The sequence below is a fragment of the Conger conger genome, chromosome 1, assembly GCF_963514075.1.
Source record: "Conger conger chromosome 1, fConCon1.1, whole genome shotgun sequence".
Taxonomy (NCBI): domain Eukaryota; kingdom Metazoa; phylum Chordata; class Actinopteri; order Anguilliformes; family Congridae; genus Conger; species Conger conger.
In genome coordinates this window covers 82,427,910-82,549,805 of record NC_083760.1, presented here as the reverse complement: position 1 = coordinate 82,549,805, position 121,896 = coordinate 82,427,910, and the positions used below count along the sequence as shown (strand labels likewise).

Sequence of the window (121,896 nt, the reverse complement as noted above, 5' to 3'; positions counted from 1 at the left end):
CCCCTGCCTGTAGTGCAAGGCAAGTGATGATGTCACAACTTTATAGAACTTCAAGAACTTCCCAATAAATTGTTACTGATGAAATAGGTGCATGGACACTCTGTTCACAGATTAAATATGACTACCCTTGAATAGACTGCAATTCATCACAGATGCTTTGCCTAGGCCTGGGATCTCAAACCCACTTCCTGGAGCCTCACTTCCTGTGTGTACTGTTTTTCTTTTTCATCCGTTCCTGCGCTGAAAGTGCTAAAGTTTGATTCACTAAAGAGCCTACATACCTTGTTTCCGAGGTCTAAACCGGCTGCAAATTGGAAGGAATAACAAAACCAGCACACTGCAGGCCTCTTGGACTGGGAACCCAACTGCCTGAGTCAGATTTTCTTTGTGTCCTGCCTGGGATAACGTCAGAGGCAGTTTATAGACATTTTATAAATAACGACTCAAATCTATAACCGAATGACCGATACGACTTGTGAAGTGTCCATACTTACGAACTTAACAGCAAAAACGCTGGACTGATTTGTCTGGAAGTAGTCTTGTGTACAGAACCTATGCACTTGTAAGTCGCTTTGGATTAAAGGCGTCTGCCAAATGACTAAAATGTAAATGTAATGTAAATGTACACTGCTATAAAATGTCCACTAGGTGGAGGTATCATTCACATTTCAATTCATGTTCAGTTTGTGGCGACCAAACTTTGAATCGGATTAAATAGATTTATAGGCATCCACAATAAAGTGAAAATCTATGGCTCTATTACCAAAGATCATGGTCTAAGCCACATATACGGTTAATAAGAAGGTCAGTCTCCATTTTGTAATAAGCGCGTGTACAAGACATCATCATTAACATTATACTTGTTTCCGATTCCAGATCATTTCTTCGATGTTAAATTCCGAAAAAATATAAAAATTCAAATGTACGGCTTGTGTCTGGATAGTGACCATGCTGATATTTAAACCTACAGGTTCAGATTTTCGGTGATTTACAAAGAAAAAAATCTAATAAAAAAGGAGCTGGTTCAATGGCTTCTTTATTTGTTACTTTCAGTAAACATCCAAGAAATTATTACCTCTATAAATTCCAGGCAGAAAATGAAAGATTCATGTCCCCCCACCCAAATACAATTAAAAAACCTAGTTAAAAAAAATGTACAACACAACTCCATCCACTCCGTACATAGTGATGGATGAGAAGAGTTGAGAAACAAGGCCCTCAGGTAGGGAAACGAAATTGGAGGGAACAAGCGACAGGTTTACACTTTTACAGGAAGCCAGTTCTGATGAAAGCGACATTATGATGAGGAGGCTTCGTCTGTGATGTCAAATGTGGGAGGTTCCAGTTCAGGTGCATGCTGGTCTTACAGGCCGCTGGAGGAAAGGGGAACAGGAATAAAGACCGTGATGAAGAGCTCTGAACGGACCTTTGACACGGCCTTTATTTGTGCAGTACTGTAAGCACGCACAGCACACACACACACACACACACAAGCATGCACACACAAGCACACACAAGCACACACATGCACACACACAAAACACACACACACACAAGCGCACACACACACACAAGCATGCACACACAAGCACACACGAGCACACAATCACCCACAAACTTGCGCACATTCTCTCACACTCTCCAGTGACGGCTGGGTTCTTTGACCCAAACAAGAACAGATCACAGCAGTGCAGAAGCTTGACTTAAATGGCACTCCAGGCAGGGTCACAGACAGGAAAGGGCCACAGTGTGACAGATGCATGTGCTGTCTCTCAAACACAAAGGCAGTAACAGTGTACAAACAGCACAGCAATGTATTATAGCACTTTGCAGTGAAAGAATCGCTGAGCAGAGATGAGAAGTTATGACTCTGATTCTTCACCACAGCAATAACAATAGTGTGGAGATAACCAGGCCCTGCAGCAGGAGTGGCCTGCCCCTTAGCCCCCCGGGGAAGATTTTTGGGAACCCCCCCGGCCCCTGCGGAGCACTCACCAGCGGGAGAAATCGCCGGCGTGCCAGGACCCGATCACCTCGGACACGCTGACGCTGGAGGTGCCAGCGGCGGAGGTCAGGTCGTCCTTGGCGTTGCCGTTGAAGTTGCCGCAGGCACCACACACCTTCCCGGCCAGGTGGACGGCCACGGTGACCCGCACCTCCTGGGTGAAGTAATACGTCACGCGCAGCGAAGACCACCTCTCCACCAGAACCGCGCTGTCGGTCACGCGCACGGACAGGTCCTTCGCCGGGGAGCCGGGCAGAGACAGCTTCCTGCCGTTAGCCTGCGCGGGGAGAGACCATGCGTGAGGTTCTGCTCAGGGCGGTCACGTAACTGCAGACATCAGAGCTCCGGCATTCAATACCCCAGGCTTAATTCAGCCTTGCCCCTTTAAGGTGTGAGATCACAAATATGAGTGTTCCAAACGTAAAATTCTAACGCTGATGTAACAATCAGTGCTGGTCACTGAAAGCGCGGAGTTCTAGAACACTCCAGCGTTCACAGAGATAATATACAGCACACTGTCTTCTGGGCTGTATATTAGTATTCTAGCTGCCAACCATGGTATGCTAGTTTGTAAGTTGATGTATTCTTCAAGGGTTCCGATTGTATCTGTATGGTCACACTAGGACTCAGAACCGTACTGTCCTCTCGGGTCCTCTTCACACTTGTTCCTGTGTTTGATCTGCACTTCATTGTACGTCGCTCTGGATAAGAGTGTCTGCTAAATGCCTTGTAAAAAATGAAAGGGGGGGTTCACAGGTAATTCACCACTGCTGGTTTTGCACCTGCTTGTTGATTTCTTTAAAAGGTCTAAGCAAAAATAAAAAAAAACAAAAAGGGCCATCACCCTCCCCCTGCTCCACATATGACCTAAAGCTGCAGTTCCCCTCTCCACCCCCATGCCCCCACACCCACTCACCCAGGCCTCCCGCCGGTTGTTGACAGAGACGACCGTGTCCTTGAAGAAGACGTAGACGGCAGCCGCGGTGGCCCGCCCCCCCTTCTCACACAGCCGTACGTCCACCACCACGCGGAACCACTGCTCTGACTGCAGGGCGCAGAGCGAGGCCATCTCGAAGGCCCCGTGCCAGTCTGTGCCCCCCGCCAGGCCGTCGAAGGAGCCAAAATGGCCGCCGGGCTTGATGGAGCAGTCGCCCTCTTTGGGGTGGCAGCCCCGGACCCCGTCCCGCACGCGGCACGTCTCCCCGATGCCACACTGCTGCTTCTTACAGAGCACTGCCCCCGTGGGGTAACACGTGCACACCGACTCACAGCCCTTACTCACGACCGACTGGCCAGACTGACAGACAAAACAAAAACATATTAGTACATTTTCATTCATAATATAAATAACCATTATATTTAAAACCTTTTGAGGTTAAGTTGCATTCTACAGCTCTACAACTTATTAGAATGTTCTGATCTGAACATTCTAATGATGATGTAACAATTACAACTGGCAATTGAAAGCAATTGAGTTCTAGAACACTGATTTAGAATTCTGGAAAAAACATTCCAAAAAACTATTAAAAGGGTTAAAATACAACATCAAATGGCCAGGCTAACAGGATTAAATCTGGCTGTCTGAACAGCTACTAAGTAATCTGTCTTTAGCTCAGCACAGAATAGTGTTGTCTATCTTCTATAACTTGAGTAAAATGTGTTACTTTGTGGAGTGATGGACCACAAAAGCGATGAGTGAAGCAATCAATAAAAGTTGGTGGGAACAGAAGAGGCGAGGGAGGGATAGAGAGAGAGAGATCTACCTTCATATATCTGCCCTCGTGGATGCACCCGCAGCTATCCATGGACACACACTTGTCGCCGTCGGAGACGAAGCCCGGGTCACACTGGCAGCCCTCAAAGCAGGTGCTGGAGCAGGAGCCAGGGCCAGCCAGGCTGGCACAGGTAGTGCCACACGTGTCCGCACACACCTCATAGTGACTGTGCGCCGGGCACGGGGCAGCTAGAGAGAGGGAGGGAGGGAGAGACAGGGGGAGAGAGAGGGAGGGGGAGAGAGGATGGAGAGGGTGGGAGGGGAGATGGAGGGGATGAGAAAGGGAGAGCGGGAGGAAGGGAGAGGGAGGGAGAGTGGGGAGAGAAGGGCAGAGGAGGGAGGGAGAGGGGGGAAAGAGGGAAGAGATTGTTCAGAAAGTGAGACAGACAAGAGGCCAAGAGAAAGGAGAAAGCATGAGAGAAAGACATAGCGAGAGTGTAAGAGACAGTCAGAGAGGGTGAGAGAGAGAAAGAGTGAGAGTCAGTGGCACTGGACAAAACAATAAGACCAAGTCACACATTACAGTTTTCAGACAGAAGGCCATGGGTAATTAGGCCTACTGAAGTGTTCTTCATCCACACTAATCTGTCCATATTACAGCCACACAGACACATTATCCTCAGTGCCTGTGCAGGGAGGAGAGAGGGATTTCTGGGGAATGTACCACGCCCCTAGCACAGCTCCTCAGGACTTTGAGTCAGACTGAAAGGGCTGTCCGATCCCCTTCTGCCCACAGGACAGGGGCGAGCCACAGGGCCGCATCACGTTTGGGGTTTCATGAGCCCTTGGGCTCCTAATTATTTAATCGGGAGGAAAAACTGATTCAGTTCTGTTCCTGTGATTCATAGCCCTGATTCAACAGGGATTAAAGATCACAGGATTTCTGTTTCAGAACTCACTGACGCCGATTATGTGCTCAAAAAACCTAAATCCCATTCACTTGACTGACCAAATCGTATTATTTAACCATTACTCTGCATGTGTGGATTGTGAAATCCTTTAGACAGAATGACCCCGCACCCCCCAAAAAAAGGAAATGAGCAAAAACTACACAATGGACCAGCATGGCCAGCTCTGACACACAGAAATATAGGTCACCCTTTACAACAAGGATGCATAAATTGGCAATTGGTAATATAGTTGTTTACATGAATGAATTGTTGTACAAATACATAAATTATTCATGAAATTAACCTTACTAAATGTATTTGTTTACTACTAACTCATGAACTTACTTGCATGAATACTTGTATATTAGCAAACCATAGGACAAACTCATGATTGGTTAACCATCAACAAATAGATGTAATGATTTTTTTTCATTCCAATATGAATGTTGTTGACCAATGTTGTTGTTAACATGAATGATGTACAAATGCATATACAATGCTGTACAGATGATTTTCTCAGTAGATAGTCTGTTAATTTGTTAGTTCATGCCGATTCATGTAACCGCATTGTGAAGTGTTAGTGAACCCTGCAGAGCCCCCTGGTCAGCGGCTCAGAGCACGCGCGGGTTCGGGGGATGGGACCCCGGGAGACTCACGGCAGAAGGAGGTGGTCCTCCAGGCATGGATCTCTGCCCCGGCGTGCTGGCAGGCGATGGCGTAGGCCTGGACGCTCTTGCACAGGGTCCCTCGGTCACCGTCCAGGGCGCAGACGTCGAACACACAGTGCTGCAGGTAGGGCTTGGGGTCCACCTTGGTGTGGCAGGCCCGGAAGGGCCCGGTTCTGGAGCTGATGATGCCACAGGAGTCGGGCTTGCTGTGCTTGGCCGCCTCGGCCTGCTTGCAGACGGGACACTGCCCCCCGCAGCCCGCGCACTCCAGCCCCGGCAGGTCTGCGGTCCAGGCCTTGCCGAAAGCGTCCACGCTGGCCACCTGGCGGCCGTCCGGCAGACGGAAGTCGTCCCTGCTGTTGCCGTTGTAGTTGCCGCACAGGCCGCACATCCTGCCCTTGTAGGTGGAGGGCACCACCACCTCCACGTAGTACACGGTGTCGTACAGAACCCGCAGTCCGAAGTCTGTGCGCACCAGGATGTTCCGGCCCTCTTGGGTCACCGTGATCCGGCCCTCGTCCAGATACAGAGGCAGGTTTGTCTCCTCGTCGTCCACCTGGACCGACACAGAACCAGAAACGTGTGCGCACTCACGGAGGAACCTGACCAAGGCCACCGCCATCATGTCAACAAGGCTCTTCACTCTACAATAGACTCTCCAGTCTCACTTTTATAGAGAGAACAACCTGAGCTGTTCAGGCCTGAATCCAAAGAAGCCATGGCAGACATTTTCCTGGTCACTATATTTTGTCAGTGGCTCAAAAACTCGGTGCACTTCAGCTGTGCTCATCCTCTGCATTTATTTTTCATCTTTTTGCACTCAGATCTACGGGAGTGGCCATTTCCTCTACTTGCTCTCCCAAGCATGTGTCAAGTTATTTAATGCTGTTTTAGTGAAGAACTATAGGTCAGACAGCACCTGTTGTTCCAATGTTGGGGTAAATTTACATATTGCTTACATCGTAAGCCAATGTTGGGTCAAATTCACATATAATATATAATGGTTGGCATTTATATTGCGCCTTTATCCAAAGCGCTGCACAATTGATACTTCACATTCACCCATTCATACACACACTCACAATCACACACCAACGGCGATTGGCTGGCTTGCAAGGCCCCAACCAGCTTGTCAGGAGCATTTGGGGGTTAGGTGTCTTGCTCAGGGACACTTCCACATGCCCAGGGTAGGAATCGTACCAATGTCGCCCCATAAGGCATGTTAGGCTAAATTCACATATCACCTAAAAGCCAAAGTTGGGCTGAATGCACACATCACTTATATCATTAGCCATTGTTAGGCTCCATTCACGCATAGTATCACTCACTCGGCCAATTAGGTGGAAACCATGGGAACTATAAAATCGCAGTAGTTATTATTCTAGTCTCTGGTCTGGTGTCTGCACCCTGTATCAGGCGCACTGCAGACAAGAGTGTGAATGTGATTAAAGGGTTTCAGAAATGATTCCAGCTTTATTTGAAAATAAAACGCATTACGGCCCTCTTAAAAGCCTGTCCTGAGGGCTCGTGTTTTCGGCAATTTGGATTTTACTTTAATCACGTTTTCTTCTGAAAATAGGCTTGTACCACTCTCACATTTAAAAATGAACAGCACTTCCTGAAATAAGAAGTGAATATGTTAATATATTATCTATTATTTTTCAGTATATGGCTAAAGGGGAACTTCAGTTATTCCTGATGTTGCTCCTCACTTTAAAACGATTTCTCTCACTTCTACTGTGTGTCACATGTAAAACTTTACCCCACAAGAACATACACGTTCTTCAACTGAAGGGAATAGTGGAGATTTAGTGCAGTCTTGAATTATGTCAATTTGTATTGTATGCACATATTATTTGGCCTGGAGCTGACAAGACTAAATACTAGTTATGTCTTAGCTATTGTGATTGTGACAATCAAACCAGAGCAATATTGGAGAAGAACTGATTAGTCACCATTACAGTATTCTCCAATTCATAAGACAACTTGTACAATAAGAGAAGAGGATAGTCGATATAGATGCATAGATGTTAACATCTATTCAAAACAGTCTGACAGGTCTATATCATTGTACATCAACTGACATCATCTGTTATGCCACCTCGTGACAGCCGCTATGTCACGTGTATGACAGTGTTACGTCAGCCTTTTGCCGAGGGGTTGGAGTAAAGTGTTACCGATTTTTCTGAGGGGTTTATTTTGACAGGTCATGTCAGCTATTTTACAGGTAGGACAGAACACACGGTTTTGAGTGGGGTTGTCGATCCCCTTTCAAGACACGAGTAACTCACGATGACTCTCCAGCTCATGCCCTGCTTGATGGTGATGACGTAGCTGTAGACCACCACCGACACCTCCTTGGTGACGGCCACCCTGCCGTTGCCGTACTTCTCGTTGCTCTCCTGCACCACGAAGGGGACCAGCCTTCTCCCGTCTGTGTCACACACCTCGGCCAGGGTGTAGACGCAGGTGCCCTGGGAGCGGGGGAAGGCCAACGACCGGGTTAAAATAACAGCCTGCGTCCCGTAGCAACGTCCTGAAATATTTCAGCTGCCCTCAATTCAGTGACACACCCCAAGAAACAAAGCAGGTGACCCGATCACGATTTGGTTTCTGCACTACTGTGCATCGCAAAAGCAGTCAATAATCAATAATCCTGTCGTCAATAATGTAATCTGCAGCATGCATTTAAGAAAGACTGAAAGCAGATGTATATGCAGCTCTGATGTGTCCAGGCAGTTCCACCTCTCCGGGCCTGCAGAGATGAGGCTTAGTTATCTTTCTCTTTTCAACGGCTCGTTAGACCAGTACAGAACTGAGGACCTGCATAAGAGGCCTGAGATTCTGGTGCAGGAGCCTACGATTCCTGCTGAAAACTCCACTTTAAACTAGCTGGCTAAAACTAGCTGGTCAACCTAGTTTAAGTGGAGTTCGCTCAATAACTGCAACTGTAACACCTGTGTTTACTTTAGTCCCTGCTCTGGGTTTTACTCAGCACAGTTATCCAGCCTCAGTAGTCCTGCTTTGTGAAACAGAGCCGGCTATGACCAAGACCAGCTCAGAATCCCAGATGGAGTTACCAGCAGCCACACGGTGCTTTCGGACTCTAATGAAGTCTATTCCAGCAATGACTGGCCAAGGCTGGAGCATAGCAAACCCGACCCCAACTCTCGTACCTGGAAGTCGAAGCGGCGCCCGTCGAAGGAGATGTAGTGGGGGTCTCCAGAGGCCACGCACTTCCCCTCCCCCTCGGGGTGGCACCCGCCCACCCCGCCCACAACCTTGCAGGCCTCGCCCGCGGCACACTTGAACTTGTCGCACTGGATGGCGCCGTTCTCGCCGCACTTGCACCGCTCCTGGCACTGGCCGCGAGGGTAGAAGACCTCGCACTTCTTGTAGTAGCGCCCCCCATAGGTGCAGCCGCACTCTGCCAGTGGCACGCAGGCGTCCCCGCTCAGGATATGGCCCTCGTCGCAGCGGCAGCCCTCCCGGCAGGGCAGGGAGCAGCGCGTGGGTGTGCCGGCGCAGGTGGTGGCGCAGCCCGGGGAGCAGAGGTGGTAATGGCTGTTCTTGGGGCAGGAGGCCGCTGCATGAGGTCAAAGGTCACAGGTCATTCTTCTGCGTACAACACTGCCCCAGATGTTAAAACTTTCACATTAATGTGTGTTGTTTTTAACCCTTAAAAAAAGCTAATTGGTTTCAGCAGGGGGACACAAAGGTTAAAGGTCATTCAGCAGAGAATAAGTGCAAATATCTCTGAACTTACATGGCTTAAAATCAGGAGAGCAACGAAAATTCTCAAAGATTCTCAAAACGAGAATGCTAAATATATTATCGGAAAATGAATATCCATGAATATTATATCTACTGATTATTACTTGAATATAAGAGGTCAGGATTTATTCAGAACACTTTCATAACTCTCAGTCTCAAGAGCACCATATGGCATTCAAGCATAACCACTGTAAAATGCAAATGGCACACTCGACCTTGTACCTTTCCATCCAATCAAACTGACTGCTACAATATTGCTTTGAGCCCTATTAAAACCCTCCTAAATGTTACTTAACTTTCTACATTTTCGCAACCAAAGCCAAAACCCCTTAGGATCTGGTCGGCACATATTGTGCTACGGCACATACTTGATATTGGACTGAAAGGCTTAAAGAAAGCGCCTCAGTGCAGTGTGGGAGCCCACTGCTGGCCAGACGGGGTACGGCAGCAGACTCACGGCAGAAGGAGTCGCTCCTCCAGGAGCGCACGGCCACGCCCATGCTCTGACACCGCTCCACGTACGCGGCGATCGCCTGGCAGACGGCGCTATGGCGGCCCTTGAAGTGGCAGGCATCGTAGGCGCAGTCCTCCAGGAACGGGGCGGGGTCCAGGCGGGCGTGACAGTCACGGAAGGGCCCGGCCTTGTCGGCGATGATGCCGCAGTAGCGCTGGGCACGGTAGGGCTGGAGCTGGGAGCCGGAGCAGGCCTGGCAGAGGGGCCCCGTGCAGCCGGAGACACAGCCAGGGACCGTGCCCACCCTCCAGCTCTCCCCCAGCTGGGCCTCGCTCCCCGCCGCCTTCCCATCGCGCAGTGTGCCGTCGTCGCCGGGATTACGGTTGTAGTTGCCGCACAGGCCACAGACGGCGCCCTGGTAGGTGTTGGGGAGGGTGACCGTCACCACGCTGTTCCAGTCGAAAGTGACACGCATGCCGAACGCGGTCTCCAGCACGGCGGTCCAGCCGCTGCGGAACACCTGGAGCCTCTCGCCGTCAAACTGGAAGGGCATGGAGGTGAACTGCCCATCCACCTGGTCACAGAGAGAGAGAGAGAGAAAGAGGGAGACAATCTGTCCTCACTACACTACATTACATTACATTTAGCAGATGGTTTTATCCAAAGAGATGTTCAACAAAGCGCATACCAAGGTCAAAGAACAAACTACGACTGTAAATCAGGAAAAAATTAATCTGACTATTACTATTAATCTGACGACAGTTGAAAAAAAAAGATTTTCACAAACATTAAAAACAAAATTCTTCTTTCAAGCAAGGCGTGTTTTGGTTAATGGCACGGTTAGAAATGATCAGGGGTCTGCAGGGGTGCTCTGCAGGAAGCTGGAGAGATGAAGTGTTGCAATGTGCAGCTGACCCAGGCCTGGTTACATTAGTCACTACACGCTTCACTAGTCACTCTGCCTCTCACCTCCCGCCGTAACAAAACCACAGAACGGCTGGAGTTTGTGTGGTAAGAGACCATCGCAGATTAAAAAGGACCACCAAAGAGCCGAAAACGTTTAAATGTTTCAACACTCCCTTTTTAACAGTCTGCACAGAGCACAGAGCAGATGAAGCTGTTCGGCCCTTAAAAAAAGGTGCAAATTAATCATTTTAATATTTCAGCAGCTGCTTCCATTTGGCCAGACCCCTGGAGATTCCATTTAAATAATTATCAGCCAAAGCAACCCCCCTGAGGTGCCTCTTAACAGACCATTCAAATGAGTCTCGCAAAACAAGTGTAGCCTCAGCGATTTTGTAATTAGGAGAAAATGGCGGAACCTGTGATCGATTAGAGGAGGTTAAGTAGGTAGCAGACACAGAAAGGCTCTCTCACCAGGATCTTGAAGCGGTAGTCCTTGCTGATGGTGACGGTGACGCCGTACACCTTCACCGTCACCACCTTGGTGTAGGACACGGCCTTGCTCCCGCGGTGGTCGTTCTGCACCGTCACCTCGAACGCGGCCAGGCTGGGGTCCTTGGAGCACAGCGCCGCCAGCTGGTACACGCAGGTGCCCTGGAAGTTGAAGCGGCGCCCGTCGAAGGTGAGGTAGTGGGGGTCCCCGGCGGCCGAGCAGGTGGAGTAGCTGAGGGGGCGGCAGGCCCGCACCCCGCCCTCCAGCGCGCAGCGCTCCGTGGCCTTGCAGCCCTCGGGGCGACACACCACCATGCGCAGGGCGGCGTCGCACACGCACAGCTGGTGGCAGCCCCCATCGGCCCAGAAGCTCTGCCCCGGCTCGTAGTAGCGGCCCTGGTAGGAGCAGCCGCACGCCTTCTCGGGCACGCACTTCCCCGCGCTCAGGGCGTAGCCCTTGTCGCACGCGCAGCCCTCCGAGCACAGCGCCTTGCAGGCCGGGCGGTCGCCGTCCGTGAACGGGCAGGTCAGCGGGCAGGGGCTGGCGCACTCCTCGTAGTGACTGTGGGGCTGGCAGCTCATGGCTGCGGGAACAAGGAGCACACACTTCAGCGGATGGGATTTACACCCGCCGTTTTGATTGTGGCTGGGATGATTTCCTACTCTAGCAGCCATTTTGGCAGGTAACCGGCCAGGTTGCGTTACTTTGTCAAAGGTGGCGTGGCTGTTAATTGTTGAAAATGGATGACATTTTAGAATCGACTCTAGACAGTGGGTGAAAAAGCTTCATTTCATGCCCTGCTGGGATTAGGACACCAGGTGGGGTAAATCCCACATTAACTCAGTCCAGTAAAAAATACAACCAATAAATTCAATTAAAAATCTTCAGAGAGCAGATATTTGAGATGACAGAAGGTCAACATGCCAGCTATCAGAGATAAATGTGGATATTACTGCCAACATTTCTGAATATATCACTTTCTTCCAAAAGGCATTCTGCTCCAAATAAGTAGTAACTAAAACCTTCTGTGTACCATTTCAAGGACTGACATTAAAAAGGAAAACAACCATCCTACATTTCACTTCTCCGTTGAATGGAGCAATGAAAGAAAAACTGGCTCTCATTCCAATCCAAAAGCTTTTAGTTGAGTTTGTGCTACAAATACTCAAACTGAATGTGGACAGTCTTCCTGTATTACCCCCCATATGAATAATTGACGACACTGCACTTGAACCCCTCGCCACAAGGCTGACATAACACTGTTATACACATGACACAACAGCTGTCACAAGAAAGCATTACAGCTGATGTCAGTTGATGTCAAATGACATAAAACTTATACTTTTATCGGTAAATGTTAAGAAGGATGTTGATTAACGTTGTTGATGTTGAAATTTACAGATAAAATTATGACGGATTTATAACATTACACATAACCTGACATCAGCTGTTATGCCATTTGTATGAGAGTGTTATGTCAGCCTTATGGCGAGACGTTCAAATAAAGTGTCCCCAGACGCCCCAGCACTCACGGCAGCCGAACTTGGTCCTCCAGCCCTTGATGACGACCCCCTCCTGCAGACACATCTCGCTGTAGGACTCCAGCGCTTGGCACAGCATCTTCTTATCGCCCTTGTGCAGGCACATGTCGTAGACGCAGTTCTCCATGAAGGCCCGCGGGTCCAGCTTGTCGTGGCAGCTCTTGAACGCGCCATCCACCTTGTTGGTGAGCGCGCCGCAGAGCGCCTCCGTCTCGTAGAGCTTGCGCTGGTTCTGGTTGCAGGTGGGGCAGCCCGCCTGGCACTGGTCCCAGCAGTTGGGGTCCTGGGGGTCGGGCACCCTCCAGCTCTTGCCCCAGTCGATGACGGAGGCCACGGGCTTGCCGGCGGGGTTGCGCAGCTCGTCCTTGCGGTCGCCGTTGAAGTTCCCGCACAGGCCGCACACGCTGTCGTAGTAGCTGCTGGGGAGCTCGATGACCAGCTTCCAGTTCCAGTCGTAGGTGACGCGCAGCCCGAAGTTGGTCTGCAGAACCGCCGTGCGCCCGCGCTGGGTCACCGTCACCAGGTCCCGGTCCATTTGGAGGGGCAGGTTCTGCACCTCGTTATCCAGCTGGGAGACACACAGGGTTGCCACGTTCCTTCAAACTCAACTCATATTTCTTTATGATTCTTTATTATTCCTTTATTTAAATGAATGGTCTCATTGAGATCAAGACCTCTTTTACAAGAGAGAGCTGTTCCACAAACACAGAAATCAACAGACAAAGATTTATCTCAGACTACACATTACCCATTACGTCAAGCACAGACAGAAAAAGTCAGTTTAGTTGTGTTGTATTAACAGAAAAGAAAACTGTCAGTTACCTCACAAGGCTTAAAAATATATGGCATTTTATAAATATTAGAAATTAAACTCTTACTGTTAGTATTGGAAAGAAGACATTATGACCTTATGTTATAAACAAGGGGAATGTGCTATAGATTAATAAGCAAAGTTGAGAAAACCTTATGTTATAAACGAGGGAAATGTCTTATAAATTAATAACGAAAGCTGAGAATATTGAAGCCACTCGTCTCCTCTAGTAGTCAGACATATTCTGTCTGAATAAATTATATCTCTAAAAAATGTGAATTACTTTAGACCCTGAATGAAAGGAATACAAGTGCTCAAGTGTTCAGAGATATCCCAAAGAAAACTGCCTTCTAAAACATTAAAACCAGTTGAAAGGGATTTTTGGATTTGTTCCAGTCAAACATTTATGTTCATGCATATTTGGACAGGATGTTCATTTTCCAAAACAAACTGCACAACTAAAATATAAATAAAATCAAGCCTATGCATTTCTAAAAACAAGTGCATTAAATGAACATGCATTCTTGACTGGATTCATTCACCTGTGACCTGTACATAACTACTAGAAGTAGTAAAAACCTGCTATGGCAGGCCTGTAGCGTAATGCTTTAACATTGCCATTTATCCCATTTCCAGGTGCTGATTGATCAAAGGTATGAACAATCAATAGACATTCTCAATAATAATGAACTTTTCATTAATTCATTGTCTGAATTATTATTATTATTGTCATTTTTTATATTGATCTACACTTTTTTCTTGATTAGAGCAAAATACACCTTAATTTTCAGATGCTACGTGTGTGAACCAAACACAGAAGACTTCCATACATCATGAACATACCTATCAAAGAGTTGAAATGGCTGAAACCAGGAGAAAACGTTCAGCAATAAATCCAAATCCCAGCAGGCCTTCTCGACACATTCATAGGGTGGGAAGACTTGCGTGTTCAAAACCGCATACTAACACACTACTCATACTGAATCTCAGGCTGATTTACATTGCAATACAGTACGAGTAGTATTCCAGGTATGTGGTTTTGAAGGCAGCCATTATTCCCGGAATAATCACGTCAGAGGGCGTCGTGTCTCTCGCCCTTACCATGACTCGGCCGTACTGGTGCTTGACCAGGGTGAAGGTGTAGCCGTAGACGGTGACGTCCACCTCCCTGACGAAGGAGACGGCGGTGCTGCCGCGGTTGTCGTTGCGCTCCTGGATGGAGAAGGGCACCAGGCCGGCCGCGTTGGCCCCGCAGGTCTGCGAGACGGTGTACTTGCAGGTGCCCTGGAAGTCAAAGTTGAGCCCGTCGAAGGTGTGGTAGTGGGGGTCGCCCCAGGCCCAGCACGTCCCGTGGTACTGGGGCACGCACACGGCCTCGCCCTTCTCCACCCGGCACGTCTCCTTCACCCGGCACTTGGCGTCCTTGCAGGGATCTGAGAGAGAGATTACCACCTTTACGCCAGATCGCGCGTTTTCAGCCTTCGGCCATTTGTTAGGAATGAATACAGTGAAACATTCGGAAGCTGGCGCCACATACATTGAGAGAAAAAAGCGAGTCTCTTCTCGTTCTGCTCGTTAAATATTTAATACACAGATCAGGTCTCGGGGAGCTGCAGCTTTTCTGACACATTTTTAATCATTTCATTATCTTTTTAAATCATTTGATGATTTATTTTGCACACAACTGTACAGTCTACTGAGCACTGAACCAGTCCTCTTGACAATAGCAGGGGTAATCGGTGTCTGACAACACTTTCGTACTAATTTCGAAACGCTGACACATTATCACGACATAATCAAGACAAGTGTCAAATCTCAGATAGCACACAAAGACAAGGCTACTAAAATGAAAAAAATGAAAGATTAAAATGAACTATTAAAATAATGGATGTTTACACGATTTATATCACATGTGCAGGGCTTTGCTTATGCTGTGCTTCAGTCAAGATGTCTGATACAATCGCCAAAGGGCTCTTTACAAGATGTTTAAAAGTCAAGCAGAGAATCCCATCACTAAGTACCTTAATGCTCAATGTTAGTCTTACTCAAACAAAACACAAAAACAAATAAAAATGCATGATAGGGTAAATAATATAGGTGAAGCTCACTACAGCAGTAATACAGGAAAACCCTCTCTAAATTTGTGAGTATTTCAGAATGCATATAATTGTGATTAATTTTGTAAAGAGCCTTTTAAAATTCACCCTTATGTATGAGTGCATTCAACAGGGCCAAATAAATCCTACGATCTTGAGCCATTTAAAAAAAAAAAAACTTCATTAAAATAGCTCATGCACATGCCTAGACAGGTTTTCCCTCCACTAGAAACACAGCACTTCAGTTTCAAAACTTTCATTTGCATTGAAGTTGCGGTTAGACCTCAATAGAACATTCTACATTTGTGTATCTAATGTCCTTAAACTGATTGAATTTTGTAGAAATATTTCATTCATACAGGTAAATATTGACAGACACTATTCAGGTTATGCTCCTCGCTGAAGAGTGCCACAGCAGTACGACCACATAGGACTTGCACCTGCAACCTCCAATGCACGCCCATGACTATGAGTGCTGAACTGTTAATATGATGCAGGGTCAGGACGTATGGACGTATGGATGTATGACGGAGTGTACGAGCGGGGGATCTTGCCTGTATTGAAGCATGCCTTCACCCCCTTCCTGACCAGACACTTGGTTCCGCTGGGGCAGGTGTGAGCCTGGCAGGTCAGACCTTTAAGGGCGTCGCACGTGCACTTCTGCTTGCAGTCGTCATCGTACACCACCTCCCCTGCCTGAGGCAACCCGCACAAGAACAACAGTGATCACATGACTCACACACCCTGGATCCACATTGCAGTGGTCCTCAGTGCTGAGAAAGAACAAAAGCCAGCACACCCTGCAGCTCTCCAGAACCAGGAGTGATGACCACTGCTCTATAGACAGTCACGGTGTCCCTGGTGGTCTAATGAGGCTCCCTAGCAAAAACCCAGCCAGACACAGGCTTAACCCTTTAAGACCTGAGATCACAAATGAAAAGAAGATTCTGAACGCTGATGTATCAGGACTGATACCCACCTTGTAGCTGCGTCCGTTGTCATAGCAGCCGCACTGGTCCTCCTGGATACAGCTCTCGCCGTTGAACAGGTAGCCAGCGTCACACTCACAGCCTTCGGTGCAGGTGCTGGGGCACTGCGCGACCTCCGCCAGGCCGGGGCAGGCGTTGGCACAGGTGTCCGCACATACCTCATAGTGGCTGTGGGGTGGGCAGGACATCGCTGCAAGGGGAGAACGTGGAGACACTAGGCTGAATGTGAGTCCACAGGCTGAACGTGAATCACGCTTTCTAGGGTTACAGGGAAATCCTTCTCCAGAAAGAACGAATCAACCTAAAATCCATCCATCCATTCATCATCATCATCTTGAACAGGGTTGCAGGGGGGCAGGAGCCTATCCCAGCATATATTTGGCGAAAGGCAGGGATACACCCTGGAAAGGTCGCCAGTCCATCGCAGGGCACACACACCATTAGATGCATGTCCTTTGACTGTGGGAGGAAACTGGAGTACCTGGAGGAAATCCACGCAAACACGGGGAGAACATGCAAACTCCACACAGACAGGTCCCGGCCAACCGGGATTCAAACCCAGGACCTCCTTGCTGTGAGGAGGCAGTGCTACTCACTGCAGCATCCGTGCTGCCCAACTTCATTCATTGTTTATTGAATTTCTTTGCTTGAGCTTACATTCTAGGTTTCAGCTACGAGACTACATTAATGCACATGATGCACCATTAAAACCATTTCCTCCAGATTCCAAAAACAGCCAACAGCCCTTCAAGAGCTGAGACTTGGGCCATCGAGCCAGCAGTGTGCAGTGCAGTGCTGGAATGTGGTTGCCAACAAACCCCTCTTTTAAAAAAAATTGTGATTACCAGAAGAGCAATTTTGAAAACTGAGGTCTCTTACTTTTATTTAATTAAGTTTGTCATGGAAGAACAGTGCACAGAGCTGGGGGAAAGCATAAGAAAATAGACCTGCTACCTTCTGACTAACCTGTCACAGCCTGCACTAATCATTCCAGCTTGGCGTGGGCCTTTCTTTAAAGCAGAGAGTTCAAAACTCAGTCAAAGGGACCAATGTAAAAGCTAGCCTTTGCTTCAGCCACCCTGATTGTATTTTGTGAAGTAATGAGGCTTAAGAGCAGCACTCAGGAAAATGTATTTCGTCAACAGAAAAATAATAACATTTTTTACCCTCAATGAATTTTCCTGAAAGCAGCGCCTTATCTTGGTTATACATTGTGATTGATTAGCTAAGAATGGCCCTGCGATGGGGGTATTCCTGCCTCCTGCTCAATGCACACTGGGATAGGCTCCAGCCCACCTGACCCTGAGCAGGAATACGCAGGTGAGACAGCATTCAGACAGACAGCTCAGAATGCTGGGCTCAGGCGCGGTCACGCTTACGGCAGAAGGAGGGGCTCCTCCAGCTCTTGACGTCGACGCCGGCGATGTGGCAGTTGAGCGCGTAGGACGCGGCACTGTCGCACAGCACCTTGCGGTCGCCGTTGGACGTGCAGATGTCGAAGATGCAGTCAGCGTAGTAGGGTTCAGGGTCCAGCTTGGCGTGGCAGGCGGCGAAGGGCCCCTTGGGATCGCTGAGGATGCCGCAGTAGCTGGGCTTCTGGAAGATGGCCTTCTGCTTGGGGTCGCACTTGGGGCACTTGTTGCCAGAGCAGCCGTCGTCGCAGACCACCCCTGGGATGGCCACCTTCCACGCAGCCCCGAAGGCGTTGACGTCCTTGCTGAGCCTTCCATTGGGTAGGCGGTACTCGTCATTCTTGTTTCCATTGAAGTTGCCGCACAGGCCACAGGTCTTCCCGCGGTAGTTGCCCGGGACGGTGACAGTGACATGGTACACAAGGTCGTAGGTCACGATGAGGCCAAATTTGGTCTTCAGGGTGTAGTGTTTGCCCTCCTGGTAGACCACCACCTCCCCGTCATTCAGATTCAGTGGTAGATTGTTCAACACACCATTGACCTGGTTTGGGTGGGAGGGGATTGTAACTGTTAAGTATAGTACAATTTGATTTCTCCTGAATTAATTCACAGCTGTCGGGTCTGCATTATCAAATGTCACTACAGCTGAGCTGGTCAATTTTTCTACCTGGATTCTTGTTTCTGACAGGGGCAGCTGCTAAATTGCACTTGGAACTTAAGACTTAATGAATTATAAAGAAATACAGCACAAGTCCAATCCAAAAAACAATATCAAGCAAATTGGGTGTTTTGGGAGATGGGCTTTCAAATTCATCCAAGGCATGTAAAATAACCTAAAACTAGAGTATGTAATGACAACAAGAGGCTCTTCAGCCCATCAAAATGTAATCTAGTCACACAATTAGATCACCTTAAATACATTTATTTAAAAATAATATGATAACATGGACATAACCCTGAAGCCAAAACCCTGCACAAGGCAGTCGCAAGGGCCGCTCTCTCCCTCACCAGAACGCCCGGAGTGTTCTCCCGCATGATCAGCGTGTAGCCGTAGACCTCAACGGCCACCAGCTCAGTGACGGACACCCTCTTCCACCAGGCCGGTGTCCACCTCTCGTTCTGCACCTGCACGGAGAAGGCCACCAGGTGTGTTCCCTCCAGGCCGCAGCCCTTGGCCAGCGTGTAGGTGCAGGTTCCCTGGAAGTCGAAGTGACGCCCGTCGAAGGAGGTGTAGTGGGGGTCGCCGGATGCCACGCAAACTCCTGAGCCCACGGGCTGGCACTTCCGTACCCCTTCCGCCACCTCACACTTCTCGTTGGGCCCGCAGGAGAACTCCTTGCACACCACCTGCCAGCGTTTACATGAAGGCATTATCGTCCAGCGCACTCAAAAACATTTACGGGTAGAGACGGCACAAGGCTGCTGATAGTAGCAGCCATAGCATCACCTGGCGACATAAGGCTAAGTGCTATAGCAGGTGCACAATTGAGGCTGACAAGATGGTGTTTTACGTAGCAGTTAAATGGCTAGTCAAAAGGAATTTTATGATTCCGAAGTAGGGTTACTTTCCCAATTATCTCTCAACTTTCTCGATCTTATTTAATTTTGTACATAATTTACTCATTCTATATTCTGTATTAGTTTCTGAAGCATTTTGAGTTGCCGGTAATGAAAACTGCTGAATTATCAAAGTAAATTTCATCAGGAATCAACAGTGTTTTGAATGCAAAAGTCCAAGGACTTTCCAAAAACCTCAGTGAAGCCACATACACTTTCTTTCAAGGACCTTCCTTCTGAGGACTTATTCTCACGAGGGAGTATGTTTTTTTTGTTGAATGTCCCATACTCTAACGCAGGGCTGCACAACCCTGTTTCTGGAGATCTACTGTTCTAAAGGCTTTCACTCCAACCCTAACAAACACACCTTATTCAATAGCTAGAGAACTCATTGAGTAGCACTCAGGGTTGAAATGAAAACCAACAGGACAACAGATCTCCAGGAACAGGGCTGGGCAGCCTTTAAAATCTTATTTATTTTATCTTTTTGCTAAACAAGACTAACATTTTGAGGTATTTTGGAATAATGTTTGCCTGACATTCCCATTGTCTTCTATATCTTCTTTATTGGACAGCGCTAAAGCCGTTGGCTTCTTCAGCAGGCAGCGCTAATGCCAATAGCTTCTTTAGCGGACAGTGCACACACCCCCATCCCCCTCTGAGTCCTACCTCTCCGTCCTTCGTACAGGTGCACTCCTCGTTGCACTTCCCGTTGGGGTAGAAGACATCGCCGATGCGGTAGTAGCGGTCGCTGTAGGCACAGCCGCACTGGGAGAAGGGCACGCAGCGGTCTCCGCTCAGGATGAAGCCCTCATTACAGGTACAGCCCTCCTGGCACAGCGAATCGCAGCCCAGGGGTGGGGATAGGCTCTGACAGGTGGTTGGGCAGCCAGTGCTGCACACCTCATAGTGGCTGTTCGATTGGCATTTGGTAGCTGAGGGATGGGAGGAATAGAATTTTCAAAATGAAAAATGACATTTTATATGAAACGGAGAGTCCATTTTCACCAGGGCCACCAAGGTTTGATTTGTCTAATCTGGCTAACAAGCAAGTGTTAGTCATTATTGGATCACTCATTATTAAAGGCCAGATGTGTGGTACAGTCAATAGGGCAGCAAAACCTCAGGCTACAGTCCACACACTAATGAGGGTTCATCCCCTGCCATAGCACCTGCTGAGCTGTGATCCCTTCTCTAGCCATTACTCTCTCTGCTTTCTGTCTGAATAAGACAAACCTAAAACAAAAGAGGGCAGCTGTGTACTCCTTTTGAAAATAAATTTCTAAAACTGAAATAAGAGACAAATAGGTGACATTGGCTAAGGCGGTAAGAGCAGTCATCTGGCAGTCGTAGGGTTGCCAGTTTGAAGTGTCCCTGAGCAAGAGACCTGACCCCCGAATGCTCCTGATGAGCTGGTTGGTGCTTTGCATGGCAGCCGTTAGCTGTTGGTGTGTGAGCATGTGTAGGAATGGATGAATGAGAAGCATCAATTGTACGGCGCTTTGGATAAAGGTGCTGTATAATGGCAACCATTGACAATAAAGGGGATGCGCCCCTATGGCCAGAACACTCACGGCAGAACTTTTCAGAGCGCCAGGGGTAGACCTTGGCCCCACTCTCCTGGCAGGCTGTGGTGTAGTCGGTGATGGCCTTGCACAGCACATCCTTCCGGCCCTTGTAGAGGCAGACGTCGTAGACACAGTCCTCAAAAGCCCCGGCGGGGTCCACCTTGGTGTGGCAGTCGCGGAAGGGCCCCTTGGGGTCACGCAGGAGGCCGCAGAAAGCGTTGGTTTCGTACTGCCGCTTCTGTGTGATGTCGCAGTCGGGGCAGGCACCCTTGCAGCCGTGGATGCAGCCTGGGATCTCCGCCAAGCGCCAGCTCTTGCCAAAATCGATGGCGCTGGCCGTGACCTTGCCGCCTTTCTCCGTCAGGTCATCCTGTTTTTTGCCGTTGTAGTTGCCGCACAGGCCGCACACGGCATCCCTGTAGGTGCTGGGGAGGGTGACGTGGACGGCGCTGTTCCAGTCAAACGACACCTTCAGCCCAAAGTTGGTCTTGACCACTGCGTACCAGCCGCTCTTGTAGATGTACACCTTGCCATCTTCCAGGTACACTGGCAAGTGGGTGAGCTCTCCATTTACCTGCAAGGGGGGGAAAAATGATCAGAAAAATTCCACACATCATTAGCCCATGGACAGTTAGCCTATGAATGAACACCAACTGAAGTTGAACAAGTCATTGTAACTGGATAATTATATTCTAAGTCAGTCGACCTGCCAAATGAAGGTTAATGTTAGCCGCATGATGAGATGCACTATTTTTGTATGATGTGAAACCATTTTCATGCTCCCAAACCCAAAAGAAAAAGGACTCACCAGGACTTTCCCTCTGTTCCCCCTGCTGATGTCGATGCTCAGGCCGTACACTTTGACCTCCACCAGCTTGGTGTATGATACCACCCTGCTGCCCCGGAAGTCGTTCTGCACCAGCACCTCGAAGGGCACAAGGTCAGGGTCTTTGGAGCAGACGCCCACCAGCTGGTACACGCAGGTGCCCTGGAAGTTGTAGCGACGCCCGTCAAAGGTGAGGTAGTGGGGGTCTCCTGTAGCGGAACAGGTGCTGTGGGAGACGGGGTGGCAGTCCCTAATGCCCTTCACCACCTGGCACAGCTGCCCAGCCTTGCAGCTGGTGTCCTTGCAGTGCACCTGGTTGTTGACGGGGTTGCAGTAGCACCGTTTGTGGCAGGCTTTGTCGCCCCAGAAGGACTCTCCGGGCGGGACATGCCGGCCCTCGTAAGGGCAGCCGCAGCTCCGCGAGGGTATGCATTTGCCCCCGCTCAGAACGTAGCCAGCATCACAGGTGCAGCTCTCCACACAGCGGGCCCGGCATTTGGAGGGGGCAGTGGGGTCCGCACAGGTGGCTGGGCAGGCGGGCCCACACAGCTCGTAGTGGCTGTGTGCCGGACACTTGGCAGCTGGGAGGGGGGGGTTAACCGACAGGAATCAATCAAAACCAAATTTTTTGAACCTCTGTTGTCGCATAGGAATTTATTGCGGCATGTTACTTATTCATTCTACTTTCGTGGGAAGCCATCGACAAAGCAATTATGGCAATCAACAGCAAGCATAAATAGGCACTATAAGCACCGTAACAGAGTGTACCGCAACAGGAAAGACTAAGCTACAACACAGAAGAATGATATAGAGGGCCCACAAATAAACATTTCTCACGGCATTACTCACGGCAATGGGCAAGCTTCCTCCAGTCGAACACTTTGATTCCGGCCGCCTGGCAGGCACTGGTGTAGCCCTCCAGAGCCTGGCACAGGAAGTGCTTCAGCCCGTCGCCCATGCACACGTCGTACACGCAGTTGTCAAAGTAGATGTGCGGGTCGATGGAGGCGTGGCACAAATGGAAGGGCCCGTCCACAAGGAGCGTGATGAGGCCACAGAAGGCCTTGCCCTCCCAGCGCTTCAGCAGGCTGTGTTCGCACTTCTCGCACTGTCCCGAGCATTCGTCTCGGCAGAGCGCGTCACTGTCGAGGCCTGGAACCTGTAATGTTCAGGTCACGGGTTATCAACGCTGTATGTTTCAGGTCACGGGTTATCAGCACTGGATGTTTCAGGTCATGGGTTATCAGCGCTGGATGTTTCTCAACGCTCCACTCCACCATGAACTACAGAATACTACACAAGGCTACCGATGAGCTGGAGAAAAGCTGTGGCCACAGATGGGAAACTAATGCCAACAGGGCGACTCTAACGGCATCAACTTTGTAACTGTCCAACTGGTTAGCAAATAGCATGACAAACACATAGGCTAAGGAGTTTGTATGCACCAATTAGGTACACATAAAGGTACAAACCTTCCAGCTGCGGCCAAAGTCGACCGCATTGGGCGCCTGGGAGCCGCCGGGCGTGGCAAAGTCATCTTTGGAGTTGCCATTGAAGTTGCCACACAGGCCACACACCTTGCCAGCAAAGGTACCAGAAAGGGTGACCACCACATAAGACTCCCAGTCATACTGCACCGTCAAGCCAAAATCTGTTTCGATCACCACAGTCCGGCCCCTCTGGAACAGCTTCAACTTATCGTGCTCCAGGACCACCGGGAGTCTGTAGAGGCTGTAGTCAACCTGGAGGACATTAGAAACCAGAGTAACCATTATGATCATATAGAAACTGAATATGTAAAACCAGCATCTTAAACAGGTGGGAAGTGAGAGAAACAGTGATAGTCCTTCATGCCCCCCAGCCTCTTGAATGAACGGGTCATTGCTGCAATGAGAAATATTTACCCTAACAAGTCCATTCTCGGAGCGGGCCACCGTGATGGTGATTCCGTAGACCTTAACTGTGACCAGGCCCACGTATGAGACCCGGATGTTTCCACGGTTCTCGTTCTTGGTCTCAACCTGGAAAGGGGGCAGGCCATCATTGGCCTGACAGTTCTTGGCAATGATGTAGGTGCAGGTGCCCATGAAGTTGAATTTACGGCCGTCGAACGTGCGGTAGTGGGGGTCGCCCATCGCCCAGCAGATGCCCGATGGTTTTTTGTCAACACAGGTTGGGAATCCGTCTTTCATCTGACATTCCTGGTCTTTGCTGCATGTTATTGTACTGCAGGAAAGTGGGGGAGGACCTGCACCTGGAGAAATCGAAAGGGGGAACAAGACGGACTGTAAAGGTTTCCAAACTGTTTTGGAGGGAAAAACATCTCTTTAAAATATGTGAATGTACTACATGTGAGGATACTACATATTGAACATCACAACAACCCAACTGTAATAAAACAGTAAGCCATGAGAGGTTGTGCTTTATCATTAGTATAGTCACGGTGTTGTTAGGCATGAGCTGAGTGTGTGGGTGGGGTGTTGTGAACACTCTTTTGGGGTTGCATCAGAAAAAGGTTTGGAAAAGCCTACTCTAAAGGGAACATTTAAGGTGAGAGCTGAAGAATGGCGTTGGGGTCGCATGATGGACCTACCTGATTGGCCACATTGTGCTGGGGCTCCATACCCATTCATTTGGCTCACACCAATGCTGTAGACCCCAAAGGATGCAGTGGGGTGGGCGGCACTATGACGGCCCGCTCCAGCCTTGAAGGGTACCTCAGCCCAGGAGAACTCTGTCCCATCTATACGCTGGAATGCCACATTCCTGGGCAGGGGGGCGTTGTCAAACCTGAGCCCAGCCATGTCACCGTTGCGAACCAGGAAGATGGCCTTGTTGTCAAAGTCAGCCTGCCCGTCCAGAGTGTACGAGGAGCAGAAGCGGTCAGTGGGCAACACGGTCATGAGAAACGGGTCGTACATCAGCGAGCGGCTTACACGGACCCCGTTGAATAGGTAAAGGACTTGGATGCCATGGTCGGCGGTGATGAGGACACCATTGTCCTTTGTAATCTGGATCTCCTGGGCCTGACCCTTGTTCAGGCGCAGCACCTTATCCCTGCCGCCTGATTTGAGCACTACCCGTGTGGTCTGAGAAGCCTGAACATAGACACTGTCATAGCGGGTTTGGAAGTGCAGGGGTGCCACCAGAAAATTCTTGCCCCAGTTCTGGACAGGCACCAGCTGCTCGTACACATGGTTGCATTTGGAGAACTTCCAGGTGCAGGTGTGGCCACTGGACACTGCTACCGGGAGAGTGGAGAGCACCCGGCTGCCCGTTAGGTCATGCATGCCCTGGATCTGCATGCTCTCATAAGGCTGCAGCTCTATGCTGATCTTATTGCCGGGGGCATAGTGCTTTCCCTGGAACCGCACTGGCGCCCGGGGGAAGATCTGGACCGTGTTGCGCTGCTTGTGGTTGGTGATGGAGAATTCTTTGAAGGTCCCCGGGGGGGGGGAGCTGGGAGTGAAGATATAGTATTCGGTCCCCCACTCTGATACGGGGTAGACCACCGCGGTGTCAGCGGTGTACCGCTTGAAGTTTAGGGAGACCACCGTCACTTCCTGGTTGGCCTCGATCCGGACCGTTTTAGGTGTCCTCTGGGAGCCGTCCATCTCCATGTTAGCAGGCAGCTGGATGACGGTGCCTTCCCCAGCGCCGAGCGTCTTCTCCTGGACGAAATGCAGCGAAGGCACGCTCACCTTCACCTTAGTGTCGGCGTGCAGGGCAGAGATCTGGATCTGGAGGCGGGCTTTCCCATAGTGTGGCAGGTAGTTCTGCATGAAGGCGGTGGCAAACTCTTTCCCGGCAGACCCAGCATAGCAGAGTGCTGCAAGACACCCAGAGAGAGGTTCAATGAACGCCCCCTCAGCCCCATTGAGAAGCAGACATGTTGTACATGGGGGAAAGGTAGAACAAAACCCATTTTAAATCTGGCTTAACACTACAAAAGCATTAAAAAGTAGCAGTAGTGCAGTGGTGTCTCTTACCTTAAGATCACAAACCTAGGTATTGACTAGCAACACCAATTTCTTTTTTTACAAAGCCCTTTCATATTTTCTCTACGAGAGTTTCATAGCATAGATATGATGGTGATCACATACTACTGCGATGGTTTCTTTATTATTATCATAATTATTATTATCATTATTATCATCATTATTATTATTATTATTATTCATCTTTATTTATACGGGGAAGGTTGACTGAGCTCTTTTGCAACAAAACACCCTGTTAATATTTTTTTTTTGATGGGGAAATTGTTCAGTATGTACAGGAAGATGATCAAATGTCTCTTTCAATTTACTTTATCTTTTTCCATTCCTCACATTCTTCTGCATTCATTTGCAGAAAAATAAAAATCAAAAAGCTGTTGACCCTGCTCAAAGTAATGGAGACACGTCCATCACATCTTGTCTAAATACAGCAGGTTATTGAATGTGCTGTGATCACATTGGCAGGTGAAAGCATTGACTGTCTGTGTGGCATTACAGCACTAGGGTCGCTCGCCTCAGAGTCATGTTGTTAATTAGCAAAAGCACACACTGTGTGTGGGGTGCCAAACAACAGCAATGATTGCACACTAATTAAACTGCATTAACAAGCACGACACAGCCCCTACCGACTACACAGATCACAAACATAACAAGCCATTACATGTACCGAATTGCCCCCTACTAGTCCATGCCAATCACAGCGAAGAATCTCATTTCAAATCTTTTTTTTATTTTTATTTTTTAGAAAATGCCTGCGTGCTGAGTGTCAATTAAGGACTCTATCGGTTCTCAATAATATTGAAAAATCCAAAAAGTCCTACAGTACAGTAACTTGCAAAGTAGTGCCACCAGCAACTTTAAGAGCAATAAATCTCAATGTCTATGTGGCATAAGTGCTTAGTGTAATCCATGTTCTACCACATGTAAATTACAGATTACATATGCCCTCTGATGGAGATCAAGTGTTTTTGGGTCCAGTGTCTGAACTTGTCATTATTAAATTTGTCCATTATGAAATTATAGTTAAGACAGACAGAACAAAGGTGAGTCAAGACACATGCATATTGTGGACTGAAACCGAGAAGTCAAATCATTCCTTTAAAATATGTAGTCCACTGTCCTCTGTAGACATTACACAGAGTTCTGTACAAGCATTAAGAAATAATTTAATCATCAGCACTCCTGAAATAAGCCCCTTGCCTCAAATCCAATTGGATGGTGGGATTTTAATCAATATGTTTGATTCTTTCTTTCAGGGGATTGGACACACTGTACCACTACATTAGTCCCACAAAGAGCTTTTTATCTGCCATACTACAGATAAAGGATAATGGTTCTGGCACAACAGCAGTTTAATATCAACAGCAGTCAAGGACTACGTGGTCTCAAATCTCAATTTAAATACCACTGGAGTACACTCCCAACAGCAGGTGCCTGCCCGGCACGCAATCCTCTCTCATTTACAATCCCATAATGCACAGCTTCGGGTGGAGACATCGCATTTGCACGTTTCGCGGCTTGATAAACGGTCAGAGCAGAGGAAGCAGTCAGCCGTCCACGCGTTATTTAAAGAGCACCGGTTCAAAGGACGAGTAGGCGAGAGGGATCGACAAATTGACATGGTGGCGAACTGTAGTTTCCATCCATCCATTATCTGAACCCGCTTATCCTGATCAGGGTCGCAGGGGGGCTGGAGCCTATCCCAGCATACATTGGGCGAAAGGCAGGAATACACCCTGGACAGGTCGCCAGTCTATCGCAGGGCACACACACCATTCACTCACACACTCATACCTATGGGCAATTTAGACTCTCCAATCAGCCTAACGTGCATGTCTTTGGACTGTGGGAGGAAACCGGAGTACCCGGAGGAAACCCACGCAGACACGGGGAGAACATGCAAACTCCGCACAGAGAGGCCCCGGCCAACGGGGATTCGAACCCAGGACCTCCTTGCTGTGAGGCGGCAGTGCTACCCACTGCACCATCCGTGCCGCCCCGCGAACTGTAGTTTGCGTAACCTAATTCAATATTCAAGTCATTTGTACTGCAGAGTTCTTAACGGGATCTCATCCTCCTCTAGTTTAGTTTCAGGCGAGAAGTCTACAATTGTTTTTTTTTGTTTTTTTTCATGCCCCAGCAAATCAATGCGAAATCAATGTTCACGTGAGATGGCAGTGACATACTCTTTTCCGATCAGTGAAAATGGGATGTGGGATCCCTTGCTGCTCTGTGGCTGTACCTCCGCACAGACTAACGTTTAATAACATATTCACTAATAACATGATTTATAATAAATAATGGAAATAACATAACATAGAAATTCAGATAAAAATGTGTTTAGTCAAAATAAATGCGAACAAATAGGTTGTGATTTCAGACATTTAACTTTACCCACTTTTTATCCTGTGCTGAATTGATCCTGCCCTGTGTGGCAGTGGCTGCTATCGATCGGGGAGGGCACAGACACGCGTGTGCTCCGCTCCCAGGTATGTGAAGCTGGCCGGGTTTTATTTTATTTTTACCAAACTGCGTTTAATGGGCGTGGGTCTACAGCGCTAATGCGGCGGCTTCTTGCAAATAAATTGTAACATTCCGGCGTGGTCAATATTCATCCGCATTATCAAACAAATCTATTTCATTTACTCTGTAGCCCGCGCTGCTGACTGCACCAGACTGAAAAGACTGAATCCATGAAGGCGACCGCCGCATGGAGTCTCTAAGCAGTACCTTTATGGCCGTTCCACAGGGAGCCCGCCGGGTCAAGTGTAAATCAGGCTTTAGTGGGAAGAAAACACTTCATATGCAGCTTAACTGACTCACTGGATTGACAACGCTGACTGCCGCCTGATCAGACAGAGAGGGTCACTGGTGTGCAATGAGTGGATCATCCCAGCCAACTGAAACCCTTCTGCCAGAACCAGGATTTCAAGAATACATGAGTTATTCTATCTAAAATATTAAGTGAACAGATACTGTATGTAAGATATAATATCACCTAAATCATTGTCTGGTACAATTATGTTATTCTTGGACACACCAATTTCACAAAATGAGCTTCATTACTCCATAGATTTTAGCAAATTATAAGCTCAAAATGTTCAACAATGTTTTGTTTTTTTGTTGATTATAGCAGATTGCAAGCCACTATCAATTGGCTGATATTCAGTGATTTTAATGGTGTGTATTAAAATTTAATGAGATGGAACTCAAAGATTTTTACTCTCCTCTGATCGGCAATAATGCACTTCTGGCCAAATGTGTTCATAAATTTCCTTGGCATGTTTTCAGGGCATAATATTTCTAAATTAATAAAACTACACTTATGAGCAAGTTCAATATTGGCAGAGAATAGAAAATGACCAATCTGAAACAGGTTTCGGTAACCATGACAACAGACTTAGAAGGCATGAGAAAATATTACCTTCTTTCCAGAAAAGGTTTGAAAGAAATTATTATGAACGCTTCCATTATGCGTTTTCCCTGCTGACTTTAATTAAATTAATTGTTTCATCGCAATCTAAATTTCCCCCACTGCTCACGGACTGCTAGAGTACCAACCCATTTCAATAAATAATGAAATAGCCTCATTTGTCAATGAAATAGTCAAGTCCAGCAACAAGCTTATAGGGTAAAGTGGGCCATATGCAAGTTTACTAGCACTAGTATCTAGGAATAAGAATTTACAGGATTACCCAGTAGACTACTGCCATTTAAAACATGTATATTTCACTTACCACATGACAGCAGAACCAGAAAACAGGGCAGTAACAGTCTGGTCCCCATGGCTGAAACACATGAACAACGTGTTAATGTCCCTGTCCATCATCAATTATTACCAAGAGACAGACCATTTAAGAACACTTCTAACTCAGTCAGCAAAGTAACAAAGTCACACAGGACCTGACAAAAAAGTTTTGAGCATTATTCTCTCATAAAAGTGTAGCAATTCCTTTAAAAACAGACGTGAACAGTGGAAGTCTATACAATGAAATTAGGTGTTAACTACTGAATTGAAATCAATGGCAGAGATGCATGCAATCGGACAAACAGCAGCAGCTGAAGTGAATCCATACTCACTTGAAGAGGGCCCACTGATATGACAGGGCACCTTGGGTGCCATCCTTAAATACACTCCAAACCTTGCCCTGGCATCCAGTCAGAACATGCAAACACCAGCACCTCCAAATGATGATTGTAAGCCCTGTAAACAAACGACCTTCTGACACATTCCTAATCTCATTCACAACACACACGCGCGCGCGCGCACACACACACACACACACACACACACACACACACACACACACACACACACACGCACACCACACGCACAACACACACACGCATGCACACCACACACACACACACACATGCACACCACACGCACGCACACCACACGCACACACACACAAACACACACACTCGCAAGCACACACACACACATGCACACCACACGCACACACACACGCAAGCACGTACACACACACACACGCACACACACACCACACGCACAGGTGAATGGCACCAAGGCAGCGCTGGGGCAGTAACACAGTTTCTATTTGAACTTCAGATGAAGTCAAGTTGCTTTAGATTAGATATATGCCCACAAAGAGCAAACACATGAGCAACACTCACCAAATATGAGCAACACATGAGCAATGTCAAATACACCTCTATTCAACGCGGAATTAAGAAGCCTCCCTTTGATTTCAGATCAATTAACAACTGCATTTCTGCTATAGGGGCAAAGCATTATATAACTACAGATACTAGATAAAGGTCTTTATATGTCTAATATTATGTTGCTATAATAATATAATGTTATGTCGCTGTTATAAGTACTTCCTGGCTCACTTACTTCAAATATGTATATACAGTACAGTTCTGCAGAATTTGCGTTACTGTCACCTTCCTGTCAGCTTTGACCAGTCTGGCCCTTCTCCTCTGACGTCTCTCATTAACAAGGTGTTTCTGTCTGCAGAACTGCTGCTCACTGGATTTTTTTAGTTTTTTTGCACCATTCTTTGCAAACTCTAGAGACTAGTGTACGTGAAAATCCCAAGAGATCAGCAGTTTCTGGAGATACTCAAACCACCCTGTCTGCCACCAGCAATCATTCCTCAGTCAAAGTCACTCAGATCACATTTTTTCCTCATTCTGATGGTTGATGCGAGCATTAACTGAAGCTCCTGACCCGTATCTACATGATTGTGTGCATTGCACTGCTGCTACACAATTGGCTGGTTAGATAATCTCATGAATAAGTAGCTGTAATGAAGTAAAAATGTTCCTAATAAAGTGCTTGGTGAGTATATAGAAAGACATTATTCAACCGTTCATACAGAAGCCATTTAGAGACACCACAAACCCTGGCCATGGAAGCAGACACACTGAGCTGTCCGTTCCTCCCCTTTATTCAACAATAACAATAATCTCATCATGTTATGCATACATGTTTACGTGCAAGGTCTTCTGCACTGCATACAAAACTATTTACTAATGTTAAACATTTGCACATGTTAAGTCAGGCCCACATAACAGGCCTACATCATAAATCATGTACTGTAGCTAACATTAATGTCGTGTTACCTCACAACTTGAAGTGAAGATCTCTTCCCCTTCTGGGGGAATAGGGAATAATAAGAAGATAAAAGTTTTTTTTGTTTTTTTTAACTGAACAAAAATAATAGGGTTCTAGCTTGGACCCATAATACAAATAATTGTTAAGTTTCCAGTATGTTACAATTCTGTAGGAGGATCGGATTAGACGGAAAATGAAATAAAAAACAATGATTGTGGAGTAGGCTACCACCACAGCATGAACCACTGTATCATGTACCCAGCACACCATTATATTACATTATTGGCATTTGGCAGATGCTCTTATCCAGAGCGATGAACAGTTGATTAGACTAAGCAGGAGACAACCCTCCCCTGGAGCAATGCAGGGTTAAGGGGAGCCTTGCTCAAGGGCCCAATGGCTGTGCGGAACTTATTGTGTGGCTACACCGGGGTTTGAACCACTGACCTTGTGGGTCCCAGTCATGTACCTTAACCACTACACTACAGGCCGCCCCCAAGTGGTGTGGGGAACGGATCCTGAGATAAGTAGCACCTAACCCGAGATAAGTAGCCTACTCCGCCATCTAATCCAATTCTATCCCCAATTTCTGTGGTTTATTTAGGCCTATGTACTCCACCTTTCCTGCCTTCCAAAAAATGCTTTAAAAAAAATGCTCCCCACAGTGTGAGCACTCGCAAATAAGGGGTGCACAGAAGCGGTGCTTGATCCATTCCCCACACGGATTGGCAAGGCCACGATAAGTACCAGAGCACAGGTAGTACCGAGCAAACAGCAGGATTAGCTATGTGGCTATAAAGGCCATTATTGTCACTCAATTTGTTCGCCGCGTGGTTTCCACATCATAGCCGCATGACAGCTGAACATCTGCTTTCCAGCCCATTTTGTCCGCTTTAATATCCAGTGCAGAAGAACAGGGCATTTCAGAGTGGTTATGGTGTTTGGATCCCTTATGCTCGGTCATAGAGGGAACTTTTCGTGGCCAATTAAAAATATGGGTTGGGTGGGGTGGGTACCTGAGTTATTGGTTTACCCGTAACATTTCTGGAATGTTTTTTGTTTTTTTTCCCAAGTCAGTGTTATTGACCTCTATGCTTTCAATTACCAGTGGTGATTTAAGTTATTTGATTTTTGCTCTCGCACCTTAAAGGGTTAAGGAGCAGTTGATTTATGGCGTAGGCTATGCTTATTTGCATTTAAGGTAGGCATACTGTAGCTGGTAATCGCATAATTCATTGAAATATTTGTTTAATGTTGGTTCAATACATTAGCCAAATATGGAGCATTTATATGCAATGGAGCGTGCAACACTGATTACAAATTTGGGCGTTTTCATTTACGTTTCACTGAAAAAGGCGGGTTGCGCACACCTTGCCCGGAATTGCACAGCGATGCTCTGAGAAAATTCTGGGCAAACAAATGTGATAACCAGACAAGGTTATGTTCTGACTGAGTTCAAATGCTATCGGAAAAAGCTCCCAAAATCAGTCATTCCTGCTGCAGCCCAGCAGCCCAACACACAATAGAATTGGTCACTGATTGTAAAGAAACCACAAGATTTGCAAAGGCCTCCAGGAATGGAGTATAACACCCCTATGCAGAATGAATGAAACTGAATGAAATGGTAAACCGTCACCATGGCCTAACGGTGTTGAGTAGATTACTTTGGAAGTGTAATCTGATACTGATTTCATGACTTAAAATCTAATTCATAACAATCTTTTAGATTAAATTTAAATAATCTAATCACTTTTGGATTACTTCTGGACTGGACTAGTCATTTTTGGATTACTTCTAGATATACATGCAGTGAGCATTTTATGAATTTATTTTTAGATTTATTAAGTCTTCTGCTGCTGTAGCCTATCCACTGTCACTTTTGTCAGCTTCGACCAGTCTGGCCCTTCTCCTCTGACCTTCTCATTACATTACATTACATTATTGGCATTTGGCAGACGCTCTTATCCAGAGCGACGTACAACAAAGTATGTCATTAACAACATGTTTTTGTCTGCAGAACTGCTGCTCATTGGATGTTTTTTGCACCATTCTCTGCAAACCCTAGAGACTGTTGAGTGTGAAAATCACAGGAGATCAGCAGTTTCTGAGATACTCAAACCACCCTGTCTGTCATCAACAATCATTCCACGGTCAAAGTCACTTATATCACATTTTCTTCCCATTCTGACATTTGGTCGGAATAACAGCTGAACCTCTTGACCACATCTGCATGGTGTTATGCATTTAGTTGTTGCCACATGATTGGCTGATTAAATATTTTCATTAACAAGCTGGTGTACAGGTCTACCTAATAAAGTCTTCTCAAACTGGTTTCATGAACATCCATTACAAATTTCCAGAAATTGTGTGATGCAATCATGTCAACATGGAATAGAATCTTAAAGGAATGTTTTCAGCATCTTGTGGAATCCATGCCAAAACGTATTGAGGCTGTTTTGGGAGCAAAGGGAGGCCCTACCCAGTATTCGTAGAGTGTTCCAAATAAAGTAATCTGTGAATGTAGTCCTTCTGGACTATATACTTTTTTTTCGTGCGAAAAACGAAACATCCAGTGAGCAGCAGTTTTGCAGGCAGAAACGCGTTGTTAATGAGAGGAGAAGGGGCCAGACTGGTCGAAGCTTGCAGCAAAGTGACGCATTACAGTAGTGGAATGCAGAAGAGCATATCTGAAGACACAACGCGTCAAACCTCTTAGTGGATAGGCTACAGCAGCAGAAGACAAATAAGTGTAATAAATACCAGGGCTGAACGATGAATCTTTCACACCGAAATCGACGCAGTTTGCAAGGCTGCGGTAAAATAGTGTTTCAGGAGTGCTTATAAAAGTTGTCCATCTGGACGAAAAGTGAGGTTGGGTTCCCAACCGACAGGAATGATACAAAATGGAACATATGTATGCTATTCCCTTACGCTGGTAAAAATGTAACCACTCAATAGCGTGCCGTGAACTGCATATACAACATCGTAACAATTACATTTCATGGTTTGCCTCAGGACGATTCTGAACGTCATGAACTTAGTTTGACAAGCAAGGGCAAGCGATTACTTATCAAAGGCTGCAGGATGGGACTCAAAGCGCCTCTTGAGGGGTGTGACTTCTAAACGTTAAATTAGCATTTTTTTTTTATAGTGCTACTAAACTAAAATGATTTATAACCATTCGTATTAGGCGATATTTAGCTTGCGGCTATTAGTACTGATCTGTCGGTTTTGATTGAACTTACAATAGGGACATGGGAAATATGTTCCTCCTAAAGCAGTAAATGAAACGTAGTTGTTGCTAAACTACAATTCGCAAAATAATTCGTCATTTAGACTCACTTTGAACAAATGCCAGGCAAGACTAATGTAAACTTTGCCACACCAAGCGAACACGCTCCAACAGCACTGCAACGATGCAAAATAATGAAAAACGACACTCGACACTGACCGACTGATGAATAGCAGCCCCTCAAGGAACTTTAAATTGTCCGCTCAACTACCCATTTGCCATTATGCTGGCAAAACTGCAGCGTCATATTGTTAAAATGTTAAGATTTGGTTAATGATTTCTGAACCTTTGGTTTTTTCAAAGTCAATTTCTTTAATCAATAGGGTGAAATTACTATGCAATTAGGGTGAACTGCTATGCAAACCTAATATGTAGGCTATTGGAGCAGTTAATATGTTCACAGCATCCAATATGATCGCTACTATAGAATCATTTGACATGCACGGAACAAAACAAAACGCAATAGAAATATTGTTCTGAAAAACCGCAATTACATTTCCCCCAAATCATCCAGCCCTAATAAATGACCATTCGGCATCATCTTTTTTCCTTTTTTTTTAATTTTTTTTTTTATAAAAGACTCTGCTGCCGTAGCCCATTAATCTACTTTGAACACGCAATGGGTCAAACCTCGAAGGTACACTTCCCTCTACTGTTGTAAGGTGTGGTTATTTGCATTACGGGAACCTTCCTCTCAAGCGGGCCCTTCCTTGGCCATCATTAACGCGCGCCTGCCGGCAGAAATGCTGGACGTTTAGTTTTTTGCACCATTCTCTGCAAACTCGAAGCGGTTGTGCATAGATCAGCACTCGAGTTCGCGAAGAAACAAATTACAACAGCGGTATTCAGAAAAGCATCTCTGAACATACAATGCGTTAATACCTCCAAGTGGACAGGCTAGAGCAGAGTTGATGGTTTTAGGTTTAAAAACATAAAACCAAGGGACGGAATAAAATTGATTACTGGCGGATTACAGACCCAGATTATTTAATGAGTAGTTGGAGAATGGCGCTTTGACATGTTATGTTGGTCATTAAAACTTCCCAAAGGAGATCCTTAAACGGCACCATGCATCACGCCGCTTTTGCATTAAGACTAAAATTAGAATTTCAGCCATGTCAGAAAACCGGACAAGTTAGTCCATCCATGAGGTGGACCGGAATTCAACTTCACGGCCCATTACAAATTGTCAATTGTTAACAGGAGATTATATGCCCTGTTGATGTAGAGGGAGGAAGGCGTTAGCAGAATAAGCATGGGCTTGGGCTACCCTTGCGATAAGGTAAAATGCACTGTTATATTTGGGGAAGGAAACCCATGATCAAACAAGCATGACAATATTTGATCAGTTCATTCCCCACAAAAGGAAATTTTGTTTAGGCAAACATCAGCAACCTGTATACACACTAAAAAGGGAGGGAGCCATAGTTTCAGGCAACTGTTCAACATTTTACAAGTGCCTAGATCAGCTGTGCATAGACTGCGAGCGCATAGTGCTGCAAGGCAACACAGCTATGGGCACCATTACATTTGCTCTGGGAGCATGAAACAAGAGGAAAGTCCAGGCATCAGAAAGGTCATGTTTTTTTGTTTTCAAACCATGAACCGATTTCAGCAATTAGTTCTACCTCCTGGCCAAAGAATTGTGCCAATTAGCAAACTTTGGCTACTGGAACAAAATGCTGGAAGGGGCCTTTACATTCAGAACCTGGGTCCTCTTCCTTTGCTGAAGTTGGTAAGTAGGGCATTTATCACCCTCAGAAGTAACAGCAGCTAGGTGATCGCGTCCATTAAATAAGATGCTAAGTAACAAGGCCAAACCCAATCAAACTATGGATTTCAAACGCCATTTATTCAGACGGGGGAAAGGTTTTAATGAGCAACACGACAGGGCATGGGTTTAAAACCTTTATTGCACGGTTTGAGCATATTCACAAACGGGGGCACACGTGGTCAAAGAACATCCACAGAGCCGGCTCCAAAGCGCCCAGAGTCTCCAAAGCCACTAGACAGGAGGGGAGAGAATGGAAGAAAGTTAGTCAAGTTCAGCAAGGTGAAACAGAGCAGCTTCATCATTACCGATTCTTTGCCCACTAGAAGGTCCAGAAATGAGCAGCTTTAGCTCATTACTGCAGCTACAAATCCTCCCAATACTGACTACATATACCAAGAGCCTTAATTTCCCACCAAGCCATACCAACACTACCATGACCAACACTAGTACTAATCTTTCCCCAAACAGGCAGAGGAGAGCCAGGGCCCAACTGTGAGGTACAGGTCAGTTTGGAAGAGAACTCAAACTATGCTCAAAATGTAGAGAACAATTCAGTCCAATTTTATCAGGCTCTGCATTAATGGACTCAATTCAGGTTTGCAAAATGTGTTCTGTGCATTTGCAAATGCATTTTAAATTTGTATTCTGCATTTGCAAATCTTTCCCTGGACAATTTAGAGTTTTGCAAATGAACAGTTAGGATAATTCTGCCAGTAATGAAACAATACAATACAGCCTGGCTGGGACCCAAAAGATCTTAGGATCATGGCAGGGACTGTTGGAGATTTAGGTCTGGTTACAAGTCTTGAAACTTAATGCATTTGCTTTAACCGTTTTGATCACAGATCTATACATCACACCATGTGCCGCCATTGCAACTGTACATCACAATAGTTATTGTACCTACCGCTTTAAGCCCCCTACCCCCAAGTCTACTTTAAAATAATCTTGAGATTAAGGATCTTAAGTCCTCATAACTCATCATTTATACCTGGAATCAAACCGGTTGGCCTTCTGAGCCTTCCCCAGTACGGTGCCCAGAACCGCACAGTACTCCAAGTGAGTATTGTCTAAGGGGAGTAAAACTTCCTTGGAGCCTAGTCACAACCAGTGATTCCTCATGAAGCTCACCAGCTGTTTAAGCTCATGATCCAGTCCTTGGACTCGGGGAGGTCATCGCAGGCCTGACCATCGTAGTTGCCGCACGCGCCGCAGAGCTTGCCAGAGTCCTCGGACGACAGTCGCACCCTCACACTCCCCGACGTGCTGGCCTCCAGCTCCAGGTCTGGCTGAGAGCCGGCCTCCAAACCCTTCCTCACCACGACCCTCACCTCCGGCCAGGCCCAGATCCGGCGTACAGAAACCCCCGAAGGCAGTGAGAGGGGGAGAGACACCAAGTCTCCATTCACCTGCCAACAGTCACAATCTCACCGGGAGGAAACTGGTTCTGTCATTCTGAGGAATGCGCACATTCTTGCGACAAACTGGTGGCAGTTTGGAATGGCACCTTTTCCCAAAACAAACTGATGGAACAGAATTAACATTTCTACCCAAATCAAACTGCTCATAGCAGTCTTAGCATATAGTAGCATGTTGATGGTAACAGGGGGGGGGTTATCAAATGTGTATACATACAAAAGACAAATTGTCCTAAAGAAATGGAAACTTTCTAAACTACTTCATTTGCAGTTCAAGTTCAAGTAACTAGTTGCATTTTCTGAGGAATGTTTGGGTAGAGTTGAACTCAATTGCCTCTGAAAATAAAATGACCAATTGAAAGTGCGAAAGGTGGCCAATGCAGTCAACAAGTTTCACAGCTGCTACAGCAAGGCATAATATCAAAATTAAAGTGCATTTTCCCACCCTGTGAAGCAGCAAACAATCGCTTCATTACACTTTCATTGCGTTACAGGTGGACCCTTCAACCTTCAATTGAAAGCATTTAAAACCTCAGCAAAAAAGGGTTGGCTAGTTGCATACAAAATCAGCAGTCTAACTCCCCTACAGAGTTGCATCAACCTTCCTACAAAACTGCCATTTCACAGACTGATTCACACAAATAACTCTGTTCTCTTCATCACAGTAGTGAATTAAAATTACAGAACTTAAGAGATGGACAAAAATCTATGTTGGATTGGATATTGAAACTACAAGGGTGATGAGCTAGTGACACAGAAGCCCCTGTCAGTGATAATGGATTTGAACTGCAATTTATTCTAAACCAAGCTAGCTGCAGTTTAGTTAGTTTTCAAAGGGTGAATTATGGGCTACACTCCTAACCATGTATGCAATTCAATTGGCACAGTAAAATACTGGGAATTGAGGGAAATGAATCCCAGGAAGGGACCTCACCCCCCACTGAAGGAAAAGGAGCTTTAGATGTTGTGCTCTAAAGATGAATCAATATTTTAGCCTCCTCAAGAGGGCAGCAATAAAAGCCGAAGTGGATTGTAACTGGGACAGAGACCATAAACCAGTGAATTACCAGTTTCCACATGATTTCACCAGTTCATCATTCCTTAACGTAGATTAAGGCACAGGGACATGAATAGGCTAAGCTGCACAATCTACAGCTAAAGGGTGGCGCGCGCGCGTGCGTGCGTGCGTGCGTGTGCTGTCAAAGCCATGCAGCAGTCATTTTTCTGCAGGAATGTGCCATCACCTGGTTTCACCAATTTAACCTGCTTGGTTCAGGAAAGCAGCGTTGTACACTCAGTGAGCACTTTTGTATTTGTTTATTTATGGTCACTTGCATTACGGTCACTTTCCTGTCAGCTTTGACCAGTCTGGCCCTTCTGACGCCTGTTGACAGCGCTTTTGCCTGCAGAACTGCCGCGCATTGGATGTCTCGTTTTTCCACATCATTCTCAGCAAACTAGAGACTGTTGTGTATGAGTATCTAAAACTGCTAATCTCCTGTGATTTTCAAACTGCCCTGTCTGCCACCAACAACCATTCCAGTCATTTTCTGCATTCTGATGATTGATGTGAACATTAACTGAAGGTCCTGACCCGTATCTGCAAGACTGTATGCATTGCACAGCTGCCACACAATTGGCTGATTAGATAATCATGTGATCAAGTAGGGGTAAAGTGCTCAGTAAGTGTATGTAGCTGGACCAAATACCTGCAGACAGTGGCCCCCAGCCAGGTCATACAGCATCCAGCCATACTTACATACACGGTCCCATTCCGGATCACCATGGTTGCCCCATACAGGAACAGGTGCAGTGTGTTGACCAGCCCCTTCTTGCAGTGACCCTGGAAGACGGCCACCTGGAACCAGCGGTCACTCTCACGGTCGCACAGAGAGGCCAGGTTGAAGGAGATGTTGGGCTGCAGGTTTGACTCCAGGCCATCCAGGGTTCTGAACGTCAGGTCGGGCCGGACCCGGCAGACGCCCGCATCGCCGTGGCACCCCCACGCCCCATCCCTCAGCAGGCAGCGCTGTTCGGGGCCACAGGCGGTCGGCTCGCAGGCTGCACCCCCCAAAAGCTCACACCAGCACCTCTTACTACAGCCCGGCGCATAGACAAGCTTCTTGTTCTGCAGGAGGGCACAAATGCCACCATTTTACAACATTTCAGTCTCCGACGACCATTTTACAAGAGCACGTGATCCCTGACATCCCATTTAGTGGGCCCTGTTGTCTGGGCTTGTGACAACTCAGCCCTGTAGAGTGCATTGGGGAAATGTTTAATGAAACTCCACCAAGTTGAAGCACCATTTTAACAATTCCACCAGTCCCTCAATTTGAACCTTCCCTATGAATTTTGTGGGCTCTGACTTCAGTCACATACAATTTAGCAGAGCACAGAGATAATTGCCTCCAGTAGACACTGCTTTAAATACAATTTGGCTATAGGCTTAGCCAAGTGCAACAAGACTGAAGGTGCAAATTACTGAAGCAGCACACCATTTTTGGCTGACATGCAAGTCATGCTAGCAGATATGGTACAATTTCTATCCGAACCGACACCACATTTCACATATGAAAGGAAGCAGAGTTACCTTGAGGTATCTTCCACGATGCACACATCCACACTGGCTAACGGGCACACACGCGTCACCATTGAAAACTAAACCGCCATTACACTGGCAGCCCTCAGAGTGCCTCTGACACAGACCAGGAGTGAGAATTTCAGGACAGGTAGTAGAACATGAATCAACATCCCTGCTGGCCTGGCTCTGGTCTGGGCACTCAAGACCTGGAGAGGGGAAACAAAAAACAAAACCTGATGATTGTACACAGTGCCCACTATAATCCTTATGCCTGAAAACAATTGAGCCCAACACCAATGGGTAAGGCTGCAAATGCACAGAAAGGTGCCACATTGTCTCCTCCCAAAAATTGACAATCACAATTCAGCAACTGAGAAAGTAGAGAAATGTTTTAACCACCACTCAAGCTAGTTAAACAAGCAAAAGTTGAAACCAGTCAATTCAAGCTGTAGGCAAGCTGTAGGCAAAAACCACAGCATTTACTTACGGCAGCTCTCTCTCCAGGCGTCCACTTCGACTCCCTTCGCCTGGCAGGCCACCGCATAGGCCTCCAGCGTTAGGCACAGTGCTTGTGCTTTCCTGGAGGTGGCACAGCGGACCTTGACACAGGCATCACGGTAAGGCTCAACAGCCACAGTGCTGCAGCAGCGCCTGAAAGGGCCCGTCGTGCTGGTCAGGAAGTCACAGGATTCGACACCGGGCGCCTCGGGGTTGGAGACATCGCTGCAAGGTTCGCAGTTCGCCGTACAGTCCAGGGTGCAGCGTTGGCCCGGCGCCCCCTCTGCCCAGCTCTTGACAAAGTCAGAGGGGCCGTCAGCGACCTGCTGAGAGCGAAGCGTCAGGTCGTCTGCGGCCTTGCCGTTGTAGTTCCCACACAGGCCAGAGGTGGTGCCAGAGTAACTGGGTGGTAAGATGACCCGGACATAGAGTGTTGAGGTGAAACGGATCTGGAGCCCGAAGTCAGTCTCCAAGACACTGCTGCTGCCATCTTGGTAAGCCTTTATGGCACCACTGTTGATGATCATGGGTAGGGTGAAATCCTCTTTGTTGAACTGAAATGAAAAGTTGTCATGCTTAGGGACAAGGAGATGTTAAACAAAAATGAGCTGCTTTGTAGGCGAATGTACACGTTTGCAACTTGTCTCAAAGGAGCGAATCACTCACCCGGACTTTCCAAAGGACTCTGGGAAATATTTCCACTACATTATCTTCATCCAGTATCAAAACGACAGCCTTCAGCGGGTCATCCACTCCATTCTCCACCCTGTCTACACTCACGAGCACTTTAAAGGGAGGCAGGGCAGACGGGTCGGACTGCACGAGAACGTAGGTACAGGTTCCGCGATGCGCCAGTGCATAGCCATCAAAGGTGATGTACCCGAAGCCACCCAACACCTGGCATGTGCCGGGATTGGCCGGCAGGCACTTGCCGATGCCGCCCTCCACCACACAGGACTCCTGGGGCCCGCAGCCAGGAGAGAAGCACACCATCTTCGACCGCTCACGACAGAGGCACTTCTCCTGGCACCGGTCCCCCAGGACGAAGGTGCCCAGGGGGTAGTACAGCCCATTGTAGAGGCAGCCGCAGGCAGCATGGGGCACACACTCCCCGTCGCTGAGGACGTGATCGCTGTCACAGCGGCAGCCCTCCTGACACAGGCTGCTGCAGGACGCCGGGCTCACAGAGCTAAAGCAGGTATCCAGGCAACTGGGCCCACACAGCTCATAGTGGCTGTTAGCAGGACAGTCGGCCCCTAAAGGGAGGGGGAAAAGCAAAAACAGCCCAGTTCAACTGACACTCTCCAACATCATTCCCCACCCGTTCATCCACCAAGCCTACCCACTCCACCACACAAGGCCACACTTGAAAACCACTGAGTGGATACCCTTCTCTGTGCTGTATAGATCAATGACAGTGCAGTAATTCAGATTAGCACAATGACAACGATCCGCAGCATGAGTAGTACCCTGCATAATGGCACACAGTATACTTAAACAATGTTTAAGTGAGACACCTCCATACAGACGCCCACCCCTCTTCTCACCACAGAAGGTGTCTCTTCTCCACTCCCGCACTGTGAGGTTAGCAGCTTGGCAGGCAGTCGCGTAGTCGCTGATGGAGTTGCAGAATGCAGTGGGGTGCCCTCCATATGCGCAGGTATCCTTCAGACAGCTGTCATAGAACAGCTCAGGGTCCAGGACACCGTTGCACTCTTTGAACGGGCCCTGTTCGTCCAGCAGCACTTGGCAGAAGTGGAAGTCCTTGAACACGTCCCGTTCCTCCTTGCTGCAGCGCTTCAGGTCAGAGGTCAGAGTGCGACCGGCCGCCTTAGTCTTCCAGCTGTCGGTGAACTCCTGCAGGGACCCGACTTGGCCAGTCCTCATAATGAACATGCCCTTGGGGTCACTAGGTTTACCACACAAACCCTGCAGGACCGAGCTGTACCACACAGGGAGCACCACAGTAATTGTGCCAGTCCTGTACAGCGCCACCTGCAGGCCGAAGTCGGTTTGGATTGTGATTGATGAGGGGGAGTGGTAGGCCAAGATCTGGCCTTTGTTCAAAGAGTAAGGCAAGGGTGCATACAGCCCGTCCACCTGGGGGAGGAAGACGAAACCAATTCCCAAATTATCAAATGCAATTTCAACTTCATGTTACAGGTCATTAATGGGAGCTCCCACTTGTTATTCACTGCATAGCAGCTCTGCATGGTGCCTTCTCCCCAAATGTGCCAAGAGCTGTACAATCAATTGCCCTTAACGGCAATTAAATTCCGTAACAAGTTGATATGCAGTCTCCATGTTGTCACAACCAAGTATATGCTTTCCGCAATGTTTTTTTTTTTTGTATTATCCAAGCACAAACCATCTTAAATGCAAATTTGCACCAAAAGATTAAATGCCAGAGAAAGGGTAGTGCTAGAAAGAAACATTAACTACAGAGCATATTGAGGCCAAGGATTTCTTTCTACAATGATATTGAACTGAAGAGTTTTGTTGATACAAGAAAGCTACTCGGATTAATCGATCAAACCCCTCAAAGGGGATGGGGCCCAAGCCAATTGCGTTTTACACCACTGCATGGCCAGGAGACCAATATTTTGCAGACTTTAAGCTACTCTATCATGATGGAATGGTAATCAACTGTCATTGGACCAATTACCCATCAGTTCAGAAAATGGCTGCTCAAGGCAGAGACTTAATCTTCCATCGACTTACATTTTTTGTAAAGCAGGAATAAATCCAATCAAACAGGCTTTCAAATAAACAGCCCCCATGGGGTAATTCACCCTACTGCATTTTAACAATAATGCCATTCTACCAATTCTGCAGCACATAACCAATATCACACATTAGCATAAACTATTATCCCAGCTAGTAAGACCAACTGAAACTTCTCCCCTTTGCCAAGTACACGGGTCACAGTGGGGACATCCTATGTCAATGTCACATGGAGGCAGCCTCCCTACATTCAGATGAATTAATCAGTAACCTGGTTCCAGCACACAACTAATGAAGGTTCAACTAGCCACACAGCTTGGATGTACTGAGCCTCATACCAATCAAGGCCCAGTGAACCAGTCCCACAACCAAGGAGCTTGGACGTACCGTGAGCCTGTGCGGATGCTCCTTGCGGATGACTAGGTCCTTCCCATACACCTGCACTCTCAGGTCCAGACTGAGGAAGAGCCTTGTGCTGCCGCTGGCACTGCCGATGGAGATCTGGAAGGGGACCAGGTGGCCGGCGCGGAGGGGGGCAGCAGACGCTGCCAGTGAGTAAGTGTAGCCATCGCGGAAGTCGAAGGTGTGGCCGTTGAAAGTGCGGAAGTGGAGGCCGCCCATCAGGGTACAGTAGACTACACCGGTGGGGTAACAGCCACGGACCCCGTCCAGAAGCCGGCAGCGATGGCCGGCGGGGCAGCGGACCCGGACGCACACGGCGGTTCTGGTGGACGGGTCGCAGGTGCAGCGGTTCTCACAGTTCTCGGGAGACCAGAAGGTCTCGTTGAGTTGGCGGAGCTGGCCGACTGCATCCACGCAGCCGCAGTTGCTCACAAGAGCGCAGGTCCGGTTGATGTAGGCATAGCCGGCATTACAGACACAGCCTCGCAAGCACGGCCGATTGCAGACTGGGCTGATGAAGCGGTCGCAGGACTCTCGGCATGGCAACGCACACCAGGCAAATGTGCCGTGAGGCCCGCAGATGTCATCTGCCAAGACGGGAAACAAAATTGAGTCGTTGAGTTTAGTTTAAATAAAAATGTAAAAACTAGATACTAAGGTAAGCTGACAGACAACCCTGCTGGGAGGGGGGGTGCAGGTGCTCAGATGATTGAGAATGCAGCACGGATAAAAGGATAAACAGAAATCTGAAACTACAGTGCACAGGACTGCATACACCTACTAGTGATTATGATGGCCTGCGTCTGCAGTTCACCAACACCTCCCAGGAGATCTTACCCACCATCCCAACAATATTCAGTAGACCACCAACAGAGGATTCAAAAACTAAAAACATTTTGGTCTCCAACAATTCAGAATTGGCCTCAATGCCAACAAACTCACCATGGTACAGGTCCCCTGGGTTTTGGAAGCTGAAGCCATGGTACTGGCAGATGGTGGAGTAGGACTTGAGGGCCTGTGCCAGGACCTCCTGGGCGCCATCGCTGGCGGACAGGTCGTGCATGCAGCCTTGGAGGAAGGGGTCCGAGGCCACGGTCTTGCTGCAGAGCGCGAAGGCACCAGTGGGGTCCTGGAGGACCGCGCATTCCTTGCGGTTAAGCGCCTCCTGCTCTGGCGTGACGCGGGGAGCAGGCAGGGCGCAGGCGGTGCAGCACAGCCGGTCTCCATCACTCACTGCATTCAGCAGGGCCCACGCAACCACAGAGAGGCCACCACCGCCGCCCTTGGTCTCAAAACCCTGGTGGTATGCACACAGGCCAAACACCTTGCCTCGGTACATCGGGTGAAGGGCCACGAGGACCAGAGAAGACCAGTCGTAGATCACCTGCAGCCCGAAGTCAGTCTGCAGGAAGGCATGCTGCCCCCAGTACTCCACCCTTACCCTGTCCCTCAGACTGAGTGGCAGACGGCTGAGCAGACCATTCACCTGGGCAGAAAGATAAGACCTTAGCCCTTTAAAAGCAACAGGCATGTTAACAGCACAAAATACTACAGTTAGTACAACCAGGCCCATCCACTGGCTTTGCTAGTGAAAACTCCCGTTGCATACAAACTTAACTGATGGCTGAATCGCAACTGTGGCATAAAGCTAGTCACATGTAAGAAGACCTCTATTGGCCTTGTAACATTAAGTCACTCTGTTCTACTACAGTCATTTGGCAGATTCTTATCCAAAGTGCATAACTATAGCTAGGGACAAGTGCTCAGGAGTTCCCAGCAGCGACCACATGGATAAGACCAAGAACCTGGTTGCCAAATTTGCTTTTGTTTATTCAGATTTGATCTAATGTAACACTAGCAATAAAAAAAAATAAAAAATAGTGTACACAAGCACACCAACTACAACAGCTTGTGTAGCAAATAAAATTAGAGGTAGGTAGGGGTGGGGAGAGGTGCAACCTTCAGGTGGTCAGTCCCTGCTGTTCTGACCTCCACAGGAAGGTCGCTACACCATGAGTCCAGAGGAGAGCAGTCATGACTGGGAAGTACAGATGCAACGAGGGGGAGGCGCTACAAATCAGCGTGAAACCACCAGTGACAACTGAACCAATTAGGCTCAATGTCAGTGCTGGCAGGCCTGACCAGACACCCAGACCCCTCACACCCAGAGCCAGCCAGCACAGACCTTCCACAGCCATCTGCTTTCACTTAACCATTTCATTGCCAAGCACAACAGTGGTTCAAATTCCACATGGTTTTTGCGTTGGTTAAGTGAAAGGGTTGAGAAAATTGAGAATTTAGTACGTTTTAATAGGGGCTCAACAACCCAAATAACAGTCATTGATTGGCTGAAGGTAAGGTCCAGAGTGCTGTATGGAACATGGGATTTTATGGTGGTTGTGCTCAAGTATGCGTCACTCTCGGGACTGAAAGGGTTAAACCATGTACAATATGACAGTTCCACTCAAGCTGAAGACGTCCATGGCCCCTGCTCACCCGCACGTAGCCCTTCTCCAGGTGGTGCATGGTCACCATGTGACCGTACACGCGCACGTTGACCGAGCGTACAGACGAAGCCCACGCGCTGTGGCGCCTCTCGTTCTTCTCTGTGACGGCGAAGGGGGACAGCCCTCCTGGGCCCCCACTGCTGGCCGCCAGTACATAGCTGCAGGTGCCGTCGAAGTCAAAGTCCATACCGCTGAAGCTGTGGAAGTGGGAGTCGCCCCAGGCCCAGCACAGGTCCAGCACAGAGGGTTCACACACGGGACGCCCGGCCCACTGAGCACACTTCTCACTGGGGCTACACCTCCCCTCACACGGGTCTGAAACCAAAACCACCAATGACCTTATTCCACACTCGGCTGGAACAGGGGCCTGCAACCCAATCCAGGGGTACAGAGAAATCACTCATTTACCCCCATTTCTCATACCACATGCAATTGGGTTCAGGAACATTCCTTTTGCCAGTGCCACAATATCGCAACACATACATATAAAAATGGGGAAAGTAGTCTTAAGTGAGAAGCAACTAGTCAAACACTGCATTTGCTTGTAGTCATTGTGCAGGAGTGTCAACCTCCAGTCCTGGAGGGCTGCAGAGTCTGCAGTCATTTGTCGTTTCCTTTCAATCAGCAGCCAATTAAGGCCTTGAGAACAAGGTGTGGACTCCAGCCAGTCACAGACCTAAATTAATCACTTGCAGCGTCTTCTGGTTTTCAGCGTTTCCGCTGGTTTTCAGCGTTTCCGCTCATTAGGACACACCCCCCACTGTATTGGAGTGGGCCGGTACCTGAGGAATGGCAGGTCATAACCCCGTGTATGACGGCACAGCTCTGCGAGTCAGGACAGGCGTGGGGTTTGCAGATCACTGGGGGCCCACAGGCACAGTTTAGGGTACAGTTCTGCAGCAGTCTTACCTCTCCAGGCTGGAGGGGGCAAGGGGACAAACACAGGGATGAGAGTCTCCGATGTCTTTAAATCGGGAAATAGACTCAAACTAGCAATAAGCTTTGGCATTAAAACATTCCCTCCTGGTGACAGCAGTCAGTGAAAACTACAAGTGTCATAAGCACATGAACCTTAAATCTGAGATGTACATCAAAGTACATCCTGATTAACCAGAGGAACAGCGTGCCCCAACAGAAATCTCAAATTACTACTAAGCTTAGTTACTAAGGACACCACTACCAACTAGAGCATTAACATCAGGTTACAGGAGTTAACCAGGAGCTACAGGACAGTCAAGCTTCAGTTCCTGTTCTGGCAAACCACTTTTTCTCCAGCGCCCTCGAGGCCTCACCCTGTACCACCGTCCATCCAGGAAGCAGCTGCAGTCCTTGGGTGGCACACAGCCGCTGCCGTCAAAGTAGTAGCCCGGGTCACACTGGCAGCCCTCCACACACCCAGCGGGGCAGTCCACCAGGTGCCCAACCTCAGCACACATTACAGAGCAGGCGTTCACACATGGGGTGTAGTGGCTGAACTGGGGACACTGGAACACTAAGGGAGCAGAGACCACAATGAGCCCTCAAGTTCCATAGCCAAATCCCATCCACTGACCCAGACTGCTGGGTAGGGCTGCCCAACCCACTTCCTGCAGATCTATGGTCCTGTAAGTTCACTCTAACCAACAAAGCACAGCGCATTCAACAGCTGAGATTGTCAAGCTACCAATGTTCAGAATCAGACATGCCAAATTAGGGTTGAAATGAGACTACAGGACCAGAACAGGGTAGGCAGCCCTGCTGAAATAAACCAGATTTAGATCTGCCTTCCACTTCAATACCCCTTAAGGAAAGTCTTGTTTAATTAGGGCTGGTGTTACCCTTCACATGTATATCAAATTGATTGGAGAACACAGGCAAATTGGTACCCTTCAGAAAACACTTCTTGAAAGACTTGGTTGCTTGTGTCACATTACAGGTGCTGGAGTATGTTTTCAGTAACTATGTACCCACATCGAAAGTTGAGTGTCTGGTTACAATTGGTTGTCTGTCGTAACCAAACAAACTAGACTCACCTTTCGATGTAGCTGGAGAAACAAATTAGGCAGGGATTTCTGTTAACAAAATAAGTTCCATAAACACCTAAGAATTTGTGTATGGCACCCTGCTACATGCCTGCATCTGTCACTTTTGGTTGGAGCTAAGATCACATCCAGAAAGTCATTAGCCAGTATTTTATGCCACCGCATCATGGCTAAGAGGAGACTAATCACCAAGGCTCAGGTACTGTAAACTCCACTTGGGTAAGCTGCCAAATGTACTGTATGTTTAGGATTTTAAAGATTTACAAGCGAATCAGGTGCTGGTATGGAACCAAGTGAAAACCAATTATTTGAAAAATATTGTAGTGATAAAAGAATGACTCAGTACAAGCATCGCTATCAGGAAGCACACCCTGAATCATATTAGCACAGCTTATCGTTACCAATTAAAATATTTGCCAATTGCGTGACTGACCACTTCAGAAGGCTTGTGCAATACAGTTGATATCTTGTTTAAAAAGCCAGCAACAGACCAACATCCAATATACAGCATGGCCTAAATAAAGAATGTTGATTATACATAGTTTAAATAATTGTATGGTATAAACCTAAAATATGAACCTAGCATAGGTTTGCACAGACTACAAAGTGCAGAGTACATCGTTGCTCCTGTGCACAAGCAGAATTGTTGGTCATGTCAAACATTTGTAGCAACCAAATTTAGGCATCGCAAAATTGTAGTCCAAGTACAGGCACTCTAAATCCGAACATGAGATACTCGGCGCAGATGCTGAGTTGACATACTGATTCAGCTTCTTCCTATAGTACAGCTGCAGTAGTTAGAAGACGTTTCATAAGCACAAGTATCAGTATAACCACAGCCAGCGCCACGTAAACACTCGACCGAGTCATGAAACTTCAGCCCACTAAACCAAGGGCAGTTCCAATTTGAGATAAGAAATGGCCGTTCTATGCTGTAACACCCATCACTACATTGAATAATCTAGCATTTCAAGTTTGAAGTGGACTCCTGCCTGTGTAACTGCAATGATGCCCGACTTCAGGTCTGGTACCAAGCCAACATTACAGAACCAGAGAATCAGTAGACTTGATCATAATCTTTTAAACCATTACCACAGTAGACTAAACCAAACCATTCTAAAATAAGTATGTCTGCACCAATCCAAGATCAGGACTTTGGGGGACTAGAGGTTTAAGTCTCAGATTTGTAAAGGTTTCTCTTTTTGCATTGTGATCTTAATCAATACATACAACTACTGCGTAATCCTCTTGCACCCCTCCTTAACAGGCTGAAGTATTTCTGACACACCGAGGATCATCTGTAATGCAGTTTAAGCCCCTGCTAGGTGGAGGTTAGTGTAATTAACCCAGGGGCTGGCCCCATCTCTCCCACCCCCGACTCCCAACCCCAGGGGGCGCACTCACTGCACTGGGTGTCGTTCCTCCAGGGGGCGACCTGTACTCCTGCCTCCCTGCAGGCCGTAGCGTAGGCCTGCAGACTGTCACACAGCTGCTCCTGCTCCCCCCCGGACACACACAGGTCGTACAGGCAGTTGCTGTAGTAGCCAGTGGGGTCCACCAGGGGGTGGCAGGCGCCGAAGGCCCCCGACAGGGTGGTTATCAGGCCGCAGTGGCGGTCCGAGGTGTAGCGGGGCAACAGGGACACACACAGCGGGCAGTTATCCCCACATTCGTCACTGCAGTCTGAGCCCCAAGACTTTCCAGACACTGCCTCGGTGTTCGGCTGCCAGAGGTCGTCGCCGGGGAAACCGTTGTAGTTTCCACACAGGCCGTACGTCCTGTTCATGTAGGAGGCGGGGAGGCGGATCACTACGTGATTCCGTAGGTCGAAGGTCACCTGCACAGAGTTCAGCGCCTGAACGGTCAGGTAGTGGCCCTGCCGATACACCGTCAGGTTCACCACTGCGAATGGGAGAGCCTCCAGGACCTCACCCACCTGAGGAAGGAGAATGTAGAACATTAATTCCAAACTACCTCCCAAAAGACTGAATTAGTACAGACTTAAACTCAAATATAAATCAAAAAAAGATTAAATCTTCAGTCCAAATTTAGAATGCCCATCCAAGAACAGACAACTTGTCTGGAGCTGGCATGATTTAAATATTAAATAAAAAAACACCAGACTGATCATTCATTAGGGAAGAGCAGAATTTGGCATTACCACAACTTTGTCTGGATATTTTGGGCAGAGGATGAGCTCTAGCCCGTAAGCTTCCACACGGACCGCATGCATGGGCAGCAGGGTCAGGAGCGTGACGGTGAAGGGCACAGCATCCAGGCTGGAGTTGAGGGGGCCACACTGGGAGAGGGTGTAGTTGCATGTGCCGGGGAAGTGGAAGTCGCGTCCGTCAAAGGTGTGGTAGTGGGAGCGTCCGGCCAGGGAACAGTACCCGTACTCCCGCTTGGGGTAACAGCCCAGAAGGCCGTTCTGCACCTGGCAGTCTTCCTCTTCCGTGCAGAAGACCGGGTTACAGGCCACGGCCCCCCCAGCCTCACACACACAGCGCTCTCTGCAGGTCTGGAGGACGTCCCCCACCTGGAAGTATTCTTCCTGATGCACACACCCACAGTTCCCTGGCTGGACACAGAGGGAGCCGCTGAGCAGAAGGCTGGGTGGGCAGATGCAGTCCTCATAGCAGACACCAGGGGGCAATAGAGCAGCGTTGGAGGCAGGAGAGCCTTTGCAAGTGTTGTTGGGTGAAATTTGGCAGAGTTCATATACCATACCCTGTGGACATGTTTGCTCTGTAGAGAAGTAAAATCTCAAGTTAACAAAATTATCCTGATGTTCTAACCAAATGTTAATCTGGAAGGCAGCACTGTTTGGAAGGCAATTTAGTGTCAAGACAGTACTGCCATCTAGTGGCAATTAGAGAATGAAGGAAGCAAAAACAATTTAATTTCTAGAACTACTTGGAAGTCAAATCTCAGCAACCACTTAGTGAACCTAAATGTACAAATCAAAGAACTGATGAAAGCACAGCACGCCACTGCTGTACCCAATTTAGGAATGCAAAGCCAGTCGCCACCCTGCAGTGGAGCGAGCGAGGGCTTCAAAGCTCCATCACGCCGACGTGCCTTCACCTCCAGTGTAATTAAATCTGCATGAAAATCAATAGCAAACCGCGGCTGTGTGGGAGGGCCAGTGGCAGGCCTGCGCTCGCTCACCGCAGAAGCCGGGACTCCTCCAGTCGTAGATTTTCGCGTTTGCTTCCTGACAGGCGGCCACGTAGTTGCCGAGCGACCGGCACAGCGCCGAGCGGGCGCCCCCCTCCCGGCACAGGTCGCTGACGCAGGCGTTGTAGAACCTTCCGGGCTCCACCACGCCGTGGCAGACCCGGAAAGGTCCGGTGGCGTTGAGGAGCCCGCCGCAGGCGCTGGGGGAGGAGTACTCCTCCCGCTGTTTCGGGGAGCAGGTCGGACAGTCCCCCCCGCAGCTCTCCACACACCAGGGGAGGGCGCCGGTGTTCCAGCGCCGTACCAGCTCTGAGGGGCTCAGGGCCTGCCGGCCGCCGCGGCCCGCCATGTCGTCGCCAGGGTCCCCGTTGTAGTTCCCGCACAGGCCATAGGTGGCGCTGGCATACTTGCTGGACAGAGCGAGGTTCAAGCGCTCGCTGGCGTAGAGGGTGACAGACAGGCCGAAGTCAACCTGGAGGAGCGTGCGCAGGCCAGTGGCGTGCACAGTGACCCGGCCTCCATCCAGGGAGTATGGCATGTTTCGATGGAGACCGTCCACCTATGGGAAGAGCGTACCGGTCAAACAGTGTAACATGATTATTCACTGCATGAAGTTGAATGTGCTTGTGCATCACTAGGGTGTGTATTGGTATGCAGGCATCATTGTCATTGCATTTTATTTTTATTTTTTTTCACCCATTGGCAAAAAAAACAGCATACACAGGATGTTCAGACACAGTTAAGTGAATATGATTTAACTCAATTTCAACTGGCAAGAGCAAAAAATAAAATGAATCAATGCATGGTAAATTCAAAATTCATAAAAGGGAACTAAAATACAATGTTCTGTCACAGCCTGAAGCTGTAGGTAAAAAAGTGCTTCTGAACTAGGACAGTCGAAAAAAGCCTGCCGACCCAAATTCCAAAATACTTAATCATGCAAATGAATCATTTATTAGAGCAGTCCTGGTCCAGCTCCTGGGTGCTGGAGAGTGCTGTGCTACCTGCCAGGTTTGTGCCGTTGTTGGCATCACACACCCAGTCCTAATCCATAGGGGAGAAGGAGACCATTCAAAATGTGAGTCATTAAGTGCACCAGCCACTGAGCCTTCGCCTTGTTTGACACACAATGCTGACCCCCGTTTCCATGTGAACTTCAAAAGGAGAACAAATGCACCTAATCAACTTGCAGAGCTGGAGGAGAAGGAAAATGTAACACTGTTCTATAAGCTTGGTGCAAAAGTTTTGAATCAAAGTGTAAAGGCTCCACAATAAGGCAGTGTTGAGTATTTACCAAAACATTCATAAAGTCCTTTTGATAAGTTGGACAGTTAAAAAATAAAAATAAATAGAATGTGACAGTCTGTCAGACAGGCCCAAACTTGCCTGGTTTTACCCCCCCTCTAAATACTGCAGTGTGTAAGCTTAACTCCAATCACCCAATCGTGTTGAGGCAGATAGCTTTGTTTTGGGCAGCAGGATAAGTAGTGTTAAATGGCAGACTAATCTGCTTACAATGTACCTTATAATCACATATTCCCACCTTTTGTAAAAACATGGCAGAGTTCAATCAAACATGGTTAGGCAATGGGTCATAGCATTGTCCTAGGATTACAGTGTTGTCAGGAATACAATTCCAAAATGGGGGGGGGGGGGGGCAGTAAATGTGTAAACTGCATTCAGGAAACAAGGCAGTGGATAAATGGTCCTACACAAATCTGCTGCAGAAGTCAGCGTAGCTCACTTGCAGGAGCCGGGCACTCACCTTAACCTGTCCGTTATTTTGTCCGCTGATCTCCACAGTAATGTTGTACACCGTGACCACCACCGTCAGAGGGGATTGGGCGTCGCCGGAGTTCTGCACCTGCACCACAAACGGGGCGAGGCCGCCCACCCCGGGGCACAGGCCAGCCAGCCTGTACCCACAGCTGCCCCGGAAGAGGAAGGCGCACCCGTCGAAGGTGTGGAAGTGCGCCCCGCTCTCCAGGGCGCAGTAGGCCAGGCGGTGCGGCAGGCAGGCGCGCACCCCGTCCCGCAGGCCGCAGGAGGCCAGGGGCCCGCAGGAGGACGGGCTGCAGCGGGCGGGCCCCCCGGGGGCCTCGCAGACACAGGTCTCCGTGCACGCCTCGTCTGCCCAGAAGGGCTGGTCCCGGCGGTGGTACGAGCCCTGGTGGAGGCAGCCGCAGCTGGGGGCCGGCACGCAGCCATCCACCTCGTACAGGAAGCCCTCGTCACAGCGACACGTCTCCGTGCAGGGCAGCGCGCAGGCCGAGGGGGCGGGGTCTCCGCAGGTGGCGTGGCAGGCAGAGCCGCACAGCTCGTAGTGGCTGTGCTCCGGGCACTGGGCAGCTGGGGCACAGGGAGGCAGTTAGGCAAGTGTTTAATGTTCTCATTCACATGGACTGAACTTCAAAAGCATTATAAATCTGTCCCATCACATGACACGCTACTTTGCAGGCCAATGCCAAACATTTGATGGCAGTCTGTTGTACTGTAGGTACAGGAGCAGTGGATGAAGGTAAACAAGCCAAGCCAGAAATGCAGTACTATGACAAATTTTAGCCAATGGTGCCCTCTGAAAGTATAGGAATGGCAAAAATAAATTTGTCATCTTCCTACTGAAGGCATTTGGTGAGACAAGTAAATTGAACAGGTTTGGTCATCTTCACCAACCTCCAAAATTAAAATTACATGGCAAGTTCCAATAGTGAATAACCATACACAGTGATGGGGAGTGAACACGAAGCAAGTGCATTTGACAACATTAGTCCACTCAACCCTTTATTTGAACTTGCCATCTTAAAAAGGCACTCATTTTACTACAGACAAGCCACCCGCCTCCTAGTCTGTGGCCTGTCGTAAAAGAGGCTTGATTGACCACGCTCCCGATAAGCAGCAATACGCACAACAGAAAGTGCTGTTCCTCCAGCCTCGGATCTGCACCCAGGCGGACTGGCAGGCGGTGGTGTAGGACTGCAGGGCTTGGCACAGGAAATCCAGGTCCAGCTGACGGACGCAGTGATGTCGCGCGCACAGCTTCCCATACGTGCTGGGGTCCACGAGAAGACGGCAGCTGATGAAGGGGCTGGACTCGGACCAGAGCATGATGCGCATGATGACGTCGTACTCCGCGTCGGCGTCCAGCTGGATGCCCTTCTCCTCCGAGCAGTCCGAGCACTCCGCCGCGCACGAGTCGTCGCCCTCGTCCAGCCTCCAGCTCCACCCGAAAGCCACCTCTTCTGCCACAGCGCCCTCTGGAGTCAGGAGGTCGTCGGCACTGTCGCCGTTGTTGTCACCGCACAGGCCACACACACCCGAGGAGTTTCGGGGGAGGTCCACCTGCACGTACTGGGCCCTGTTGTACTTCAAGGAAAGGCCAATGGTCGTGTTCATGACCATGAAGAGGCCGCTCTGGTGGATGTGGGCTTCATGGAGCGTCACCGGCAAGTACTTTTTCTGCCCATTCACCTTGAAGGAACCATAAAAGAAGTCACCCAGAGTGCAAAAGCCTTTAGACCAGACTTCACAGAACAGAACTCTGAACACCCTGCCTCACCTTAAAATCAGCAGCCAGTTTGCACCCAAGTTGCAATTTCTGCTCTTAACTCATTGGGAAGCAACAGGTTTTATATTGTACCGTTAACCCAAATTGCCCAATCTCCCAGTATGTTCCATGGCTTTGTATAATGGTCAGATGGGCCGAGGGTACATAGGAGTTGATACTAGTAGCAGAAACGCAGACTTTAAAACTGCATTCATGACATTTTGGAGAGCGCTGGCCTCCTGGTGTTATAAATGTACCAGAGCCTTAATGGGGTTTGCCCATCTGAATTCATGTTGCATCAAAAGCAAGTAACTAAGCATTAAAGCATCACCACTGCCTTGGCGCTGGAAAAGAAAGGCTGATCAGGCAGGCGAAACTACCTGACTGCCAACTACCTGAGCTGCTTTTCAACTGAAAGCCATCTGTCAATCAACCCCACGGAACGCAAGCCTGCCGCAAACTCAATTATAAAGTATAAATTCCCTGCACAATGAAAGTACAACCCGTTTCACAAAGCCGATTGGACAGAGGGGAAGGCAGGGACCATGGACCACTGCACCATTAAGGCCATCCAACTGATTTTAAGAAATGGCAAAAACAAGCCACCCACACACACAGGGAACTTACCCATACAGAAGCGTCCCCTGGTTTAAGGACGATGTGGTGTTGAGACAAGTGGACTGTAATGGTCTTCAGGGCAGCAAAGCTGTCCAGGCTTTTCTCAATCAGGACAGAGAAGGGGGGAGGCGAACTCCCCTTGCTACTCCCCTCCCACCTCTTGGCCAGAATGTAGGTGCAGTTGCCATGGAAGTCGAAGACTGTCCCATCGAAGGTGGAGAAGTGGGATCCGCCCAACACCCAACAGCTGGACACTGTGCGGGTGGAGTTCGAGGCACAGGGGGCTCCTGGCAGACAAATGCTGGGATCCACACCTGGAGAAACAACATCCAATCACAACAAGGCCCCTCCCCCATACAGAACAGAGGGTCAGCGGGAACATTAACCAGCAGAGTGAATTTAATCAGTGAGAGGGGCGCTCAAGCCCATTCTCCCCGGTCCGCATTAACGTTTGTACCAGTCTGTTTATTTAAATCCAAGATTAATGGAGTGTGCTTTAGCCATTCAGAGGGGGCACCGAGCACAGCTTGCCCATTAATGCCTCGGTGTTGTAGCGCCGGGCCCGTTTTCACACGCTCGGGTGCTCCAATGTTATATTGCCACGGCCATTCCAGCGTGCTTGGGCGCTCCCAATTTACTGGGAGCAAGTAAACGCCGACGCATTCAAAACGGTCAGAAGTGTACAGTGACTGCATTCGACAAACTGCGAATCTGGAAGAGATGAGCTAGTGTGAGCAAAATTATAAACGCAAGATGGAGGTGGACAGTGAGGATTCCATGCTCATCATCAACAGGCTCAGCAACTGCTCCCCCTCAGTCCAGCCCACACTGGCAGCCAGAGGCAGATTCCAGTTTTACAGGCCCGGTTTACAGAGGGCCAGGAGAAGGACTAGACCACAAGCAGGGTAGCCTCTTAAGCACAAACCAAGACCCAAGATCAGTCTGCCAGTTTCAGTTGCATGTGCTTTTAGGAGAAAATGACTAATAACAGCCCATTGCAAAGCAAACAGTCATAACTGCACAGGAACAAAAGCAGCATCGCACGCTTGAAGCCTCAAGGCTGTTTCACTGTACTGGGGAAATCCCATTACACACCCAAACTGACTTCCTATTCCTGATCATTTCAAGAATTATTTTTTTTCACCATTTTCAAGCTCAGCATGATTGCCTTTTGGGTTGGGATGATGGCAATTGCATTGGTGGGTGGTTTGGGAATCAGTTGACGGCCTTTTTCCTAATTATTTTGGAAAAGCCATTACAAGAACCGGCCTGTAAAAGGCCCTACAGGAATAACGGCTGAATTGTGCAGAACAGGTGTACACTACGTCACCGACGGGGCGATCTGGCCGAGCGAGCGCACACTTACTGTTCTGAACACACGCCGTGGAGCCGTTAAGGAGGCCACACCCCCAGCCCTTGGGACAGGCTGCTGACTCACACCACAGAGTTCCTGGACTGGAGCAGTGGCACCGTGTCGTACACCCTGCGGCCCAGGACGCCTCTCCCAGCTGCAGACGACATGAGTCAGACACCCCCACCCCCTCCGCCAGCTCAAAAAACAAAACTCAACTGCCACAGAGAGCAAACACCCCCCCAGAGAACAGATTAGGAAATCTTTTGTTTGAGCGGAGTCATAAATAACAGGACAAAGGGCCTTGTGGGCACCCCCTCCCCCACCCCGACCCACTCCTTTCCTGTACAACACAGGGACCACGTTCATTAATTAGTCCTGGGAATTAATCCAGGCAACAGCTTTGCAACAAGCAGGTTACTAGCCAATGGAAGAGCAGGGAGAACCACAAGGAGGTGGAAAGCGATGTCTAGCTCCGCCCCTAAGCTCAGGACATACACCAAAGACAGAGCAAGCAGAGTGAAGGTGCTTTCACCACCGCTGACAGCCATGCCTAGTGAAGCCGAAAACAGGTAGAATTGCTTTGGAGAAAATAAATCCCATTTCAGTTCATGGCTCAACTGAAAATGACTGAATTAGTAGACTTTCAAATGCACCAGATTCTTGAATACAACCATTAAGAGTCCAGTTCTTGATACAACATACGACAGCACCCACCTCATAATAGCGGCCATCTTGGAAGCAGCCACAATCAGCTGGCTTGACGCAGCGGTCCACAGTAAGCTGGAAGCCTGGGTCACACCGGCAGCCCTCACCCCGGGATGCCTGGCAGACCTCATGGGAAATGTTGGAGCAGGTCACGGCACAGAGGTCCACACAAACGCTGTAGTGGGAGTTAGCTGTGCATCCAAGAGCTGGAGGAAAGTGAATAGCAGAACCAAACTCCATTTCAGCATTCAACGGGACCTTTGAACAGCAGTGTTGAGGCCCCAGTTTGCTGGTTATTGTCAAACTAAATTTAGGTTTCAATGAACAAAAGCAGGCAAGGTCAGCTTTGAGCTAAAATAAGCAATTCCATCTGAGGGCTTCTGAATTTTGATTCCTTTTTAACCTTAATTTGAGTTGCATTTTGAACTGTAAAACATTGAAACTTTGTAATTTGTCATTTCATACATTCACTAAGCACTTAAACATTTTTACTTAAGTAGACCTACTTATTCATGCAATTATCTAATCAGCCAATTGTGTCAGCACATGCAGATACGGGCCAGGAGCTTCAGTTAATGTTCACATCAACCATCATAACAAGAAAAAAAAAAAAATTTGATCAAGTGACTGACTGGAATGATTTTCAGTAACAAGCTTCTCTATAATATATGTAAACCAATTGACCCAAAGCTCTTTCTGTGGCATACTGGAGGCCGGCACATATACTCACAGCAGAAGGTCTCATTCCTCCAGGTCTTAACGACTGCCCCAGCCAAATGGCAGGCGAGCGTGTAGGCTTGTAGGCTGCTGCAGAACTGGTCCGGGTCCCCACGGGAAATGCACAGGTCGTACACGCAGTCCTCCACATGGGGCAGGGGGTCCACCACAGACTGGCAGGCCCTGAAGGGCCCGTCGGGGGCAGAGAGCAGGCCGCAGTGCCGCTCCGTCCGGAAGCGGGCAGCCTCAGTCACGTTACACACGGGACAACCTGACACGCCACAACCCTCCACACAGTCCGCGTCCAGGCCCGGAACCTTCCACGACGCCCCGAGGGCGGTGAGGTCGGAGGTCAGGTTGCCATGGCGGAGCCGGAGGTCATTGGCGGGGTCACCGTCGAAGTCGCCGCACAGGCCACACAGGCGGCCAGCGTAACCGTGGGGAACGGCCAACTGCACAAAGTTCTGCAGGTCGTAGGCCAGAACGATGCCCGCATCGGCCTCCACCTGGACTCTCAAGCCTCGATGAAGGACTCGGAGCGGACCAAGCTGAGCGGGTAGGTTCTGCAGGACGCCATTCACCTGACGGGGAGAGGATTAATAAAACAAACGATCCATCAGGCTTGACATTGCATCAGTATTGCACACAGGCAACCAAAACCCAAACCATTGTTCCAGACTGAATACAATAGAATATAAAAATCACAAGAACATGGCCCTCAAAATCCATTTGAATATAAATACTAGAAAAAAAAGAAAAAGAGCATGTAAATTAAAGCAGACTTGTAATGAATGACACATCTTGTGGAGGAAGAGGTCTGAAACAAGATGTCCCTCAAATCAATCTCGGCTATATAGATTTCCCATTTTAATTAACATGCAGCATATCTGAATGTAGGGAGAAGGATCCATTTGTTACATCCCATCAATAACCCGGTCAACCATGGCGACCGGTCAGTCATCCATCGTGGGCCCTACCTCGACTTTTCCCCTTTGGCCCGGGGCCAGGGTCAGGTTCATGCCGTAAATCTGCAGGTGAAGCCGCCCGCGCTGGAAGTGGAGGGAGAAGGCGGCAGCACTGCGATTAGCCTCGCTCGCGTTGCACATTTGCGCCAGCACGTAACGGCACGTTCCGCGGAGGTCAAAACCTCGCCCGTCGAAGGTGTGTAGGTGCAGGCCCCGAAACAGAGTGCAGCTGGCCGAGCCCGGGGCTGAGTAGCACCCGCGGGTGGCCTTGCGGACGCCGCACTGCGTGCCGATGGGGCACGTGGCGTTCCTACAGACCGCCGGGCCGCGGCCTTTGCAGGTGCACTCCTCCAAGCAGTGCTCTTCGGGGAAGAACAGGGCCCCAGCCATGTGGTAGACACCGTCGTGCAGGCAGCCGCACTCTGACTCGGGGACACACTCCGCCCCACTGAGGAAGAAACCTGGAAGGCACTCGCACCCCTCCTGGCACACGGAGGCGTGCGGGCTGGGCGGGTCGGTGCACGTGCGCTGTCCAGGGGGCGAGCACAGCGCGTATTGGCTGTTGGCGGGGCACGACATGTCTGCAAGAGAGGGGATGAGTTCAGGAAGATGGAACTACTGCTGCCCACACTGCAAAAACAAAGTCAAATCAGTAAACACCAAGTGCCCCATTCCCATTACTTTTCTAAATAGTCAAGAGGAGTTTTACCAATTTAAAGATGGATGCAAATTGGTTATGCAATAACATTCAAGTCATTACATAACCAAGTAAAATTACCTTTGAACCAGGAAAACTCCATTAAGATCAAAATATTTTACAAGCAGGAACAGGATACATCAACCAATTCTCCAAAGCTGGGTAGGGTGGGGTAAATGAGCAGTTGGACATTTCCAACTTAATTTAAAAAAAAACATCCCAGTCTCAAATCTGAAGCACAGGGCTGCCCTGGAAACATACCATCCTGAACGTTCACTTCAAACCTAAATTGGCACACGCAATTCTACCAAAGAGCAGCTCAACAAATCTAGGTGTTGAAGTGAACATTTAGGTTTGAATGAAAGCCTACCAGACAATCTCAAAGAACAGGATTGGGCAGCCTAGCCGAATGCTGAACGCAAATGCAACACCATGGAAAACCAAAGATATTCTATTTCCACCCACCTCCTAAAAATCAGCGCATTCAGGCAATTAAACATTTAACACGTGCGGGTAAAGACGCAAACTCACTGCAGAAGTGCGAGGACCTCCAGCTGTGCACCTCCACTCCGGTGTCCTGGCAGGCCGCCACGTAGGCGCCCAGAACCCGGCACAGCACGGGCATGCTGCCGTTGTTCAGAAAGACATCCTGGATGCAGTTCTCGAAGGAGTCGGCAGGGTCGACCGATTCATGGCAGTCCCCGAAGGGCCCATCGGGGTTCATTAGCATCCCGCAGATCTCTCCGGCTGACAGGTGCAGCCTCATCTCGCCCGGACAGTGAGGCCGGTCGGAATGGACCACGTCCGTGCAGCCGTCGACCGCGCCCGTCTTCCAACGAGTCAGATATTCGGAGGTGCCCACACCGTGACCCGTCGGGGGGGTGAGGTCATCGGTTCTGTTTCCATTGAAATTCCCACAGATGCCACAGGTGGCACCAGAGAAGCTTCTGGGTAAGGCCACGGTCACAAGGTGGTTCCAGTTGTAAGTCAACAGGAGCCCAAAATCGCTCTCCACATACAGGGAAAGGCCGGTCTTGTAGATTTTCACCTTGCCCCAGCTCAGCACAGTGGGAAGACTCACAAAAATGCCATTGACCTGAAATGGAGCAATACAACCCAGTACTGCATCAGCATTTTTTGTAGATGAATCCAAAATACAATCCTTTCCATTAGCTTAGGTGAACAGCATTTCATATACATGCCTTCATTCCAGAGAATTGCTAGTTTAGAATACAATTAAGTTTTAATTATAATTAAAACTGATGAGAATCAACTTACCACAACCCCGTCCTCCACCTCCCAGGAGACTTTGATCTCATAGCCATGCAACTGCACTCTGAGCATTTTGGAGAAGGACTCCACGGCCCCCGTCCTTTCGTTCTCCACCTCGATGTTGAAATCAGGCAGGGACGCCACAACGGGGCAGTGCGCCGCCAGAAGGTACACGCAGTCCCCTTCGAAATCGAAGCGCCGGCCGTCGAAGGTGGTGTAGTGGGGGTCCCCCTGAGCCAGGCAGAGGCCGAGCGCACCTTGGCGACAGCGCATGGCGCCGTCCCACAGCACGCACTTCTCGTCGTGTTCGCAGTGAGCACTGAGGCAGGAGACGTTCCTCGAGGCGGGGTCACAGGTGCAGTTCTGCTGGCACCGGTCAGCCCAGAAGACCTCGCTCTGCAGCCGGTAGACGCCCTGGTGGGTGCAGCCGCACCGGGCGGGCGGGACACAGGCTTGCCCACAGAACAGAAAGCCCGGGTCGCAGAGGCACGACTCTGCACAGCTAGGCTGGCAACGAGAGGGGGCATCAGGGTCCGCACAGGTCGCCGGGCACAAGGACCCACAGCTTTCATAGTGGCTGTGCTCAGGGCATGCCATGGCTGGAGGGTCAAGGAGGAAAAAAAAAAATCTATTTAGCCTCAGCTGCAATTTTAAACTCATTACAATTTCTGAGCAGCAGGAACAAAGCCAAATTTGAATATTTGTAGAAGAGGTTTAAAAAAAAAAAAAAAAAAAAACACTTGTTGCAATTCTTTTTGAGCATCAGAGCATTCAATGGGGCATCATGTGCAACCATTTTCTACAAGGTATGCATGCCCATAGTATGGGTGAATATTAGTGCCAGTATACCCTACCAGGTTTGAGTTTACCCAAAGTCTCGCAAAACCTTTCTTAAAGAAAATTAAGATTTCCATTTTCTTGAGATAATCTCATTCATAGGCCCCCATATGGGAACCCCTTGCCCCAGAATGCTAGTTGAGGGCAAACTAGCAGTTTGAGGCTACCTCTTCTCAGACCGATCCACTCAAACCAGCAGAAGGCCTGTTACACAGCAGCTCGTGTACAGAGGCATACTCACAGCAGTTGGCCAGCTCTCTCCAGGGAGAGACTCCGATTCCAGACGCCTGGCAGTAATCGGCAAAAGCCAGGAGGGCGCTGCAGGCCACCGCGGGGTCCCCCTTCAGAGTGCAGAGGTCAGCTTTGCAGGCGCGCACGTAGGGGGCAGGGTCGACGGTCTCGAGGCAGCTGGCGAAGGGGCCCTTCGGGTCCTGCAAGAGGCCGCACGCCCGCACCTCAGAGCTCGCGTCCGGCCGGGCCGGGTCACAGCGGGGGCACGAATCGCCGCAGTCGTCGCGGCACAGGCCGCCGGCCCCCGTCTTCCAGGAACGGGCGAACGCCACCACCGCCGCCTCGCGCTCGCCGACCGTGCCGTTCCCGTCGAGAGCCGGGAGGCCGTGGGCCGGGTCGCGGCCCGAGCCGCCGCACAGCCCGCACGCCGCGTCGGAGAGCTCCGGGCCCAGGCGCACCTCCAGACGCCGGAGCCAGTCGTACTTCAGCAGCAGGCCATCGCCGGCCTCCAAGACAACGCTCGAGCCCGTCGGGTACAGCCGCAGAGAGCCGCTCGGGTAGTAGGGCAGGCGGTACTTAAGTCCATTGACCTGCAGAGCCAAGACGGAACCTAGTTTGAACACTAAAACGCAAGCACCGTCATAGGAAACAGCCTGCCTGCAGAGCCAAGATGGAGGTGCAGGTTTCAACAGACAAGCAGCGCCACAAGCAAGAGGGTTGTGCAAGCTTCCAAATGAGCCCATTATTTTTTCCATGCGTATCCTTAAACTAGTTGCCATTAAATGCAAACACCAACTAATAATTTGTGGTGTGGATTGCAACAAGGGTACATTGAAGGCAAATTTGAAATGCCAAGACTTACATTTAAGAATCTTAGCATACATGGCAGCCCCTTGATGGATTACACAGAGAAGACTAAAAATATGGATTTAAGGGAGCATGCCAATAACCAGCACAATGAGATTCAACAAATAGCAAGACTGACTCCAGAGCAAACTAATGCTTGTTCAAACGCATCCAATACTCCAGCTAGCCAGGTGAGGACAATCTAGATAATGTACCACATTTCTTATCCAAATTACTTGACCAATCCGCCAGTTTTACTAAACCTCATTCAGCTGGAAACCGTGAAGCTTAATATTAAAAACATTTGAGGCAGCCAGTATGGGTTGCCTGGCATGTGCAATTCCTGCAAGTTGTAGAACCGCCTGTCACCCCCCCCCCTTACCCAGACTTGCTGCAGCTCCCCTTTCACAATGGCAATGTTAAAGCCCTGAAGTCTGACGAGGACCCTGTCGAAGGCATCGGCTGTGGCATTGGTTGTAGGTTCGCCCTTGGCTTCTGTACGGTTTTCAGCCGGGGTCACCCAGGCGATCTGCACTTCGACGGGGACAGAGACATTGGAAGAGGCATGGCAGGGGACTCGAACAAAGGTGTAATTGCAGGTGCCGTGGAAGTCAAAGGCCCTGCCAGCGAAGGTGTGGAAATGCCAGTTCCCCCAGGCTGAACAGAGCCTGGTTTTGGACAAGCACACTGGCTGGCCATCCCGGACAACGCAGGCCTGGTTGTGGTCACAGTTCTGCCCGTCACATGGGTCCTTAGCTACAAGGGCACAGAACAGGGTTTGAAATAAATAAATTCCTCCCAAGTAAATTTTGCCCTCAAAGTAAAGGATTCACACATTTGACAATTCTGCTGCCATGAAAGGCACAATAAGTAAACCTTGACATTCTGAAGTTTTACATTGGCAAAACTGACCAGAAACTAAGTGGCATTTTCAGCTTTGTTCAGTCGACAGTGCCTAGCCTTAGCTTTACCATAACAGGCGGGCACACATCAGATGCGCTGGGGCCACACCACATCAAATCTGTGCCAAAGTCTTAAGACTTCAAAAGCTGGAAATTCCCCCAGGAAAGGATCTAAAGTAGTACAATATCACCCAAGCCTCATTGGTCAGTGTCAAACAGCCCAGAAAACAGGCCAGAGCATGTGGCCCATTACCAGAGATTCACAACAGCAAGCACAAGGGATCAATAGGCATAAACCAAACCCGGAAGAGGCTCTTGAATTTACATTCATATGTTATCAAAGACAGGAAGGGGTGGTGAAACTGATGGCGGCATCAGACAGAAACTAATAGTGAAAGGGGGTGGGGTGCAGTTGTGGGGAACTGAAGCTAAAGAAACTACAAAATGACTGAATAGAGCAATGCAAAAGCACTTCTGTACAGTGTTTACAATGTTTATACTGTAACAGATTCAAGCAACAAAAAGGTTAAACACTAGCAGGTGTTGCACTCGTGCCTTCATGGCAACCCCAGCAAACAAAACGGTCAACTGACATGGAGTCCTGAAACCATTACAAGCAGGCTCAGAAAAGGTTAACCAATGAGTTTCAGTTACAAATGCATGAATACTAAGAGGGGAACCGTGCAAAAAGGCAACTACAACCAGGAAACTAGCTTCACGCAGATCAAAATAATTTTCTAGTTTGACACCGTACCAAGCAATGGTTTATCCTTTGACAAGGATTACATCACTTCAATTTGAGATTGCGAAATAAATCTAGCAATGCTGGCTTCGCGCCAAGAGGTTCGGGAGGGATGAAACCCCAACGCACCGAACTCCGTGTATACGGCAGAGTATGAATTCTGAAGAGTCAGTCTCAAGTATACAAGATGCAACCCCCGACCTCCATACATGGCACAGCAAATGCAACACCCGCTCATAGCAGGAGTAACTCACTGAGCAGTGTCTATACTCAAAGCCTACAGGAGTGTATGAGGGTAGTGAGAAATGACACAGGCAGGATCATATTTGTCAAAGTACTCACGATGAAATGGTAATGAATGCATGTGCCAACAATGGTATAAAAAGTGCCAGTTTACGAAGATATAAATTTAAAGCAGCAGATTGCTCAAAACCTCGGTAATCGTAACGGCGCAACTAAGCAGATTTACACGAGTTCAATATATTAATTGGCCTACATTTAAATTTTAAATGTTATAACAAAACCGCCATCAGTAGCTTAGGATAATTAAGGCCCAAGCGCAATACTCACCAAAACCCATGTGGATGGACGCGCAAAACGTCAACAGATACAGCAACATTACTGTGAAAACAAAATGCATAAAATAACCATATGTTAAAACGATTAAGGGTCCAAGTTCACTGTATGCATGTAGAGGGACGCGGTCTATGAATTCACAAATAAACGCAGCTCAAACCAAAAGTCAGGAAACACTAATGACCGCATTCATTTAAACGGGCTGTCATCAGATTGCATCCCTTTATTTGCCCATCGAGATCAATTAAATCTGAGTGTCGGAAGCCACCACAGGTGAAACGAATTGCCTGCAGCTCATGACGCTACTCTTTCAATGAAATGTACAGGTACTACAAGCCTGACAATGGAACTAAAGGGGTAAACTAATCAATGTCACTATGTGCTGTTAAAACGAAACGTATTGCACCCTACGACAATAATACACATTTTGTATCATGGCTTATCACAATTAAAAATCTTATTTCAATCCTGTTGTACTTGATTGATTGATCCCGTTTAAACACCTTTTTTCCCCCCATCTTTCTTTCACGGCTAAGCGTTTTTGCTCATAGGCTGTGTGAAAATATGAAAGCCGTGTCACTATTCAAAGGATTTCACTCAGTTCAGTGTTTAACTAGTTTGCTGTCTCAGCTCCAATTGCTGCTGATATGTTAACTAGAAACACTGTCCATGCAACAGTCAGTGCCATGGGGTGTGCATGCCTCCAATTATATCAAGTGCTCTGCAGCGAAATACATATGCACTGTAGCCTACTGTACAGTATATGATGTGACGGGCTGATTGTTGCCACACATAATTAGGCTATACGACCGTGCCATTGTAATCCTACTTGGCTACACAATTTAAATATGTATTTATTTACAGAGGAAAAAAACATATACAAATGCATGTAGCCCAACCAACCTACTGTGGGCCTACAGTTAAGCCAGACACAATATAAATCACTCAAGACACAACATAAATTACTGATATAATTTACATTAATTCCTGTCCTAAGACTGGGGTGCGTGCCGGCCAACGAGTTAAAAGGGGGGAACTAGCCTAAATAAACTGCAAGCTTGTAGCGTTTCACTGCCCCAACAAGTTGGAACCTCGGGTCTGTCCACCTCGCCCGATTACTGTCCTAAACCGAGGGAAGCAGGGGTCCGACAATATACTTTCCACAAATCCAAGTCCTGCACACAGCAGAACCAGATGAAAATAAGACAGATACAGATAGTACTACACGCGACTCTTAATTACAATAAGCCTGCTTTATAGGTTGTAATTTTTCAAGTTAAAGTTAGATGTCTGGTTGACTCTCGTTCAACCGTTAAAAGCGGTGCTTTTTGCCTTCACGTCATTATCAAATTGCGGTTACGTGTACATTTAATTGGTACACAACCACAAAGCCTACATTCCCCCTACTCAGCACATTAATATGTAACCCGTGCAAAAAAATGTTATGGTTTTGCGCAAGTTCCTCCGAATATAAGATGGGGGGTGTATAGAGCATGATTTCCTGTGTCGAGCATTCGGTGAAGTACAGTCAAACGCAAAGCACCTGACGCTGCAGCTGAGGTAAGACTGGGTTTTTTTGGGGGTTTTTTTTTCCGATGGGGAAACTTTTACTTTGTCATGTAATACTTGTCTCTGCTTTAACTTATCTAAATGGTTCTCGGTTACAATGTTTGCTGTAGGCTATGGTTTGTCGTGTATTTCCGATTAAAAATACGAATACAAAATACTGTAACTCTAAACTGTATCGACTGGACGTTTTATGTGTATAAAGTGCCGATCCATTTGCTCTGCTTTTCTAAGCAGAATGTGTCTGTGCCGGAGGTATTTTATTCATAATCAATTTTATTCTCGTACCTGTGTTTGGGTGTGTTGGGAAAATGTTTATGTTACTGCATTTACAGTACTCGTCGTATTAGCCTATATTTTAGATGTATCTTCCAGTGGTCTGGGAACTCCGACATGTTTTAGTCCATCTCGATAATAATTCCAGTGAACTCAGTAGTAGTAATAATAGGCTACATAAAATGTAAAACTGTTCATATTTTAATCGGCATGAGAATGTGAGTGTATGTTGGAGCAAGTTCTCAGCTAATTATGCACTTTATGTTGGAAGCTTCTCTGAATGACCTAAGTTGTCTGGAATTCTGCCAAAAGAGAACAAGTTAGTCGGCTTCCACGATCTGCCTCGGGTCTCTTTTCAACCCTCGGCAGAATAATACAAAGAGGTAAAGATTTCTAAAATAAGTCTGATGTATAACTGAAAAATACCTTGAATTCGGTCCTCAGTGGCTAGTCTTGACGGATCTACAGTGTGAATGCTTGCGCGAGAAAACTGGGGCTGTGATGTGCGTTGTGCTGGATGCGTTATTTCACTCTATAATGAAATGAAATGCTCTGGTTTTAATGGCTCCAGATAGTTTGTGACGGGAGTTTTCTGTATTTTCAGAAGAAAGTCCAGAGATGATCAATTGTTGTAAATGTAAGGTTACACAGCGCTTCTGAGGCCTTGGAAAAACTAGTTCCACATGCACAGTCCCTGTTTGAATGCATTGGGATTGCATCTGATTTATTTTGCTGTGGCACACTTGCAAAGCTGAGGAAGGAGTCCACAGAGCTGCAAATTCAGAGTGCAAGCGCCACCAGTCAGTGGAGTCAAAGCTGTGCATCATCTCTGAAGTTATGCTGACGTCCTCTTACAGTTACTAAGATAGAGTGGCTGTCTTTTTCACATAGCAGCACAGAGAAAAAAGGAAACAAACAAACAAACAAGCAAGCAAAAAGAAAAAAAAATGGCTGGAAAGCCACTGTTTATGAATGTGACATGAATATTTGTCTCAGCCAGCCAGGTTTTGCAGAGACGCGACACAGCTGAGAATTACTGATGGCAGTGTCCGCAACAGTGACATGGAGTGATCAGCAGGGCCCACACGGGCATCAGGACATTCATGGGGTGTGCAGCTGGATATCCATACAAACATTCAAACCGTTTCATAAAACAAGCATATGTAGCGGCCTGTAGTGTAGTGGTTAAGGTAAATGACTGGGACATGCAAGGACGGTGGTTCTAATCCTAGTGTAGCCACAATAAGATCCGCACAGCCGTTGGGCTCTTGAGCAAGGCCCTTAACCCTGCATTGCTCCAGGGGAGGATTGTCTCCTGCTTAGTCTAATCAACTGTACGTCGCTCTGGATAAGCGCGTCTGCCAAATGCCAATAATGTAATATGTAGGAAGAAAATGTCAGGCACACTTACCAACCAGATTCTAGAGATGCACCACAGGCAATGCTGGTGTACATATACAATTGATGCAATAGTATCAACAGATGTATTGAATCTCAGGGGACTTTTAGATATGTCTCAGTAAATCTGATGTGGTAATGCTGATAAACTCAAAGCACAAAGATACTACTAGTGCAGTTATTGCAGTGAGGTATTGTGGAAGGAGGTGGAATTGACTTACAAGAGCATAACATATACCAATGCACACATTCATGTGTATTTCTGTATTTTGCCATGAAACTGCATATACACGAACAATAGACATTTGTAGGATCTGTGTGTGTGTGCATGTGTGGGTGATTCTGTGTGCAATATAAGAAGCGGCTGTCAGTCAGATGTCACCTGTTTTAAAGCAAGCTGTTTATAGACACTGTGTTGCTGCTTAAAATGAGAAGACAAAGGTTTTACATTGTGATGTGGCTGGAATTGCTGCCGTGCCAGATATGTATAGTCTAATGTAGCCTATGTCTTAGTCGCCACAGATTTTGATTGACATGCTGTGTGATTATATGTGGGATGAAAACATAATGAAAATATAATTGCAAGCTGCATTCTATTGATCATTACATAAATTGTAAAAAAAAAAAAAAAAAAAAAGCATTAAGTGCAACTTCTTACTGTTATTGTGCTATGGGTCTTTGACATATGTTTACCATCTTGGATTAAATCTGAATTCAAATATAATCAAATCAATTTTATTTATAAAGCGCTGTCACAAAGTCCCTTTATAGAGTGAACATTTGGGAAAAACCATCCTGGAACCACAAACCCCCAAAAAGCAAGCAGTGAGGGGGAAAAAAGTCCCCAGTGGGGAGAAAAAAAGTGGTGGAGAGCCCATCCTCCACTGGTCAGCCTGGTAACTCTCCATCCAGCGCTGCCTGTATTCCATAGTCGTCACAGTGGTCTCAACATTTGGTCTCATATCCATCATGCCCAAGTCATGTTTTTGCAGTTAAACATATCTATTATATAAGACATGTTTGCCAAGAAGCCCAGATACTGTTAATTGAATTAACTTGGATTAGTTCTGGGCACAGCAAATTTTGTTGGTTTTCTGAAAGGTGTCCTAATTTAAGTTGCATTGGCAACCAATCAAAGTGTTGAGCTCACCTTTATGGGCTAGCAGTGCACTGGCCCAGCACCCTTCTTAGGTAATGGCTGTAGTCAGCCATCCCCTCATTATATTTATAGCTATGATGCAGTGGCTGCTCGGAATCCACTGAATCAATTCAGAAATTGCTTCTTTCAATTTACTGTTGCTTCTTTCAGTAGGTAGGAAGTAGGCTGGTGTTCAGTCCCTTTGTTGGCGACAGTAGGAAGTGGGCCTTTTAAGGGTAAAGGCTTCCACCCTCTTTCTCTCAGTCCATACTGGGGGCGACTGAAACCCACCTTTGCGTGAGTGGGCAGACCTTCTTCCATGCTGAAACCACATGCTGTTTGTTTGGCAAGCCAATGTTTTTTACAGTAGACCCCACCAAAATGACCACGCTCAATATATTCCACTATTCAGCTTCTATTCAGGCCTGAGTTATAGCTCTGCATGTTTGCATACAAAGCCATACTTCTCCCTAGCTGCGTTACAGTTTTGCTTGTACCATAGTAAACATACTGTATCAAGGTTGGCTTTGAGTGAGGGCTAGCATTTTTTTTTGTTTGTTTTTTTCTTGACCAGTAGAATCAACATTCTAGTAAGAATAATTTATCTCTCCACTGACTCGAGAGGAACCAGAACAGTGAAATAATATCTTAAAAGATCAGTTCTTTCAAGGTTGCCTACATATGTCTGGCATTAATAAGTGTGGCAGAGTGCAGCCCAGCGCAGTGTGTGTTTGGCCCTGTATGAGACTTTTTCACCAACACTGCTTATCTATCACCGGCCCCACTGCCATGACTGATTCTTATCACTATCAAATTCATGTCAGTCAGCAGAGCGAAGAGAGGTCAAACAACACTATTAACAAATGAGCTTTTTCTGGTGTCAGCATGTAGCAAGCTGTTGTGTCTGCATTGAGCAGCATTGTGTGTGTGTGTGTGTGTGTGTGTGTGTGTGTGTGTGTGTGCACGCAAATGCTCACATCCACATGTATGTTTGTGCACATCTCATCTTCCTGTCAGCAAAACCAGCTGTAAAAAAGAGAAGTCTTGCTTCTGCTTCACTGCTAGTCTTGCGAGTGGCTGCTTCCTTGTAGCGCTTGACTTGATTTATCATTGTCAGTTTTATGAATTCAGTTTCTTTTTATTTGTTTGAGAACTGGTTTAGGAACAGTGTTCTTAGCTGTGCGTTGTTAACTCTAAAAGTGAAAATTGAGCTAAGGTGAAAACCTTTCAAACATATGCAAGAAAGGTACATTCAATTTGCATTCAAATACACATAAATCCATCTGCGGATGTATAATGATAAGCTTTGGATAGCTTTTTGGCTAAGAGGCTTTGTGCTATAATCCTTTTTTTTTCTAAATTAGACAAATTTAATGTTTTACCCAAAGTAGCTCTGAAATATAATTTGATCAAGGAGAGATTGTAATGTGGCTTCCTAGGTAATTTTATTGGGGTATTTTAAAGCCATTAGTATTGGTGTGCTTCTTCTGGTCTTGTCTGGTCTTCTAGCCTGTAAGGTAATTAAGACTGATTGCAACAAGAGGCAACTAAAATTATTTTAAAAATTACCATTTGCATGTTTATGCAATGAGCAACTGATACTAGAGTCTGACTCCACAACAAAGGACATTTGTTAACAGTTCATGTCCAAAGAAATGAAGAAATATTATCTGGTACACAGCAGAACCCTGGCATAAAATCTAACTTCAAATACCAGCTACTGGCTGTTTCAAAACCTAGCTGGAGCTGTTTATTTTCAGCACGGAAGGCAACAAACTGGACTAAACCAGCAACAGCTGGACTTGTTGGTCCTAAAGGAACTGCATTGAATGGACTGATGACGGAGCCTGACCTTTCTAATCTGTGCCTGGTCTCAGCTGGACTTACTGAAGGCCGGACGTGCGTGGCGTACAGTAAGCCACAGGAGCCGGAAGCTTCCCATTAACGGAAAAAAAAGGATGTAGTTCCCGGGCCAGTTTCCTCATGAACTGGTCACCCTTTTGGCTGCATAGCACTGGGCTCAGTCATTAGCTGGAGGAAGCGGGTCTGAACACAATGGCTTTGATAACAATAGATGAGCTGGTGCAATGGTAAGACCCCTGCCCGTCCACCAGCCCCCAGCCCCCTTTCCCCCCCCCCCCTCCAAATGTCAAAAGAGCCCTGCTGGGAAAAAAACAAAAAACAAAGCTAGGTTTTGAAAAAGCTGGTAGCTGGTTGATCAGAGAAGCTTCCAGCTCAACATGGTTTAGCTGGTTGACCAGTTCAAACAAGTATCCAGCTCGCCATGGTTTGGCCAGCTCAAGCTATCATCTTCAAGCTGAAATGATGTGTCTGTCCCAGTGTGGCAGTCTCTTGTTAGAAATGCTGGAAGAGGTTTTGAGTTCATTCGAATCTCACCCAGGGAGGAAGCTGTCCCATTGCATCCCGGTTTATAAATACCGGCAATTGTGCTCTTATTTCCCAGACAGTGGTTGGTGGCCATTTTAGGCCGCAGTCGATACGTGGGAAAGAAACAGATGTGCAGCACCTGCTCTATGGATCTGAAAAGGTTATTTAAATAAAGGTTATTGTTACGGACCGAATGGTGTAAGGAACTGTAAAAATAAATAAATAAAACACCCCGACCTCTCACCTAGCTACATTTAAACCTCCCTTTTGTCACACTCAAAGGAACAAATATTGCACTGCCACAGAAACAAATACAAATGCAGTGTCGGTTGTTAGCGAGTGCAAAGAACGAGACACAGTGTACAAAACTGAGAAATAAATCATCTGCGTTTCTTTCTAAAGGCCAGTAATGTTTGATGGACGCTCGACATGCTGTGATGTGAAGACGCGGTAGAATGACTCTGGCGAATAACACTGAGCGCGCTTTTCAACGGATGACTGCCACACGCTGACTGGCCCCGGTGAAGGACTAACGCGGACGCTGGTTTTTTGCTAAGCTCAGTGGAAAAAGGGCCTCGTTCTGCTCACGGCAGATTGAGATCTGAGGTCAGCGAGAGATGACAGTGCACCCGAGTCTCTCTTTGTCCAGCTGGCACAGACGCCCAAACGGTCAGCCACGCGTAATCCCGCAAGAACGACGGCACCTTGGTTAGGTTTTTCCTTTTTCTTTTCCGATGGGAGTGGAGGTCATGCATCAAAGCTCAAGTCGAGGCGATGCTGAACAAGTTCCCAACTGGAAAGCCCTGTTTGTCAAATTGACATGCTTGCACACAGTATAAGCAGCTGGTCATATTCGCGCTTGGATTGCCCAACTTTAACAGCACCCCGGAGTAATTAAAATGTGAGGATCGTCAGGGATGTGTCAAGCCTTTGCCAATCAGCCTAACTTGTTAAATGATCTCTTAATTTCAAAAGAGTATCCCTGAACAACCCTGAACACATATTTACTGAATAATACAGCATCCATATTTAGATATCTGTGGGAGATATTTACTGTGGGTATATTTGTGCATTTCTTTCACATTATACTTGGTATTAATGAATGATGCTTCTAAATGTTAATAAACCCCTCCTTTTTTCCCCCGGCAGTGTACAAAGATGTTGCGACTTCTCATTCTGTGTTTGATTCTTAGCACAACAGGTAAGAGTCTGCTTAATCTGCTCGGGGTGCTGCATTATGAAGGAAATCTGTTAACGGTCATCTGTGTTTTAGAAAGTGTGTCTAGCGATGTGTGTGCAAACCAATGCTTGTGCAGAGATATGACTTAAAAATAGCATTCCTAATGGCCAGAGATTGATTATTAGTTTTCCTGAGGCTCAAAGCTGGAGTCTTGAGCAGACTAGTGCTGTCATCAACCTTGGCTTTTGTCATGTCTGTCATGAAACAGAAAGCCTTAAGTACACTCACTCGTACTTGGTCAGAGTCAGAGTGGTTTCCAGGGTGAGAGGAACCATTAGGCCTTGTATCTTTGACATGACATTGTATCTTTGAGCTCTGGTCAAATGCAAGTGTATTGTTGTATTAAATTAAATGATTCCCTGCTGAAGGCTGCTGGAGTGTCATTCTAACTGCGGCGTTGAGGATATATGAAAGAGCATAATGGCTCAGCGTTTGTGTAAAAGCAACATTTAATGGTACATAATGTGATAGAACAAAGTACCACCCCCAACCAAATTTTTGATTGTAATAGAAGACACAGGCTAATTGACTTTAATGTGAATTTAATTGCGGTCAGTAAAATGTGTTTCTCATTGTTGCGCTGAATTGAAGCCCAGCCTAATCTCTACCCTCATTTCTCCTGCAGTTACATCACAAGAAACTGAAGCTTCTGGGGACTCGGGTATGTAAAGTTTCCAAATAATCTATCCCTAATCCCTTTCGTAACAAATACAAATTTAGTTTTTTAGTTTTTAGATTTTAAATTTAGAATTTAGTAGGCCTGGGCTCTAACAACGTTGGTGCCAAACCCAAAAACCACAAAAACTTGCATTGATTTGCAAGTCAAAGGAGGAATGTTGAATGAATTCAAGCCTCAGTCCCACATTAACGCATTCCGTATATCTACCCGTCTCTCTCTCCACACAAGTTCGGGAACATAATGCAAATGTGTTCCAGTTTGGAGCAATGGCAAACTTCCATGTTGTTAGCTTGGTATCTGGTTCTGTGATACGCACGATACGTGTCAGAATCACCTCTGATTTGTCTTAAAATGCAAACAGCGGTTAGAATGGCTTGTATTTGTTTAAGTCGGAATGGATGTCGCATTTTGTATAGTTTAAATGAATACGCCAGGGTGTATGTGTACCAAAGCTTTTTCCTGAAATGTAAACAATTGGCCTCATTCTCCTTTTCCTTGCCTTGTGTTTTCTGCAGACGACGATGATGAAACAGGTTGGTTCACTTTATTTATTATTTAAGTTTTCCACTTGTGAGGTGTGACGGGGCAGTATGTTGGTGTGTTGAACAGTGCACTCATAATGCGTATTGGATGTTCTTCGACTTCATAGGGGGCCTATAATCTATAATACTGTACATCATCCCTTGAAAGAATCCTGAAAACGCAGCCCCCTGAGATTCTCTGTATCTTCGAACATTCCGTTCCCTTCCCAACATCCTTTCACTCATTTTTTGAGCAAAAGAGCCAGAAGTCTTTCGTTGAGATCGGCAAAGTTCAAAGAGGAATCCTAGAGTGAATGCACTGGCAGTGTCCACTGAAACACTGTAGGGTAAACCTATTAAATCTGTGTGTGAGTGCTAGTGTCACACATCAGGGACTTGATCTGGTCAGGGGTGTCAATGGGCACACTATTTTGTGTTGCAGCTGGGGAACCAATCGAGGAGCTCACAATCGTGGCTAATAAAGGATCAAAGAGTAATGCTGAACTAGGACCGTTCGAGGATTTTGACAAGGCACCATCAACGGGCGAAGGTGAGAATATGGAGAAATATTGGAATATGGGAAACATGAAATATGAATACAGCTCAGTGTTGAATCAACTCAGAGAGAGGGGCCATTTTACTGAAATATAGTACATTTCATCCTTGTTAGATAAGTGTAAGAGTTGAATTAACTCTGGACATTATAATTGGCAGAAGACACATAAGAGCAGGTTTGTTGATGAAGTGTCTTGTGTAAAGTTTGGTCCAATCAGGGTCCCAAGCTAGACTTAGACCTGCCAGGGCTTGCATACAGTGTGTCTGTTGTATACTGTGTGAAATAATGGTAAGGTCTGTATTTATTCTACTCTCACAAACCCTTGGCTAGCGATTGGCCTATTTACAGTATCATCGAATGCAGGTTAACACACCTCAGTTTATCTCTAAAACTATAATATATATATTAATATTGATTTTAATATTGATTAAATTGATTGTAATATCAAGGGTGTTCATGAACATAGTGAGTGATGGAATATTGCTTAACAATATTACAATATGACCAGTAAATTACAGTTTTTTACAATCACTTACATCTCACGAGCTTGTGCTCAATTTTCAAAACCTTAGACACAACGTTCAAAATGGTAAGCACTTGTAGCCCGTTCGCCTGTTCAAAACATGTCTTTGAAGAAATCTTACACTTCCAAACTCATTGGTTCAAATTCCTCATTTTTCATTAAATACTATCGGAACATTTGTTTAGGTCGCCCACACAAAAGATATATATGGATTCACTGTTTAGTTGTTTTTACAATACTTTACTATAGCATGAAAAAATACTTGATACATGTTTCAATATGGTCTTTTTGTGGTTCTAAATAAAGGGAATAGTGGAAACAGTAGAAAAGAGTGGAATCATTGAAAAAAATCTGAATACTGTAAAAAAAATATATAATCATAACATACTGTGGGTTTGTTTCACAGTTTTCTTGACCATTGCAAACAAGCTTTTTCTAAGAGGTATTTTTTTATACTTTTTAGAACTTTTGAATGATTTTTTTCATTGCTGAACCACCAAAAACTATACATTTCTACAGTCCTATTTGAAAATCACTAACAGAAAATAGTGCCTCGACTGCAATGCCACTGGTTGTTAGTGTTTTTTAGATCATTGTTCTATGATTGACACAAACAATTCTACTGCTGGTGCTTCTCCTTTGAGACATGTTCGCAGTGCTTTGGTGGTTGTGATCAATTTTGTGAATGAAATGAACTGACAAGCTGCATGTTGGTCCAGAGAGTTGTATGAAGAGTTTTGAAAAGGTGAATTTTGAGCAATTGTAAAGAACTGTAATCATAGCAACAAAATTATAGGAACAAAGTGGGAAAAAATCCTGAACTGCAGTGAAAGACACTGTCCTCTACCAGGACACCCCCACCTCTAAGACGAGAAACAAGGCCACCTCTCTGAAGGAGTACTTGTCATCTGCCATTCCATTGACCACCTCCACCTCCTCTCACTGCTTGATCTCTATTCTAACATGGATCATCTGACTGCTCCATGTTGTCACTATATTGTTGCGGGTGATAAACATCCTTACTCTTAACACTATGTAAAATCAATCAATCATCAGTCATTTGTCCACCATCTCAAACATGTGTGTCAAAAAAGGTTGAAAACCCCTGTGACAAAAGATGGTTATGCAATTCAATTTAATGATAATGTGGTAAAATTGATCCTGTTCCAAAGTAATTGCTGTCACTTGATTTATTTATTCTAAAACATTCGTGATCTAAACATGGAATGTTGTTACAAGTAATCTGTTTCCATAAAACTATGCTTTTGGAGTAATGTTATAGTTACTTATCATTTTGAGTAGTTGGATACATTGGTAGTTAGATGCACTGTAATGAATGAAAAGATGTAATGTGTGTAGTTCATTTTGAAATGCTAATACTTTGAAAGTTAAGTTTAGTCATTATGAACAAGTGATTTCGTCCAGTGATCAAATTATTTTTAGTTTATGTATATTGTATCCAAGCAATTTAAAAAAGTGTTTAGAGTTTTGTGTCTGCAGTTTTGAAAAATTACCCCAAGTTTCTGAAATTTGTGTCAAAGTGATTATAAAAAACTGTAAGATCACATTTGCAGATTTTTTACATGTCAGTAGTCAATGGCCAAGATTTCCTTCCATTTGATTTATGTTAGTGCTATACATGCCCTTATGCAAGAATATCTTACAGTGCTTTCCTTTGAATAATGTAACAAATTCAATCACTGCTAGGTCCTGAATGATAATTCTGTTCGGTACCCTTTCATTAACAGTAAAGTTACTGTGCTGTTTATCCCATCTGGGATGTCATTTCTGCAACCACCCACGCACCCCAGAGGGCCTGATGCCTGGATGAGTTTAAGCAGACCCAGTCCCTGTCACTTTGACCCCCGTGTTTCTGTGCTTTCCTCTGCAGATGGATTCGCCACCACAGCGATCATAGCAGCAGTGTGCGTGGTGGCCCTGGCTGCAGTTGCTATCGTAGGTACGTTGGCCCCCCTCCTCGAACCCTCGGCAGAACCTGGCTGTACTGCCTGCCATCTGTGGGATATGCTGGTCCCGTCCCGTCTAGAGGCACTTCATTTGCATGGTTAGACGTGTCCGTATTAAATATTCAAAGAGATATTTGCGTGGTAGAACGCTTGCCGAGCAACGCCGCCCGAGGCAGAAACGGCCCCCTGTCTCAGTGGATCAAAACGGCTCAACGCGGCTAACCTGCCAACTTAACCTGTTCCCACCTGATGTTCTCACACTCACACTGTGCACACGGCTAACCTGCTAACTTAACCTGTTCCCACCTGATGTTCTCACACTCACACTGTGCACACGGCTAACCTGCTAACTTAACCTGTTCCCACCTGATGTTCTCACACTCACACTGTGCACACGGCTAACCTGCTAACTTAACCTGTTCCCACCTGATGTTCTCACACCCACACTGTGCACACGGCTAACCTGCTAACTTAACCTGTTCCCACCTGATGTTCTCACACTCACACTGTGCACACGGCTAACCTGCTAACTTAACCTGTTCCCACCTGATGTTCTCACACTCACACTGTGCACGCGGCTAACCTGCTAACTTAACCTGTTCCCACCTGATGTTCTCACACTCACACTGTGCACGCGGCTAACCTGCTAACTTAATCTGTTCCCACCTGATGTTCTCACACTCACACTGTGCACACGGCTAACCTGCCAACTTAACCTGTTCCCACCTGATGTTCTCACACTCACACTGTGCACACCGCTAACCTGCTAACTTAACCTGTTCCCACCTGATGTTCTCACACTCACACAGTGCACACGGCTAACCTGCTAACTTAACCTGTTCCCACCTGATGTTCTCACACTCACACTGTGCACGCGGCTAACCTGCTAACTTAATCTGTTCCCACCTGATGTTCTCACACTCACACTGTGCACACGGCTAACCTGCTAACTTAACCTGTTCCCACCTGATGTTCTCACACTCACACTGTGCACGCGGCTAACCTGCTAACTTAACCTGTTCCCACCTGATGTTCTCACACTCACACTGTGCACATGGCTAACCTGCTAACTTAACCTGTTCCCACCTAATGTTCTCACACTCACACTGTGCACGCGGCTAACCTGCTAACTTAACCTGTTCCCACCTGATGTTCTCACACTCACACTGTGCACACGGCTAACCTGCTAACGTAACCTGTTCCCACCTGATGTTCTCACACTCACACTGTGCACGCGGCTAACCTGCTAACTTAACCTGTTCCCACCTGATGTTCTCACACTCACACTGTGCACACGGCTAACCTGCTAACATAACCTGTTCCCACCTGATGTTCTCACACTCACACTGTGCACGCGGCTAACCTGCTAACTTAACCTGTTCCCACCTGATGTTCTCACACTCACACTGTGCACACGGCTAACCTGCTAACGTAACCTGTTCCCACCTGATGTTCTCACACTCACACTGTGCACACGGCTAACCTGCTAACTTAACCTGTTCCCACCTGATGTTCTCACACTCACACTGTGCACGCGGCTAACCTGCTAACTTAACCTGTTCCCACCTAATGTTCTCACACTCACACTGTGCACGCGGCTAACCTGCTAACTTAACCTGTTCCCACCTGATGTTCTCACACTCACACTGTGCACGCGGCTAACCTGCTAACTTAACCTGTTCCCACCTGATGTTCTCACACTCACACTGTGCACATGGCTAACCTGCTAACATAACCTGTTCCCACCTGATGTTCTCACACTCACACTGTGCCCATTGCTAATTTATTTACACATGAATATTTCAGACTGCTCGCCTAGTCAGTGCATGCAATAGTGTGTGTGTGTATGCCTGTCTGCATGTGGGAGTGCGTGTGTGCATGCATGTGAGTGTGTGTGTGCGTGTGTGTGTGAGTGTATGTGTGTGTGTGTGTGTGTGTGTGTGTGCGTGCGTGTGTGTGTGCATGTGTGTGTGTGTGTTGGATAATTTGTGGAGTAGGTTTTGGAGTGGATGGCTGGAAATGTTGTAACTGTCAGAAGCAAACTGTCAGGAAGGTTTGGAAATATAGCCGTGGGAAGGCTGCAGATAACACAGAGGAGTCAGGAGGAGATGGTGACTGTTTCTCTCCTGTTCCTGTTTTTCAGCCGTTGTCCTGGTCAGACGTCATATGCAAAAACGACAGCAAGGGTAAGAGAAAACGGTTTCCAATCACACTCACCCCATGATTACCTAACTAAAGTCTACACTGTCTGTGGGCCTTCTTGAATATAAAAAAAACAAAACAATGTGTGGTTCATGAAGTTCATCACAAGTCGTTTCTGTCTTAGGAGAGTGTGTTTTCCTTTGTAAATAAAACTCACGCCACGCTGATAAGTCATGGTCTTCTGCTTAGGTGTACAATAACTATAAAAAGAACAACTTCTAATAGAGAATGTAGACCTATTCTGCCTGTGCTGGTATTTTAGTCACATAGGCTAAGTAAAAATGGCACATACAATCGGTCTGTCTTTCTCGGCATAATAATGAGTAGGCCAGAGGGTCCTTCTGCAATAGGCGACTATTTAAAGGCACTAGTTTTATTCCAGAGGAGTAGGCTACAGCACCGTTTCAGAAGCACTAATATGAGCTTGCTTGCTGTCCCCACCCTTCACTGTGGCAGTGAGCTGGCACTAAAGCACAAGAGATTATTATTTTAAAATCAACAGTCACCGGTCTTTTAGGAGAAAGATGAGTGTTCAGCTTTTACTGGATATGTCACCCCTGGGAGGGCGGCAGAACCAGTCGGGTGGGTAACAGTCCCGTCACGTTGACAATTTGTTCACCATTAGGGGCACGTCAACGTCAAACACAGACAACACTCTGAATGTGAAGCCAAGCAGGAGCTCATCCACCAGGCCGGTACAGGCTTGTTCTGAAATTAGACACGTCACTTGAGTCACCTTTACACCCCGCCCGTGAAAGAAACACAGAAGAATAAGATATCAGCCTGTGTCTAACCCTGCCAGAGCAAGACCCAACACGCACCGGGGTGACTGCACCCTTAATAGAAAACGGGCTTCTCAGGGAGGGGAAAAAAACAGCTGCACGTCAAACTAAATCCCTGAATTAGCAAACCAAAAAACAAACAGGGAACAAACTGCCTCAACCAGTTTAACGATGAGGCGCTGTGTTTTTCCTCTCCTCGCAGTCTGAACATAACAAGACAGTGCGGCGCGCCAGAGAGGAAGCGCACGGGCGCGTTAGCGGTGCGGTCGTAGGAGCGCACACGTTCACCTTTCTGCAGAGTAATCGAGTTTCTCTCCTCGACAGCCTGGGCTGCTCGCACGGGGCTCACAGACCAGGCCCGGGAAGCGTGGCCCATTCTGAGGAGAGAGAGAGAGAGAGAGAGAGAGAGAGAGAGAGATGTGGAGAGAGAGAGATGTGGAGAGAGAGAGAGAGACAGAGAGAGAGGTGGAGAGAGAGAGGGAGAGAGAGAGATGTGGAGAGAGGGAGAGAGAGAGAGACAGAGAGAGAGGTGGAGAGAGAGAGAGAGAGAGAGAGAGAGGACTGTTGTTGTACCAAAACTGTGTTATTAGCTTTAATTCCTTTGGCAGCTTACAGGTGCCTCGGAGGGCCGCGGCTATTGCCGGTGGCGCAGTGCTGAGTGATCCGTGTTGTGAAAAGGAGGTTTATAAACAAAGCAACCCCAGCGTGACAGATAAACCATGCGCTGCCAAGACCTTAAAGCCTACCTGGAGTCCTTACTGGAAAAATATCTTCCCCACCCCTCTTTCCCTAGCTAGGCTACATGAAGTGTGACCTCTAAGAATCAGGGCACTATATTTCTCAAAAGTCTCTCATGGCAGGCTCCAGATAAGACATTCAACCAAAACTGAGTTTTTTAAAACCTGTTTTGTGAACCAGCCGCAGACCAGCCCCCATTAGACATGGTGAAATACAGTCTGTGAGCAATTTATTAGGTATTCATTAGACCTATTTTTGGTCTTCTGCTGCTTAGAGTTATGATGCGTTGTGTTTTCAGAGATGCTCTTCTGCGTACCCCTGTTCTCATATGTGGTGATCTGTGTTACTGTTACCTTCCTGTCAGCTTTGACCAGCTTCCTGTCTCCTCTGATGTCTCCCATTAACAAGGCAGACCTGCTGCTCACTGGACTTCTTTTGTTTTTTGCATCATTCTCTGCAAACTCTCAAGACTGACATGAAAATCCCAGGAGATCAGCAGCTGCTGAGATACCCAAACCACCCTGTCTGGCACCAATAATTATTCCATGGTTAAATTCACTTAGATCACATTTATTCCCCATTCTAACATTTGGTCAGAAAAACAGCTGAACTTTACCGTGTGTGCATGGTTGTACGCATTTAGCTGCTGCCACAAGATTGGCTGATTAAATATTTGCATCAACAAGCTGGTATACAGGTCTACCTAATAAAGTGCTCACTGAGTGTATTGTTACACAGTAGGCTTGTGAATGATATCCCTTGTGATTGAGATTTAAAAAATATAATGACAAATGCTGGTAGAGTACTACTACTAAGGATTATATGGATCGAATCAGTCAGGGTAGATGCATTTCCTAATGGGGGAGAGCATTGTGTCTAACATTTCTTCAGATAGTGCATGGTATAATGAAACATTGCAGTGATGATATAATCATGCTCTCTCTCTCTCTCTCTCCCTCCCTCTCTCTCTCTTTCTCTCCCCCCTCCAGAGTCTACTCTGTCCCCGTTGAGCAGTCCGGGAAACCCACCATCTAGGCCCCGCCAAAGCCTGGGCCTTCTGAGATCCACAGGCCTCTGCCAAACTGCTGTCTTCTCCTGGGCACCTCTCTCTCTCCCTCTCTCTCTCTCTCTCTCTCTCTCTGGGACCTCTCCACTCTGCTGCTTCCTGGACCACCCTCTACTAAAGAAAGTCCGAAAGAGTCCATGAGTTCTCAGAACTCGCACCCCTTTTTAGTCACACGCGCCCATTTAAGTCACTGTCTTCTGTCATTTTCTTCCAGCTCAGTGAGGACTGTCCGTGTAAGGGCAGGGTTACGTGGTTAGGTTTTCAGTCAGGGTCGCGGTTTCACACAGTGCCACACTCCGGCCAAACGAAGACACTCCGCATAACCGCGAAGATGAAATCCAATCAAAACCAAAGGAAAAAAGACCAAAAAATCCTATGACATCCCATTTTCTACACCCCACACCTCCCTAGTAACAATATTCAATGTTCAGCCATTTTTCATTTCCTCAATGTGGAGTGTTTGCTGGCTGTGCAACCAAATCCTTCCGTAATTTGGGTTTTTAAACAAGACATAATGTAACAGTAACAGTTATTATGGCCTTAATTGAGAGACATTATATCGTCAAAGCCATTCCAACATGCTCTCACACAGACCTTATGGGAAAATACCCACAATCATTTGTAATAGCAGCTGCCTGCATGGAGCTGTCGTTGTTAAGCGTAGCAGGGGAATCGCTGCTGCACCTGAATACGCACAGAGGTACCCGCGTCTCTCCCGACCGTCACGTAGAGTACCGTTCTTGTCCTAATCTTTCACTACCAACATCATTCCCAGCAGTCAAAGAATGAAAAATGTTGTTACAGAGCCTTTCAACGGCTGAAAGCAAACGCAGGTGGAAAGGACGGGTGTGAACAGCCCCGCTTCTAAAGCAGTGCATTAATTAGCCTCCATAAGTGCTCCTTTTGTACTAATATAAAGCATTGCTTTCTCCTTCATACCCAATCATTGATTATGAAGGGTCCTACAAAAGTCCAATATGCCTTTGTAAGCGCTGAATAAACAATTTGTACTACTGACAGACTGGCATTGTGCTGTGTAACAGGAAAAAGTGACATTTCCATGGCATTCAAATTTATTTTGTTGTTATGCCATGTGCGGTATACACACAGTCACACAATGACAGTCTGTGTCAGATGGAATAGATGTTTATGAGTATTCATGCAGTCCTTATGGAAGGGCTATGTAATGCTTAGGAAGGCTCATGTCATTTTTATGTAGGGTCCTTCACAGAAAGTGTTACCACTGTAAATGGCTCTCTAAAAGCTAGTACTATTAATGTATTATAGTGTTTTGGATTGGAGGGTGGGAGGATGAAACCATGCATGGAGAAATGATTTGGACAGTGCCTAGGCCGTACACGTTTCATTCAGACAGACTGCATTTGGAGTGGATAGCTTTCCCTCTTTCATTTAAATGGAAATCAATGTTGCCTCAGAACAAAAGCTTTATGGTTAGGGCTGCCACTTTGCCAAGTTATCTCCGTGTTCCCAAAAAGAAAGTAATTTCAGTAGAGGTTCATAGGTGAGGAGATGAGGAGGGGGGGGGGGGGATGCAATATTCGTTGGCATGGGGGTGGTTTTGCTTCACCCCAAGATCATAAAGATGATTCGATGGAGATTGAATTAGTCTCGAGCCGACAGATTTGGCCCTTATGCGAGAAATCGAATGTAAAAATGATCTTGTCGGGCGAAAACAGAACAGCGAGTGTCTGACTCCACTCAGCCCCACAGCTCTGATGTCACAGGCGCAGGATTAGCTTGGCGGTGTGCCAGCGTGTGGCGCCTACGGCAGGGTGCTGCACCTCCCTGAAAATGAGACCTGATGTGTTCACCAGTGTCTGGCGAAAACGCCACGCTGAAACCGTCTGCGGCTCACGGCGTGGACAGGGACAACAGCGGTTTAACCGAAAGGGAACAGTGTGCGTGTGCGTTTGCATGTGTGTCTGCGCGGGTGCGTGTGTGTGTGTGTGTGCATGCATGTGCATGAAGGTATTGAAATTCCTGGCAGCCTGTTCCTGCTCTGAAACCATTTCGATAGAAAGATAATATTAAAGTAGCAAATCATTTCAGAATTCTTTTTTTCCCCCAAATTTTCGTTCTGTTTGATAACCTGGTAGAAAGAAAGCCAGTTTGTTGTACTCACTCAAACAAAGGTAAACAAAGGTATGTTAGTGACTTGAAGCGAGAGACGATATAAGATTTGCGAATGACGGCATGGCCTCTACAGCCACGTGTGTTTTTACTGTACCATCACAAGGCGCCTGTCACCTGTAAAAGGTGGGCCTGTATGAGGGGAAGCCAAACGATTTCAAAGCGAACATCCTTGGCGTTCTTTCAGCATTCTATTGTTTCCCGCTTCTCTGCCAGCACATGTTTCGTAAGGCTGCAGCATGTCCACCTTGACCGTGAATGGCACCGATCGTTCTTCACTGGGTCCTGTACATACGGCAAACACCTTTTTACAGCCTTTTTACACTGGGACCCACAGACCCCCATTGCTGTCTGTAAGTGCTGCGCTGTGTGTTTGAAAATATATATATTTTTAAATCTTGATCAGGTCCTCCAGAAACTTTGTCATTTATAGTACAATTGCTCAAAGCCTTTTTCTTTCCCAACCGGTTTTAAGCAATCAGCATTTTATTAAATAAACACAGGACCAATCGCCAAACCCACGGTGCACTTACGCAGTTGCTGGCCTGAGCGGAGGCTGTGTGAAACAGGGGGCCCTGATGCAGAAGTTCATCTGAAAAAGCTTTTATTTCAAACAGCAGCAGAATTACTGAAAGTGTCCAAGGGCTGCATTTCCATATTTTGTGTGTAAATGTAATCTTAAAATGCATCAACCAAGTAGGCCTGGATCTGTAAAGTGCTTTGGCAGTACTGCACTAAGAACCAGCAATGTATGTAAAAATGATTTGACTTGCTGGGTGGGTTTATGCAATATAAAAATATATTTTTGTACATTGAATGATATGCCATTATAATCTCGTCATTCCGACTATTTAATTCCTAGACCACTAGTCGCTCGATCACTGAAATTGTCACGTTATAATGAATCATCTCTGGATAGGTTGATTATTTTATGTATTTGTTTTCTTTACAAATGTTTTATATCTAAAGGGGATGGGTTGTTTGTTTATCCATGTTTTTATGGCATCACATTTAAACGTCATTTTGTTTAAGTGTAGTGGTAGTGGTTTTATTACAATGTTGATTGCATTTCATTTTGCTAGACTACTCCCTGGACCTAAATTCATGCACTGTATGCAAGCCTTCATTGAGTAATGTACTGGGAGCTATAGCATAAAAAGCCTTAAGAAAAAAAACCTGTATTATAATGGAGTGCTCCTTTTCTGGCCTGCATGTACATTTTGTTCATGAAAGGCTGTTCTGTGAACCAAGAAGCTAAGCATTTAAAGGGGTATGTTTCTGTTGGTGACACCTGATTAAACCACCAATAAATAACCTATTATCAGATTTAACATGTAGATGTTACATGGGCTTGGATTTAATCTAGGACTGTATGTGTATATAAATACAAAGACAATTTCATTAGCGTAGAATTAGCGTGGTCTGCACACCAGGAATGAAAAACTAGGTTTGGATCACTGTATATTTTAAAACACTGTATTTTCAGATAATGGTCATCAGATCTTTTTTTTTATATGAAAATAAACGTACTCTACTGCACTTTCATTTCTGTTGATGTTCCTTTTGTCTTGCTCCCATCAGATAGTTCTGTTCAGCAGTTATCTTAAGAGATCCCATATTGTGAAAATTGTGCATGTGGAATTGTGCTGTGTGGATTATAAACGAGTTGAAGATAAAACACTGTGAAAGTATCAAAAGGCAAAGTCCCCACACAATCTGTATGAAGAAAATGTGCATTTAAACGAGCGTTTGGACTTCTGTGAGGTTATGACATCATAACGATAGGCTTGTTTGCTTCAGCAGGGGCCACCTTGTAGCCAGACCAAGTGCTTGGCACAGATGGTGTTTAGTTTGTTGGAGCTAGCCAGCCAATCAGAACAGAGGTTCATTGATATCAATGAGCCTTAAAGACACAGTCGCTAAAACAGCCTGTTCTTGGGAAAGCTAATGAGTAGCGCTGGAGAATGGACATGTAAAACTGGAGAGACTTTTGGTACTTAATTAACTTATGATAAAATATTGTAAATGTACAATGTGGGGTTTTAAAATCTCTAAAAGATGATCCTGGTATTTGCTACATCCAAACACACAGCAACAAGACTGGTTTCATTTTAATTAATCAGGTTTATTGAATGTAGGTTACGATGAGCTGGAGGCACTACATTTCACCATTCAGGATATTCAGGCTTAGACTTCTAATCATTCCCCAAACGCTTGTGATCAAATTCAGACGGAGCAAAAAAACAGAAACGTCATTGGTGCTCCAGGACCAGGGTTGCCTCCCCTGTCTGAAATGGATCACTTCATCTCGGGTGTCTGAATCCAGTTTTTGGTGAGCCACAGCATGTGCAGGTGTTTTGCATGATTCAGCAACCATGATTCATTCATGTTGTCGATTGCCTAAAGCAGGGGTGTCAAACTCCAGTCCTGGAGAGCCAGTGTCTGCAGGTTCTTGTCTGATTCAGCACGAGTGATTCATTTCCGTTATTGATTGTCTAAAGAGTCAACACACCTTGTTCTGCCTGCTGTTTGAGAGGAAACCACAAATACCTGCAGACACTGCAGCCCTCCAGGGGTTCAGATTGAAACCTTTGCCCTAGCCCACAGGTATCAGCCTCCAGTGCCGGGAGGCCACAGCGTCTGCTGGTTTTCAGGGTGTTCTCGGTACCTGTGGGTTTTTTAAGTGACTGATTGGCTATATGATCCACACAGCCTGTTCTCAAGGTCTTAATTGGCAGCTCGATTGAAAGGAAACCACAAAAACCCACAGACTCGTATTTTAGCTTGACACCTCTACCCTCGATGCTTAAACCAGCCAGTAGGTCTGTGAGTTTTCCACCCGATAGTTAATTGCTTGATTAATGTGACTGATGAGCCAGAGATTCCATCTTCTGGTGCCTCAGGTAATATATCCTGCCCTGATTAGAGTGGGAAATGGAAAGAGGCAGAACTTTTCTGGCATCAAGCACCAGACTTGAGTAAAACTTTCTCTAGACCAGTGGTCTCCAACCCTGGTCCTGGAGAGCCACAGGGTGTGCTGGCTTTTTTTTTTGCCCAAGAAACCAGGTGAGGTGAGTTAACTGTGTAATTAACTCATTTAATTTATCAATTAAGTGCTGAGTAACAACACAAGCCAGCACACCCTGCGTTTCTCGAGGAACAGGAGTGAGGACCACTGCTCTACCATTTCTTTACAAGTGAGATCCTCAAATCACCGTCTGTGAGTACCTGCTGTTTCCACCCTCCCGTCACCTGGGAGTTGGGTATGAAGACAGACAGTAGCACTAGTTGTTCAGATAATTAACAGAAATCAGGGCTTGGATTCGAGGGCTAGATATCATGATCCCTGCTTTATGGTATGGAAGTGATTTTGTCAGTGACCCTTTTTTTTTTTTTTTTTAAGTCGGCTCCACCCACTGGGAGAGGGTAGAAGAACCAAGAAAAATAAGTGAAGATGAGAAAACGTGAAATAGGCAAATGGAATGTCCTTTCTCATTCAAACGTCAGTTCGAAGCTACGTCAGTTGCAGATGTGGCAGATGGAGAGCGGTGGACCCACAGATCACACTTTCCTCAAAAATACTTGTGCAAAGGTTGCACTCATGTTTCCTTGTTCAAAGGAAAGTTTGGGAGTACCCAAAAGGGTTAAAATGTCATCTTTAAGATAAAGAACCTGAATCAATTTCCAGGTAAGGAGCATGGAAAACAGGTGAAAAATAATCAATTGGAAAGCGCCCCCTGTACCAATTCTAAACCAAAGAAAAACTAACTTGTGATTCAATGTAGGAAAATAAAGTGTCTTAATTTGTTGGAAGAAAAAGAAAATGCAATGATTAATCTGATCACTCAAAATTAAGTGAAAACCAAGCTGTCCAGAGCTGGTTTACTTACAGAAGCAAGTGACCTGAGCGCTGCCTGCTTTTAGTCAACACATTTTTCATGTTTTCCAGTGGAGAGGCACTTTGGTGAGGTCAGAGCATGCGGTAGTCGTAATGAGAGCTAATTGATTCGGTCCCTACATGGCGCTCTGCGTCGTGACTGCAGAACAAATGGATGTTCATATTAAATAAAGTGCAGCAGAAGACTCTGCTCTGTGTGGTTCTGTACAACATTTGGCTTTTTAAAATAACAAAACCCCACGAACAAGGCATCGTCGTAATTATAATTTGACCTTTCGAAGACTTCCACAATTCTCTGATGAAACATCTCGGCTGCCCTTTGGTTAACCAAGGCCACCGAGATGTTCGATGCAAGGAGGCAAGTGTTTCTGTTCGTATAATTATAATTCAGGCCTTAATTTTATAATGAGAGTGGCTGATTGGATGAGGACTTTGCTCCAGGTGTTGGCCAGCTGCTGGCAGAAAAGCATTTGTGAAATCCAGTTCTGGATATCCTGACCCGCGAGTGCACTGCTGTCCTGAAGCGCGCGAGAGACTGATTTCAGTCCGGTCTCAGCTCCTCATCAACCAATTAAATCAATTAACTGATGAGCTTTGATGGCGGCAGTCCACTTGTTGATTGGACACTCTTTTATGAAGCCAGCTGCATACTTCAAATGAAGTAGTGTGGTGTGGTGTGGTGTGGTGTGGTGGGGGGGGATTTAGTATGGCAGAAAAAAAAGGAAAACTATTCTCTCAGGGGGGCTTGACAACCAAAATCAATGTTAATGGGGTTTTCTTTCCTGACTGTGTACAGGGGATGTGAAGGCTAGCCACCACATTGCTATCAGTCGCAGAATCAAACCCGCAATCAATTTTTATTTCCGTTCCATTTGATAAGCTAATGCAAAAGCATTTATCAAAGATTAATAGGGTGATAGCAGTCTCGCTTTCATTTCCCTTAGAATCATCCATTAGCCATAGTTAATGCCACAGCTCACTCTTTCATGTGTCTGCAGAGCTAACATGAAGGATATCCTTAACAATGTATCACATAAAAATAAAATAAATCCTTCAGGGAAGCAATTACATTCTTCACAAAACAGTGTGCATACGGTATATATACGCTCAGCGATCACTTTATTAGGTAGGCCTGTACACCAGCTTGTTAATGCAAATATTTAATCAGCCAACCTTGTGGCAGCAACTGAATGCATAAAAGCAGATGTGGTCAAGAGGTTCAGCTGTTTTTCAAACCAAATGTCAGAATGGGGAAGAAATGTGATGTGACAGGGTGGTTTGAGTATCTCAGACACTGCTGATCTCCGGGGATTTTCACACACAACAAAATATCCAGTGAGTAGCAGTTCTGCGGCCAAAAATGGCTTGTTAATGAGAGGTCAGAGGAGAAGGGCCAGACTGATCGAAGCTGACAGGAAGGTGACAGTACATTAATGTAAACGGTAAAATAACCATTACAACAGTGATATGCAGAAGAGCATATCTGAACACACAACGTGTCAAACCTCTAAGTGGATAGGCTACAGCAGTAGAAGACCAATAAGTTTAAAACATACGTCTAATAAATATCTAATCAAGTGCTCACTTAGTGTATATCAACAGTTTAATTTATGAATATTAACTGAAATAAGGACAAATTGACCTTAATCATGAGCCATAAAACTACAGGAAATGGAGGAATACACTTTGATTTCAGATTCTGTAAAAAAAAAAAAAAAAAAAACCTCCAGGAGCGGGAGTTTAGTACCTGAAATCCTTCCTGTGGGACCACATTTATAGTCCCACACAATCCCAAGGCAGCTCATTTCAAGCTGCAGTACAGCCCAATATCCTCCAGGGGGCGCTTCAGCGCTGCGAGAAGCCGTCACGTTTTGTAACACAAGTTTTATTAGATTAATACACTCCAATCGTCAATCTCAGTAACACCAGGAAAGAAGCTTTGAAATATTTTAGCTGATGAAACACAAAAGCAGGAACCAGTTATTGGAAAAACATAGGGAGTACTTTAAGGCAGAGGAGCCTGTTTCGAATATATCTGAATATCGGGTGTGTTTTGTCCACTGGATCGTGGCACATTGATCGTGCGGCGTGATGCCGCTCCTGTTGTCCTGGCCCCAGAACTACCCGGAGTTTAGTGAAAATCTCAATGTGCAGCACCCCTCAGTCAGCCTCTCCGTTCTGTACCAGGCCACTCCCGTCCTGGGCTCAGCGCCAGCATCTCCAGCGAGCGGGTCTCCGAGCGCCTCTTCCCTCCATCAGACTCTGGTCACCTCGTAAGTCCTGAAAGAGGAGCACGGCAGTCAGACCCCGCGATTCCACAGCACGTTCCCTGCTGACCTCCGACCTCTCTGTGAGAAGCTCATTGGCTCCTCGCAGTGATCGCCCCCGGTGGCCCCGCGACCTCGGCGTGACCTCGGGGGTCCGGTGGCGGTACTCACTTTCCTGAGCGCTTGCGCCACTTGGGAATCTTGCCCACTCTGCTGCCTGCGAGGGGGACGGGGAAACAGAAGGGGGGGTCAGTAACCCACGGTGACCAGCGAACGGCCGGTCCGCCGCATTTTAAACACACGCTTTCCGGTGATCAAAATTGAACGCCCCAAGGCATTCCCTCGCCCCGGCTTTAATTAAGCGGGCTCCCTGGCGTCGAGGGTTAACCTTCATATCGCTTCGCTCTGACCTTGTGTTTGTTGCTGGCTGATGAGTTGGCAGTTAAAGCCCCGCAACTCGTAATCACAGATACTTTACACACATTAGCCTAGATAATATCCCATTAGGTCAGGCTGCATAAGATGTTGCCATCATCTACCTCCTCACTTGTTCTTTGTAATATCATCGCTTGTTGTCAAAAGTGTCTGGGGATGTAAGTGGTGAAGCCGTTTACAGTAGGCAAAAAAAGACCCATCTCTCTACCTATCATCCAGCTGCCTGGGTGCAGGATTTGATCAGAAAACCATGCAGTGAGGTGGGACTTCAAACTGCCCATCCCTAGCATTTCATCAACACTTATCCTACTGCTCAACCGAGACCAATTAATCACTGTTATCTAACCACTGCTGTTCCTAACTGCCATACTATTGTTCTGGCTGAGACTGCTACACTGTGAATTCATCAGAGGACACAACTGGAGTCTGATAAGATGCAGACCTAGAGTTAGAAACTGCACTTCCTAGACTGACTGAAAATGAGATCAGGGTCGTGGGGTGGCATGTGGTAGTGGGGTGGGGTGGGGTGGGGTGGGGTGGGCGGTGGGGGTTTATGATGTTATATGACATTTCATGCTCCAGTTCCTGTTTCAAATTTGAGCGAGCCAAAGCTTGGAAAACTTAATTGCTTCTAATTTCACTGCATCATTGCAATTTAAGTGAATCAAACATTTGGGAAACAAGCGTGATTTACTAGAATTAAAACAGCACCCCCTAGAGGGATGGGTGGAGAGTGTGTGGACAACCACGGCGATTAGGTAACAAAAATATTTTAAAAAAGCTATCCATGAAAAAAATATACTCATAAAAAATCTTTGCATCAGACTAAAATAAAACATTTTTTTTTTACATTTTATACTGTACAATGCAAAGCCCAAAACTGAGTGAAATGGACAGAGCACAGCCTATGATCTATCTAAATACACTCTACCTTTTTATTCGAGTGCCTGCGTTTAAATAGTAACATTACTTACTTAGAAGCTTTTAACATTGTCTTTTGTGGCAGAATCTGTCTTAATTAACCGTGCCGGTTTTAAATGGAAATTGCTGCTCATTTTAATCAGTGGAACCTACAGTACCACTCATTATAAATATTGTACATCTACTGTAAAACCACATTTCAGTGGCTAAGGTATACTCTGCCATAATTCCCACTCTCTTTCCGTTAACCCTTTACACAAAGAGTGGAAAGGTTAGATTTTTACAGCAATTGAAACATCCATTCTCTCCCGCAGAATAAACTACAAATAATATTTTTGCAAAAGAATGGATCTTCAAAAGAAAAAATAAACTAACATGGAGAACTTAAAAAAAATCTGGAAATGAAATCTGTAAATGGTATAGATAGGAATGAATGAAATGAATGAAAAAGACAAAACTATAATAACCTTGCAGAGAACAGATTGTACTTACTTGCAATGACCAGGATGCCAATCATAAAGAACAGGAACGCCATTCCTAGCCCCACACGCCGGAGTAAGCTGTAGTCTGAGAGAGAGAGAGAGAGAGAGAGAGAGAGAGAGAGAGAGAGAGAGAGAGAGAGAGAGAGAGAGAGAGAGAGAGAGAGAGAGAGAGAGAGAGAGAGAGAGAGAGAGAGAGAGAGAGAGAGAGAGAGAGAGAGAGAGAGAGAGAGAGAGAGAGAGAGAGAGAGAGAGAGAGAGAGAGAGAGAGGCTCATGTTCAGTACTTTAAATAAAAGCTGCACGTCTTACAATGTGAATAAGCATGGCACTTCACCAAGCTGTTCAAACTGGGAGAAGGCGAGCGTGTTGACCTGGGGGTATTTCACAAAGTGGGGTTACTGAGTTAGCTGTGCTGAGTAAACCTAGAAGACCTCCGTTATCCTGCTTCCGCCACGTTCAATACGAGTCATAGTCACGCCATTTTGTTAATGGTGAGCTGAGCTGAAGACAGTGAGCTTCCTGGCCAGGCTATGTTTCTGAATAGCAACCGCAACCATAGCAACAACGATAGGTCTCACCAAAGAATGTTTCATCAATCAACCTGCATTGTCAGGCTCAAGAGATGGTTATTTTAAATTGAACAAATAACAGTAGATTATTTATCTTCAATCTTTTTCTGATGACCATTTCCCTCAGAGTGACCGTGAACCGATCCCTTTTACACAATTCAATCAATTCCGTCACTTCACTTAACAATCCAAAAACATTTTTTCAAGAACAATGATGCCATCTTCTCTGTGTCTCCCACCATCTGCACAGCTTTTAACTTTACCTTCAGTGATTACTGCAGGAGCATTAGCTTGTCTTACTCTTCACGGTACATTAAGGTGAAGATCACAACAAATGAAACTTTGTACAGTATGTAAATTAGCCTTGCTTTACCGTGCCATGGGAGTACTGTAGGAGAAAGAGTTGCAGATAGTTTCTAAGTATATTTTTGAATAGATAATATGGCACTCTGCCCGGATAGCACACCGACTCCAGGCAAAGTGCTGGCACATTCCGCTGACTGTTGGCAATAGCTACACACACAAGGCCCAATTCTGGCCTGATGTCGGCACAGCCGACAGCCCAATTATACAGCAAGCTATGTGTGGCCCACAACAGAAATACTTCCAGGCAGGATTCACGCAGACCGCGATGTGGTAAGCAGCGTCTGGCTCAGCTTTGGCCTACTTCGAGTATCCTTATGTGGCAAGCTACACCTGAACACGGGCCCCGTTTCACAAAGCAGGATTGGAGAGTTAGCTGGATAACTGCACTGAGTAAAACCCTGAACCCTCCTAAATCCGAAACTTGGACTGAAGTAAAAAGAGCTGTTCTGGCTTTTACTCAGTGTAGTTACCCTGCTAATGCAGTAATCCTGCTTTGTGAAATAGCCTCCATGTTTGCTGCCTGAGATTCGGCTTCATTATGGTCCAACCCTGGACTGGGTACGGCAACCAAACTGGGCCACAAGAGGCAGGGTATCATGCTGCCACCTCTGACTTGTTACAGCCACCTTGATAAAACGAAGAATTGCACCAATCAAATCCTGAGATGCTCTGCTAAAAATGCTGCACTGTGGAACTTTATATTGTAAGACAGCAAGTGGTGAGATACTCAAAATTAAAACATTGAAATATACACATGCATAAATGGGTCCCGTAACAAGGAAATGGCAAATGGCAGTTACACTCTGCAATACCATAAAAGCTTCCCACATAAAAACTGTGAGAATGCACTTCTAACAACAGTGTGTAATGTCCACTCAGAAAGAGGCTGTTCATTTGCACATTGATTAATCTCGGACCACACCACCAGTGCCTTTTCATTTCAATCATCCCCGTGAAAAAATAATGACATGTAAAACTGCCGTTCATCAGTCGGGAGAAAAGCAGCGCATTACCATGGCGACATCGCCAGTCATGTGTTTATCAATAACCCCAAACACGTTTTTCACGAAGGCAGATATAAATACACAGTGCTTCACCTTCTGACTGTTTTTTGTTTGTTTTTTTTCTTTTTCTTGTTGTCCTCAGATGCCGAAGCTTGCGCTAGCCCACACTACCTACACGTACCACGTCGCCTCAGTCCTTGCCCTAGACTAGGCTTAGCAGGCCAGGGCAGACTGCAGGCGCTATCTGGTAGAGCGCAGACATGCACCTGCGTTCTCCTCCAAAATAGTGTGATGTCACACCTCAGTCCACAAGCTGAGGCGGAGGAGGATTTTCCAGAAACAAACGCTGTAGCCAATCGGCACTGACACAGCCTGGGCTCCTTACCAGACCACAGTGCCTTCTCAGGACTGGTCCCCAAACTGTCCCTAACAACCACTACCAGACTCCGGGAAAAGAAGGCCCCATGTACAGAACAGGCTTCATGAGCAAGAGACACTCACCGTATGAAAAAGATGACTCCAGGGTCTGATCTATGGCCAGAAAGGAAAAGCACAGAAACACACTGTAAGCATACTGCAGTAGCAACTCCTGCTACTGTCTTTCCAAATAGCCTGTCCAAGAAGAGTGAGCAGTGCATTCTTAGGGCCTGGTTTACTAAGAGCTTTAGCACATGCTAAACCGTTGACCTTTTGGCACATGTGAAACCAATAACATGACCGGTGATTGGTTGCGGTATTTGTTTTGCATGTGCTCAAAGGTCTTAGTAAACTAGGCCCTAAGAGTGAGCTGGCTGATCCATTCTGGATCTGACGACAGCAGTTTGACTTTTACATAAGCTATCTGGAGGATGACTTCACTCATCTCCTTAAACTGAGTATATCTGGGCTAATCTGATGAGAAGTTAAGACGCTATGAAATGTGCCATTTTTATACTTAGTCAAAGGGCTTTGTTCAAGCAGCAGGGGACTGTAAAATTGGATAACGCGTGTAATAGAACATGGTTTTAAAAAAGCATGCACATACAGCCCCAGTGCCGTTCCTTGTCCTCATCTACAGTCTTCTTCCTGGTGCTGTGGGTTGTGGCATCGCTTGTGACCACTGAAGAGCGAGGGAAACATATTTGAAGCATTTTAAACTGCAGTACAACAGTTTTTGCAACTCAAGTTTCACAGTTAGAAAGTGCATCAATATTCATAACGCAGCACCGACTCATTAAAATCTTCAGCTTTAATATCTTGATTGCTGTCACATGGATCCACGCATATCTAATGATTTTACAGGTGGGTTCATTCTGCGGATTTAAATGGAACTTTTTCATGTTTGACAGACACGCGTTGTATAATTAATTCAGTCGCTTCCTCATTACATTGTCAGGCTTATCACTGGCGCACAACAACACTCTTTAATGTCTGAATTTCAGCACGTCTAGCCGGACTCTCCGTATCTTCACATTTTTCTAAGGCCAAGAAAAGGCGCACAGCAAATCTAGCCTACCGCTAATTAATATTAATATCCATACTGCCTCGCTATGGAGGAGCGAGTGAAATAGTTTTTTTGTTCCATATGGCATGGTTTCTTGGAGCTCTCTGTCTGAGTCTGTTCTGTGTTGGGTATTTGAAACTCTGCTGAGTACGGGGATGGTGCGGGGGGGGGGTACTTTTAGCTAACGCAGGCCTGGGAACACGGTGTGTGTGTGTGTGTGTGTGTGTGTAGGGAGTGTACCTCCGGCATGGGAACACGGTGTGTGTGTGTGTGTGTGTGTGTGTGTGTGTGTGTTGGGGTGTACCTTTAGCTAATGCAGGCCTGGGAACACGGTGTGTGTGTGTGTGTGTGTGTGTGTGTGTGTGTGTGTGTGTGTGTGTGTGTGTGTGTGTGTGTGTGTGTGTGTGTTGGGCGCGTACCTTTCGCTAACGCAGGCCTGGGAACACGGTGTGTGTGTGTGTGTTGGGGGCGTACCTTTCGCTAACGCAGGCATGGGAAACGAGGTGTGCGGACTCTTCTGGCCATCGTGACTTAAACTGATAAATGAGACGCCGATACACTGTGACACTCCAGTATTTGCGGCTGATGGAGGACTGCTCTGCTCGATGTGACCACAACACACTCTTCCCTTCAATTTCTGTCGGACCCGATCCTCTTCTTTAGGAGACATTACCCAAGATTGTTCGCTCATTTCCAGGACCACAGACGCAGCACTACGGTATAATTTGGGGCACTGAAACAGCGACGTGAATGACCGTGTTAAATCGGAGTGGAGGGAAGTGAGCGTTGCGGTCAGACTGAATGAGAGACCCAGGCTCCAGAAGAGGGGGTGATTCCAGCAGAGACAGTCACTTGTGACCGTTTGCATACTGAATAGTGTGCCACTGCACCATGGTGCTTGGGTCAGAGCTGGAGTTGCAGGCTCACATCCCTGGGCGTGGTATAGCTATCGTACCGCTGAGGTACGATTCAGACCTGGTTTGACCCAGGTCTGTTCAGAGTGTGTTGTACAGTTATTGTACTGTGGAGGTATGATGGTAACCCAATTCCTCCAGTGATATTGTTGCATTGTATTATCCAGTTGTATAAACCGATTCATTTTTCTTATATATGGTGACAGTGTTGTAATAATAGTTTGGAAACTGGCCTTGCAACTCACAGGTAGTGTGTTTGAGTCTCAGGTGGAGTGCTGAAGTTGTAATCTTGAGCTGGGTACACAAGCTTTCTGCAGGAAAGGTCCAGCTGAATGTATGCATTGTATTTAAAAATGGGTATCACTTTACTCAAACCCTTTGACATGAGGCTGACATCATAACACTGTAATACACAGGACATAACAGCTGTCACACGCATAACAGATGATGTGGGTCTATGTCAACTTAAATAAAACTGTCATATTTTTAACAGCAAATGACAATGTTATTACTGACATAAAGTATACTGTATCGCGTAGCCTTGAGACTACGAAGCGGAGCAAGAGAGATAAAAGTGATGTCAAATCAATTGACATGAACCGACATCATCTGTTATTTAATCAAGTGACAGCTGGTGTGTCATGTGTAGGACAGTTTTATGTCAGCCTTCAGTGGAAGGGTTCAAGTAAAGTGTTACCTTAAATGTAATCTGTGTTTGCCAAAATGTAATTTAAGGAATGGTCGAGCTGTATTTCTTTACCAAGAACGGTGATGGTTGCATTCGCTCCAGGGGTACCACTGGACTCAGTTGCATTGGCTGTGGGTGAGAGAGAGAGAGAAAGAGGGGGAAGAGGGAGGGGGAAGAGGGAGAGAGAGAGAAAGAGGGTGAGAGAGAGGGAGGGAGGGAGACAGTCGGAGAGAGAAAGAGAGAGGGAGGGAGAGAGTCAGAGAGAGAGAGAAAGAGGGAGAGAGAACGAGGGAGGGAGAGAGTTGGAGAGAGAATGAGGGAGGGAGGGAGAGAGAGAGAGGGAGAGAGTCGGAGAGAGAGAGAGGGAGGGAGAGTCAGGGAAAGAATGAGGGAGGGACAGAGGGAGAGAGGGAGGGAGAGTCAGAGAGAAAGAGAGAGAGAGGGAGGGAGAGAGATGCACAATTTTATGTCCAGCTCTATAATCATCCCGTCTTTTTAAACAGTGCGTTTGGTCCGAGCAGTCACAAGGCAGTGTTTACCCGAGGGGGAGTTATTCTGCGATACTGAGGTGCCGTTGTCATCTGCAGAAGGCCCTTCTGTACTGTGACCTTGAGTAGCCACTGTGGTTTCGGGGGTCATCAACATGGTGTTTTCTAGAGGGGGAGGGAAGCAGATGAACAATCACTTCAATACCTACCGCACGCGTTCCTCCCGAAAATGTGAGATTTCACTGCAGACTCAGACAATCAGCGTTCAGCAGAGGATTGTTTTTCAGAGCACAGCAGTGAAGGGGCTCAAAGTGCTATTTGGAAAGCAATGGGAGAAAGAATGAGAAATCAAACCGGCAAGTAAAGTTGATGAACTATAGAAAAAAAAACCCGGTGGAGGAGATTGGTTGGACACACCAAAGCATTTTAAAAATACGTTTTGGACTTGGCGCGGCAGAGCAACAAAACACTTTCCCTAGGGGCCGTTTACAGACCCTTTCTCCCCAGAAAAATGATTCTAAGGTAAACCACCCTCCCCCCCCGCCCCCCAAACTTAACACAGCCCTTGAGGCCTGTTAATTCACCAAGGTGAGCAGGACTCCAGGAAAAAAATGAATGTGTCTACGTGATGGAAAAAGACTGTACCTGGCAACGTGGGGGTTGGAGTGGTGGTGGGAAGCGGCTTCTCAGACAGAGTATAACCAACCGGCCCTTCAATGGACATAGAGAGCTGTCCTGTGCAGCCTGGGAAAATGTGGACATTACACATGACGAGGTGGGTGAACTACAACACCCACAATGCACTGCACAGTACACAACATGAACGTGAATATGTCATCAATTCCAGAACGGTACCTAGCTTCCTATTCTAAAGGACTTCCCCAGAGGTAGCCACAGTGTTAAATCCAAACAATTCCACTGTAAAATACAGGCAAACTCATTCAGAGGCAGTTATAATAATAGTCTGCTGTTGAATTGAGCTGGCACTTTAACAATAGGGTCCTTTTCACAAACCAATGGCTATAAACAGAGCTTTATTGTTTATTGTTGAACAGTGGAACTTTTAGTATATATTAGATAGTTTTGTTTTTTTTACAATTAGCTAACATTTACAATTAGCACTAAATTCTTGAGAGCAAATGCATTGATTTGCGTTTAATTCTGTCACACAGAAATGTGTTACTAATAAATGTCTGTCCATTTGCATTTCACTGAATGTTGCATCAGCCCTGGTAAGAGGAGAGGAGAGAGTGGAGAGGGGGAGGGGAATGTGAGAATACATTTCGCCATAGCGTAGGGCCAGAGATATCACCTCGCAGTATTGAAAGACAGAGCGATAAAACAGGGAGATTACAACTGACTCACCTCCTAACGTGACAGACAGACAGAGATAAACCCCCCAAAACTCCATCTGAAAAACACAATCCACATACAAAAATGAAGAGGCAGAACAGACTTAACACCTGGTGCAGCCTGAACTCAGAGATGGAGAGAGAGAGAGAGAGAGAGAGAGGGGGGGGAAAGAGGAAGAGACAGTGAGACACACCCATTCATTAATAAGAAATGGCAATGCATTGTTCTGTTCATCTCCGTATTGTCCGCATGCCATTAATGCGACAGTTGTGCTCAGCTCTTGAGCCAATCAAACAGTTTATGGCACTGTGCGTACAGATCACTTTCAGTCGAAAGTCCCAGAAACATAGAGCAAAGCCGCAGGTCACTGGTGGCTGACCCCCTTTCTGGAGCACCACAGGGTCTGTGGTCTTCATTAGGACCCGGGTACTTACTGTAATGAACTAGTGCAGTCAAGCACAGCTGTCTGATCAGGCTCCTAGGGTCTGAATAGCCTTCAGGGCTGCAGACCCTATAGCTATCCATGACCAAGGCTAACCACACCTGTAGTAGCAGTGCTTAGCCTACGGCTGCACGATGCGTCGTATATTTACCGTCAACGGGATTATGAACATGCGAGATAAACACATCGCATAAAAAGACTGTTTGGACTGGGATGAATAGTATTTATTTCAATTGACGTGCTGTTAAATTGATTGGCTGTTCATGTGCAATTTGTTCAACAAAAGCATGAATGTTGGAAATCATAATAACGTAAGCAGTGTACCAAAAGCAGTAGGACATGAGAACTGTGTACACGTCAATATTTGTTTGTTTATCGCAAGTCATATCGTCATCGCAATATTCAACAATGTTATCGCATATTATCCTCATATCATGCCGCCCTAGCTGAATCTGCAACCAATTTTAAACAAAGGGTGTGATCTGGCCAGCATCAGACACTGTCAGACCAAACCTGTCTGAGAAAAAACACTTTTCAAACAGCCACCCAATCGATTTAAAATTCAAATGGAAACAAAAACTGTGCAGGAAAGACAAACGAGTACTGTCAAAACAATTAAGACAAACCACAGAAAAGGAAGGCCAGAAGAACGCTGGGCTACGTACACACACACACACACACACACGAACGCACACCGACAAGCGCACGATTACCGACTGTGTTTTGAAACTTCCTATTTGTATTCAAATGTCATTTGCCTTCGCAGACAGGAAATTTATGCATTGCTGTGGCTTGAAGTATCACTTCCGTAGCAGTGCCAACGTTCTGTCCGTGTCACACATCATTTCATTGCGGAACGCCACACTTCACAAGCCTGAATACATTTAACTGGGATTATATCCTATAAGGGGCTCCAGCACTTCTGCAATGACCCCTTTGTGCTCAAACACAATCGGCGGTTTTAGAAATCATTTAGAAATGGTAATACAAAAAAGCTCAGGGAGCCAGGGGTGGGGGTGTGAGTCTGAATATAAAATCCACTGAAGTTGATTTGACCTATTATTAACTTTCACTGTAGTTTTGTTTTCAAAGGCTTCCTGGGATTTTTCCAAAGCCTACAGCATCTCAGCGACTCAGACTCCGTCTGCACGTACAATGCGTGATAAATGGTAATTGCCAGGTGAACCTCTGACATTTGCTTTAGTAGACCGCCACTGGGTGCTCGGTTTTCATTTCACACCCAGGCCCCAGACTTCCGTGATCTGGAACACTGAGTATAGAATCCACCCACGTCCCCGCGCTGAGTATAATAGGACACAGCCAGAGCCTGATGAGTAACGCAGGTGAGTTCAGAGCGTACTTTAATGCCGAACAACAAACCTGACGGCAGATCAGTCACTCGCGATATATTTGCAGATGTGTTTGAATAATATAAATAAATAAATAAATAAAAACACTTAAAGCAGAACGTTGTGCTCCTTAGGTGACAAGCCCCCGTGTTGGAATTTCACCATAGTAACGAATGCGTGTGAGAAAGTCTAACTAGCTGGGAACAACCGTTTAAAGTGCTGAATTCACGTGCTTCTTTCCTGCTCCCAACACCGTTTGATCTGCATTTCTGCAGTGTGTGCGTGTGCGTAATTTTAACACCAGGCATGTAGCATGTAAAAGGGCGCAGTGGATATAAGACTTACACTTTCATCCATCCATCCATCCATCCATCCATTATCTGAACCCGCTTTTCCTGAACAGGGTCACAGGGGGCTGGAGCCTATCCCAGCATACATTGGGCGAAAGGCAGGAATACACCCTGGACAGGTCGCCAGTCCATCACAGGGCACACACACCATTCACTCACACACTCATACACTCATACACTCATACCTATGGGCAATTTAGACTCTCCAATCAGCCTAACCTGCATGTCTTTGGACTGTGGGAGGAAACTGGAGTACCCGGAGGAAACCCACGCAGACACGGGGAGAACATGCAAACTCCGCACAGAGAGGCCCCGGCCGACGGGGATTCGAACCCAGGACCTCCTTGCTGTGAGGCAGCAGTGCTACCCACTGCACCATCCGTGCCGCCCCACTTACAGTTATCCTTAATCTTTGTGCTGTCCTTAGGGTCAAAACGGCCCTTTTCTGAGCTGAAACAGAAGTTATAGCAGCACTAGCTTCTGTGATATGACGTACCCTATATATGAGTGAAACGGAGGAAATATTTGAAGTGCGGAGAGTTGATTTCACTGATGTCAGATGAGGAGAGGGACGACAAATTATGATGTGCGCTCCTGTGTGAAAAGAATATTGATTGACGAGCAACGGGAAATTGACAGAGATTTAATCGACATACACGGTGTCCACTGGTACATGATGATGTAAAATCTTGTAAAATCCAGGAATTGGATGGAAAAAAAGTTTGCCATTACAATTTTTTCATATTTTTTCAATATATATATATATATATATATATATATTGACATACACACACACATATATATATATATATATATATATATATATATATATATATATATATATATATACTTTAAGATGTTTTCGTACGGTTATGAAGAATTGAGTAAATTGAGGGAAAAAGTGAAAAAGTGAATTTTGATTTCAGCTTGTCTTTAACAGCAGTTTAAACCCTCTATTCTTTTTCTCAGCATGAAATGTTATGACCCTTCCTGGAGTGACCCTACCACAGAAAGGTTAAGCATTGTCTTTTATAATTTTACAAAAGCGATATACCATCAGGGTACAAAGATTATGAGGATTATGAGAATTTGTTGATGAGTAACAGATTGTTTCTATTTGAAAAATATTTATTTAGTGTTTAAAATTGAGGAGGCTTTATCACAGAGGGTCAGACAAAGCTGGGTCACCTGTGTGCATAATATGAAGATAACAGTTGGGTTAGTTATTTTTATTACATGCACCTTGCCTACATAATGTACATTTTGAAATGATCAGATCAAAGTAACATAACTGCGCTTGAGATTTAGAACTTCACCTATAGCACCTAGCAACTGCACTAGCTTCCACCATCTTGGACAAGATCATTTCCTTCTAATATCTTTCTCTGTTAACCAATTATGTTAACCACGGTTCCATGACCTTTTCTGCAATTACTTATGGACCCAAGTCAAGGTAACAATCATGCACGTTTGACACAGTTTATAGGTAACCTGAAAATAGCACTTTAATACTACCGCGTATTAAAACTTGTAAATTAGCGATGTACACATCCTCTCGTTATTTGCCGGCACAACCTATGCGGCTGGGCCCACGTGTCTCAAGTTTTCCACCCGAACTTTTCCTCTTGAACTTTTACTCCATTCATCCCTCGCCCCATATCTGCCTGTAATTCAAAGCTTTGCGGGACTGAACCCCCTTACCGTTAGACTGCGTTTGTTCCCCATTCTACAGTGCCAACAGGTCGCTTCTCAGTCTCAGCGGAGTCCAGCACAATCCGCGTATTCAGTGCCAGTTATGCAAAGTCTGCGTCAAACAACCGTTAACCTCTCGCTTCCTCCTTTGCTCACGAACGCTAACACGTGGGCCTTTGGGTGTCACTCATCCATCCTCCCCAACCCCCGGTCTTTCTGTCCGTCTGTTCCCACCATTGCATAAAACACGAAACTGAAAAATCAACCGGACTAATATGACAGCATACATATCATAAATATGACATAATGAGTTTGTTATTTTCTGAAAATTAATCCACAATGAAACAAAAAATTAGCAAATGGGCTTTCATCCAGCAAAATATGGTTTCAGAATTGTCGAGAACTATTTCATAGGCTACTGCCCAGCAAGAACATAGCATTGTCACAATGTTGTCCATATTCCAGGATTGCTCTGACAATGTTATGACTTATGTGTTTTCTGGAGGTGGTAGGCTATATTTTCCACAGGATGCCCACACTCCCCAAGAATGAGGGGGAGTGTAACTGCCACTCAGTCTCTCTCTCTCTCTCTCTCTCTCTCTCTCTCTCTCTCTCTCTCTCTCTCTCTCTCTCTCTCTCTCTCTCTCTCTCTCTGTCTCTCTCTCTGTTACTGTTAGCAACTTGTCTTTAAACGCATAAAGGTGTCCAAAGGAGGAAGGAAATTACAAAACCTCAGTATTTCGAGATTCCAATGCGGGCGTATCCCCCATTACCGTCACAGAAATGGAAAAAGACGCTATCGCTGCATCTGAAGCTCACTCAGGCCCAAACATTTCAGAGTTGAAAAAGGCCGACCCTGTCACAATGGACAATGACAGATATTCAGGGGGGAAAACAGAGGCCGCAGTCTTTGCAGAAAAGAGGGGGAGGCAGTCAAATGTCACTTTATTTATTTATTTATTTATTTATTTATTTTGCCATCTCTGAAAAACACCAGTCCTTTGATAGATCCTGCCCAGGCTCACTCACTGGTCTATGGTTTTCCGTTCACCTTTCAATGAGATGACATCGTATAGATTGTGACATCACCGTGTCTTCAGTCCAATCGGCAAATAGATCCTCGTGGAGAGAAGGAAGCCTGCGGAGTATTCGCGTCTGCTGAGCCAAGAGCACAATGCAGCCATCTTTTTGATTAATCTTGCCAGGAACTGGGAGATACAGGGGCTCAGAGGCCACAAGATCTATGTGATCGCTCTAGCACTTGGAACCGTACTTCCCTCTAGGGTTTTTACTTGTCCCTGGTTATGATGTGTATATAATGTAATGCCATGTAACACACACCAAATATGGCTGCCAGTTTTTTTTAGACACATTCACTAATGAACCAGAGATATAGGCTACTGTTTGCATGCTGAAATAAGATACATATATGCATGTTAACATAAGGTCTGATAATAGTATGTTTCATGTTCTAAACATTTTTGACTTATTAAGTCTAGACTTCTGCTGCTGTAGCCTATCCACTTAGAGGTTTGATGCATTGCGTGTTCAGAGATGCTCTTCTGCACACCACTGTCGTAATGTGTGGTGCAGACCTGGCAGACCCTTCTCCTCAGACCTCTCTCATTAACAATGCATTTTCTTTCTTCCTTTCTGTCATGCAGGACAGTATGGTTCAGGCCTTGCTGAACATTTTCACACTTAATCCACACGCCATAATTCACACATGCACGCCCAAAATTTAGTATAATAATCATCGTGACTTTTTGATAGGTCACTATAGCACATTTTATGAATATTTGACATATGGCCTACGGTCCACAGACAGTAGGAGTGGAAGATGTGCCCCTGGAGGATCTTCAGCCCAGTAATAACCAGACTTTGGATACTCTGGATATTTCTGGCACACAAAGCTCTTGACGGCATTTCATAACCTTTTCTCAAGTTTGGCACGCTTTCAAGTTGTACTCATTCCACGGATGCGTCTTTAAAAGAAAAAGCCCTTTTGATGCCTTTGGTATTTCATGCTTTGCCACTGTCTGTGTGGCAAATATGAGATGATACAGGTAATGTGCCTGCAGTCACTTTCCTTTTAGCCATGTATGACCTTAAATCTTGTGATGAATTATAAAACAATATATTAATTATGTAACAGGAGTGTTAGATCTGAATTGCCAATTTGCCAGCTTATATGCAATGGCGGCCTCCCTGCATATGTAATACACAAACATACATATTGCATGCATGCGTTATGTGGCTTCCAATGTTATTACTACCCTTGATAAAGATGATTGAAAAATAATGGTTAATATGGGCTATATGGGCTATATAGTACTGGGCTATATGTATATTTTTTTACATGCAGAAATATTTGTCTTTAATAAGGATTCAACAAATTTGAATCAATTGACAATCAATCAGACTCTAGAGTTTCCAGAGAATGGTGTGAAAACCTAAAACCATCCAGTGAGCACCAGTTCTGCGGGCAAAAAGGCGTTGTTAATAAGAGAAGTCAGAGGAGAAGGGTTAGACTGGTCGAAGCTGACAGGAAGGTGACAGTAATGCAAATAACCAGGCATTACAGCAGTGGTATGCAGAAGAGCATCTCCGAACACAAACCTGTCAGTGGATAGGCTACAGCAGACGACCAGTAAGTAAATAAAATACATGTCTAATACGTACCTAATAAAGTGCTCAGTGAGTGCATGTCACTGCTCTGATATGCAGATGAAAATGTGCCTGTTCATGTGGGGCAGAGGAAACACTGCAGAAGCTGAATAAGTGTGGGTCTGTGTGAAAGCAACAGCTCCAAAGCGATGGCCTACATAACCCATACATACAAGGGCCAGTTTCACAAACATAAATTAACCCTAGTCCTAGACGAAATTCCACTTTGAACACAAAACTCAAATTGAATTCTCCACACAAAACTGAATTTAGTCCACAAATAAGCTTAAACTGTGTCTGTGAAACTGGTCCGGCAAGTTTTGTTTTATTTATTTGGCTAATAGTTGGGTTAAAGGTGATCATGGAAAAATACAGGTTGTGTATGTCAAATGAACACAAAGAACCAGCATGTTAGCACTGAGCAGCGAGTAGCACATCTCGTATATGTCATGACCCAGTCTGTCATAAGCACAAACACTAGAGAAAGCATTATTTTCACAGGGCTTAGATATACGGTCTGGCAATGATCCATAAGATCAGTATTACCTTATGTCAGTTGAATGTAAACAAAGCGCCTAACAATGATCTGTAGCTCTACATGCGCCCGGAAGGCATTGCTTTTGATGTGTCCCTTGAATAACCTTCACAGCTCAGAAATATGCTCGTTATGTCATCTCTCTTTTATACATTATGTGATTTACAATTGGCTCCAGCTCGGTCACATGGTGGCGTGACCATACCAAAAAAAAATATATACACTGAGGCGCTCAAATTTCTGCTCGACTGTCGGCAGCAGTATGTACGTAACCTCTCAAATCCCCGCACTGAAAATGGGATTATCGTCACTGAGTGATGCTAGTAGGTCGTGATGCGGTGCACTGGCAAAAGTAAGTTGTGCTAGCCTTGCTGCATAATGTAATTATTAATATTCTACTGCTCGCAACCTCCAACTGAATGTAAAAAACATAGATAAATAGAAATAAATGAATAAAAGTAAAGGTGGCACTGGATTTTACCTCATTCTATAGCACAACATCCTCCTCTTCAGCAGGTCTCCAATAGTAGCATATTAGTGTTGCCATATATCACTGGGGGCTATAACAGTCCCGGGGAGACCTCATCAAAATGAAAAACATACTGTCCCACACTTTTTTTTCTTTCTTTATATTAAGGTAAAATAAACCTAGTATGGTTTATAGTTCATTGCCCATATATTACATTGATTTGATGTTCATTTACATAGTAAACCGCTATGGTAAACATATTTTATATGTCCATAAAATATCGGCATCATTATGCAGATAGATACACTTCTGTGCACAACCGTGCTGTTCAACAGTGACCGACTGGCTTGCATGCTGCCGCGTGTATCTCAATAATGACCCGTTTTGAGGTGAAGCGGTTTAGATCTCGCACATGATCGCAGACACCACTAACCTGGACTTGTGTCATTTTTGCATTGATGTGTGTTATAACACCGGCGTGTATGGACACGTGTTTTACGGCTGAAAGAGGAAGGCGTGAAGAGGAAGTGAAGTCTGATCGTTCTGTTCCCTGCCTTTGTAACTTCCTCTGTCACCCGCCACTGTGGGCCTTCCTTCCAGTGGCCTCATCCCGCAGCAGCGCTTCTCCCTCCCTGACGCTGTCGCCGTCCGGAATTGCGCCCGTCTGTCAAAGCCACGGGCCGTTACTAATCGCTTGGGATCTTCCCGAAATTCCACTGGATGTTGGAAATTAAAGCTAAACCCAAAATAAACAGGATTAATATCCTTCCTGGCGACAGTTACACCTTCAGCACATAACAGCACGGTTAATTAGCAGCAAAAATCCACAGCTTTATTAACATCACCCCGGGCTGCACACCGCCCACAGGGGGGGCCGGTGGTGGGTCTTATCCCAAAGTCAGCCGCCACCATTATGCATTTCACAAGAGACTGTTACGAAAGGGAAGCCACTTCGAAAGAGGCAGGTCTCTTTCCGGTAGAGCAGTGTGGGTCTCAATTTCATGTGACTCTCACCACAGCCCTGACGCAATCTAAATGTCTGAACAAATGCTTGTGTTTGTACGGGTGTAAGTGCGCTTGTTTAGGTTTATGACTGTGTCTGTGCGGGTTTAAGTGCGAGTGTTTGGGTGTCGGTGCGGGTTTGACTGAATGTGTGTTAGCGTGGGTGTGTGTGCGAGCGTATATGTTTCATGGAATGTGTGTGAAGAGGTTATGTGTATGTTCGCACCTGTGTGTTAATGTGGTAATGTGTGTTGTGTGGGGTTTGAGTGAATGTGTGTTATCACAGGTGCATGAATGCATGTGTGATGGAGCCTGTGTGTTATAGGAAGTCGCTGGATATGGAGGAGAAGATGTTTCTTATACCCATGTTTCTTGCTGGTTATTCTGCATATTGTTTGCTAGATCTTTACTAGTATGCTTTCTGCGACTGAAGAGAAGGACATCAGAATGCAGCTTATATATATTTGTGCCCTTACAATGTATTTTTAAAATGTGGACCTAAATAAATAGTGTGTGTGTGTGTGTGTGTGTGTGTACACGTGTGTGATCATAATATCTCTGGGACAGACCTAACGAAGCCCAGAGGAGGTTGTTTTCTGCAGGCTCTGTTTGAGGAGAAATTGCGGATCTGGAGGTTATGCGCCCCTCCATCCCAGTTCTCCCTCAGGGGGGCTGGACAGGGGGGGGGGGGTGAAGGGGGTGAAAGGGTGAAGGGGGCAAGCCTTCCCCCGTTTCTCCATTTCTCTATTTCTCCTGCCAGAGGTCACTTAGTCATGACGAGACATGTCACAAAGAAGGCTCGCTCTCTCTCTCTCTCTGTTGTCTGCTCTATTAGAGATTACAACGCTGAACAATACAACACTATTACAATAACAGCAAGACAGATAAAATAGCATCTATTAAATCTTTAAAGGATGTACATATTTCACTTCCTAGTGGTAAATACTGCATAAATACAAGGTAGGAGATAGCACACAACAGCGCACGCCGTGTATGAATCATTGATGCCGGCAGAGTAGAAACTCATTGATGTGCTCAGTGCCTGATCAAGCAAAGCCACTGCTCTGAATTATATCGCGAAACAAAACAATCATATTAGATTATAGCGTGAAGCCACTGGAAACACACAAAATAACATCTTTATTGATTTTCCATTTAGGGCTTTGAGAGACGGATTAAGATTCAGTGGACGGAGCCCGGGCTGTCTGACTCGTGCGTGTTGAGCTGAGTTGAGACAGGGCGCACTTCTGAAGACGGGAGGAATTTGAGATGGAAGCCACACGGATTCCCTCAGACGAGCTCTCCCCTCAGCTCAAAGGGCAGCTCCGAGTCTCTCCTGGGAAGGCGGAGCTCGGTCACAGTGTCGTGAACCCTGATTGGTGGCTCCAGATCAGTCGCCGGCCGTGCTCTTCTTTGATAGGCTCCCTGAGGAAACTGGCACAGTGTGAGTTCACCGAAAAAAGAGTCATGCGGTTAACTGAACTTAGGCCAAATTTACAATGTAAATGATCTGCCTCACAAAAAAAAAAAATTCTTAAGTAGTGGAGGAGATAAATATATCATTAATGTTATGCGCACGCTACTTTCCACAGACCTGCTGGGCAGTTTCTTGACATTCCCAAGTTGCGTGCGGCTCTGTGTAGCCGGGGTAACGCATGGCTGATGCGGGCGGGAGAGGTAATCCTCCCAAATCTTCATATGTTCCCCAGTCCATCACCTCCTCATAGATATGAGCTCCTGGGCCCGTCCTGTACCCTCCATCTTAAAGACACACCCACAAAGACCAGGTCAGTGGAATGACGTCGGCCATTTTGCGGCACCCATTTCTGGATTCCGAATGTGATTTCGCTGGGCTCTCCTCACCTGGCTCTTCGGGTCCTTCGGGGTGGGGGTAGAGAGTTGGGCGGAAGTCCCCGGTGGGGTAGTAGTAGTGTGCACTGTCCTGGGACGCCGTACGGAAGACACAAACCACTGTGAGCAACGCAGACTTCACTGTACACCCAGCTACTGTGCATCTTAACCCCTCCATATCAATCCACCTCTCCACACGCGTCCACCCACGTCCACCCGCCTCCGCCCGTGTGCCAATGAACAGTGTGTAAGCATTACTCTAGTTCAACTCCAACCTTAACAAACAACATCCTTCATGCTCCGCCCACATTTTACCGCACCAATCACACACTACCCCGGCCCTGGTCAAGCCACACCCACATTGCAGCCACACCCACACCCCGAGGCCCTCAGCCTTTTCTGGGCCTCTCACCCCTCCGTAGGTCTCGTAGACCGCGTTGCTCTCCGTCTCAGAGCCGCTGTCCACCAGCAGGGTCCGCCGCGCGGCCGTGTTGATCAGCTCCCCGCCCTCATACCGGTTCAGTCCGGTCACCGTGGACCTGCTGTACAGGCGAACGGTCAAACGGACCACACTCTCCACTGTCCGTCAGCCCCAGTCAGGGCCAGTAAAACTCACAGCGAAACGTTTAACTTTGTCATCTGTAATGGCCACTTAGTGAAAAACGTACAGCTCTGTCTTCTCTTAGGGTGGGCTAAATCATGCTGCAGCCACAGCCAAGGACCGTAAAAGTCACAGCATAATGGGGGACTGTCGACCATCTTTGAATATACGGCCACTTTCGCAGGGCGCTCTGTCTCTTTTGTACCCGCAAAGCCACTGTAGCTGCTTTTGGCCGTGTGTCTGTCTGTCTCCAGGCGATTTTTAATGTGGATTTTGCGGTGGCTGTTTACCAACAGAGACTGACTCAGAAAGCAGATTAAACTGACTCACCTCTCCACATCACTCTTCTTCTCCTCCAAGCTACTGCTGCTAGCCTCTGGGAAGAAGAAAGACGGAGAGAGTGAGAGCCCAAGGGGGAGAGAGAAGGGGATTAAGAGGAAAGAGGGGAGGAGAATGACATGAACAGAAAGAAAAAGGTGGAGAGAGGAGGGAGAAGGATCCTCAGATAGAACGAGGAAAAAGAGGGGAAAATACGGGCAATGAGAAGTGAGATGGGACTGAGAGAAAGCCGAGGGAGGGAGAGAGAGACAGATGGAAAGAGGGAAGATGAAAGGGATGGAGGGAGATAAGCGGAGAGACAGTGGCAGAGGAAGGGAGGGAGCCGCGGATGGAGATATGGGAAGAGGAAAGAGGGATGAGGGAGAGATAAGAGTGCAGCGGGAGGAGGTAGTGACAGTGGCATTAAAATTCAGACACTTTCCCTAGAGCGAGTCGCCCGGCAGAGAGGGGAAGTGTGTCTGACGGGGCTCTGTGCGTTCACCTGTCAGGCTCCGCCCCTTTCTCCTCCGCAGGCCCCAAAAGCAGCCCAGGGCGTTCAGGACCAACAGGACCCCGCCCACCACTGACAGCGTCACCGCGAGAGTCGCCACGCTGAAGGACTCTGGGACACAAACGGACTGTGATCAGGTAGCTTGTATTCATAAAGCATCGGAAGGCAGGATTAACTGATCTAGGATCAGTTTTGCCTGGTAGCCCACTATGGATAAGCAAATGATGGACAGGGGAAACCTGATCCCATATCAGCGCTCCTACCCGGAGATGATTTATGAATACAGGCCAAGTACTCAGCGTGTTAGTCAGCTAAACTCTGACGGCATCGTGAAATATAAGTGTCCCATAAGGACAGCTACCAAGAACTGCAGTGAGACAGGAAACGTGGTAGCCATGCGACTTTTTTCATTATATCCCCCAGTTAATGAATAACAGCATCGCAGTGAAAATTACCCAATGCCATTAACATCCTCACTGAAGCGTGTCAACATATGGTGCCTGTGTTGAGGTGCTTTTCTTAATTGAAGTTGCCATACGAGTGGCTTGCCTTACGCATCGCCCGTGCTCATCTCCAGAACTCAGTAGTGTGTACCTGCAGCGTCTCCATCGTCTCTGGGGGACTCCTCCTCCTGGGGGTCCATCTCTGCTGACGGACAGAGGACAGAGGATGGAGGACAGAGGACAGAGAATGGAGGACAGAGGACAGAAGATGATGGACAGAGGATGGAGGACAGGATGGAGGACAGAGGACAGAGGATGGAGGACAAAGGACGGAGGATGTAGGACAGAGGACGTAGAAAGTAGGACGGAGGACAGGGGACAGAGAACAGAGAACAGAGAACGTAGGACAGAGGACATAGGACAGAGGACGTAGGACGGAGGACAGATGATAGAGGATAGAGGATGGAGGACGTAGGATGTAGGACAGAGGATGGAGGACAGAGGACAGAGGATAGAGTATGGAGGATGGAGGACATAGGACGTAGGACAAAGGATTGAGGACAGAGGATAGAGGATAGAGGATGGAGGACGTAGGATGTAGGACAGAGGATAGAGGATAGAGGATGGAGGACGTAGGATGTAGGACAGAGGACAGGTTAGGGAGAGGCGGCGCTCTCCGTCACACAGCCGTGCTGTAATTTAGCGTGCACAGAGTCACTGGACGAGGCGGTGTTTACTGTAGCTGTCAGCTGTGTAATGAGCATGAATCCCTCTCAAACCCAGAGTCAGGGGACTAATAACACAGCCCCAGTTACAGAAAAGAGACTCCTTAATCTGTGTCTGATTTTACTTTGGCCTGCTTCATTAAAAATGCTTTAAATGTTTAAAGCCTGACATTTACAAACCTGTTAATCATTTAGGGTTGATTAACTCTTTCCCTGGTTGGTAAGCTACACTCTGCTGCTGTGGGCGAAAGCAAAACAAAAGAAAAAGGTCTGCTACACACTGACCCCTGGTGGTGACTGTGAGTACTGCATTGTTGTCGGCATACTCGCTGTCCCCCATGGCGTTGATGGCGTTGACGGAGAAGGTGTAGGTGGTATGTGGGGAGAGGCCACCGACAGTGAAAGTGGTGTCCCTGGGCGGGAAGACATCCACGTACAGAGCACTGGCAGAACCTGCCCAGCGATACCTGCCAAACACAACCCCATAGCGTGTCAGAGAGATGAGCGTGTAGCTATGTGAAAACAGAAAAGAGCAGCTTAACCTCCCCACCTCTTGTATGTGCGAAATTCCAGAGGAGATCATTATTTCACAGTCCTGACATAAACCGCATGGTCCCAATACGACATCTGACCTCTTCCCATGAACCCTCACCTGACACGGAACCTCTGCTCCAGACCCCCATCGAACCCCGCGGTCCACTGCAACGTGACCATGCTGTGACTGACACTGACCAACTGCAGATCAGAGGGTGGGTCTGGATGATCTGGGAGAGAGAGAGGGAGGGAGAGAGAGAGAGAGATGGTGGAGAAATGGAGGGAGAGAGGCACAGTGAGACTTAATTTAGTATATAGCTAAATGTTTGGGGTTGGGGTTTTTTTTTCTTCTATTTGAAATTTGTTTATATATCCAGTATGCAATGCCTTGGCAATATTTACTATATGTATTTCATGCTTATTGCATATTGAATTGAAACTGAATTGAAATGACAGAGAGAGAGAGAAAGACAGAGAGGCAGAGAGGTCTCTAACCAATATATCCAGTCATTTAATCAGGCTATACCAGAAGACCTTCACAATGAACAAGGTAAGCCAACGAAATCATTGAAATGGAAATCAAATATTACAGTTTTGTCCATTTTCCTTGATGTTCTCATTCTCTCATTAATTTGAAGTAGCTGCACTTCATTCTGCAAGTCCAGTCTGCTGCTCGCTCTTGACCATCTTCTATTCCAGAGATAAATAGAGAGAGAGAGAGAAAGGGAGAGATAAAGAGAGGGGGAAGGTTGGGGGGGGTGGTAGGGGGTTAGAGGGCAACAGTGTGTCATAAAACACAGCGAGCGCACTGCTTCTAGTTACCACAGCGCTATGGGGTTGAACCCTACGGGGGAGACTGGCGAGCCCCCTGTACCAGATTATCCCGAAAATCAGGCTGAACAACTAGATTTGAGAGGGAGGGAAAGAGAGGTAGGGGAGCTCTGAGCAGCGGAGAGAGAGAAGGGAGAGTAAACAGCCTCATAAACGCGGGCGCACGCCGTCCGAGCTCCCCGCTTCGGGGAGAATATTACAGGCGAAAGGTGAAGCACAACACCAAGCAGACATTACTGTACTCCATCCAGCACCACCCCTCCCCCGCAACGCGCACACACACCTGCTTAAAAAACCCCACCGGCAGGCCCGATAAAAAAAATAAAAAAAACTGGGAAATGGAGAAAGAGCACTTTGCGGCAGACTTAGGATTAGTCTTATTTCCATCGCCTGTACGGCGCCTTTAAATCCAAACAGAAACGTCGGCGAAGGAAAGTGCATTTTTTCTCCAGCCCCTCTGATGATAAGAAGCATATATAATTTATTATTACTGCGTCAGATTAATTATGAATATTCGCAGCGGTAAAAACAGCAAGAATATTGGATTGTATTTCATGGTTTTTATGGTAAACACTAAACGTGTCTGCCAGGGGCCGTGGGGCATGATGGGATAGGGGCTGGGAGATGGCAAAGGGATACTAATTTCACAGCCAGAGGGCAGTGTAATGGGGGCAAAGCACAGAGAAGCGTTTTAGAGCATCATTATCCACGAAATGGCTCAGGCGCTACAGACGCCAGCCAGAGCAGGGCAGAGAAACTGCATCGCGGTTCGCTCGAGTCTGGCAGGCGAGTGTGGCGGGACTCGACGCTAGGCTGCTACCCGGGCCGCGCTGCGTCGTCCTTAGCGCGGTATCCGCGCTCGGTCTGTTTCCGCTGTCAAGTCCGTTGAAAAGAAACGGAAAACGAATCGACAGTCCGCGCTCTCGCAGGCTGTGTTCGGACTGGAAGAGAAACCACAGACGTTTATTCCCAAATTAATTTATTTATAAAGCGCGGTAGCACTGCGTGGTATCACGGCAGCCTCTGTCCAGACGGCTCTCCTTTGGTCTCTGTGCGGTTTAGACTGCAGACGGGCTAAACAAGCCGAATATGGCAAACAAAGCACAACTCACACGCGTTGTCATGGAAATTGGGACTGTTCTCTTTTCTATATAGAGCGCTGGCTGAACTCCAAATGAGTGTCTCTTCGACACTCATAGCAGCCTCATGCCTACACAAAAGAAAAGCTGAAATCACCAGCTCCATAAACTGATTAGTCTCCCTTTTAGATTTAGATAGATTTATCTATAAATAAATGTTGTTTTGAAACCGCCCCCCCCCCCCTCTCTCTCTCTCTCTCTGTCTCTCTATCTCTATTTTCCTATCTCCATCCACCCTTGCCCCCTCTCCCTCTCTAATGCTCTCTTCCTTTTCTACTGTCTCTCCATTTATATATTCCCCTTTCCATCTAATTTTTCTTACTACCACTCTTTCCCCCCTCTTTTCTTTCTCTTCTCGTTTTCCTGTTCCATCAACATTCAATTCAATGGAGTTACTTTGACAGGTCAGCCTCGGTAATATGGTTAAATCATACAAGATACATGTAAAGCATGAAATATAAATGTGTAACTACACACTACTCTACACACAACACTGTTAGTCCTTCCCTCCCTCCCAGGCGTGTGTCCTCCTCTCTCTCATCACTGTCACCCTGTTTCTACCATCACTCTGTTTCTACCATCACTCTCTTCCTTCCTCTTCTGTCCCTCTTTGCTCTCATCACTCTCTGCCTTCCTCTTCTCTCCCACTATCCAAGTCCCTCTCCCTTCCTCTCCTGTCACCTCCCCCTCCCGCATCTGTCCCTCTCTACCCTGCCACCCTCTGCCCCTCTTCTCTCTCCCTCGCTCCACCCTTCTCTCCCTCGCTCCCCTCTCTCTCCCTCGCTCCCCTCTTCTCTCACCCTCGCTCCTATACTGGTCCACTCCTGTCCCCCTCTATCCTTCTTTTTCCCCATCTCTCCCTCCCCTTCTCTCTCCCTCCCACCTTCTCTCTCTCCCTCCCTATCTTCCCCCTCCCTCCCTCTTCCCCTCTCTCCTTCTATCTCTCTCTCCCTCTCTCTCACTTTCCTTCTCTCTCACCCTCTCTACAACCCTCCCTCCCTCCCCCTCTTTCCCTCCCTATCTCTCCCTTCCCCTCTCTCTCTCCCTCCCTCTCCCACTCACTCCCTCACTCCCTCCCTCCCTGTCTCCATACTGGAGCTGAGAAGCTGTATGTGCAGTTGGTCCTCTCCCAGACTGTCCCTGTCTCTCCCTCCCTAACCCCCTCCCTTCCTCCCTCCCTCTCCCTCCCTCCCTTTCTCCTCCCTCTCTCTCTCCTTCCCTCCCTCTCCCCCTCACTCTCTCCCCCTCTCTCCCTCTCTCTCTCCCTCTCTATTTGCCCCTCACTCCCTACCTCTCTCCCTCCTTCTCTCTCTTTCCCCCTCACTCCCTCCCTCCCTCTCTGTCTTTCCTCCTCACTCCCTCCCTCCCTCCCCCTCTCTCTCCCCCTCACTCCCTCCCTCCCCTCCCTCCCCCCCTCTCCCCCCCTCCCTCTCCCTCTCTCTCCCTCCCTCCCTCTCTCCGTACTGGTGCTGAGGAGCTGTATGAGCAGTCGGTCCTCTCCCAGGCCGTTGCGGGCGGTGCAGGTGAAGACGGCGTAGTCCAGAGCAGCGCTCACATTGACCACAGTGACCGTGCTGGTGTGGACCGCCCCCTCTCTGACCGTGCGCTCCCTGTACCTGAGACAGACAGACAGACAGACGGGGAAGGCTCGGACCGAACCCCACACAGCGGTGAGACTACCGGCCTGCCTGACTTCATTAGGTCCGTCTCTGGAGCTCTGACGCCTGCACATCACCCAGCTATTCTTCACTGCTTCTCCATGCTACAATAATCCATATCTAACACTGAACATCCACCATCATTTACATCATAGCTGTAATTCCTGTGTTCTTTTTCTTGGTATGCCTCGGCTGGAGTCAGCCTATAGCTGCTAGTTAAGGTGCTGGGACCTGGAAAGTTGTTGGTTAAGGCCCCAGTGTAACCACAGTGAGATCAGTGCAACTGGTGGGCCCTTCAGCAAGGCCCTTAGCCTAATCAACTGTAAGTGGCTTTGGATAAAAAGCGTCCTTGCTGTAATGTAACGTAATGTTATGCTGAAGAGTGTGCACCCAGACGGGCGCTTTGGTTCTCACCTGGGGTCACTGAAGTCCACGGGCACCCCGTTTTTGGCCCACAGGAAGTCGACCCTGGGGACCCCCTCGGCCTGACAGGCCACCTGGGCCGTGCCGCTGCCGTCCCCGCGGCTGGCCACCTTGCTCCACTGCGCCCCCTTCTGGACCTCCGGCTGAACTGCGGAGAGATTCGCACAAACCTAAATTCTGCCGGTCACACAGGAATCCAATCGCGCTCTCTGCAGCCTCCCCCCAGTTCACACCCAACCCTGTCCAGAGAGCCTCTGCTCCTCCAGCCCAGCTGTGCCCACACTCACCGTCAGTCTGGAAAGGGACTGTGATTGAATGTCCTGAGACGGTCACCTTGAGGTGAACGGTACTTGGACAATCCAGAACTGTATAATAGAGTTGGACAGAGGGCAACACAGAAGACTAATAACAGCAGGTCTGATCGCTGTCCAAGGAGCCACTTTCAAAGGTAAACACATTCATTCTCATGTCCCCAGAGTCCCAGAGAACATGGCGGGTAAAGCTCTGTATGTTTCTTTGTCGTGTCTGTGTGCAATAAATTGTTTTAGCCTTTAACTACTTCTGTGTCTGAGCTTTTGTAGAAAATAACAAACCGAGTTTGAGTTGAACAGAAAGAGGCATATACTGTATGGTGCTGCAATTGGCTTCAGAGATGAATTACATCAGATGAACCTTACAACAATCTCAGGTTCATAAGCCCCAGTTACCCACATTAGGCCTTATATGTAGATAGTCCTCCTTCACCTCCACCCTATCCTGGCGATTATTATTAGACATGTAATACCATATAAGTACTGTCCTGGTGTGAAATCCAGCTCTGACCAGCTTGAAATACCAGCTACCATCTGTTTCAAAACATAGCTTGAGCTGGTCAAACTGTGCTGAGTATGGAGCTGGTCTGAACTGGTCAACCAGCTACCGACTATTTCAAAAAATAGCTTGAGCTACCGGAGATAGTAGTGAGATAGCCAGCAGTCCACCAGTTCAAGGGTAGTGCAGTAATCCAGATCAGTGGTCTACCAAACCGGGAAGCAGAAACTCACAGCGCACAACCAGTCGGACCTCCGCGCTGGCAGGGGGCGCTATGCCGTTGTCCACCGTGCATCTGTAGCGGCCGCTGTGGGAGCGGGCGACCTCGGGGATGGTCAGCCAACCGGTGGCCTCGTCCTCCCTCTCCGACCCCGGGAGGGGGTCGTCCTCGCCCTGCGAGAGAGAAACCACAGAGCAAGAGGAACGGACAGAGTGGGAGGAAGTGGTGGGCCCCCGTAAACACAGAGTAATGCAGGCTAACATTGACAAATGCACACCTTAGTAACACTGCTTTAATGAAACCTATTTTTCTCGATTTATGCAGAAGACAAAAGGGGGGGGCGGGGTGGATGTAGGCTGTTAGACGGCTGATATATTGGCCAATTGCGCTTTAAGCGGGTGAATGATAAACAGTGGGAACGGGGAGAGGAGAGGCGAGGAAGTGAAAGGTAGGGAATCTGCGAACAGCCCGGAGCGCTTACCAGCCATTCCCAGGAGAACATTCCGGAGACGATGGGGTTAGCGTCAGCCACACACTCCAGGTCTGCGGTGAGGCCGAGGTCTACATACACGGGATCCCTCGCTGCCCGCACACTGGGAGGATCTGGGGGTTTGGCAGATACTGAGGGTTGCCTTCTCTCATGCTTTGGGTATGAGACACACACTCTCAGGCTCTGTCTCACACTCTCACACCACCCAAACGAATTTCACACCAAACAGCAATCTCAATACCACTCTCACGTCCTGTCACCAATCTCAATTCCACCACCCACCCCCCCATCACCAATCTCAATACCACCCCCCCCATCACCAATCTCAATACCACCACCCCCCCATCACCAATCTCAATACCACCCCCCCACCATCACCAATCTCAATACCACCACCCCCCCCATCACCAATCTCAATACCACCCCCCCCCCCCATCACCAATCTCAATACCACCCCCCCCCATCACCAATCTCAATACCACCCCCCCGTCACCACTCAATCACACCTCCTTCCCAGGTTAACAATCTCAGTCGCAAAGCAGTGGGCAGGCAGAATGAATCCCACGTCAGCCAGCTCTGCGGACACACAAATCGCCACAGAGACAGCCCCGTGGGCGTAGCACGGACCGCGGCGCGCGTAGCAGCCCTCCGCGCCGGATTTATATTTACATCCCCGCGTTTAGCAGTCCATTTAGACAGCCATTCAGGTTAAGTGCCAGGCCCCGGGGTGCAGGGGCCCCGTTCCTGCCATTACCGCCGCGGCGCGGGCCAGAGCGGGGCGCGGGGCTGGCAGGCGCTCGCAGGGGGGGGAAGTGCGTCGTGACATTCTGCAATCGCAGCGCCATTAAGCCCCCGTAACTCAGGCCACGACGGCGGCTCGTAAAAATATGCCGATCGTCGAAATTTAAAGAACGGGAGCCGCTCGCGCCGCAGGACCGATAAACGCGGCCCCCGACGAGGACGGCGGCCGTCGCCGGAAGCTTCCGGAGCCGTATTTCACACGGCCGTAAAAAGTGTGCCTACGCTAACAGCGCTGTTACAGGGGTAAAAAAAATAAATAAATGTTACCGCAGCCTTGACAGAGACGGAGCACTCTGAAAAAAATCTGATTGACAGGTGCGCTGAACGGGAAAAAAAGCCTCCTCCGCCAAATCTGCTGGCAAACAATAGATGTTATCATTATGGTTTATGGCTATCATTATTATTCTCATGGATTTCACACTGCTGTTTTTTCAGGCAGGGAACGCGCCGGGTAATTGCTGATCTATGCATGTCGTTAGCGAGGCCTTTCCAAATGCCAGTGGGCCTGACGCGGAAAAACAGAAACCCGGCGACGCAATTAGGACCGAGCCGGGGACAGGCACCGGACACCACGCAGTCCATGAGAGGACTTCTCTGACATTCTCATGTGAATGTGGAAATAACAGGTATATACACCCACCCAGCACTTTATTAGGAACATTTTTACTTTATTACACCTACTTGTTCATGTGATTATCTAATCAGCCAATTGCGTGGCAGCAGTGCAATGCACGCAATCATGTAGATACAGGTCAGGAGCTTCGGCTAATGTTCACATCAACCATCAGAATGGAAAAAAAATGTTATCTAAGTGATTTAGACCGTGGAATGATTGTCGGTGGCAGACAAGGTGGTTTGAGTATCTCAGAAACTGCTGATCTCCAGGGATTTTCACACACACTAGTCTAAATGGAATGTTCACACATCTTTTAAATTACTCCGCATTTGTAGATCACCGTTATCTACTTTGAAATCAAAAGGAAAGTAACTTAACATTATTGTTATCTCGCCTCTAGTAGCTTACCAAAGTAAAGTAAAATAAAATGAGTGAGTTTAAAGCTGTGCCAATATCCATGATATAACACGGGTGCTCGTTCCATAACGCTTAAACACATCATAACTCTAAGTAGGCTACAGCAGTAGAAGTCTAAAGAATCCTAATACAGTGCTCAGTGAGTGTATATAGTTTTATTGCACAAACACACAGCAGTGAAACATAGTTATCATTATATTATTTTTAAAAAGCCACATTTATGATGAATTACAGTATATCTCATTCCCACGGGGGACTGAAGGGCTGAAGGATTCAGTGGTTTCCACCGTTACTCAGCACTAATCAATCAGGTAAATTGCTGGGTTCTACCAGGGCTGGCCAACCGTATTCAGGCAGATCTATTGTCCTGTAGGTTTTCATCTCAACACTAATTTGGCACCCCTAATTCTACTATACAGCTACTCAATGAGACTTGTAGCAGCTGAACGAGGTGTGCTTGGTTAGGGTTGTAGTGAAAACCTGCAGGACAGTAGATCTAAATGGTAAAATGGTAAATGGTTGCCATTTATAGAGCGCCTTTATCCAAAGCGCTGTACAATTGATGCTTCTCATTCATCCATTCATAGACACACTCACACACCAATGGCGATTGGCTGCCATGCAAGGCGCCGACCAGCTCGTCAGAAGCATTTGGGGGTTAGGTGTCTTGCTCAGGGACACTTCGACACAGCCCGGACGGGGGATCAAACCGGCAACCCTCCGACTGCCAGACAACTGCTCTTATTGCCTGAGCCATGTCGCCCCCCATCTCCAGGAACACGGTTGGCCAGCCCTGGATACCACAGCTATCTCACCTCATATTGGTCTGAACTGGTCATTAATTTGTGTTTAAAAGTTGTGGATAGAGACTCAGTAGAACCTGTAAACTGCTAAACTCACACTCCACCAGGCTTACATAAGAATTGATCTGATTGATCTCTGCTCCTGTACTTTTGTGCCAGTTTCAGCACTTAGTTATTTAATGAACCACACTGTTTACTTGATCTGACATTATTTTGATGAATTAAAGAATAAAAGCTTAAGACTTGGCTGGTATATTTAATGCAAAATGTGTTTACTCTGGTCTGATGTAGGAATAAAAACATTAATTGATCAATCAAAGCTGCTGATTACACATTTTACTCGCCTCAAGTTGAGAACAAAAACCAGCAGACCCTGTGGGCCTCCAGAACCCAGGAGC

The 121,896-nt window shown here is 46.9% G+C and overlaps 7 protein-coding genes and 1 long non-coding RNA gene across 9 annotated transcripts in view; 2 read left to right on the top strand and 6 right to left on the bottom strand.

The window, feature by feature from the left end:
• Window positions 1-1,019: 1,019 nt before the first annotated feature.
• Window positions 1,020-16,586, bottom strand: LOC133136396 (IgGFc-binding protein-like). The gene is made up of 13 exons (XM_061253896.1): window positions 16,389-16,586; window positions 15,964-16,105; window positions 14,415-14,746; window positions 12,494-13,070; window positions 10,943-11,544; window positions 9,569-10,139; window positions 8,514-8,923; window positions 7,629-7,811; window positions 5,326-5,893; window positions 3,769-3,968; window positions 2,922-3,302; window positions 1,996-2,282; window positions 1,020-1,373 (listed from the first exon to the last, which is right to left on the bottom strand). The coding sequence occupies exons 1-13, from the start codon at window positions 16,584-16,586 to the stop codon at window positions 1,364-1,366; spliced, it is 4,461 nt and encodes a 1,486-aa protein (XP_061109880.1). The 3' UTR covers window positions 1,020-1,363.
• A 1,171-nt stretch (window positions 16,587-17,757) lies between these two features.
• Window positions 17,758-23,967, bottom strand: LOC133136329 (IgGFc-binding protein-like). The gene is made up of 8 exons (XM_061253773.1): window positions 23,666-23,967; window positions 23,234-23,503; window positions 22,611-22,920; window positions 21,744-22,342; window positions 20,942-21,509; window positions 20,037-20,302; window positions 18,819-19,157; window positions 17,758-18,351 (listed from the first exon to the last, which is right to left on the bottom strand). The coding sequence occupies exons 1-8, from the start codon at window positions 23,894-23,896 to the stop codon at window positions 17,758-17,760; spliced, it is 3,177 nt and encodes a 1,058-aa protein (XP_061109757.1). The 5' UTR covers window positions 23,897-23,967.
• A 12-nt stretch (window positions 23,968-23,979) lies between these two features.
• On the bottom strand, window positions 23,980-29,619 carry LOC133136275 (IgGFc-binding protein-like). The gene is made up of 3 exons (XM_061253644.1): window positions 29,494-29,619; window positions 24,355-25,590; window positions 23,980-23,987 (listed from the first exon to the last, which is right to left on the bottom strand). The coding sequence occupies exons 1-3, from the start codon at window positions 29,540-29,542 to the stop codon at window positions 23,980-23,982; spliced, it is 1,293 nt and encodes a 430-aa protein (XP_061109628.1). The 5' UTR covers window positions 29,543-29,619.
• Window positions 29,620-36,527: 6,908 nt separating this feature from the next.
• LOC133126673 (IgGFc-binding protein-like) lies at window positions 36,528-65,948 on the bottom strand. The gene is made up of 27 exons (XM_061239014.1): window positions 65,738-65,948; window positions 63,906-64,279; window positions 62,688-63,267; window positions 61,616-62,208; window positions 60,869-61,433; window positions 59,653-60,221; window positions 58,689-59,256; window positions 57,968-58,164; window positions 57,266-57,407; window positions 55,909-56,213; window positions 54,644-55,205; window positions 53,503-54,086; window positions 51,729-52,296; window positions 50,722-51,305; window positions 49,965-50,496; window positions 47,832-48,031; window positions 47,322-47,457; window positions 46,529-46,854; window positions 44,975-45,518; window positions 44,018-44,619; window positions 42,454-43,006; window positions 41,573-42,162; window positions 40,896-41,460; window positions 40,418-40,614; window positions 39,584-39,952; window positions 37,538-37,815; window positions 36,528-36,637 (listed from the first exon to the last, which is right to left on the bottom strand). Exons 1-27 carry the CDS (start codon window positions 65,805-65,807, stop codon window positions 36,586-36,588), a joined length of 11,205 nt encoding a protein of 3,734 aa, XP_061094998.1. The 5' UTR covers window positions 65,808-65,948; the 3' UTR covers window positions 36,528-36,585.
• Window positions 65,949-67,216: 1,268 nt separating this feature from the next.
• si:dkey-262k9.2 (uncharacterized) lies at window positions 67,217-86,479 on the top strand. 2 transcript variants are annotated; one of them, XM_061239963.1, is made up of 9 exons: window positions 67,251-67,303; window positions 67,857-67,968; window positions 73,659-73,710; window positions 74,375-74,410; window positions 74,944-74,961; window positions 75,392-75,499; window positions 77,920-77,988; window positions 80,139-80,181; window positions 82,707-86,479. In XM_061239963.1, exons 3-9 carry the CDS (start codon window positions 73,668-73,670, stop codon window positions 82,750-82,752), a joined length of 363 nt encoding a protein of 120 aa, XP_061095947.1. In that variant the 5' UTR covers window positions 67,251-67,303; window positions 67,857-67,968; window positions 73,659-73,667; the 3' UTR covers window positions 82,753-86,479. The 2 variants fall into 2 exon arrangements, with proteins under 2 accessions (XP_061095937.1, XP_061095947.1); XM_061239953.1 differs by lacking the exon at window positions 67,857-67,968 and having other exon boundaries at window positions 67,217-67,303.
• Window positions 86,480-86,524: 45 nt separating this feature from the next.
• Window positions 86,525-88,941, top strand: LOC133133989 (uncharacterized). The gene is made up of 3 exons (XR_009709234.1): window positions 86,525-86,927; window positions 87,165-88,154; window positions 88,338-88,941. It is a non-coding gene; the product is annotated as an uncharacterized LOC133133989 (long non-coding RNA).
• A 982-nt stretch (window positions 88,942-89,923) lies between these two features.
• On the bottom strand, window positions 89,924-103,853 carry fxyd5 (FXYD domain containing ion transport regulator 5). The gene is made up of 10 exons (XM_061250323.1): window positions 103,644-103,853; window positions 99,814-99,859; window positions 99,094-99,192; window positions 98,500-98,613; window positions 98,033-98,089; window positions 95,900-95,974; window positions 95,377-95,406; window positions 92,948-93,022; window positions 91,271-91,316; window positions 89,924-91,112 (listed from the first exon to the last, which is right to left on the bottom strand). Exons 1-10 carry the CDS (start codon window positions 103,665-103,667, stop codon window positions 91,088-91,090), a joined length of 591 nt encoding a protein of 196 aa, XP_061106307.1. The 5' UTR covers window positions 103,668-103,853; the 3' UTR covers window positions 89,924-91,087.
• Window positions 103,854-109,473: 5,620 nt separating this feature from the next.
• nphs1 (NPHS1 adhesion molecule, nephrin) overlaps window positions 109,474-121,896 on the bottom strand; it is a 72,868-nt gene continuing 60,445 nt past the window's right edge. Inside the window, exons 20-32 of the mRNA XM_061253531.1 lie at window positions 118,853-118,974; window positions 118,385-118,544; window positions 117,333-117,489; window positions 116,725-116,876; window positions 113,409-113,520; window positions 113,042-113,223; window positions 112,183-112,233; window positions 111,580-111,699; window positions 111,090-111,135; window positions 110,571-110,700; window positions 110,171-110,249; window positions 109,902-110,068; window positions 109,474-109,741 (exon numbers count right to left, since the gene is read on the bottom strand). Of these exons, the coding sequence (XP_061109515.1) occupies window positions 109,598-109,741; window positions 109,902-110,068; window positions 110,171-110,249; window positions 110,571-110,700; window positions 111,090-111,135; window positions 111,580-111,699; window positions 112,183-112,233; window positions 113,042-113,223; window positions 113,409-113,520; window positions 116,725-116,876; window positions 117,333-117,489; window positions 118,385-118,544; window positions 118,853-118,974 (1,622 nt within the window). The 3' untranslated portion in view covers window positions 109,474-109,597. The remainder of the gene's footprint in view (window positions 109,742-109,901; window positions 110,069-110,170; window positions 110,250-110,570; window positions 110,701-111,089; window positions 111,136-111,579; window positions 111,700-112,182; window positions 112,234-113,041; window positions 113,224-113,408; window positions 113,521-116,724; window positions 116,877-117,332; window positions 117,490-118,384; window positions 118,545-118,852; window positions 118,975-121,896) is intronic.

Excerpts from the sequence above, each read along its gene's own strand:
- LOC133136329 (XM_061253773.1), bottom strand. The coding sequence starts at position 23,896 with ATGGGCGACCCCCACTACCGCACGTTCGACGGCCGTAAATTCAACTTC. Across the intron at positions 20,303-20,941 it reads GCGCTCTGAAAAGTTCTGCC|CTACCAAATGCCAATCGAAC; the intron begins GTGAGTGTTCTG and ends CCCATCCCTCAG. Across the intron at positions 19,158-20,036 it reads CCTGTACGAAGGACGGAGAG|GTGGTGTGCAAGGAGTTCTC; the intron begins GTAGGACTCAGA and ends AAACGCTGGCAG.
- LOC133126673 (XM_061239014.1), bottom strand. The coding sequence starts at position 65,807 with ATGCATTTTGTTTTCACAGTAATGTTGCTGTATCTGTTGACGTTTTGC. Across the intron at positions 45,519-46,528 it reads TGGAGAAGGGCTACGTGCGG|GTGAATGGTCTGCTCAGCCG; the intron begins GTGAGCAGGGGC and ends CTTTCTGCCCAG. Across the intron at positions 43,007-44,017 it reads AGCATCCGCACAGGCTCACG|GTGGACGGGCTGTATGCACC; the intron begins GTACGTCCAAGC and ends TTCCTCCCCCAG.
- LOC133136275 (XM_061253644.1), bottom strand. The coding sequence starts at position 29,542 with ATGGGGACCAGACTGTTACTGCCCTGTTTTCTGGTTCTGCTGTCATGT. Across the intron at positions 25,591-29,493 it reads TCTGGTTCTGCTGTCATGTG|CACTCTGCTATGCTGGGTCT; the intron begins GTAAGTGAAATA and ends GGTGTCTTGCAG.
- si:dkey-262k9.2 (XM_061239953.1), top strand. The coding sequence starts at position 73,668 with ATGTTGCGACTTCTCATTCTGTGTTTGATTCTTAGCACAACAG. Across the intron at positions 73,711-74,374 it reads TTTGATTCTTAGCACAACAG|TTACATCACAAGAAACTGAA; the intron begins GTAAGAGTCTGC and ends TTTCTCCTGCAG. Across the intron at positions 80,182-82,706 it reads ATGCAAAAACGACAGCAAGG|AGTCTACTCTGTCCCCGTTG; the intron begins GTAAGAGAAAAC and ends TCCCCCCTCCAG.
- LOC133136396 (XM_061253896.1), bottom strand. The coding sequence starts at position 16,586 with ATGTCCTGCCCACCCCACAGCCACTATGAGGTATGTGCGGACACCTGT. Across the intron at positions 14,747-15,963 it reads GAAGGCATGCTTCAATACAG|ATCCCTGCAAGGACGCCAAG; the intron begins GCAAGATCCCCC and ends TCTCTCTCTCAG. Across the intron at positions 2,283-2,921 it reads ACAACCGGCGGGAGGCCTGG|GCTAACGGCAGGAAGCTGTC; the intron begins GTGAGTGGGTGT and ends CTCCCCGCGCAG.
- fxyd5 (XM_061250323.1), bottom strand. The coding sequence starts at position 103,667 with ATGGGGAACAAACGCAGTCTAACG. Across the intron at positions 95,975-98,032 it reads TGCAACCATCACCGTTCTTG|TGGTCACAAGCGATGCCACA; the intron begins GTAAAGAAATAC and ends CTCGCTCTTCAG. Across the intron at positions 95,407-95,899 it reads CAAGGAACGGCACTGGGGCT|ATCAGACCCTGGAGTCATCT; the intron begins GTATGTGCATGC and ends TTCTGGCCATAG.